Raw genomic sequence first — 129,724 nt, forward strand, 5'->3', positions numbered from 1 at the left:
TGACAAGGGGTAAGCAACATTTATGCCACACAAGTGGCTGGTGACCATCTCCAACAAGTGAGAATTTAACTATCTCCCCTTGACATTCCATTACCATTGATGAATCCCCCACTATCAAAATCCTGGGGGTTATTACTGACCAGAAACTGAACTGGATCAGCCATATCAATACTGTGGCTACAAGAGCAGGTCAAACACTAGGAATCCTACAGCGAGTAACTCACCTCCTGACTCCCCAAAGTCTGTCCACCATCTCCAAGGCACAAGTCAGGAGTGTAATGGAATACTCTCCACTTGCCTGGATGAGTGCAGCTCCAACAACACTCAAGAAGCTCGACGCCATCTAGGACGAAACAACCCGCTTGATTGACACCCCTTCCACAAGCATCCACTCCCTCCACCACCAATGCACATTTGCAACTGTGTGCATCATCTACAAGATGCACTGCAGACAGTTACCAAGTTTCATTAGACAGTGCCTTCCAAACCCACGACCACTACCAGCTAGAAGGACAAGGGCAGCAAACACATGGAAACCCCATCACCTGGAGGTTCCCCTCCAGGCTGCTCACCACCCTGACTTGGAAATAAATAGCCATTCCTTCATTGTCACTGGGTCAAACTCCTGGAACTCCTTCCCTGACGGCACTGTGGGTTTGGATATAGGATATAGGCATTGGATATAGGAGTCTGCATGTTCTCCCCGTGTCTGCATGGGTTTCCTCCGGGTGCTCCAGTTTCCTCCCACAAGTCCCAAAAGACGTGCGTGTTAGGTAATTTCGACATTCTGAATTCTCCCTCCGTGTACCCGAACAGGCGCCAGAGTGTGGCGACTAGGGGATTTTCACAGTAACTTCATTGCAGTATTAATGTGAGCCTACTTGTGACACTAATAAAGATTATTATTAATTTTAAGATTATGCCCAATTGTTCTGAACTCCCTCTTGTTAGGATACTGTTGTAAAATCTTTGCCTCTTCTGTATTTCTTTTTTAATTCCAGTGCTAGCTGCCTTTAATCCAGGGTGTCCTAACACTCTATTAACTTGATGAACTCATTTGATCATCTTAAACAGTTCAGTTAAATCATCGTTTCATTTTCTATTATATATTTCCATTTAATCATCTGCATATATTCCAGGAAATATAAATCGCGGCAGCTCGTTTCTAAGGGAATTGAAAAGTAAATGCCTGTGTAATGAACATATGTGAGAGTGAATTATATTTTATGGCAAATCCTCGGTTAAGTTGCAGTCTCAGCAACAAAATAGCCACAAGAAAGGATCGAGAAAAACAAAAACCAGAGGAGGTCACATCTTGCAAACGTTAGCTGGGTGTTGGATGCTGTGTGACTTACCGCTGCACAGAATTCAGCACAACAAATGTGAATGAAAAATACAAAACAAATATACATCAATTTAAAGCCTAGGAATACGGGGAAAGATGACAAGGCACTTCCCAGGAGTGTAAGTCCGACAGGGACTCACATGAGATATTCGGAGCAGTGGTCAGCAGGTTGGCCATGATGCGGAGATGCCAGTGTTGGACTGGGGTGGGCACAGTAAAGTCGTACAAAACCAGGTTAAAGTCCAACAGGTTTGGAATCACGAGTTTTCGGAGTGCTGCTCTTAACCACTGCGCTACCGTACCACCCATACATTTATAAATACATACTTTGGTTATGTAGCGCTAACAATTATACTCAAAGCCGAGAGACTAGTACAATAGAGGCTTTATTGTTGTACGATGTTGTCCCTCCATCTGCAACTGTAGACTAAGGGTCTGAGCAGCTCTCATACATTTATACATAAGCTCCCTGTGGGCGGAGCTAGCCGGCAGGGGCTTACCGGAGGAACCTGTATTACAGGTACAGGCATACATCCCCCTACTGCAATACACATAACTACAGTGGTTATATCACCACAGGTTACATACTTGAAAGAGCACCCTATATAGGCCCAATCCCCTGCCCTATCCCAGCAACCCCACCTAACCTTTAGACACTAAGGGGTGATTGATCATGTCCAATCCACCTAAATTGCGCATCTTTGGACAGCGGGAGGAAACCGGGGGAAACCCGGATGAAACCCATGCAGATACAGGGAGAATGTGCAAACTCCACGCAGACAGTAACCCAAGGCCGGAATTGAACCTGGGGGTCCTTGGCACTTTCAGGCAGTCGTGCTAACCACTGTGCCACCCGTGTGAATGTGAAGATATTAAAGTGGGTGCAGAAAATAATCACAAGAATGGCTCCAGGGTGAGATATCCCAGTTACCTGGAACGATTAGGGAAGCTGGCGCTGTTCGCCTTGGAAAGGAAAAGATTAAGAGGAGACTTGGCAGAGGTGCTGAAAACCATGAGGGATGTAGACAGAGAGATAAGAACTAAGATTAGGGTGGAAGGATTGGAGGGAGAACCAGTGGATGCTGATTTTACAGTGGAATAAGAAAAAGGTTTTATACACAGCGAGTGGAGTGCGTTGCCTGAAGGTGTTTGACTAACTTGCTTGAGTTGTTTTGATGAGAGAGAGTTGATGAGGGTAATGTGGTTGATGTGGTGCACATGGATTTCCAAAAAGCATTGAGATGATGGGGACAGGCAGGAGAATGGTCCGGGGTGAGCTGCTCTTTCAGTGATGGGCCGAATGGCCTCATTCCATGCTGTAGCAAGTCTATGATTTGTATGATGAGAACAGGGGATTAGTTTAGGATTGTTCTTGCTCAGGGCCAGATGTGCTGTAAACGTCTATGATTCTTTGGAATGACTTCACAAAACTATTAATCACTTTAGTGATTTTGACAAGTCAAAACTATCAAAGTGAGAGGAATGCAGTGATCAAGGAGGCAGTTGTAACAGCTGGCTGAACTCTTTGTCTATTTATCCATACTCCTGAAACATCCCTATTAAGGGCGGTGCAGGGAAGTTGTCAGTTTACACACAATGCTGAATTCTGGGACACAAGCTCATCACATGACTTGGTCGGAGCCTCACACTCAAACTTGACAAGGGACAAAGAAAATATGGCCTTAAGGCGGTGATGTAAGACGTCAAGGTCGAACAATTACTGGTACGAACTATCCGATTCCCTTGCAATTAAAATTATCAGCTCCACTCCATAAATTGTGGATTTGGCACTGTGTAACCATCTTTGATTTTGCAATTAGGTTCTTCTATTTGCTTTTGTATCTCTGTCATTCTATTAAATTTTAATATTTGTTAGTTGAATCTACTGTGTTACATTTGGCATACCAAACACGTTCAAGCATTGATATGTATTTTATATAGACTTGGTAAACTTACAAAACTACTCTGCAGTGGGCAGCACAGCAGCACAGTGGTTAGCACTGTTGCTTCACAGCGTCAGGGTCCCAGGTTCGATTCCCGGCTTGGGTCACTGTCTGTGCGGAGTCTGCACGTTCGCCCTGTGTCCACGTGGGCTTCCTCCGGGTGCTCCAGTTTCCTCCCACAAGTCCCAAAAGACGGGCTTGTTAGGTGAATTGGACATTCTGAATTCTCCCTCTGTGTACCCGAACAGGCACCGGAGTGTGGCGACTTGGGGCTTTTCACACTAACTTCATTGCAGTGTTAATGTAAACCTACTTGTGACAATAAAGATTATTACTATTATTATTAATTGATTTATGTGCAGCACGGTGGCGGAGTGTTTAGCACTGCTGCCTCACGGCGCCGAGATCCCAGGTTCAAGCCCGGCTCTGGGTCACTGTCCGTGTGGAGTTTGCACATTCTCCCCGTGTTTGCGTGGGTTTCACCGCCACAACCAAGAGATGTACATGGTAGGTGGATTGAACACGCTAAATTACCCCTTAATTGGAAAAAATTAATTCGGTACTCTAAAAGAAAAAGAAAAATTAATGGACTTACACCAAGCACTGACAGATATGACAACAACATACTGTAGCAAAAGGGCGGATGGGTTAGCTCAGTTGGCTGGATGGCTGTTTTGTGATGCAGAGCAAGGCCATCAGCATGGGTTCAATTCCTATACCAGCTGAGGTATTCATAAAGGCCCTACTTTCTCAACCTTGCCCCAGGTTAAATCAGCGCCAATCAGCTCTCCAGGGGAATGCAGCTTCTCAGATCTGTTTGGCATTTACATTCAGAGCAAAAACACATTGCTACGCGTCTGTTTTAATCAAGTCCTATGGATCGTGTGCTGTATTAGCTCAAGTACAAGCAGACATGAAAATTATTCTCATTTAATATATTTTATATTAGCACTTGGTAAACTTCTTTAGTTTTAAGGTAATAAGCAACTTTGTCACTCTCTCCTTTGTTTTAAAAGAAAAGTAATTAATTCCAAGTAACCACAGAAGAAGTGACAATGATCTTCAAATAACCTGTCCAAAGTCACTGATAAGAGTCTGATTTAATACCAATTTCATTCGGCTTTGAGACGATAAGCTCAAGATATCAATCATGGGGACGTGACAGCATGTTTCCACCATTCTGATCGTCTAGTGGTGACCATGAAACCATTGTCAATTGTTGTAAAAACCCATCTGGTTCACGAAGGAAATCTGCCATCCTTACCTGGCCTGGCCTTCATGTGACTCCAGACCCACAGCAATCTGGTTGACTCTTAATAATGCCCTCAGGGCCCAAGCCAGTGATGCCCACATCCCATGAACGAATTATAAAAAATGTCAAAACGTTCTTTTAGCTTAGTAAAAAGTGACAGAAACAAACTTTTTTTTAAAAATTAATTTAGAGTGCCCAATTTTTTCCAATTAAGGGGCAATTTAGCATGGCCAATCCACCTATCCTGCACATCTTTTGGGTTGTGGGGGTGAAACCCACACAAACACGGAGAGAATGTGCAGAACTCCACACAGTGACCCAGGGCTGGGATTCGAACCCGGGTTCTCAGCGCCGTAGGCAGCAATGCTAATCACTGTGCCACTGTGCTGCCCTAGAAACAAACTTTAATGGGTGGAATGGTCCAAAAAGTCATTAAAAGTAAAGGGCTAGCCAGGGGACAGTGGATGACCATCACCCTCGAGAAATCAATTAGAAACTGGTTGTGCACCCCTCAAGCCCCTTAAGCCAATTAACAATTAGCTTTTAGGCCAATTAGAATGCATCATTGATCACACTGTGAGCTGTGGCTTGGAATGAGGCAAAATCTTTCACTGGGCAATAGGGTGGCACGGTGGCACAGTGGTTAGCACTGCTGCCTCACGGTGCTGAGGACCCAGGTTCAATCCTGGCCCCCGGTCACTGTCCATGTGGAGATTTCACATCCCCCCCCCCCGTGTCTGCGTGACTCTCACCCCCACAACCCAAGGAGGTGCAGGCTAGGTGAATTAGCCACACTAAATTGTCCCTCAATTGGGAAAAAAAGAATTCGGTACTTTAAATTATTTTATTTTTTTAAACGCTTTCACTGGGCAAGGTGCACAGCAAATAGCTGCTGTCCAGAGCGAAGCAGGGGTTACGGAGAGAGAAGAGTGATCGAGTGTCAGCCAGAGCACAAGGCTGAATCAGAAAACAAGAGCCGTCATACGCTATTCAAGTCCCACCCTGTCTTTATTAGGTACAACTTATTAAAGAATTCCTGAGTTACTTCACCAAACTTTCTCCTGATGCCTAAAAGATTGACGTCTGAAATGAACATAATTAGAATTTAAATTCAAATAACACCTAGAACTTACAAATTGGTGACCCCAGACTTTTGAGACTTTAGCGGGAACATGTGATTTTGTGACAAAGGTTCTCGGTGAATCTGCCAGGCCAACAGTGCAATCAGGAAGGGTCGTAAGAACTCACAGGCGGCACGGTGGCACAGTGGTTAGCACTGCTGTCTCACAGCATCAGGGACCCGGGTTCAATTCCATCCTTGGGTGACTGTCTGTGTGGAGTCTGCATGTTCTCCCCGTGTCTGCGTGGGTTTCCCCCGGGTGCTCCGGTTTCCTCCCACAGTCCAAAGATGTGCAGGTTAGGTGGATTGGCCATGCTAAATTGCCCCTTTGTGTCCAAAGGTTAGGTGGGGTTACAGGGATAGGATGGGGGGTTTGGGCCGAGGTAGGGTGCTCTTTCGAAGGGTCGGTGCAGACTTGATGGCCGAATGGCCTCCTTCTGTATTGGAGGGATTCTATATCTGCTCTATGTCTATGTCTGGGTGCGATTCTCATTTTCAGCCTCTTGCAGGAATTTGTGCCACCGTCACCACTTACCTCTGAACAAATAGGGCCATAAAATCTGGGCCTATATCTTAATGCTGCATCTTTGAAGCTGAAGGGTGGCAGGGTGACACAGTGGTTAGCACTGCTGCCTCACAGTGCCAGGGTCCCAGGTTCAAATCTTTTAGGGTGACTGTGTGAAGTTTGCAATTTCTCCCCGTGTCTATGTGGGTTTCCACCTACACTCCAAAGATGGGCAGGTTAGGTGGGGTTCGGGGATGGGTGGGAGTTCTTTCAGAGGGTCAGTGCAGACTCCATGGGCTGAATGGCCTCCTTCTGTCGGGACTCAATTAATTCAGACTTGAATCTGAAGATTAGTTGCATTCGCCACAGATTGGGCCATATTTGGGTTTTAAATGTTAAAAGGTTGAAAAAGACCCACCAGAAATCAAACCCTCAGCAATCTTAAAGTTTTCTCTCACCGTTCCTGAATTGACCAGCTAGCGAACTCCACACTACCCCCTCTCCCCCATGGCTCATGAGATAAATTAATCGCGGGCTCTTCCATGTACGAGATGGATCGCCAGAGCTGATCTCAACCAGCGTGTCAAACAGGAACCTCCGTCTCCACAGGAAAACAAGGTGTTGGTGTCTAATCAGTACCTCCCTCACCCCCACCCCATAGGGGATTTCATGTGTTAGTCTGAACATCGCTCGACAACTCTGTCAGGCCCACGTATGAGGAATGGCCCACTCGCCTATGCTAGTATAGTTGTGGAATTCTCCGCCGGGACAAAGTCACTGGCTCAGATTTCCCCATTTTAGTGCTTTGAACATTGGCTCCCTTTGAATGTAAGGTGAGGATTAGGACCAGTTATGTTTCAGAGACGTATTCCAATCTTTCTTGCCTGCCTCAGTAGTAGAACTCTCACCCCTGGGTCAGAGGGTGCTAGTCCCACGTGAGTACAATATTCTTGGACATTCCAGTCCAGTACTGAGGAAGGGCTACACTGTCAGAGAAATTGGGCGGGATTTTTTGACCCCCCCCCCCCCCCCCCCCGCCATTGGCTGGGGGTAGGCAATTCCAGTCCTGTTTCTGTCAACAAGGTGGCTTGATCTCTCCGCTGCCGGCTGGAAGATCCTGTCGGCAGGAACAGCTGGAAAATCCCGCCCATTGCCTTTCAGGTGAAATATTGAGCCGTGATTCAGTCTGCCCTCTCGAGTAGATGTCAAAAGTACCATGGCCCCATTTTAAAGGAGAGAAAAGGAGATTTTCCCAGCGTCCTGACCAATTATTAGCCCTCAACCAACATCATTCAGATCAGATAATATATCTACTAGCTGTTTGTAGGAACTAAGTGGGAGGCACATTTCTGACATCATAACACAGGTTGCGTTCTTGTGGCACAGTTAGTGTCCCTGCCTCTGAGACAGAAATCTGGGTTCATGTCCCACTGCAGCGGACCAAGGCAAGGAAGTACATGACGTGAACAAACAGGCTGAGCATCAGCTCATAAACCCATCGAAGAGTGGGAGGGAATCCTGGTCAGCCTCACTTACAGACTCGACCATCAACTCTAGGTTACCACATGCATGTAAAAGTGCATGTTACCGTGGCAATGTGGGCTCCTTGGGGGGCCAGGTGGACATGTGCCAACAGATTGGGGTTTGATCCTCATTCCGGCTTGGGTCGATTCAGGACCTGCCTCCTCGCCCTCCCCATGGTGGAGATGGTGCCGGTGTGGGTCAGACCTGCCTCTGGGAGACCAGGGTTCGATTCCCGGCTTGGGTCACTGTCTGTGCGGAGTCTGCAAGTTCTCCCCCGTGTCTGCGTGGGTTTCCTCCGGGTGCTCCGGTTTCCTCCCACAGTCCAAAGATGTGCTGTTCGGTGAATTGGACAATCTGAATATTCTCAGTGTACCCAAACAGGCGCCGGAATCTGTCGACTAGGGGCTTTTCACAGTAACTTCATTGCAGTGCTAATGTAAGCCTACTTGTGACAATAATAAAGATTATTATTATAAAATTCACGACGAAGAAGATAATGGTGGAGGCAGAACCAAAGAGTAATTCATTTATCTTTTAAATTTTTCCCAATTAAGGGCCAATTTAGCGTAGCCAATCCACCTACCCTGCACATCTTTGGGTTGTGGGGGCGAAACCCACGCAAACACGGGGAGAATGTGCAAACTCCACATGGACAGTGACCCGGGGCCGGGAATCGAACCCGGGTCCTCGGCGCCGTGAGGCAGCAGTGCTAACCACTGTGCCACCGTGCTGCCCCCCCAAAAAAGGTATTTCATTGGTTGCAAAGCTTTTGGCAATTTCATGGGGTTTTCAAACATACTAAATAAATGTCAAAGCAGGGATATGCAACCTACAAACCTGAGTGAGAGAAGGAAAAAATAAAACATCATCCATTCAATTATCCAGCGATCTAAATTCACGTCAGAGGGAGGAATTCAGGGAACCCAGTGAACTGCAGTTTGTTGGATGGAAACATTCACTGCAAAATGTTCGAGGGTAAATTATTTCCAACTAAACGTCAACGGAAATGTTTCTTGCAAAACCCACAGCATTTAGCTCTGGTATGCAGCAGTAAGGGTAACACGCACAAAGAATACATTGTGAACTGTGAGCCACGGAACATTCAGGACGAGTCAACTTGTACGAAATACAAAAAAATGCCTTGAACACGTTTTCCAAATGCAACAGCCAACGCAGTGGGGAAGGTTGTACCAGACCTTGTGAGGATGTAGAGAGGTTGGTGGAATGGCCGGGCACATGACAATACGAACTCAATGCAGATAAGTGTGAATTGTGGAAAAGAATGACGGGAGACCTCTTGTGGGGCAATCTAGAATGAGAGGTGGTAGTTTTAGGATAAGGGGTAGCAGATTTAAAACCGAGATGAGAAGAGATTTCCTCTCTCATAGGGTCGTGATACTGTGGCATTCACTACCCCAGAGTCCACTGGATGCTGGGTCATTCAGTAAATTTAAGGAAGAGATAGACAGATTTTTAATTAGTAATGGGTTGAAGGGTTATGGAGAGCGGGCGTTAAAGTTCAGGCCGAGAGGAGATCAGCTATGATCGTATTGATGACGGAGCAGGCTCGAGGGGCTGAATTGCCTATGTTGTTAAGTTCTGGTGCTTGGCCAATAGGAATGATGCACAGAAGAGCGTCTACTTCTTGACTGGTTAAAGCATTTTATTATAAGGTAAAGATAACTGTAAGAAATATATTAGAAACTACTAATACCGAAATTCTAGAGCTGCTGCAAGTATCACTATCCACGAACATGACTAACTCCCAACTCCTCGAGGTACTGAGTCACACTGCCACCTGCTGGTCGGAGGTCATTTGCATCATTATATACATTTTTTTAATAAACTTACATACCCAATTCATTTATTCCAATTAAGGGGCAATTTGGCGTGGCCAATCCACCTACCCTGCACATCTTTGGGTTGTGGGGGCAAAACCCACGTAGACACGGGGAGAACGTGCAAACTCCACACAGACAGTGACTCAGAGCTGGGATCAAACCTGGGACTTCGGCACTGTGAGACAGCTGTGCTAACCATTGCGCCACCGTACTGCCCATCATTATATACATGATTGTTTATGCATATCATCACATACTTCTGCTTCTAGTTCTTATGAAAGAATACACACTGAGTAGACTAATTTTAAAAGAGACACCATTTTATCTAATTTTGGCCACCTTGCCTTAGAAAGCTTGTGATGACTTTAGAGATGGCACAGGAAAGATTTACTGGAATGGTTCCAGATCCAGCAGAGGGCAGCAGAGCAGAGCTACTGATCAGCTGTTCTGGGGAAATTTGCATACGTGCAGTGCGGTCAGCCTAAGTTGAAGGTGAACCGGCGAAGGAGACCCAAGGAGTTTGAGTGAAGGCAAGCATCCAGCAGAGGGCAGCAGAGCAGAGCTACTGATCAGCTGTTCTGGGGAAATTTGCATACGTGCAGTGCGGTCAGCCTAAGTTGAAGGTGAACTGGCGAAGGAGACCCAAGGAGTTTGAGTGAAGGCAAGCATCCAGCAGAGGTCAGCAGAGCAGAGCTACTGATCAGCTGTTCTGGGGAAATTTGCATACGTGCAGTGCGGTCAGCCTAAGTTGAAGGTGAACCGGCGAAGGAGACCCAAGGAGTTTGAGTGAAGGCAAGCATCCAGCAGAGGGCAGCAGAGCAGAGCTACTGATCAGCTGTTCTGGGGAAATTTGCATACGTGCAGTGCGGTCAGCCTAAGTTGAAGGTGGTTTGTGGAGGGGCTGTTGGCAAGTGACAGTTAAACCCGAAACACTTTGTGAGTGTTTCCCACCCTACCTCCTCCTCTAATCAACCCCCCCCCCCCCACCCCACCTCCTCCTCTAACCAACCCCCCCACCCCGCGGTCATTGGGAAGCAGGAGCAGGGGCCTGTCGTGAAGGTGAGTGAGTGCCTTTAAATTTGCTTACCTTTCAGCGGGAGCAGGGTTTGAGGGAATATCAGGTAAGCTCTTCCTTTATTTTTCTTTTTCTTGTTTTTTTTTTAAATCTAGAGATGATTTCAGGGAAGGCAGTACAATGCTCCTCCTGCAGAATGTTTGAGGTGAGGGACGCCGTCAGTGTCCCTGTTGATTTCATCTGTGGGAAGTGCACCCAACTCCAGCTCCTCAAAAACCGTGTTAGGGACCTGGAGCTTGAGCTGGATGAACTTCGGATCATTCGGGAGGCAGAGGGGGTCATAGATAGGAGCTTCAGGGAAGTAGTTACACCAAAGACTGGAGATAGATGGGTAACTGTAAGAGGGACTGGGAAGAAGCAGTCAGTGCAGGGACCCCCTGCGGTCGTTCCCCTGCGTAACAAGTATACCGTTTTGGATACTTGTGGGGGGGACGACTTACCAGGGGTAATCCATGGGGTATGGGCCTCTGGCACGGAGTCTGTCCCTGTTGCTCAGAAGGGAAGGGGGGAAAGGAGTAGAACATTAGTAATTGGGGACTCAATAGTCAGGGGCACAGATAGGAGATTTTGTGGGAGTGAGAGAGACTCACGTTTGGTATGTTGTCTCCCAGGTGCAAGGGTAAGTGATGTCTCAGATCGTGTTTTCCGGGTCCTTAAGGGGGAGGGGGAGCAGCCCCAAGTCGTAGTCCACATTGGCACTAACGACATAGGTAGGAAAGGGGACAAGGATGTCAGGCAGGCCTTTAGGGAGCTAGGATGGAAGCTCAGAGCGAGAACAAACAGAGTTGTTATCTCTGGGTTGTTGCCCGTGCCACGTGATAGTGAGATGAGGAATAGGGAGAGAGAGCAATTAAACACGTGGCTACAGGGATGGTGCAGGTGGGAGGGATTCAGATTTCTGGATAACTGGGGCTCTTTCTGGGGAAGGTGGGACCTCTATAGACAGGATGGTCTACATCTGAACCTGAGGGGCACCAATATCCTGGGGGGGAGATTTGTTAGTGCTCTTTGGGGGGGTTTAAACTAATTCAGCAGGGGCATGGGAACCTGGATTGTAGTTTTGGGGTACGGGAGATTGAGAGTATAGAGGTCAGGAGCACAGATTTGACTTCGCAGGAGGGTGCCAGTGTTCAGGTAGGTGGTTTGAAGTGTGTCTACCTCAATGCCAGGAGTATACGAAATAAGGTAGGGGAACTGGCAGCATGGGTTGGTACCTGGGACTTCGACGTTGTGGCCATTTCAGAGACATGGATAGAGCAGGGACAGGAATGGTTGTTGCAGGTTCCGGGGTTTAGGTGTTTTAGTAAGCTCAGAGAAGGGGGCAAAAGAGGGGGAGGTGTGGCGCTGCTAGTCAAGGACAGTATTACGGTGGCGGAAAGGATGCTAGATGGGGACTCTTCTTCTGAGGTAGTATGGGCTGAGGTTAGAAACAGGAAAGGAGAGGTCACCCTGTTGGGAGTCTTCTATAGGCCACCTAATAGTTCTAGGGATGTAGAGGAAAGGATGGCGAAGATGATTCTGGAAAAGAGCGAAAGTAACAGGGTAGTTGTTATGGGAGACTTTAACTTTCCAAATATTGACTGGAAAAGATATAGTTCGAGTACATTAGATGGGTCATTCTTTGTACAATGTGTGCAGGAGGGTTTCCTGACACAATATGTTGACAGGCCAACAAGAGGCGAGGCCACATTGGATTTGGTTTTGGGTAATGAACCAGGCCAGGTGTTAGATCTGGAGGTAGGTGAGCACTTTGGAAACAGTGACCACAATTCGGTGACCTTTACGTTAGTGATGGAAAGGGATAAGTATACCCCGCAGGGCAAGAGTTATAGCTGGGGGAAGGGCAATTATGATGCCATTAGACATGACTTAGGATGTGTTGGTTGGAGAAGTAGGCTGCAAGGGTTGGGCACACTGGATATGTGGAGCTTGTTCAAGGAACAGCTATTGCATGTTCTTGATAAGTACGTACCAGTCAGGCAGAGAGAAAGGGGTCGAGCGAGGGAACCGTGGTTTACCAAACAAGTGGAATCTCTTGTTAAGAGGAAGAAGGAGGCCTATGTGAAGATGAGGCATGAAGTTTCAGTTGGGGCGCTTGATAGTTACAAGGAAGCGAGGAAGGATCTAAAGAGAGAGCTGAGACGAGCAAGGAGGGGACATGAGAAGTCTTTGGCAGGTAGGATCAAGGAAAACCCAAAAGCTTTCTATAGGTATGTCAGGAATAAAAGAATGACTAGGGTAAGAGTAGGGCCAGTCAAGGACAGTGGTGGGAAGTTGTGTGTGGAGGCTGAGGAGATAAGCGAGATACTAAATTAATACTTTTCGTCAGTATTCACTCAAGAAAAAGATAATATTGTGGAGGAGAATGCTGAGACCCAGGCTATTAGAATAGATGGCATTGAGGTGCGTAGGGAAGAAGTGTTGGCAATTCTGGACAAGGTGAAAATAGATAAGTCCCCGGGCCGGATGGGATTTATCCTAGGATTCTCTGGGAAGCCAGGGAAGAGATTGCTGAGCCTTTGGCTTTGATTTTTAGGTCATCATTGGCTACAGGAATAGTGCCAGAGGACTGGAGGATAGCAAATGTGGATCAGAAATTGGCTAGTTGAAAGAAGACAGAGAGTGGTAGTTGATGGGAAATGTTCAGAATGGAGTTCAGTTACGAGTGGCGTACCACAAGGATCTGTTCTGGGGCCGTTGCTGTTTGTCATTTTTATAAATTACCTAGAGGAGGGCGCAGAAGGATGGGTGAGTAAATTTGCAAGCGACACTAAAGTCGGTGGAGTTGTAGACAGTGCGGAAGGATGTTGCAGGTTACAGAGGGACATAGATAAGCTGCAGAGCTGGGCTGAGAGGTGGCAAATGGAGTTTAATGTGGAGAAGTGTGAGGTGATTCACTTTGGAAAGAATAACAGGAATGCGGAATATTTGGCTAATGGTAAAATTCTTGGTAGTGTGGATGAGCAGAGGGATCTCGGTGTCCATGTACATAGATCCCTGAAAGTTGACACCCAGGTTGATAAGGTTGTGAAGAAGGCCTATGGTGTGTTGGCCTTTATTGGTAGAGGGATTGAGTTCCGGAGCCATGAGGTCATGTTGCAGTTGTACAAAACTCTAGTACGGCCGCATTTGGAGTATTGCGTACAGTTCTGGTTGCCTCATTATAGGAAGGACGTGGAAGCTTTGGAACGGGTGCAGAGGAGATTTACCAGGATGTTGCCTGGTATGGAGGGAAAATCTTATGAGGAAAGGCTGATGGACTTGAGGTTGTTTTCGTTAGAGAGAAGAAGGTTAAGAGGTGACTTAATAGAGGCATACAAAATGATCAGAGGGTTAGATAGGGTGGACAGCGAGAGTCTTCTCCCGCGGATGGAGGTGGCTAGCACGAGGGGACATAGCCTTAAATTGAGGGGTAATAGATATAGGACAGAGGTCAGAGGTGGGTTTTTTACGCAACGAGTGGTGAGGCCGTGGAATGCCCTACCTGCAACAGTAGTGAACTCGCCAACATTGAGGGCATTTAAAAATTTATTGGATAAGCATATGGATGATAATGGCATAGTGTAGGTTAGATGGCCTTTAGTTTTTTTCCATGTCGGTGCAACATCGAGGGCCGAAGGGCCTGTACTGCGCTGTATCATTCTATGTTCTATGTTCTATAGGCGATTAATTATGTGCCTAGAGCAGAGAAGCTGGAGTTATCTCCTTAGAACAGAGAAGGCGAAGAGGATATTGATGGAGGTGTGTCCAATTTACAGGGAATAAATAAAGAGAATCTGTTTCCATTGGCCAATAGAGAGAGATGATGTGGAGATGGCAGCATTGGACTGGGGTGAGCGTTAGGGTGATTGTCAATGGAAGCAGAGATGACATGAGGAACTCCTTTTTCATACAACGAGTGGTTAGGATTCGGGATGCACTGGGGTGGTGGGCACAGGAACCCGTTAAAGGGGAATTGAGAGAGAAATAATTGCAAGGAAAAGGTGAAAGAGTGGGGGGGGGGGGGGGGGTGAGACAAATTGGGTTTTTCTTTGGAAAAGCCAGCACAGATTTGATGAGCTGAATTTCACGGACCTTGGGTGCAGGAAGGCTGGCATCATGCCAAGGAGAAGACGTCAGCTCTCTGTCTTCCTCCACTGTGCCATTTTGCCAGCGGCTGGAAGTTCAGTGGTGCTGCTGCCCAGTAGATGGTCAATTAAACCACTTAAGTGGCAAATTAAGGGCCTTATCCCACCTTCTCGTCACTTTACCTGCATCGTTTGGGAACAGCATCAGATAAATGCTGGTGGCCTTTAAGCAGGTGCCAATGTGGGCAGAGGGTAGGAGGGGGAGAAACCCTGATGGCAATGGACACTCCCATGGCACATCATTGAGGTGCCCTCTCGCTAGAGCTGCATCCTCAACAGTGGCCACCGTTAGTGGTGGCGCTATTGCGGCTGCTGAGCGGCCAGCCCTCTGATTAGCCTGCCAGCTATTGTGGGTTTAATCTTTCATTGAAAGGCCACTGCCGTCAATTTGCCCATCCAAGATCCCACTTCTTTCAGTCCGGCTGAAGGTCAGAGTGAAAAATCAGCCAAATGAGCAGAACAGTTCTTCTGTACTAATATACGTTTTTATGGGGTAAAATTGACAAATTCTGAATTCGAATTGAGAATTTCATGAAACATGAACTAGAATTTAGCAAAGTTCAATCCTTTCATCCGTGGGCCACTTAGGCCAGGCAAACATACCCCATCGACCACCTCTTACCCCAGCCTGTCTCGCTTACCACCCCAGAGAAACTCATCAGAATTCATTGGAAATTATGGAAATTATAAATATGTTATAACCTGCCTGCTTACCATTGGATGGGGACTAATGACAATCCCACAATCCTGTGGGAGTATGAGCTTCCCCAATGAGGGGGGCGGAGAAATCATTAGCAGATTCCCTGCATAAATAGAGCTGGCCAGTTTGGAACCAGACCGAGAGTGAGTTTGGCAGCAAGAGAAGTTGTTGCTGCTGTGTGTATATGTTAATTTGTAAATAAATGTTTTTTCTTTGTATCCTGAAAACTCGTGCTGGATTCTTCCTGGCCCTCACAAAACTGGCGACGAGGATGGGATTCGTACCCACACGTGCAATGCACAATGGATTAGCAGGTGTGACCAAAATGAAAATGTTGGCCCAGAGTTATGTCTGGTGGCCAGGCCTCGACACCGACATTGAGAAGGTGGCCCAAAACTGCTCCATTTGCCAGGAGCATCAGAAGCTTCCACCGGCCGCGCCCCTACATCACTGAGAATGGCCAGGGCGGCCTTGGACGCGCTTGCATGCGGATTTCGCCGGCCCTTTTCAAGGATCCATGTTCCTGCTATTAATCGACGCCCAGTCTAAATGGCTAGAGGTGCATAAGATGGGAGGCACAATGTCCTGCGTAACAATCGAGAAGATGCGTTTGTCTTTCAGTACGCATGGCCTCCCCGAGGTGCTGGTCACGGACAATGGCACTCCGTTCACAAGTGAGGAGTTTGCAAGGTTCATGAAGATGAACGGCATGCGCCATATCCGCACTGCCCCTTACCACCCGGCTTCAAATGGGTTGGCGGAGCGCGCAGTGCAGACATTCAAACGAGGCCTAAAGAAGCAGTCTTCCGGGTCGATGGACACAAGACTGGCTCGGTGTTTGTTTGCATATAGGACCACCCCCCATGCGGTGACTGGGGTAGCTCCCGCAGAACTCCTAATGGGCCGGAGACTTCGCACCCGCCTTAGCATGGTTTTCCCGGACATTGGCTCAAAAGTATGCCGCACACAAGAACGGCAGGGACATGGTTTTTCTCGGCATCGGCCAATTCGGCCGTTTACGCCCGGTGACCCAGTGTTCGTTCGGAATTTTGCTGGTGGTGCCCAGTGGGTCCCTGACGTAATCTTTCGCCAAACGGGCCCTATCTTTCACCAGGCACAAGCCCAGGGTCGTCTCCAGCGCAAACATGTAGACCATGTTCGGTCCAGAAGACTATCCCTGCCAAAGATTGCCCGCCCCAGGAGCTCATTCCTACAGCCTGTGGGAGTATGAGCTTCCCCAATGAGGGGCCGGAGAAATCATTAGCAGATTCCCTGCATAAATAGAGCAGGCCAGTTTGGAACCAGACAGAGAGTGAGTTTGGCAGCAAGAGAAGTTGTTGCTGCTGTTGTATATATATATGTTAATTTGTAAATAAATGTTATTTCTTTGTATCCTGAAAACTCGTGCTGGATTCTTTGTGGCCCTCACAAAAAAATAATACACTTCCTTTTTGCTACTAAACTTAATAAATTAAGGTGCGTTTCTTTAATTAAAAATAGCAAGTAAATTATTCATTCATACCAGAGACAAAAGTAAAGACATTTTCTAGGAGATGTAGCGTTGCTGCCTCATAGCGGCAGGGAGCCGTGTTCAATTCCGGCCTGAGGTGACTGTGCGTAGTCGGCATGTTCTCCCCGTGTCTGCGTGGGTTTCCTCTGGATGATCCGGTTTCCTCCCATAGTCCAATGATGTTGGGCGGGATTCTTCAATAATGGGGCTATGTCTCCACGCTGGCGTAAAATGCGGCGCCAACCACTCCGTCGTCAATGGGGAATGCTCCCATTCCTAAGGGGCTCGGTTGGCGCCGGAGGGGTACCCCGCAGCTCCAGCCGGCCGGCGCGAGTTCGCACATGCGCAGAATGGCCGGCGTATTTCTACGCATGGCTACGGCCGACATATTTCTGCACATGCTCGGAGGTTCCCTTCTCCACGCCGGCTCCCGGGCAATATGGCGGAGCCCTACAGGGGCCCGGCGCGGAGTAAAATAGGCCCCCACAGAACCAGCCTGCCCGCCGATCGGTAGGTCCCGATCGCGGGCCAGGCCACCATGGGCCCCCGCCCGCCCCCGGGGTCAGAGCCCCCCCCCCCCCCCCCCCCCCTGCCCCCACACCAGGCAGCCCACTGCACACACAACTTCCAGGTTTCTGAGTAATCCACGCCGGCGGGACTCGGCCAAACTCGTCGGCCGCTCGTCCCATCGGGGCCCGGAGAATCGCCAGGGGGTGGCCGCTGTCAATGGCCCCGACCGGCACGGCGGAAAACCCGCGGGCGCCCGAGAATTGCCGCCGGAGAATGGGGAAGCCGGGGTCGGTGAATCCCGGCTGTCATATGCAGGTTCGGTGGATTGGCCATATTAAATTGCCCCTTAGGGCGGCACAGTAGCACAGTGGCTAACACAGTTGCTTCACAGCTCCAGGGTCCCAGGTGTGGTGAATGTAATTCACACTGTAATATATATTATAGCATGTTACTGTAAGCTCGACATACGAGCAGTTGCGTTGCCCTACCACTAGGGGGAGTTGCATTGGGAATGTACAGGAGTTTGTACTTGGGCTCCACCCTTGGCTCCACCCACGGCTCCTCCCCCTAGACTGAAGTATAAAGGATGAGGCCGAAGAGCCAGCCACCAGTTCATCTGGAGTTCATCGTGTTACAGGCTGGCTCTGTTGTAAGTTGATTAAAACCACTGTTCACTTCCTAAAGCACGTGTCTCGTGAATTGATGGTCACATCACCAGGTTTGATTCCCGGCTTGGGTCACAGTCTGTGCGGAGTCTGCACGTTCTCCCCGTGTCTGCGTGGGTTTCCTCCAGGTGCTCCGGCTTCCTGCTGCAGTCCAAAGATGTGCAGGTTAGGTGGATTGGTCATGATAAATTGCCCTTACTGTCCAAAAAGGTTGGTGGGGTTACTGGGTTACGTGGATAGCGTGCAGGTGTGGTTTTAAGTAGGGCTTAAGTAGGGTACTCTTTCCAAGGGGCGGTGCAGACTTGATGGGCCAAATGGCCTCTTTCTGCACTGTAAGTTCTATGATTCTATGATTCTTAGTGTCGAAAAAGTTAGGTGGGGTTACTGGGTTACGGGTATGGGGTTGGGGAATGGGCCTAAGTAGGGTGCTCGTTCCAAGGGTCAGTGCAGACTCGATGGGCCAAATGGCACTTTCACCACCGGCAAATCGGTGCAAACAGCTGGCTAGCCATCAATATATCTGTGGTAGTCGGTATTAGAGGTATTACGGTACCTCTGAAAATGCTGTAAGACCATTGGTGTGGGAGGTACCTGAGACTGCTGTTTTATTGGCTAAGCCTGCCTGCTGGGTCCGCCCAGTAAGGCGGAGTATAAGAGCCCGTGTCTCCCCAGCAGCTGCCTTCTGTACCTGCGCTGCTGGGGGAAATATCCAGTGCAATAAAGCCTTCAATTGTCTCCAATCTCGCTTCTGGAGTTATTGATTGTGCATCAATAACTACCGCTGATGGGAAGCTCTTTCCTCCTGAAAAATTCTGGAGCGTACAACAATTTCACAAAGAGATTAGGACAGAACATCCTGCTTAGGTGCTGGCTTACCTGGTAGGAATGGTCACCAGAGGAATCAGATCCATTTCTATCACCTTTGGCAGACCCTCCCTGTGCCATGCTTTGGACTGCACCCCACTCCCCTGCTCCCCACTTCAGAGGTACTGAGGCCAACTGGATGAGAGACCCTCCCCATTCCTCAACTGTGTCATCAACACATGTTTTGAATACACCGAGATGGAAGGGGGGTGTGGTGATTGTATATCTGTGTAGATGCAATACAACTGAGCAAGCACTAGAGGGAGCAAGGGAGAGATATAAATACAGAGGAACAGGAAGTCAGGGCACACTTCACAGAACGGGAATTGGTAGCTAGACATAAACAAGCAGCATCGATGTAACTTTAAGTTAAGCACTGAAGAGAGAACGAACTTACAATAAAGCATCAACTTCAACTTTAAGACTACGAGCTTTATTAAGACACAAGGAACAACACGGGGGGGGGGGGGGGGGGGGGGGGGGGGGGGGGCAGGGGGGCGGTGGTCAAACATTAAAGCTCCGTGACCTTAATCAACAAAAGTAATATTTCTCAATCTTTAATAACCGTTAAACGTCACATATCACTTAAGTATTTCAGTCATGTGTTTTAAGATTTCACTGATCCATCACCTAACCAGACATGTGTTTATTGTCAAAGTTGCTGGCAGCTGATTCCAGATGTTAGGCCAGAGGCTGAGGAATGAAAAGCCCTCGATTTACTGTAGAAATCTATTAATTATTTAAGCTTAAAATGTAATAATGCTATTAAAAGATTCAACAACTCACCAGGGGTTCAACCCACAGCAGAAGGGCCAAGGTTTAACCCCCCCCCCCCCCCCCCCCCCCCCCCCCGTATTGATTTAGCCGATCACAGTTTGGTCAAGGGGTTGATCCAATTGGCTTCATCGTTCCTGGGCGTGGGAGGGAGGGATATCGGTCAGGAATGCTCACTGCCCTGTGACTGCTGCTTTCTGCTGCAGAGGGTGAGTGTTTGTGTGTTTGCGTGTGCGTGTGATGCTTCTGCGTGTTCATGTGGTGTGCCAGAGGGAATGTTTCCACTTGCATGCTAATACAAAGATTGGTGGGGTGGTAAATAGTGAGGAGGATAGCCTTCGATTACAGGAGGATATGGACGGGCTGGTCAGGTGGGCTGATCAGAGACAAATGGGATTCAATCTGGATAAGTGTGAGGTGATACACTTGGGCAGGACAAACAAGGCAAGGGACTACATGATAAACTGCAGGAACTTGGGAAATACCGAGGATCAGAGTGAGCTTGATGTGCACGTACACCCGTCTCTTAAGGTAGCAGAGCAGATGGGTACAGTGGTTAAGAATACATACATGCCTTTATTAGCTGATGATGTGGAGATGCCAGCGTTAGACTCGGGTGAGCACAGTAAGAAGTCTTACAACACCAGACTAAAGTCCAACAGGTTAGTTTTGAATCACTAGCTTTCGGAGCACAACTCCTTAAGACCATAAGACTATAAGACATAGGAGCACAATTAGGCCACTCAGCCCATCGCGTCTACTCCACCATTCAATCATGGCTGATATTTTTCTCATTCCCATTCTTCTGCCTTCTCCCCATAACCCCTGATTGATCAAAAACCTATCTATCTCTGTTTTAAGGACATTCAGTGATTTGGCCTCCACAGCCTTCTATGGCAAAGAGTTCCACAGATTCACCACCCTCTGGCTGAAGAAATTCCCCCTCTTCTCTGTTTTAAAGGATCGTCCCTTTAGTCTGAGATGGTGTCCTCTGGTTCTAGTTTTTCCTACAAGTCGAAACATTCTCACCACGTCCACTCTATCCAGGCCTCACAGTATCCTGTAAGTTTTAATAAGATCCCCGCTCATCCTTCCAAACTCCAAGTACAGACCCAGAGTCCTCAACCGTTCCTCATACGGCAAGCTCTTCATTCCGGGGATCATTCTTGTGAACCTCCTCTGGACCCTTTCCAAGGCCAGCACATCCTTCCTTAGATACGGGGCCCAAAACTGCTCACAATTCTCCAAATGGTGTCTGACCAGAGCCTTATACAGTCTCAGAAGTACACCCCTGGTCTTGTATTCTAGCCCTCTCGACATGAATGCTTACATTGCATTTGCCTTCCTAACTGCCGTCTGAACCTGCACATTAACCTTAAGAGAATCGTGAACAAGGACTCCCAAGTCCCTTTGTGCTTCTGATTTCCTAAGCATCTTCCCATTTCGAAAATAGTCCATGCCTAAATTCCTCCTTCCAAAGTGCATAACCTCACACTTTTCCACATTGTATTTAATCTGCCACTTTGCTGCCCACTCTCCGAGCCTGTCAAAATCCTTCTGCAGCCCCCCTTGCTTCCTCAATACTACCTGTTCCTCTACAGATCTTTGCATCATCTGCAAATTTAGAAACCGTGCCTTCAGTTCCTTCCTCCAGATCATGAATGTGTACTGTGAAAAGTTGTGGTCCCAACACAGACCCCTGAGGCACACCACTAGTCACCGGCTGTCATCCTGAAAAAGACCCCTTTATCCCCACTCTCTGCCTTCTGCCAGTCAGCCAATCCTCTATCCATGCCAGGATCTTACCCTGAACACTATGGGCTCTTATTTCATTTAACAGTCGCCTATGTGGCACCTTGTCAAAGGCCTTCTGGAAATCTAAATAAATCATGTCCACTGGTTGTCCTTTGTCTAACTTCCTTGTTACTTCCTCAAAGAACTATAACAGATTTGGCAGACATGACCTCCCCTTGACAAAGCCGTGCTGATTCTGTCCGATTTTACCATGCACTTCCAAGTACTCAGCCATCTCATCCTTAATAACGGTCTCTAAAATCTTACCAATGACCGAAGTCAGGCTAACCGGCCTATAATTTCCCGTCTTCTGCCTCCCTCCCTTCTTAAACAGTGGTGTTACATTAGCCAGTGGCTGAATATAATACGGCAACACTTCGTGGATGCTGAGATTTGAGCTGCTAGATCTGTTCAAAGCCCAGATAAGTCGAGCACAGAAAGGCTGCTGCTGAGTGACAAGGGATGTAATCTGCTTGCCAATGGGGTGACCACCCTGTGTAGCCTTGAGCAGTAGAGAAGTGGGAAGCATTCAGAATGTGCAAGCCACATGTGCATAAACGAACATTCATTGCTTCCAGACCAGAGTCTGCGGGGTCTATAGAATCCCTCCAGTGCAGAAGGAGGCCATTTGGCCCATTGAGTCGGCACCGACCCTCTGAAAGAGCACCCTACTTAAACCCACTCCCTTGTCCTAGGTCCCTAACTTGACTGCGACGTATTCAGGATTTCTGATCTAGATGATTAATCTTACTAGTCTGTCTAAGCCTAAGCCACTGAAAGAGAGAAAGCTATCTCTCTGGAGTCTGGACAGAACCATGAGCGGCTCTCACTCTGGGGAGATTACCGTCAGGGTCCTAAGTAGTTAGACAACTCTCAATTACTTGCTAACAGGGATTTCCCAGATGAATTGCTGAAACTAAATCGATACTGTTTCAGTGTAACTTTTTGTCTCTATGACTTCCTAATGAGCTTCTAGGAATTTTAGGCTTACTCAGTATAACACACCCACAGTTACATTTTTAGTGGGGTTTTAGTATAATCATATAAAGTACAAGACAAATTTACTGAGCTTACAGAATGTAAGTCTTCGAACAGATTTTCATTACTAATAGAGAAATATAATAATCCCGGATATCCAAAGGCTATCTCTATTTCAAAAAACTTGTAGCAAATTAGGAAAGACATGCCTACAAGTCCAAATGACTCGTTCGATGAACAGGCGAAGAACAGAACCTTCAACGCCTGTCTTGCAAGGAGAGATGCATGAGTACTGCCTCTGTTATCTTGTCGCCGTTTCCGTGTTGCTTTGGCTAATGGTGTTTCTTATTTCAGAAGAATTAATGTTCAACAGCCCAAAATGGTGGAGTACAATTTATTCTCTTTGTATTACATTCGTTGTTTGGGGTGGTTAAACTATTTAAGTCTTATTCATAATTCTGGTTTGTTACGTTTCTATCCCAATGGGTATTAGGGATCTTGAATAACAATCTCATGACACAGGTTTGATTGATCCTGTTTAAATGCACAGCCACATACACCAGTTCCTACTTGTGACGAGGGGTTTGCTTCTTACTGAAACTTTCATTGTATCCAATTCTGTGGTCAGTGTGATATTCATCACACCACCTAACCTGCACATATTTGGATACTAAGAGGCAATTTTAACATGGGCAATCCACCTAACCTGCACAGCTTTGGTATTGAGAGTTGCAATGAGGAAATAAGAACCTTGCGAATGGATACAGACAGGTTAGGAGAGTGGGCCAAAATGTGGCAGATGGAGTTTAACGTGGATAAGTGTGAGGTCATGCATTTTGGTCGGATCTGGGCGTCCTCATGTACGAGTCACCGAAAACAGGCATGTAGGTGCAGCAGATAATAAAGAAAGCAAATGGAATGTTGCCATTTATAGCAAAAGTATTTGAGTATAAAGGTAACAAAGTGCTGTTGCAACTATTCAAGGCATTGATAAGACCGCACCAGGAGTTCTGTGCATAGTTTTTGGTTCCCTTTATTTGAGGAAAGATGTAGTGGTATTGGAGACAGTTCAGAGGAGGTTCACTAGATTGATTCCAGAGATGAGGGGTTTACCATATGAGGAGAGATTGAACAGTTTAGGCCAATAGTCTCTAGAGTTTAGAAGAATGAAGGGAGATCAAATTGAGGTCCACAAGATGATAAAAGGTATGGATAAAGTAGATGTGGAGCGGATGCTTTCTCTTGTGGGGCATTCTAAAACAAGAATTAGAAAATTAGAATTAGAAAAAGAGGCAGCCATGATAGGATGGCAGAGCAGACTCGAAAGGCCGAATGGCCTAATTCTGCACCTATATTTTATGAAGACATGTGGGAGGAAACCGGTGCACCCGGAGGAAACCCACGCCGACACGGGGAGAACGTGCAAACTCCACACAGACAGTCACCCAAGGCCAGAATCGAACCTGGGTCCCCGGCGCTGAGGAAGAAGAGGTGGCTCAGATCTGATGGGCTGAATGGCCTCTTTTGACACTGAAGCATATAATGCTGGAAGAGATTGCAACAAAAGTGTAGCCAAATTAAGAACAAGAGAGAGGTGACCAGGTGCGGGGGGCGGAGGAGAGGGGGAAGGTGTGTCTTTGTAATGAGACAAAAATGTATGGGACATTAAAAAAGGGATTAAAATGGAGGAGAGAGGTCTCTATGGTTTGAGTTTAACTGGTTTACTAGCTTGCAAAGTAGCAAATCACTTCCTTTCCATTCGCAGTAGATCCAGTGTGAGGTCGGATAGAGTCATGAATCCCTTCTCCTGAATCCCATTCAAGGTGATTTTGGGGTACCGCCTCCATTCTTCCCGCAGGGGTCTCTCTCCCCCACCTTCAGCATCTTGGTACATTGGCGAGACCATGCAGATGCTGCGACAACGGATGAATGGACATTGCGCGACAATCGCCAGGCAGGAATGTTCCCTTCCAGTCGGGGAACACTTCAGCAGTCAAGGGAATTCAGCCTCTGATCTCCGGGTAAGCGTTCTCCAAGGCGGCCTTCAGGAGGCGCGTCAAAGCAGAATTGCTGAGCAGAAACTTATAGCCAAGTTCCGCACACATGAGTGCGGCCTCAACCGGAACCTGGGATTCATGTTGCATTACATTCACCCCCCACCATCTGGCCTGGACTTGCGAAATCCCACCAACTGTCCTGGCTTGAGACAATTCACACCTCTTTAACCTGTGATTATCCTTCTCTACAGTTGCTGTGTCTGGACCTGTAAAGACTTAATTACCTGCAAAGACTCGCATTCAAAGTATCGTCTTGCTCTGACTCAGTCCCCTTCCTGCCAATTTGGTCAAATCTAGAGTTTTGAAGAATGAAGGGAGATCAAATTGAGGTACACAAAATAATAAAAGGTGTGGATAAAGTAGACGTTGAACAGATGCTTCCTCTTGTGGGGCATTCTAGAACAAGAGGTCATAGTCTCAGGATAAGAGGTAACAAATTGAAAACAGAGATGAGGAGAAACCACTTCTCCCAAAGAGTTGTGAATCTGTGGAATTCGCTATCCCAGAGTGCGGTGGATGCTGGGACAGTGAGTAAATTTGAGGAGGAGTTAGACAGATGTTTAATCAACAATGGGTTGAAAGGTTACGGAGAACGGGCAGGACGGTGGAGTTAAGGCCAGGATGAGATCAGCCAAGATCGAATGTCGGAGCAGACTCGATGGGCCACATGGACAAGCTCTGCTCCTTTATGTTGTAAACTTCAACATCCCCAGCACAGGAGCACTCAAGAACAAGGATTACACATTGAAGGGAGGGCAAATTTACAACAAATTTGCAAAAACGACATTGACTAAGTGGCCAATCTATGGACCACACTCCCACACTCCCACAGTGGTGGAACCGGCAGTATGGGTTCATCTAGAACTAAATGGATTTCATTGTTGGTTTCAGAGCTTTGACTCATCAATGAATGAAGCCTGTGCTTGTTTCGAGAAGCAGTTATAGTATAAGGTGGCACGGTGTTAGCTCTGCTGCCTCACAGCGCCAGGGACCCGGGCTTGATTCCAGCCTCAGGTACTGTGTAGAGTTTGCACTTTCTGCCCCGTGTCTGCGTGGGTTACCTCCGGGTGCTCCAGTTTCCTCCCACAGAGCAAAGATGTGGACATTAGGTGGGTTGCCCATGATCAATGCACGGGGTTGCGGATTAGGGCAGGGGAGTGAGTCTAGGCGGAGAGCTCTCTTCGGAGGTTCGGTGCAGACTCGATGGGCCAAATGGCCTCCTTCTGCACTGTAGGAATTCCAAGTAAAACTGCCACATCAATACTGCATTTAGACCCCGATCATTTGAATCAGCATTGGGTTGCTAAATTGCTGCTACCTTTATGACTTCTTCCAGCTAATGTCATTTCCTTAACATCTATCGATCGATGGGCCTCAGCAAGACAACGCAGTTCCTGTACTTAGCATTTAGTGCTGATGGGGCACTGTCTTAATGGTACAGATCTTGGACACTAAGTGCCCCTCAAAAAGGAAGCTGCAAAGGTTTGTACATTCCTAAACTATGGTTCAATTTTGAGTAGCCAGGTGGGATTTGCTTCTCTTAATCCCCCTTCCGCCCGCGTCAGCGGCTGAACGGGAAGCCTGGGTCTGAAGGGGAGATTTATCACACAGTCAACAAAGTTTTGTGCGACAACTCACTGGGGGAATTGGGCCAAATTTCAAACTGATAAAGAAGCATTTTGCAATTGTGAGGCAGAAAACATAAATGAAAGCCAGAGCGAGTCTTGAAAAGGCCCGAACAGGAAGATTCGAAATGCCGAGTGGGAGAATGGGAGAAAATGATCCAAAAATGGACAGGCATCGGCAATCAGAGGATTAGTGAAGGTGGGGGGGTCAAGGGGCGAAACGTTGTAAGGCACCACCTGGTGGAAAGTGAGGGAATGGCAGGGATATCAGTTTGTCCCAGTTTTCAGAGAGTTTGTTCACTGGAACAGTACACGCGCCAGATGTGAGGGTACGGAACATTTAATTGAATAACAGACTGATTTTTAAAAACATTTCCAATTAAGGGGCAATTTAGCGTGGCCAATCCACCACCTCTATGCATCTTTGGGTTGTGGGAGTGAGACCCACCCGCCCTGACACGGGAAAAGAAAGAATGAAGATGTCGCCTAAATGCCAAACCATTGAAGCCAGCAGAAGACCTTTGTAGAATCTCAGGCTAAAGGGACGATCCTTTGAAACAGAGATGAGGAGGGATTTCTTCAGCCAGACGGTGGTGAATCTGTGGAACTCTTTGCCGCAGAAGGCTGTGGAGGCCAAATCACTGAGTGTCTGTAAGATAGGTTCTTGATGATGGAACTGTTAGCGGAATTTGGGGGCTTCTCGGGCTATAAGCTGAACTTAGGAAAGAGCGAGGTATTTGTAGTGCACCCGGGAGATCAGGAGGAGGGAATTAGGAGGCTCCCCTTCAGGAGGGCAGTGAAGAGTTTCAGGTACCTGGGGGTGCAGGTGGCCAGGAGTTGGGGGGCTCTTCATAAGCTTAACTTCACCAGACTAGTGGAACAGATGGAGGAGGAATTTAAAAGGTGGGACATGGTGCCGCTATCGCTGGCGGGCAGAGTGCAATCCGTCAAAATGACGGTTCTCCCGAGGTTCTTGTTCCTCTTCCAGTGCTTGCCCATCTTTATCCCTAGGGCCTTTTTTAAAAGGGTGACCAGCAGCATCATGGGATTTGTTTGGGCGCATGGCACCCCGAGGGTGAAGAGGGTCTTCTTGGAGCGGAGTAGGGATGGGGGGGGGCTGGCGTTGCCCAACCTCTCGGGGTATTACTGGGCGGCCAACGTGTCAATGGTGCGTAAGTGGGTGATGGAGGGGGAGGGGGCAGCATGGAAACGGATGGAGAGAGCGTCCTGTGGGGATACAAGCCTGGGGGCCCTGGTAACGGCGCCGTGGCCGCTCCCTCCCACGAGGTATACCACGAGTCCGGTGGTGGCGGCTACCCTCAAGATTTGGGGGCAGTGGAGGCGACATAGGGGAGAAGTGGGGGGCTCGATGGAGGCTCCGTTAAGGGGGAACCATAGGTTCGTCCCGGGGAACATGGATGGGGGATTTCGGGGATGGTATAGAGCGGGCATTAGACAGCTGAAGGACCTGTTTATCGACGGAAGGTTTGCGAGCCTGGGGGAGTTGGAAGAGAAATTTGGGCTCCCGCCGGGAAACATGTTTAGATATCTGCAGGTAAAGGCATTTGCTAGACGGCAGGTGGAGGGATTCCCTGAGCTCCCCGCGAAGGGGGTGAGTGACAGGGTGCTCTCGGGGGTCTGGGTCGGGGAGGGGAAGATATCCGATATCTACAAGCTTATGCAGGAGAAGGAAGAGGCATCAGTAGAGGAGCTGAAAACGAAGTGGGAGGGGGAACTGGGGGAACAGATCGAAGACGGGACATGGGCTGATGCCCTGGAGAGGGTAAATTCTTCCTCCTCGTGTGCGCGGCTTAGCCTCATCCAATTCAAGGTGCTGCATAGGGCCCACATGACTGGGACGAGGATGAATAGGTTCTTTGGGGGTGAAGATAGGTGTGCCAGGTGCTCGGGGAGTCCAGCGAACCATGCCCATATGTTCTGGGCATGCCCGGCATTGGAGGAGTTCTGGAAGGGGGTGGCGAGGACGGTGTCAAGGGTGGTGGGATCCAGGGTCAAGCCAGGATGGGGACTCGCGATCTTTGGGGTTGGGGTAGAGCGGGAGTGCAGGAGGCGAAAGAGGCCGGTGTGCTGGCCTTTGCGTCCCTAGTAGCCCGGCGAAGGATTTTGCTACAGTGGAAGGACGCGAGGCCCCCAAGCGTGGAGACCTGGATCAATGACATGGCGGGCTTTATTAAGCTTGAGAAGGTTAAATTCGCCCTGAGAGGATCGGTGCAAGGGTTCTTTAAACGGTGGCAACCTTTCCTCGACTTTCTGGCTCAACGATAGGGTACTGGGACAGTAGCAGCAGCAACCCGGGGGGGGGGGGGGGGGGGGGGAGGCGTTGATTATGTTAGCTTATTTTATTTAAATTTGATTTATCTAATTTTAATTTATGGTTAAGTTCTCTTGTTTGGGGGGGGGAGGTGGGGGAATGTGATACATGTGATGTTACGGTATGGGGGGAATTGTGGGTGTTATGGGGCTGTTAGTTGCATATTACTGATTTTTGCTATACTTTTTGTTATATTTTCTGCAAAAAATTCCAATAAAAAATTTAAAAAAAAAAAAGATAGGTTCTTGATGAATCAGGGGGGTCAGGGGTTATGGGGGGGAAGGCAGGAGAATGGGGATGAGAAAAATATCAGCCATGATTGAACGATGGTGCAGATAGGCCGAGTGGCCTAATTCTGCTGCTATGATTTATGGTCTTATGGTCTTAAGGAGTTGTGCTCCGAAAGCTAGTGATTCAAAACTAACCTGTTTTTTGCTGGAGAATTCTTCCTGGTGTTTGGCCAATGTCAACCAGCATCACTAGACCAGATAAGGATACGGTGGTTAGCACAGCTGCCTCACAGCTCCAGGGTCCCAGGTTCGAATCCCGGCTTGGGTCACTGTCTGTGCGGAGTCTGCACGTTCTCCCCGTGTCTGCGTGGGTTTCCTCTGGGTGCTCCGGTTTCCTCCCACAGTCCAAAGATGTGTAGGTTAGGTGCCTTGATCACGCTAAATTGTGTTCCTTAGTGTCCAAAAGGTTGGGCTACGGGGATAGGGTGGAGGCATGGGCTGAAGTAGGGTGCTCTTTCCTAGGGCCGGTGCAGACCCAATGGGCCGAATGGTCTCCTTCTGTAAATGTTATGATTCTATACCTCTTCATTACCTCAGTGATATTTGTGGGAGCTCGGTGTGGTGTGCGCAGTTTGGCTGCACATTTTCAGCTGCGAATATGCTGAAACTGTTAAGCGTTTTAAGTCAGTCGGAAATTGTGACAGACTCCACATATATGCAAGTTCCTTCTTCCCAAACAGTTGTCCATCACTGTACATCTGGAAACAGAATTTTCTGCTGGTTTAAGAGTGCACATGTGGGAAAGATAAACCTTTGTGATTGATATTTCAGACAATATAATCCAAAGGTTTTGCAGCCCTGGTTCCAAGGTTCCAGGAACAGAGGGATATGTTGTTTTCTTGCACATTACCCAAAAGGAATTTTCCATTGATGAGCAACCTCTGGCACGGTGTCTGTGGGTGGGAATCACATGGTGCCAATCCCAGTGCCTCTTGGATACACCCTCATTGCACCTCACGGATTGCTCTCCAGTGCGGAGAATTACAAAAGCAAGCATTTCCTTGCTGATGCAATCTGTAACGAAACAGTTTAAACAGCTGATTGGAAACAAAGTCAGTTCCCCCTCACCTTCCTCGGAAGGTTTAATCCCCCCGCACACGGGGCCTATGGGGTGAGAAAGCTCCTCTTCCCCCTGCTCCTTGCAGAGTACCAGCTCTCCCCACTGGGGGCAGCGTATCTCGATTACCTGGAGTATATAAGCTCGGCCGGTAAGGGCCCGACTAGTGTGGAGCCCGGTAGGGGGTCTGCTGGTGAGTGTGAATAGACTGGCCGGGATTCTCCGCCGTCGAAACCGCGTTCGCCGATCGGCCGGAGAATCCCCGTTTGTCTCTAAATCAGGGGCGGCGCCGTTTTTGTGATGCTCGGCCCCCTCCAAAACGGCATCATCGAGGGGGACGCCGTACACCACCGCAGGCCCTGCCCGATGCTCCGCCCCCGATGGGCCGAGTTCCCAACGGCGTGGGACACTCATCCCGGCGTGGCAGCTGCGGACTGAGTCCAGCTCAGACACAGTCGGGGGCGGAGGGGGGGGGGGGCATTCCGCCAGCAGGGGGGGCTTTGGGGGAGGGGATGGAGGCACTGGAGGGGGGTGGTCTGGGGTTGGCGAACCTGGGCCAAGGGGGTACGCTTTGGCACCCGGGTCCTCACGCGGCCGACGCCACGTTCCACAGAGCGGCCACTGCACATGCGCGGCCACGGGGGCTGGGAGCTTTACGCTGCGGGCCTGGCAGCCCCCCCCCCCCCCCCCCCCCACCAGACGGAGGATCGGTGCAGCTTTTGCACCGTTTTGTCTGGCGTAAAATGCCACTGTTCCCACACCAGTGTCAGCGCATTGTCTGCAAATCGGAGAATCCAGCCCACTGTTTGTGAATAAAACTTTGTCCTTACTTTAACTCGGTTTGGACTCCCATCTTCTTATTAAACTGGCGATAAGGACAGGGTTCATGCCGTCCGTTTACAGTCACTGGATCCAAACCTTGCTCGCATAAATCTCATCAAATAGCAGAATAGACACGAAGGGATGAATAATCTACTTCTATTTCTGTGACCTTGTCTGTCGGATCTTCCTGCATCTCCAGTCCCCCGGAAAAGTGTGAGGTAATGAACTTGGGGAGGGGTAACAAACAAAGGGATGACATTATGAATAATCGGACCTTGGTCATGGGGGAACTGTTTAAAACGCTGGTTAAGTCACAACTGGAGTACTGTGTGCAATTCTGGTCACCACATTAGGAAGGGTGTGATTGCACTGGAGAGGGAGCAGAAGAGATTTATCAGGAAGCTTCCGGGGCTGGAGCGTCTGAGATATGAGGAAAGATTAGACAGGCTGGGGCTGTTTTCCTTGAAGCAGCGAATGTTGAGAGGGGACCTGATAGAGATGTCTAAGATTGTGACAGGCAAAAATAGAGTAGTTAGGAAGCCACTTTTCTCTATTCATGAGGGGTCAATAACCAGGGGCACAGGTTTACAGCGAGAGGTAGAAGTCTAAGAGGGGAGTTGAGGAGAAACTCTTTCTGCCAGGAGGTGGTGGGAGTCTGGAACTCGCTGCCTGAAAGGGTGGTTCAGTCAGAAACTCTCACAACATTTAAGAAGTGATGCACCATCAATTGGACACGAGACGAAGATAAGATCCAAATGATAGGCTTTAATGCACAAGATGTGTGCCCGGCAGCAGACGTACAGAAGAAAGGCCGACTGCCGGGAAGCACGGGTTCTTATATCCCGTCTTGTAGGCGGAGCTACCTACCTCTCAGCCAATCGGCTGAGAGGCACATGACTTACCCGGGCCAATGGGCAGCGAGACCTCTGCACCAATAGCCGCTCACTTCCAAGGTACCGTAATACCCCTAGTCATACTACCACAAGAAGTATTTAGATATTCAGTTGCACTCCCGTAGCCTCCAGGGCTATGGGTCAAGGGCTGGAAAATGGGATTGGTGTCGATAGAATTTTGTTGACCGGCTGGATTTTTGTGGACAGGATTGGCCGAATGGGCTGTTTCTGTGCTGTGAACGTCAATGAATGTATGAATACACTAACATGTTTGACAAGTCCCAACCCTCAGTTGTTCCAGGGCAACTCAGGATGGTCAATCAGGCACGCCAGTGCCTTCCGCAATTGGATATTGAATTAAAATGACAGCATCCATATAAAAGTGTATTACTGATGGGGCCAGGCCTTCGTTTCCAGTTGGTTACTTCCTGCACAACTAACGAAAGACAAAGAATGTTGGAGAGCCAGCTCTGGCTGGAGGTTTGTTTGGCTGATGTTGAGTAGAGGAACAGGAGGGGCGCTGACAAGCAGTTGTTGAAGGAGGTTAATGCAGCTCGGGTGGCTCGTCATTCACGACTGACACAGCAGGCACAAGAGGAGTCTAAGGTTTGCAAGGCCAAAAAACTGCATGAGTTTGGGAATATGCCGAGCAAATACTTGGCCTTTGTGATGAAAAAAAGTGCAATCTCTAGGGCCATCACCTCTTGTGCGTCACTCAGGGAATGTGTGGTTAATGAGGATATTAATGGGGCATTTAGGGATTTTTATACTGAATTATATTGGGGCCTCACGGTAGCATGGTGGTTAGCATCAATGCTTCACAGCTCCAGTGGTCCCAGGTTCGATTCCCGGCTGGGTCACTGTCTGTGTGGAGTCTGCACGTCCTCCCCGTTTGTGCGTGGGTTTCCTCCGGGTGCTCCGGTTTCCTCCCACAGTCCAAAGATGTGCGGGTTAGGTAGATTGGCCATGATAAATTGCCCGTAGTGTAAGGTTAATGGGGGGATTGTTGGGTTACCGGGTATACGGGTTACGTGGGTTTAAGTAGGGTGATCATTGCTCGGCACAACATCGAGGGCCGAAGGGCCTGTTCTGTGCTGTACTATGTTCTGTTCTATATAACTCGGGTTAGTCCAGTGATATTATTTCAAGGATGGAGCATGTCTTCTCTTCCCTTGAGTTCCCCGTGACTTCGGAACATCAACATTTTCCCCTTAACACTCTTATATCTAAAGACAAGGTGGCTGCAGCTATTAAGGAGCTTCAAGCGTGTAAAAGACCCAGACGCAGAGGGTTTTGAATGTGGGTTTTACAGGGAATTTAAGGATCTGTTGATCGAGTCATTGGTGGGTATGTACTGTCGTACCTTTGAGGCAGATCCGTTACCACCGACTCTCTGGGGGGGAAGCAACATCTCCCTGATTTTGAAGACAGCAAAGTTCCAGGGGAATGTATCTCTTCCAGGCCAATCTCGCGTCTGAAGGTTGGTCTGAAGTTCTTGCCTAAGTTATTGGCGAGATAGTTAGAGGGAATCATTCCAACCATTGTTAGGGAGGACCAGACTGGGTTTATAAAGGGCAGGTTTTCCAGTCATAATGTTAGAAGATTATGGAATGTGATCCAAACTTTCCTGAAGTGGACACCGGATGGACCGGCGATCTCCTTGGATGTGGTGAAAGCCTTTGATCGGGTGGAGTGAAATGATCCGGTGTGGACCTTACGGAGATTTGGGTTGGGCAAGGAATGTTTTAAATGGATTCAGGTGCTATAGAGATCTGAGAACTTTGGTCTGCAGATAGGGACCAGACAGGGCTGTTCCTTGACCCCCTTGCTATTTGTGTTGGCCATGCAGACACTGGCAGAGGCTATAAAGCTGGACCCAATGATATCAGGTCTGGGCTGTGGGGAGAAGCAGCGTAAGATTATGTTTTATGCGGGCGATGTGCTGCTGTCTACATCGTAGCCTGATTTCTCGGTTCTCACTACTATTGATGTGGTGGATAGACTTAGTGCCTTCTCCGGTTATAAGATTAATTTTACCAAATCGAAGACTATGCTGGTGGGAGAGCTGAGGGGCAGACTGTTAGGAAAGAGTTAATCTTCCCCAGTGCTTAAGTTAGAATTGGAGCTTTAATTGTTTAATAGACCACTGCACCTATATAGAACATAGAACATAGAACAGTACAGCACAGAACAGGCCCTTCGGCCCTCGATGTTGTGCCGAGCAATGATCACCCTACTCAAACCCATGTATCCACCCTATACCCGTAACCCAACAACCCCCCCTTAACCTTACTTTTTAGGACACTACGGGCAATTTAGCATGGCCAACCCACCTAACCCGCACATCTTTGAACTGTGGGAAGAAACCGGAGCACCCGGAGGAAACCCACGCACACACGGGGAGGACGTGCAGACTCCACACAGACAGTGACCCAGCCGGGAATCGAACCTGGGACCCTGGAGCTGTGAAGCATTTATGCTAACCACCATGCTACCGTGCTGCCCCATTATATAAAGGGGATGTAGGTGGCACTGTGGTGTCTTGATGGAGAAGTGATTGTTGGAAGCAATGAACTTGAAATCAAAGAAGTCAAGATTGCAGTGTTACCTTTGGAACCTAACACAGTCTCTCTCCCTTCCCCGAGACGCCTTGCCAATTTTCCTTTTAGCTAGACCCCATTGGGATTTAAGTACCTGAATGTTAAGATTACTCCTTCTGCTATGCAGTTGTATTGGGCCAATCTCCCAGTTGATTGCTGACATTAGGTGGGATTTGGGCCGTTGGTCTTCCCTGTTGGTCTGATGGCTGGACGGGATTGCTTTGGATGCATTGCCTAAATTGCTACACCCCTTGCAGGGGGTTGCCAATCTTGTTGTCACCTAGAGTTTTAAAAGAGATTAACGGAATTCAGTTCATTTATTTGGAATAAGAAGAAGCGGCACAGTGGTTAGCACTGCTGCCTAACAGCGCCAGGGACCCAGGTTCGATTCCGGCCTCGGGTGACTGTGTGGAGTTTGCACTTTCTCCCCGTGTCTGCGTGTGTTTCCTCCGGGTGCTCCGGTTTCCTCCCACAGTCCAAAGATGTGCAGGTTAGGAGGATTGGCCATGTTAAATTGCCCCGAGCTGATGTTACAGGGATAGGGTGGGGATTGGGCCTAGGTCGGCTGCTCTTTCAGAGGGTCAGTGCAGACTCGATGGGCTGAATGGCCTCCTTCTGCACTGTCGGGTTTCTATGACTCCTGATCTAAAGTTGTGCACAAGGGTGTTTAATGTGTAATACAATTCTCCCACTTTCCCGATGGCACTGCAACCCCCACCCCCACACACCCCCCACTCCCCCCTCACCCCCTACCTACCCCCCCCCCCCCCCACCCCAAACACCCTCCCCCGGTTCCCTCAGTGATCCTCAATGTGCTTGGCCTTCCTCGATGTACCACCATGTCGAGGTGGCTCCTCTGGGTGCGCATCTCAGTTGAAGGCAGCCAGCTGCTTACCTCGTCCCATGGCCTCCGATGCCCCTGGCGTGCGTCCTCTGGGGGTTCAGGGGCCGGAGGGCCCGGCACACTTGTTGGCGGCACATGCACAGCCCTGCCACCCTTTCCCTTGTGGTGATCCCGAGATACGGCCTCATCAGAGGGGTGGAGCACACGGGAAGCTGATGGCCACCATCCCCACTCCGTGGGACAATCCGGGTTGGCACCCAGCACCCTCTCCTCCCGATCGGTACCCATAAGGCCCTGGGGGTTACCTTGGGACGGAGGGGCAGCTGATTTGAGCCCCGACTGCCCCTACATCGTCAGGCTCCGCCAGGCCAGGCGGTTCCCCATGGTCTGCACCATCCTGTCGACACCCTCCGCGATGCTCCTCAGTGATTGGGCCATGCTCCACAGCACCTCGGCCATGCCCATCTGAGAGCGGCGCATGTCCCACAGAACCTCATCAAGGTCAGCCTGGTACTGGGGGACATCCCCCAGCGAGGCAGAATTATTCCCAGCATCTTCTGACTGATCAAATAGGAGCCGTACGTACCAGCTGAAATTTTTCAACTCATTGTTTAGTTTGGAAGGCTGCCAAATGCCTTATCAAAATATGACACAAGAGGGCAGCATGGTGGTGTAGTGGATAGCCTGGGACTATGGCGCTGAGGACCCGGGTTCGAGTCACTGTCTGTGTTGAGTTTGCACTTTCTCCCCATGTCTGCATGGGTTTCACCCCCACAACCCAATGATGTGCGGGGTAGGTGGATTGGCTATGCTAAATTGCCCCTTAATTGAAAAAAAATAATTGGGTACTCTAAATTAGGGGAAAAAATTTATGGCACGAGCTTTGTTGGAACAGGATAGGAAGCTGAAGATAGAGAGAGTTTTGTTACAGAAAATGGATGATGCCCCTGCAAAAACAGCTTCAGGCGCAGAAAGGGGAAGGAGATCACTGGTCGAAAGAAGATGCAATGGAGCAGGCAGCACATATGTTGGTGGCACAGTGGTTAGCACGGCTGGCACACAACGGCAGGGACCCGAGTTTGATTCAGACCTCGGGTGACTGTCTGTGCGGAGTTTTGCACGTTCTCCCCGTGTCGGCTTGGGTTTCCTCCGGGTGCTCCGGTTTCCTCCCGCAGTCCAAAGAAATGCAAGTTAGATGGGTCGGCCTTGCTAAATTGTCACTTAGTGTCCAAAAGTTAGGTGGAGTTACGGAGATATGGCGGGGAGTTCTCCCCCTCCCACGCAGGTGATAGGGAAATTCAAACAGCATTCATTAGGTAAGCAAAACTGAACTTTATTTCCGAATTTGAACTGACTGCTAGCAGTATGGCTGATACTTGGAGTCGGAAAGCAGTCAATTACAAACTGCTGAGTCCGTCCCAAGTCTGCGATATTTCAGGAAAAGAAGGCGATTCTTATACATTATAGGATCAAGATAACATGAATACAGCTTGGTCAGGAATTTGATTGAAAGTAAAACATAAGTAATAATCATTACAATGGCGTCACCTTGCTGACCTTTAGGGGACTGGAGTCACGTATCATTTTCTTGTCTTTGTTTTAAGAACTGGACAAACTTGTTTACATACAGGCAGAGACAGTTGTTTAGCTTGTTATTTATTGAGACTGCTTCTAGGTTGATGACGAACATTTTGTATTTTGTATCTGTTTCTTAGGTTAAATTCAATTGTACCAAGAAGACTTGACTAGTTTTCCCATCATGCCATTATTTGCTTCACACAATACCACACGCCTGTTCGACGCCATGGGACTGCCAAACTGCCAGAGGTGCTTTTTCTCAGATCAGATGTAAATCGGGCCCTATCTACCCTCTCAGATAAACATAAAATAATCCCTGGCATAATTCTGAGGAAGAGCAGGAGTGTTCCCTTCAGTGTCCTGGTCAATATTTATCTCTCACCTTGTCAAAGACCAGCTGTCCAGAGAAATCCATCAACATCCCCCGACTTCTCCTTGGCAATATGTCCGCCACAGTCCTCACCGACGGAAATGACAGAAACCTCTGAGGTCACGACTGGAGTCAAGCAGGGATTTTTATTGCCCCCACCCTTTTCTCCGTCTTCATCGCCACCATGTTCCACCTTGTCAAGAACAAGCTTCCCAGTGGAGTGAACATCGTCTACAGGATGGACAGAAAACTTTCCAACCTCAACCGGTTGAAATCCAAGAAAAAAGCAACACTGACATCACTTGTGGAACATCGGTATGGGATGACATCACCATCTCCCCTCTCTCTGAGAAGAATCTCCAAGCCATGCTTGACACTTTCGCGGAATCAGTCTCAGCCTCAAACTCAAGTCCTTTACCAACCCGCTCCAGGACAAGAACTGGTCTCTCCCTCCATCAAGATCAATGGAGAGATCCTCCCAAATGGGGAACATTTCCCCTAGCTGGGAAGCCATCTCTCATCTAAGGCATAGATGCAGAGATCTAACATCATATCCAATCCACAAGCACCGCCTTTGTATTCTTAAGGACAATTGTCTTTGACGACCCCGACATCTGGGATGACACCAAGATCTTTGCCTCCGAGGCGGACATCCTCCCACCTCTAATACACGGCTCAGAAACTTGGACTATGTACAGAGGTCACCTCAGGACCCTGCAGGGGTACCGCCAATGTTGTCTGAGACAGATTCTCCTCATCAGCTGGGAGAACACGTGTGTTATCATCAGTGACCTTGAAGGTGCCAAGAAAACCCACATCGAGACCATGATCATCTGAAACCATCTCCGCTGGGCCAACCATGTCAGAGTCCCGACTGCCGAAGCAAATCGTCTTTGCCCAGCTTACGTAAGGGTCCCAAAAAAGAGGGGGACAAAGGAAGCGCTTCAAAGACACCCTGAAGGCTTACCTCAAGAAATGCAACATCGGCGTCAACTCCTGGGAGATCTTTTACTTGGAGGAATCTCCTGACTGAAGGAACACAATTCTTCAAAGTCAATCAACAGCAAGGGGAAGCCCAGAAGTGGAGCCTGAGAAAGGAATACCAGCGATCTAGATTCCAAGGACCAATTCGACCTCCCAGAAACCCCTGCCAAGTGTGCGCGGTCAAAGGTGTGGCGCTACCATCGGGCTCATGGCCACGCAGGGGAATCCAAAGAACCCGTAAGTTTCTTAGGTGGATAATCATTCTCATTACCAAGTGATTGCCGAAGAAGAAAATTTATAGGACAGCAAGATGGAGCAGTGGTTCGCACTGCTACCTCACGGCGCCGAGGACCCGGGTTCGATCCTGGTCCTGGGTCATTGACCATGTGGAGTTTGCACATTCTCCCCCATGTCTGCGTGGGTCTCACAAGCCAAAGATGTGTGGATTAGCCAGGCTAAATTGCCTCTTAATTGGAAAAAAAAATTGGAATTTATTTTTAAAAAATATTTATCGCTGAACCAACATCTTGAAAAATGAAATGAAAGTGAAAATCGCTTATTGTCACAAGAAGGCTTCAAATGAAGTTACTGTGAAAAGCCCCTAGTCGCCACATTCCGGGGCCTGTTCGGGGAGGCTGACACGGGAATTGAACCCGCGCTGCTGGCCTGCCACAGTCTGCGTTAAAAGCCAGCAATTTAGCCCTGTGCTAAACCAGCACCTTCTTAAAAGAAAACAGATGATCTGATCGTTAAACATGCTGGGCGAGATTGTCCGCAAATGCTGAGAATCGTAAAGGCTGCCGTGGGACAGGCCGTGACCCACGGCAGTCTCCACGCCCACTTCCGGGGCCGATTCTCCCCCCCGAGCGGGGCTAGGAGCGCGGCTCCGTGCGTCATGGTGGCGCAGCCTTGACGACGGTCGTCAAGGCCGCACGTCAAGCGTCACGCCGGCTGACACGGCCGATGACGTCAGCCGCGCATGCGAAGTTGCCGTCTTTTCCCTCAGCCGCCATGCAAGACGTGGCAGCTTGATCTTGCGGGGCGGCGGAGGAAAAAGAGTGCTTCCATTACGGACGCACGGCCCGCGATCGGTGCCCACCGATCGCGGGCCTATGCACCCCTTGGCACGGCCGTGGTACTGCCGTGCCAATCGGGCCCCCAGATGCCCCAAACGGGCATCGGGCACCCGTTTCACGATGGCAGCGAGCAGGTGTGTTTGCTGCCGTGTTGAAACGGGCGTGAAGGCCCGGCCACTCGGCCCTTCGGCCTCGGAGAATCGCCGCTCGCCGTAAAATATGGCGAGCGGCAATTTGTGGCGTGGGGGGGGGGGAGAATAGCGGGAGGACGTGAAAAATGTCGGGAGGCCCTCCCGCTATTCTCCCACCCGGCGTGGGGGGCGGAGAATCGCAGCCGCTGTTTCTGGGAACTAGCTGCGTGTAAATTGGCAACATTGTTTCCTACGTTGCAGCAGCGGCTTTATTTCAAAAGTATTCCTTTGGCTGGGAAACACACTGGGACATCCTGTGATCATTTAAGGTGCAATATAAAAGCAAGGCTTTTTTTTCTAACCTGATGGACAGGGTTTGCCAATTTTAGCCATATTTATATTTCTAGCTGGGAGCACACGCTGAGTCGCTAATTCAGTGTTTAAGAAAAGAGCTATAATTGAGTCTGTAGTTGAAACAAGATGGTATATTATGGAATTGACTTGTCATTGGAGTAATCTCTTGACACGTGTAACACAGACAGACTTGGTATCAAAGGGGCTGCTGAAAATGAATTTCACAGCACTGAAGTTCGGCGTGGTTCATGTCATTTTAATTTTGGCCTCCGAGCTTTATAAGTCTGGCTCTCATTGCTAGCATCGAGAAATAAAACACAACAACATTTGTGTCACAGATGCCAAAGATGAGAATCAATTCACATTGTGGTAATGTATCTCGCTCCAGCCTATCTGTATACACCACATGTCCCTCATACATGGACTGTACACAAGGTAGTGCTCCTGGAACATAGAAAAGAGGAGAAAGATTGGGCCATTCGGCCCTTTGAGACTGTTCCGTCATTCATTATAATCAGGACTGATCGTCCAACACTGTGACCTGTTCCTGCTTTCTCCCCATGTCCTTCAATCCGTTTAGCCCCAAGAGTTATATCTAACTCCTCATGGAAAACATACGGGCCGAAATTCTCTGTTTGCGAGACTAAGGGTGGTATTCTCCGGTTGCCGACACCAAAATCGTGTACCGCGATCAGCCGGAGAATCCCCCTTTGCGCCAAAATCGGGGCACGCCGCTTTTGCCAAGTTCCACCACCTCAAAAACAGCGTACTCTTGGTACACCGCACACCGTATGGATGGCCTTCAGAATGTCACCTGAGGCCCTCCCCAGATAGACCAGGTTCCCGACGGCATGGGTCACTCATGCTATTTTCGTTCGTGAACCCGATGTGGCGGCTGCGGACTGAGTCCAGCGCAGCCATAGTCGGGGGGGGGGGGGGGGGCACTCCACGGGCAGGGGGGCTTTGGCATGGGCTGGGGGCACTGATGGGGGAGTGGTCCAGAGGTGGCAAGGGCCGGGTCCATGCGCGGCCGGCGCATGTTGCACGGCACGGTAGCTGCATTCGCGGCCACGGTCGGGGGCTTTACGCTGCGTGCCTGCTAGCCCCCTACCAGACGGAGGATCGGTGCAGATTTTGTGCCGTTTTTTTCTGGTGTAAAAAGCCACTGTTCCCATGCCAGCGTCAGCTCTTAGTCTTCAAATCGGAGAATCCAGCCCCACATGTTGCCTCTGGGTCTGAATTGCGTGCGGTTCATTTTCCTGTCGGCAGCGCTGTTCGAGAAGCGAATCAGGACATGCAAATGGGCCAGCACTCTGCCCACATGAATCCAGAGCAATTCCCATTCCCACTGCCATCTGATTCGCTGGGGGAGAAATTAGCATCGGAGAGCCCGACAAGCTGGGGCTGCTTGTCAATCCCCACACACTCTCATTCCACCAAGAAGATGGTTCCAAGACCTGCGCCATGATTCACAGGGTCAGAGATTGATCGAATGCTGGACGCAGCGGAGGAGAGGAGGGACACCTTCTTCCCCAGGGTGGGCAGGAGACTCAAGCCCTCCATTGTCAATGGGGGTTGGGAGGAGATGGGTAAGGCAGTGAGTGCTGCCAGGCTCCGGAGGAACTGGAACTCAGTGCCAAAAGAAGAAGAATGACCTCCTTAGGGTAGCTCAGGTGAGTCAACACCTCCATGCCCCTGGCATCGCTCCCACGCTCCACTCCCCGAGAAACCCACTAAAACCCTCACATCCCACCCTCCACCAAACCCAACGTCTGTATTGTCCTCTTTGGCCAGGCGCCCTGCACACACGTGCCACCAGCTACAGATTCCCCTCCCTGCATCTCACCATTGGCAGCCCATAATCGACAGGAACACCAGAAAACCGGCCACTTTCACACTGCTTCTTGCGGGATCTTGCTGTTAACAAATTGGCTATCGCATTTCCGACAACAGCGTCTACATCACAAAAGTAATCAATTTGTTATGAAGCACTTTGGGATATCCTGAAGTCTCTTCACAAGTCTTTCCTTCTTGGCTACATTTTCTGACTCCGCTGTGAATATCTATAATGCATGGCAGTGTGTATAACATGGAAACACCTGAGGGAAGGTTATAAAGGGGTGAATCTCTATGGCAGTCAGCATGGTTTACACTCAGTCTAAGCAGCGCCACTACCAACAGAATAAAAGAAAAAGGTCCAATTTTCCCGCATATGATTTCAATTGAAGAGTGATCACGGGTTGCCAAGTCATTCGAGGGGAATGTGATGATCAACTTTCACCACTGTTTGCTTTTAATTATGATCCAACTTGGCAAAAGAACCATTGCACAATTCAAGTGGTTACAGCCGTTGTTGGCTATCGGCACGCGTATCCATGTTTCCAATACACTTTAGCATCTATAATGACCCAAGGCCTCCTTTATTTTTTTTTAAGTTCATTTGGAGGAAGTGGGTGTTGCTTGGCTGGGCCAGCATTTATTGCTCATGGCTTATTGCCCTTGAACTGAGTGAGTTGCGAGGTTATTTGAGAGTTAACCACATTGTTGTCTGTCTGGAGCTACATGTCGTGGAGACCAGACAAGAACCACAGATTTCCTCCCTCGAAGGGTATGAGTGAACCAGTCAGGTTTTTCATAGAATCATAGAATTTACGGTGCAGAAGGGGGCCATTTGGCCCATTGAGTCTGCACCGGCCCTTGGAAAGAGCACCTTACCGAATCCCACACCACCACCCTATCCCCACCCACACAACCTTTTGTTGGACACCAAGGGCAATTCAGCTTCGTCAATCCACCTAACCTGCACATCTTTGGACTGTGGGAGGAAACCGGAGCACCCGGAGGAAACCCACGCACACACGGGGAGAAAGTGCAGACTCCGCACAGACAGTGACCCAGCCGGGAATCGAACCTGGGACCCTGGAGCTGTGAAGCAACTGTGCTACCCACTGTGCTACCATGTTGCCCACATAAATTTAGAGTACCCAATTATTTTTTTTCCCAATTAAGAGGCAATTTAGTGTGGCCAATCCACATAACAAGTACGTCTTTGGGCTGTGGGGGTGCAAACCCCACACGGACCCATTCCCTCAGAGGTAAGAGCTGCCTTCTTGAAAGTGAATCCACGGAAAGCGACAGGCCCGGACGGAGCCCTGGGCGACCATTCAGAGCCTGTGCAGGCCAGCTGGCGAGTGTATTCGCAGATATCTTCACCATCTCACTCCTCCTTCAAGAAGACCACCATAATACCAGTACTAAAGAAGAACAAGGTAGCCTGTCTCAACGACTACCGACCATTGGCCCTAACGTCTGTGATCATGAAATGCTTCGAGGGGCTGGTTGTGAGATGGATCACTGCCAGCCTCCCTGACGGTCTCAGTCCATTGCAGTTTGCCTATCACCACAACCGGTCCACAGGAGGCGCTATCTCACTGGCTCTACAATCAACACTCGAACACCTCAACAACAAGGACACCTATGTAAGGCTGCAGTTCATAGACTACAGCTCCGCCTTCAACACCATTATCCCAACAAGACTAATAACCAAACTCTGGTCTTGACCCCTCCCTGTGCAGCTGGATCCTCGACTTCCTCACCAACACTCCGCAATCTGTCAGGATAGGCAACAGCACCTCCTCCACAATAGTCCTTAACACCGGGGCCCCACAAGGATGTGTGCTCAGTCCTCTACTGTACTCCCTACACACACATGACTGTGTGGCAAGATTTAACTCCAACTCAATCTATAAGTTTGCAGATGATACGACTGTGGTGGGTCGTATCACAAACAACGATGAATCAGACTACAGGAGGGAGATAAATCACTTGGTCGCATAGTGCACCGTAAACAACCTCTCTCTAAATATTGGAAAGACCAAGGAACTGTTCATCGACTTCAGGAAGCGTAGCATGACACACACTCCCGTCTGCATCAATGGCTCCGAAGTGGAGATGGTCGATAGCTTTAGGTTCCTGGGGGTCACCATCACCAACAGTCTGTCCTGGTCCACTCACGTTGATGCAACAGTCAAGAAAGCCCAGCAACGTCTCTACTTCCTACGGAAGCTAAAGAAATTTGGCATGTCTGCATGGACTCTCACAGACTTCTACAGATGTGTCATAGAGAGCATCCTATCCGGCTGCATCACAGCCTGGTGGCAACTGCTCGGTCCAAGATCGCAAGAAACTGCAGAGTGTGGTGAACTCAGCCCAACGCATCACACAAGCTTACCATCCCCACATTGATTCTGTCTACACCTCCCGCTGCCTCAGGAAGGTAAACAGCATTATCAGAGACCCCTCCCACCCAGGCATTGCCTTCTTCCAGACCCTTCCATCAGGCAGAAGGTACAGAAGTCTGAAGACTCACACATCCAGACATAGGAAAATCTTCTTCCCCACAGCTCCAAGACTCCTCAACGACTCCCCTTCAGACTGATTTGTTCCCTGTAAGAACACTATTCACAACGCCCTGCTGCTCTTGCTCATGTATTTGCTTTGTTTGGCCCCTTGTTCCGCACTGTAACCAATCACTGTTTTGTCGATGTACCATTTGCCAATGTTCTCTGTTGATTAATCTTGTGTCTACTATGTACGTACTGTGTACGTTCCTCGACTGCAGGAAAATACTTTTCACTGTACTTTGGTACATGTGACAATAAATCAAATTAAATCAAATCAGACAATGACCCAGAGCCGGGATTCGAACCCGGGTCCTCGGCGCCGTAGTCCCAGTGCTAACCACTGCACTGCATGCACTCATTTGATGACAATTGACAATGGTTTCATGGTCATCATTAGACTTGAACAAGATTTTTTTGTTGAATTCAAATTTCACCATCTGTCAAGGTGGAATTCGAACACGGATCCCCAGAGTCACTGGATTACTAGTCCAGTGATAATACGACTGGTAAAGTTACCATAATCCTAGATGGCCATAAGATGCTTTCCCTCCCTTTGGAGGGGGGAGAGCTGACTGGTGGTGATCTAACCTGAGGTTCACCACACCTCAGGCGAGGGGCGAGGTTGGAGGCGTGACCTTTGTGAAGAACCTCAGCCAGTACGGGAATTAAACCTCTGCTGTTTGGCCGCGCTTTGCATCGCAAAGTAGCTGTCCAGCTAACTAGCTGAACCCTCCCCCTACACTAACACCACTGCGCCACAATCTACTGACACCCCTTGCCTCACTTCCACTTTCTCTAACTTTGTGTCTGCTACAATTTAAATTTATATAGCAGCTTGAACTGAGTGACATGTCCGACCACTTCACAGGAGTGTCATCAGACACCATTTGACACGGACTCACTTAAGGACGTGCTGGGATAGGTGACCAAGCTTCAGGAATAGGTTTTGAGGAATATCTTAAAAAGACAGATTGGGGCAGAGGATAGGGAGGGAATTCCACAGTTTCAAGTCCAGTTAGCTGAACAGTCCACTGACAATGATGGAGCGATGAATATCAGAGATGCCCAAGAGGTTAGTATTGGAGTTTGGAGGAGGCTACAGAGATAAGGAAACAAGGGTGAGTTTGACATACTTCCATCCAAGAAGGCAGATGGGTCTTCAGTTTAAAATCCCATCTGAAAACTGTACCTCCAACAGTACAGCATTCCCTCACTAATCCACTGGAGGGTCAATAAAGTGAAGCCGAGCAGCATCTCCAGCAGCAGCGCACCCCTCCCCGATGAACTCAATGCAATCTATGCGCTGTTCGAGCAGGTAACCAACAATCCGTTGTCGAGTGCCCCAGCAGCCCATAACTCACACATACCCACCATCACAGCTTGCAAAGTCCGATCGGCCTCCCTGAAATTGAACCCTCGGTAGGCGACGGGCCCGGACGGGATCCCTGGCCGTGCACTAAGAGCCTGTGTGGACCAGCTGGCAGAGGTGTTCGCAGACATCGTTAACATGTCCCTACTCCACTGTGAGGTCCCCACCTGCTTCAAGAAGACCACTATCATACTGGTGCCAAAGAAGAACCAGGCAACGTGCCTCAATGACTACCATTCTGTGGCCCTGACTTCAGTCGTAATGAAGTGCTTTGAGAGGTTGATCATGGAGCGCATCACCTCAATACTCCCAGAATGCCTTGATCCACTGTAATCCACGTGATCCACGGTAATTCGCATACCGTCGCAACCGGTCCACAGCAGACGCCATTTCCTACACTCATCCCTAGAGCATTTCGACAACAAGGACTCCTACATCAGACTCCTATTTATTGACTACAGCTCCGCCTTCAACACCATAACCCCAGCCAAGCTCATATCAAACCTCCAAAACCTAGGACTTGGCTCCCCACTCTGCAACTGGACCCTCGATTTTCTGACCTACAGACCACAATCAATAAGAATGAACAACAACACCTCCGCCACAATAGTCCTCAATACCGGGGCCCCGCAAGGCTACGTACTTAGCCCCCTATCTACTCCCTGTACACACACGACTGCGTGGGAAAATTTGGTTCCAACTCCATCTACAAGTTTGCTGACGATACCACCATAGTGGGCCGGATCTCGAATAACGATGAGTCAGAATACAGGAGGGAGATAGAGAACCTAATGGAGTGGTGCAGCAACAACAATCTCTCCCTCAATGTCAGCAAAACTAAAGAGCTGGTCATTGACTTCAGGAAGCAAAGTACTGTACACACCCGTCAGCATCAACGGGGCCGAGATGGAGATGGTTAGCAGTTTCAAATTCCTTGGGGTGCACATCTCCAAAAATCTGTCCTGGTCCACCCACGTCGACACTACCACCAAGAAAGCACAACAGCGCCTATACTTCCTCAGGAAACTAAGGAAATTTGGCATGTCCACATTAACCCTTACCAACTTTTACAGTTGCACCATAGAAAGCATCCTATCTGGCTGCATCACAGCCTGGTATGGCAACTGCTCGGCCCAGAACCACAAGAAACGTCAGAGAGACATGAACACCGCCCAGTCCATTACACGAACCTGCCTCCCATCCATTGACTCCATCGACATCTCCTGCTGCCTGGGAAAAGCGGGCAGCATAATCAAAGACCCCTCCCACCCGGCTTATTCACTCTTCCAACTTCTTCCATCAGGCAGGAGATACAGAAGTCAGAGAACACGCATGAACAGACTCTAAAAACAGCTTCTTCCCCGCTGTTACCAGACTCCTAAATGGCCCTCCTATGGACTGACCTCATTAACCCTACTACCCTGCATGCTTCATCCGATGCTGGTGCTTATGTAGTTACATTGTATACCTTGTGTTGCCCTATTATGTATTTCTTTTATTCCCTTTTCTTCCCATGTACTTAATGATCTGTTGAGCTCCTCGGAGAAAAATACTTTCCACTGTACCTCGGTACACGTGACAATAAACAAATCCAATCCAATCCAATCCTATAGACTTTAGTGCCATCCATGTGGTCCAGGTACAGCCATGGTGGGAGTTCTGAGACTTTGACCCAGCAATAGTAAAGGAACAGGGGTATATTTCCAAGTCATAATGTTGTGTTACTTGGTGAGGTTTTGGAGGTAGCGATGCCCCATACATCTGCTGTCTAACCCCAGCCTCTGACCTGCTTTTATAGCCTCAGTTAAGTTTTTGATCAATGGTAACACAAGGATGTTGAGAGAGAGGAATGGTAATATAAATTCATGTCAAAAGGAGATAATTAAATTCTTTCCTGCAGGAGAGGGTCATCACCTGACACTTGTGTGGCCCCATTGTTACTTGATACTTATCAGTCCAAGCCTTCCTCCGTGCAGGGTTGAGATTAAGGAGATATTTGATGGAGATCGATACAAATCTTGGTAGATGCCAGAAACTTTCAAAAAATGTTTAACTCCAGGTTATTAACTGAATTATGTCACAAGGTTTCATGGTTTAAACAAAAAGTTAAACAAGTAGGACTAACATTTTATAAACACATTATTTGAACCTGAAAATCTCAACAGACCACTTCTCAGTCTCTTGCTTCCACCAAAAAGTTCCCTGATACTTTACAGGCTCTTGGGGGGTACTTTCATCCCTCCAAGACTAAAAGAAGGTTTGCCACAGCTTTCAGGAATTCACGTCGAGTCTTCTGTGTTCCTGCTAGTCTCCAAATTACCAACCCCCTCAGGGACTTCAGCGGTTAAAGAAAGCAGCTCATCACCACCTTCTCAAGGGCAACTAGGGATGAGCAAGAAATGCTGGCCTAGCCAGAAATGCCCACATCCCGTAAATTAATTTTTTTTTAAACTCCCTGGATTAATGGCATCAGGATTCACCCGACATAACAGGAAATGGCTAAAGGCAGTGAATACTGCAAAGGCTCTGGGCCCTGATAATAATATTGAAGAGTTGTGCACAAGAACCTGCTGTGCCCCAAGCCAACCTGTTCTAGTACAGCTATGACACTGGCATCTACCCAGTAATGTTGGCATTTTGTAAAGAAAAATAATGATTATTTATTGAAACTCGAGTCTTATCACAAAAGCTGCCGACTTCAACTTCTACATAAAGATCTCGTTAAATTTTGTTAATCATGTCACGCGTCAAGTGATCGGGAAACCTCAAGCAGTGATAAAACAAGCACCCTTTATACCCATTCCAGCATTTGAGGAACCTTTCACAAGGGTCCTAATTGATTGAGTAGGACCGCTTCCTAAAAGAAAAAGTGGGAATCAATATCCTTTGACTATAATGGATGTATCTAAGAGGTTTCCAGAGGCCATTCCAGTACGTAATATTACAGCTAAAAAGATTGTGGAGGAGTTACTTAAATTCTTTACTAGATATGGACTACCCACAGAAACTCAATCGGATCAAGGATCAAATTTTACCTCAAGGTTATTCAAAGAAGTTATGGATAGCTTAGGAATAAAACAATTTAAATCAACTGCGTACCATCCAGAATCGCAGGGAGCGTTAGAAAGGTGGCATCAGACATTAAAGACAATATTGAGGGCTTATTGTCAAGATTATCCAGAGGATTGGGTTAATGGAATTCCATTCGTACTGATAACAATTAGGGATGCACCTAATGAGTCAACCAAATTCAGTCCTTTTGAACTAATCTTTGGCCATGAGCTAAGAGGACCACTCAAATTGATTATGGGAAAATTGGTGAGTGAGAAATCGGAAATTAAATATTGGATTACGTGTCAAATTTTAGGGAACGATTAAATGGAGCAAGTGAATTGGCTGGACAACATTTAAAAGTTGCACAAAATGTGATGAAACGGGTAGCGGACAAGAAATCCAAAGTTCGTAGTTTTGCCAGTGGAGATAAAGTTTTAGTGTTGTTACCAGTGGTAGGTGAGCCTTTAAAAGCAAGGTTTGTGGACCTTATCAGATTGACAGGAAATTAAGTGAGGAATTATGTAGTACAAACACCAGATAGAAGGAAGACTCACAACTGTGTCTTGTGAATATGCTTAAAAGGTACTTTGAAAGGGAAGGAGAGAAAAAGGAGGTTTTGATGATTCTAACTCGAAGTGACGAACCAAATCCAGATGACTGTGAATTTGACATACCTCAAATTAAATAGGAAAATGAGGATATTCTTAAAAATTGGGATACATTGTTGAGTTACCAACCAGAGGAAAAACGAACTGACCGGAAAGAATTATTGATATTTCAGAGGCAAGTTTGTGGAGATAAATTGGGAAGTACTAAAATGGCTATACATGATGTAGATGTGGGAAATGCAGTCCCAATTAAACAACATCCATATAGACTTAACCCTTTAAAATTGGCACAGGTTAACAAAATGATTGAGAGTATCCTTAAAAATGGCATAATTGAAGTGGGTTGCAGCCAATGGAGCTCACCCATAGTGATGGTACCTAAACCGGACAGTACCCAACAGTTGTGTGTGGACTATAGAAAGGTGAATGCAGTTCCAAGAACGGACTCTTATCCTTTCCCATGTTTCGAGGATTGCATTGAGAAAGTGGGGCAATCAGCTTTTATTTCCAAACTGGATTTACTTAAAGGTTACTGGCAGGTACCTTTATCCGAAAGGGCGAAGGAGATTTCAGCTTTTGTGACTCCAGGTGGTATACACCAATTCAAAGTTATGCCATTTGGCATGAAAAACGCCCCAGCCGCAATTCAACGGTTAATTAACAAAGTCGTTTCAGGATTGCCCAATAGTGCAGTATATATCAACAATCTGGTAATTTTCAGCCAGACATGGAAATAACATATGAAACATCTGATGGAGTTATTCGATTGACTTCAGGAGGCGGGTTTGGTGGTAAACCTAGCCAAAAGTGAATTTGGAAAAACCCAAGTCACTTTCCTTGCCCATACAATCGGACGGGGTCGAATGGTCCCTTGGGATGTGAAAACAAAAGTTATTGGGGAGTTTCCGATACACTCGACACAACGGGAAATAATGCGAATTCATGGTACGAGTGGATTTTATTGGAAATTTGTACCGAATTTCAGCAGTGTGGTCGCTCCACTGACGGACTTGTGCAAGAAGCGTAAGAAATTCTAGTGGACAGTGGAGTGTCAACAGGCATTTGACGGCCTGAAGGCTGTGTTAACCACTACTCCTGTGTTAGCCATCCCAAATTATACGAAACCAAAATGGTAGTTAATGCGAGTGATGTGGTACGACGAAGGCTAGAGCGGCCTGTGGTTATTTTTCAAAGAAATTGAATTCTCACCAGAAAAATTATTCAACGATTGAGGAGACGATGAGTGTGGTGCTGGCTTTGCAACATTGTCACATTTTTGTGACCAGCAATCCGTCTGACACCATTATATGTACTGATCATAATCCGTTGACATTTTTGGAGCGATTCTGGAATAACAATGCAAGGCTGCTCCGCTGGAGTTTATTGTTACAACCATTTCATTTTAAAATAGTACATGCGGCAGGAAAATGTGATAGCCGATGCTTTGACACGAATGTAATGAATGGAAGCAGTTTCAGTTGGAGGAAGAACGAAAAAAAATGGACTATGTTATACCTTTTTTATTGAAACAAAAAAGTATATTTATTGTGTGCATTTCTTAAAGGATAGTGAAAAGGTGAAAAATGAAACCATCTTGAAGTTGATGGTTTATTTTTTTTCCGGGGGGGGCGGTGTCATGTGAGAGTACCTTTAAGAAATGGGTGTTCATCAGTGATGTCAGAGTGTGGGTGTAGCTAGACTGTGTCAGATTTTTACTTTTGTTTTAGGCTGTTTGCTGCAGGGTGTGTTTTGGTTTCATTTTCAGTGTTGGAGCTGAAGCCAGATCAAATAGGTGTACTGCTGTTCTCTCTGCCATCAAGGCTATCTCTTGATCATTTGGTGAATTCAGAATTATAAATGTTCTCAGTGGTGAATGTAAACCTAATGTGCTTCTGGTAAAAGGTGTTTTAAGTCTTATGGATGTTAAAAGGAAAGCTTAACGGATTACTTTGTATTGTATTCTTTGGGGGTTGTATTTGAATTAATGGTTGCTAAGATGTTCACTGTATGTTTTAAAAAGGTTAGCTCAAGTTCATAGAATAAACATTGTTTTGCTTTAAAAAACTTTTCCATTTCTGCTGAACTAAACCTGTAGAGTGGGCCATGTGCTCCCCATACCACAATCTATTAAAAGTTGTGGGTCAGGTGAACTCCATGATACACATTGGGGTTCTCTAAACTCTGGCCCATAACACTTGGCCATCAGCATTTTGGCTGATTTTTCTTGGCTCCTGCCAACCAATTATAAAATTACAACCATGTGTTTAAATCGCTTCATGACCTAACTTTTCCTTTACTTTATGATCATATCCAGATGCACCAAGATCGGTGTGTTCCTCCATCTGCTCCTCGGAATACAAGTGAGCCAGTCAACATTCCAGTCTTTGATCCTCTCTCACAGCCAATTTAGTTACACGGATGCTCCAATTGAGTTTCCAATCAGCCCCAGGAATGTTGAAGATAGACACTCAACAATGGCAAGCCGTTGAATGTCAAAGGGACTTAGTTAAACTCTCCCTTGTTGGAAATAGTCAATTTTGATTACCTCTTCTTCTACTGCCCTGCCAAGTCTGTTCCCACTAATGTGTTGTCCGGGGCAGCACGGTGGCGCAGTGGGTTAGCCCGGCTTCCTCACACCGCCGAGGTCCCAGGTTCAAATCCTAGCTCTGGGTCACTGTCCGTCTGAAGTTTGCACATTCTCCCCGTGTTTGCGTGGGTTTCGCCCCCACAACCCAAAGATGTGGATTGGCCATGCTAAATTGGCCCTTAATTAGAAAAAAATGAATTGGGTGCTCTAAATTTAAAAAAACTAATGTGTTGTTCCTTCAAAAGATTAAATCTCCTTAAAGGTGCTCCAGAGTTTGCAACAAGCTTTACTAGGGCAAAACTACAGCAACGCTCCTATTCACTACAGGCCATACATTATTCCACGAGGACAGCTTTGAGCATATGGAGGAAAAAGCAACGGTGTGATCTTTCACTCCACTTCCTCCCAGGCACAAGTGGCCAATTGACACACACCATGTGATGTGCCAGAGACCAAGTCAGCATGAATCATTGCCACCAAAAATGGAGAAAACTAAAGCCGAATTCTATCCAAAAAATATACAGACCCAGGTGGCACTGTGGTTAGCATTGCTGCCTCATGGTGCTGAGGACCCGGATTCAATCCCGGCCCCGGGTCCCTGTCTGTGTGGCGTTTGCACATTCTCCCTGTGCCCTACAATGAACATCCACTGTGACAAATGCAGAAAAAATGATAAATGCTGGACAATGAGTTTAATCGCCAAAGTATGACAACTGTATTTCTGTTCCACTTAAAATATTTTTAACACAAGGTTTCTCAAAAAAGCTTTAATAGAAAATAATCTTTACAGAAGACATTTTCACCTGATGTAGTGTAAATCCCATTTCTAATTTTCAGTAGTTCACACACAGATGCATTGTTTTAGGCAAAGTAGTCATTATCGTCCATTGTGGCATGTTAAAATACAATTATGGCAGAATGTCTATTTTCCACTAAGCGCCACCCTTTGTGAATAATGTTTAATGTTATTTTTTTTAATTTCCCCTGGAAATGAAAGTGCAGAAGAAATTTGAAAGAAAAATAACAGTCCCATAGAACAGAGGCATCCATCCAAACAAACAGTGATCCAGAAGCTGCCTCCAGGTTCTGAGCAAGTCGTTTGTGCTCCAATTTTCTTACTCTACTTGGTCCGGTTTAAATGGAGAACCTGGAGGCTGGTTCCAGGTTATTGAGGAGGCAGTGGTGGCGAAAAGGAGTGGGTGTGCCGTCCCCCTCATGGGTCAACAAATTCAGCATCAAAACACCCCAAACCTGCTGGCATCAGCAGCTCAGGATACAAGTTAATAGGAATGTTGTTTTTAACGTTATTTATGATCTGGCGAGACTCAAGGCACACTAAGATTGAATGACCCCTGGGACCAGTTTCTGAGGTAAGTGTTTTGGTAAAGTAATTGTGTAGTTGTAGCAATATAAAATGGATTAAGCACATATATCCCATTGAAAAATACAGCAACATTAACAAATCCACCCAGACACACAACAGAAAGCTTAAATAAATAAATGTTGAAGATTATAGACATCCAATTCGCGATACAATCTCAATTAACTCTGGTTATATACTGCATTGAAAAATGCAATGTTCTAAACAGTAGGTGGAAAAATAATTATACAGCTAGACTCAACCGATTGTTGTATAATAATGATCCTTCCCAGTAGTTCTTGCGAGTTTCTCAGGCTCTCTGCATCACTGGGATGAGCATAAAGTTGTCAAGTGAATGGAAGTTGGGGACTGGGGAATGCTCCCAGATAAGGACTTGGTCCCAGGAATAGAGAAGTTGAGCCATTGCAGTAAACCCCATAACCAGCAGTCGCATAAATCAATAGGCAATGTGTATTTACAGATTAAATGAGCTCAAAACAGGAAGTACTGGTTCTATATTTAAAATAAAACGAATTCCGAGCAAACCTCTGATCAGGCGATGGTCCTGGTACCACATTTCATTCAAAGATCAAAATTAGTAATTTACTTATAAAACACACTGTGGCATGGTAATAGGCACGCTGTGGTACGTAAATACAAGTTTTCGTGAAAACCCACATAGTAGTTATAAAAACACTTTTTGGTTTGAAACTATGTATATTTTGACTCAAAATATATTCGGCCCAAGAACCCCTAATTAGATTACGCAATTGGAATGTGCAAATATTCTTCAGAAAACCTTTGGTCCATTATAATTTCTATAGCTGTGGTCAATGTTATTGCCACTCTAATTGATTGCAACAGGGAATTGTAACAGCCAATATGCTTTAGTGTACAATACCCTTAATTCATAAACTCAGATTACTACCACCAGCACCAAACCAGAATGCCATAAATTTCCAATGTTCCCTTTTCACGAGCCAATTTTAATGAACAGCATCTGTTGCTTCATTGTTTAAATGAAGTGGATATTGAATTAAAGTCATTCCTACTCCCGTTATTACACTTCACCCAGTGGCATTGGCAAATGGTCAATCAGGTTATACAAGTGCCTTGATTTGTTTTTCAGTTTCTATTTGGGGGGGGGGGGGGGGGGGGGGTTACATTCCGATCTCAACCCCACTCGCTCTCCTGTATACTTAAATTTCAGCAGACATTACAGAGAAAGAGGTGGCAAAATCGCTCAAGGCATCAATGCGCTTGGGAAAATGGATCTGTGCTAAGGTTGATAAAGGCAATTCCAGGTTTTTCTCTTTCCCAGCAAACTGTGTTTGTGAGTGGTGGGAGGGGAAGCAGGATGGTCTGGGGAGTGCTCGATTTCATTGGCTGGGTTTTCATTTGGCCTTATGTCTATGATTACTGCCCTCTTGTTCAGAGTTTATAAAACCAAAAGCACTCAATAAAACTAGGCTGTCATAGCACAAATGGACAGAAGTCACAGGACGAATTAATCATTTCAATTAAAAAACTGCATTAACTCCACTTTCAGGTGACAAAGTTAATTGTCCATTTGACATTAAAAAGGGAACAATGAACTGCTCCACTGATCCCTACAGTTACATTGGCACTAAAGTCTTCCTTTCTTTGCATCACCTATCGCGCCCCAAATGTCAAAGACAAACTCGTCCGGAAAAGCAAAGTCTCCAAGAGCTTCATCAAGTGCGACCGCAAATTCATCGGGATTTTTCTTGTCCTTTCCGACTTCAACCATGGTTGCAGCTGGAAAGAAAATCAGATTTTAACAACTTGCATTTAGCACGTTAAAGGGGCTACATAAAACATCCATGCTTCTCCACAGGATAGTGGTTCTGTCACCACCTGACGCAAACTCAGTCCTGCAGCTGTGCCCTTGAGGACTCAGCCAATGATGATGTCACAAAACCACTGCTCTGTGGCAGACATTGAAGAAACCCTCGCACCCAGAGTACATTTGATGTCTTTACTTCCCTCAGAGTTCCTTCCCGGTGACACATCATGTGAAGAAATATCGATGTGGTAGATGATGATGAACAGGGGTTTGCTCTGAGTATTTAAGCTGAAGCCAAGCAAGGTTCAGGACTCCCAGAGGCACTCCTACCTGACAGTACCCCCCACCTTGAAAGGTCTAACCTGCCAGTGGGACAAAACATATCCAGGGACGGTTATGGAGGAATTTGCATTGCTGGCATATGACTATATCAGGCTGTTCCAAAATAAAGCTCTTGGGAACACACCAATCAGTTGCACAGTTCTTAATACTCTCTATGGTGGTCGAGCGCATTATCCCTGTCCAAACAATCAGCCCATCTGGTCGACACTAATATTTTAGGCTCTACACTCGCTTCCTCTCAATCTACTTCATCTAACCCATTCAGTTTAATCTCCTATTCCTTTCTTCCTCGTGATCTAGCTTCCCCTTAAAATGTGTCTATGTTTTTCACCTCAACTACTCCTTTGTGGTAACTAATTCCACATTCTCCCCACTCTCTTGGGAAGGAACTCCTTGTTGAATTTAGTGAATTATTTATATTTCTGCTTCTTAGGATCAATGCAAAATGTTTCTATTTGTGGTGTATCCCAAAACTACCGTACTTCTTCACAGTTTTAAAGCCGATTCTTCTGGAGCGTTGCACCCCTGTGAATGGAAATCTTTCCCAGTACTGCTTAATTCAAGTCATCCAACATACAAATCGATAAAGATGCATAGAACATTTGGTTAATTTCTAAATATTTCTCCCAGCCAAGACGTTGTTTATTGTAGAACTACCCATTTGCCAAGGGCCACAACTTGCAGTTCATTTAATTCAATGATCAAAAGTTAGGCAATCTCAGTCACCGAGGCGAAATACGAATACAAAATTGGGCTACAATCCTTCACACAAATTTCAGGACAAATTATTTTGCAAAAGGAGCTAGAAAGCGAACCGACACTTCATGCTCTTTGTTATGACAGTTCAATATGCACCTTAAATAATCCAAGTAGAAAATCTGTACTGCTACATGTTTTCCACACCAAGTGGACAGAGTGCGCAAGAGATTTCACACTTGTGCCCTGAAATTTGAGTGGAACTTGACAAGTGTGAGATTGAAGAAATATTTTGCAGGCAACCAAGAGAAAAAAGCACTTTAGTTGGAATTCTATCAACCCAAATATCATACTTAGGAAAAATAACAATAAACTCACCTAGTTCTGTGTCCCTTATACCCATATAATTTTCCAATAGGTCATCAACTTTACCAATCGCCTTTTCTTCAAATTCAGTGGGCTGTTGATTAAATAGTAAGTTCAAGAAGAGAGGTCAGTTGACTGTGAACTGCAAGACGATCAACAAATTTACCACACAAAAACAAAGATTCTCACATTATAACGATACAACAGCTCCTCTAACAACCTCGGGATGTTCCAAAGCACTTTACAACAGATGAATTATTTTGAAGCGTGATCACTATGGTAATGCAGCACAGCAGCCAAGTTGAGCCCAAGCAACAATGAAATAAATGGCCTGCTAACGTGGAAGGGGGAACGGCCAGGGGTTAGTTGGAGGATAAATGTTGACTGGGCAGCAGAATTACATCGGCAATTGTAAAATCTTGCAGTACAAGAGGCCACTTAACCATTCACACAAAGCATTCCAGAGCATATCTCACGGTGAAACAAAATTTCCATCTTCCCTCTGCCTCTTTGGTCAATGAACGGACATCAGTGTTCTCTGATCAACCCTCTCGTCAGTGAAAACACACTCTCTCTTTTCACTGTCAAAGTCTTGATGATTGAGAGTACACCAACTCCTGCTGCCAACCAGAAGGGAGTCAGAAACGTTACGCATGAGCGCTCGGCCCACAGTGTGCCCACCAGCGCGCACTCACAACTGATCCTGGCACCTTTCCAGTCTGTGGTGGGGTAGAGTTGTCCCTGGATTTTTAGATAGTTTAATCAAGGACTGGTAGGAAAAGAGATCTACAAAGTGAACGGAAATGTCATGTCTCACACCCATTCCATTCTGGAACAATACAGACAACCAGTGGCTTTGAAAGGGAAAATACTGCATCCACAGTAGTTCATGCCCCCACAAAGAATGCCAGTTAACTTGCCACAATCCAAAATACATCAGACCATGAAAATAAACAAAATGTATGAGTAACATATGTGCAAAATGTATTGAGAGCACTCTATCCCGTAGCATGTTAATGCTTCATGCAAGGAGCTTACACACAGCCGGAGTATCTCAGTTGATAGATAATAGAATATAGAAAATAGGAACAGGAGGCGGCCATCTGCCCTTCGAGCCTGCTCCGCCATTCATTATCATGGCTGATCAACCTGATCCCACCTTGCCCCTGGACTCTATCACTGTTTTGACTCCTGCATGAGGTAATTTTTAAGTACTCTTTTTTTAAAAACTTTTATTGATTTTTCTTTACCCCAAAAAAGATTGCAATCAATCTCCAGTATCATTGGAAGTTGAAAATGTTATTTAATGATTATATATGCATCATTTACTGAATTATCAGAAGCATAGTTCAGAGAGAGAGACATTGATTAAGGATTAAACAGACATAGAAATTGGTATCTTGAATCTTATTTGCCTGTGTCAAGACAATTTGTTCATTTTAATACTCCAGCTAACACTGACACCGTGCATGTGCAGGAACTCCCCCTAGTGTTGCAACACAAATAACCACAGCCTTCTGAATACCTTGAGTAAATCTCCCTTACCCTATTCTGCTACAAGTCTCTCCACATTACTGAAGTCCATCACACGTCTTACCATTTCAATAAATCACCCGCACCCTCTCTCCATGTCCGTCACCTTTTTCAGATAGTGTATTGTTCAGAATTGTGACAAGATTCTGTGCTGATTTGTGAAACGTGTTGGGGAACATATGAGAGGTGGGTGGGGGCTGTCTTCATATGCAGTCCCTCGCAGTACAGGACGACATGCTTCCACACTAAAAATGAGTTCTCAGGCGACTGAGGAGTCCAATGCGGATTGCAGTGAGGAAGATCGGGAAGAGCTCCAGTGCGATGATAGTCTTGTTTGAACCCAGTTCGTACATGAATTGAGTCTGTGGTGGATCCATTGGTCAGGATGACAGCTTGATGCAGACAGAAGATGGTGACAAACCTCAGGGGCAGCCAAAATAGAGGATGATGCTCCATAATCCCTTGTGGTTGGAGTATCACATGGCTTTATGGGGTTAAAGGCTGCTATGGGCCGGGTTTGGTGCTGCTCCCTGGATTTCTCTTGTTAAAACGAGGACTTTTGCAATGACCTTCCTTGTGGCCGTCAGCAGGGACCGCCTCTCCATTCTTGATGAGCACCTCAGTTCTTTGCCAGCAATGGAGTTGGGCCACCTCTCAACTCTTGGCCAGCAGTGGAATAGGTCCTTAGATGCTTGGGCCATCAGTGGTCTCGATTGCATTAAAGAAACCTCGCAGTTCATTGCTATCAGCTAACTGCTGGATATTCAGCACTTTCACCACACGCCATTTGTTCTTCCGCGGTGGGTTTTTTGCTGGTCCTCAGCCTTCAGCCCACCCATGTAACCTCGACTATTCCGACACACTCCTGGCTGGCTGCACATTTTGCCCCCTCTAAAATCTTGAGCAGATGCAAAACGTCTCTACTTCCTCAGGAAGCGAATGATATTTGGCATGTTTGCATCGACTCTCACAAACTTCTACAGATGTACTATAGAGAGCATCCTGTCCGGCTGCATCACAGCCTGGTATGACAACCGCTTGGTCCAAGATCGCAAGAAACTGCCGAGTGTGGTGAACTCAGCCCAACGCACCACACAAGCTTGCCACCCCCACATTGATTCTGTCTACACCTCCCGCTGCCTCAGGAAGGCAGACAGCATTATCAGAGATCCCTCCACCCAGGCATTGTCTTCTTCCAGACCCTTCCATCAGGCAGAAGATACAGAAGTATGAAGACCCGCACATCCAGACATAGGAACAGCTTCTTCCCCACAACTACTAGACTCCTCAACGACTCGCCCTCGGACTGATCTGTTCCCTGCAAGAACACTATTCACGATGCCCTATGCTGCTCTTGCTCATGTATTTGCTTTGTTTGGCCCTTTGTTCCGCGCTATAACCAATCAGTTTGTCAATGTACCATTTGTTAATTTTTTTTTTGTCTACTATGTACGTTCCCTCGGCCGCAGAAAAATAACTTTTCACTGTACTTCAGTACATGTGACAATAAATTAAATCAAATCAAAAATCAAATCAAATCAACTCTTGCTATCAAGAGTAGCGGGGCTATTTGGCGCATCAGCTTCAGAAGCAGGACTCAGCTAGGGAGATCGGGGGAGTTAAGGATAGGGGAGGGAGTGTGGTGCGGAGTGGGGTTGGCATCAATGGGGTCTGCAGGGACTTTTATGAGGAACTGTATCGGTCCGAGCCCCCGGTGGAGGAGGGAGGGATGGGCCACTTTCTGGACCAACTGAAGTTCCCGAAGGTGGAGGAGGGACTGGTGGTGGGATTAGGGGCCCCGATTGTGCTGGAGGAGCTGGTCAAAGGGATAGGGAGCATGCAGGCAGGGAAGGCGCCGGGGCCGGAAGGTTTCCCGGTCGAGTTTTACAAAAAATATGTGGACCTGTTGGGCCCGTTGCTGGTTAGGACCTTCAATGAGGCAGGGGGCGGGGGGGTTTGCCCCCGACGATATCCCAGGCACTGATCTCCTTGATCTTGAAGTGGGACAAAGATCCCCTGCAGTGTGGGTCTTACAGGCTGATCTCGATGTTAAATATAGATGCCAAGGTGCTGGCGAAGGTCTTAGCCATGAGAATTGAGGATTGAGTGCCGCAGGTCATGCATGAGGACCAAACGGGGTTCGTGAAGGGGAGGCAGTTGAACGCAAATGTGCGGAGACTCCTGAACATTATTATGATGCCGGCGGGGAGGGGGAGGCTGAGATAGTGGCAGCGATGGACGCTGAGAATGCCTTCGATAGGGTAGAGTGGGGGTACTTGTGGGAGGTGCTGAAGAGGTTCGGGTTTGGGGAGGGGTACGTCAGGTGGGTTAGGCTGTTGTACGAGACCCCGATGGCGAGTGTAGCCACAAACAAGAGGTCTGAGTACTTTCGGCTGCATCGAGGGACGAGGCAGGGGTGTCCCTTGTCCCCCCTGCTCCTCGCATTGGCGATTGAACCCCTGGCTATGGCACTGAGGGAGTCGCGGAAATGGAGGGGGGTGGTGCGGGGTGGGGAGGAGCATAAGGTGTCGCTCTATTCGGACGACTTGCTGCTATATGTGGTGGACCCGGTGAGGGGGAATGCCGGAGGTAATGAGGATCCTTAGGGAGTTTGGGGATTTTTCTGGGTACAAGCTCAACATGGGGAAGTGCGAGTTGTTTGTGGTTCACCCCCAAGAGAGGGGGATTGGCGAGCTCCCACTAAAAATGGCGGAGAGGAGCTTCAGATACTTGGGGGTCTAGGTGGCCAGGAGCTGGGGGGCCCTGCATAGACTTAATTTCACGAGGTTGGTGGAGCAGATGGAGGAGGAGTTTAAGAGGTGGGATGCGTTGCCGCTGTCCCTGGCGGGTAGGGTGCAGTCAGTCAAGATGACGGTGCTCCCAAGGTTTTTGTTCCTGTTCCAGTGCCTCCCCATCCTTATCCCGAAGGCCTTCTTTGGGCGGGTCAACAGCAGCATTACGGGGTTTGTGTGGGCGCGAGGGACTCGGAGTAAGAAGGGTGTTCCTGGAGTGGAGTTGGCGCTGCCCAACCTCTGTGGGTACTACAGGGCCGCTAATGTGGCAATGTGCGTGATGGAGGGGGAGGGGGCGGCATGGAAGAGGCTGGAGATGGCGTCTTGTGGGGGTACGAGCCGCTCCCTCCAACAAGGTATACCACGAGCCCAGTGGTGGCGGCTACCTTCAAAATCTGGGGTCAATGGATGCGGCACAGGGGGGAAGTGAGGGCCTCAGTGTGGACCCCGATACGGGGGAACCACCGGTTTGTCCCGGGGAGAATGGATGAAGGGTTTGCGGGGTGGCACAGGGCAGGGATAAGAAGGCTGGGGGACCTGTTTGTGGATGGGAAGTTCGCGAGCCTGGGCAAGCTGGAGGAGAAGTACGGGCTCCCCCCGGGAAACACCTTTAGGTATCTACAGGTTAGGGCGTTTGCCAGGCGGCAAGTGGTGGAATTCCCGCTGCTGCCGCCACGCACGGTACACGACACGGTGCTCTCGGGGGTATGGGTAGGAGAGGGGAAGATTTCGACAACATACCAGGTGATGCAGGAGGAGGAGGCGGCCTCGGTGGAGGAGCTGAGAGGTAAGTGGGAGGAGGAGATCAAGGAGGGGACGTGGGCAGAGGCCCTCAGGAGGGTGAACTCTTCCTCTTCGTGCGCGAGGCTCAGCCTCATACAGTTTAAGGTGCTGCATAGGGCACACATGACCGGGACCAGGATGAGTCGGTTTTTTGGGGGCGAAGACAGGTGTGTTAGGTGCTCAGGGAGCCCAGCAAACCATACCCATATGTTCTGGGCATGCCCAGTGCTGGAGGAATTTTGGAAGGGCGTAGCGAGGACGGTGTAGAGGGTGGTAGGATACAGGGTCAAACCGGGCTGGGGGTTCGCAACATTTATGGTTGAAGAGGAGCCGGGAGTGCAGGAGGCAAAAGAGGCCGGTATTCTGGCCTTTGCGTCCCTCGTAGCCTGGGGGAGGATTCTTTTTCAGTGGAAGGATGCGAGGCCCCCAAGCGTTGAGGCCTGGATCAATGACATGGCGGGGTTTATTAAACTGGAAAATGTGAAATTTGCTTTGAGGGGGTCGGTGCAAGGGTTATTTAGGTGGTGGCAACCGTTTCTAGACTTCCTGGCAGAACGCTAGACAATGGTCAGTAGCAGCAGCAACCCTGGGGGGGGGTGTTAATAAAACTTGTTTTAAAAAAAGAGTAGCGGGGCTATTAACTTGCACCAAATTCTTTTCACCCATCACCACTGTGCTAGCTAACCCACATCGACTCCTGGCTCAGCTATGGCTTGATTACTTCTGAGGGCGTGTTTGAACTGCAGACTTTGCAGACGAAACTGTTTGAGTTAAAAGATTAGAGTGAGTCACAGTTAATAGCAAAAGTAAGTGCCATTAATCAGCCTCGAGGGATTATCAGCAAACCTCAAGTGCACAGGCAAGGAAAGAATGGACAGGAAGTTAGCAACAAGGGTATTGGGAAAGGAGTTTAAAAGGATTAAAGAGAGATGCTTTCTTCTCTTCCTCTCCAGCGAGGGACCCAAAAACAGTCAATCAATGCGTTGATTAACTGAATTGAGAAATGGTGCATCTTGGCCAGACCAGGAAAAGGCATGCCAGGAGTACCTAAAACGTAGATAATTTCTGAACAAATATATTCTTTTGTTTGGTGTATGTTAATTATTTGAGATAATACACAAAAGTATAATTGCTCTGTATTTTCTGTGATCAAGGAGCTGGTAAGCCACCTTGTGGATGCTTAGCTTCCCTGCAAGAGCTGGAATAAAGTTCTTCAACTGAAACTCAGTGGGGTCTGGTCAGTTGGGGACTGAGGAATACTGCAGTTGAATAGTCATGAAGCACCCGGGTACTTGGGAAGCCGACAGCTCCTCATCGCTTTCTCCACAGCAATGTCTTGGCCAATCAGTCAACTTCCCAACCAATCAGCACCCTTATCTCCTGAGAGGGCTGTACACCTGTAACTCAAACCATGGAATTGCTACGGTGCAGGAGATCATTCAGTCCATCGAGTCTGCACCAACCCTCTTAAAGTACACCCTATCATGGCCCACTCTTCCACCCTATCCTCTTAACCCCACCCAGCCTGCACATCGTTGGGCTGTGGGAGGAAACCGGAGCACCGGGAGGAAACCCACACAGACACGGGGGAACGTGCACACTCTACACAGTCACCTGAGGTCAGAATTGAATCCGCATGCCTGGTGCTGTGAGGCAGCAGTACCTCAATATTACGAGGAGGGCAGCACGGTGGCACAGTGGTTAGCATTGCTGCCTACGGCGCCGAGGACCTGGGTTCGAATCCCGGCCTTGGGTCACTGTCCGTGTGGAGTTTGCACATTCTCCGCGTGTCTGCGTGAGTTTCACCCCCACAACCCAAAGATGTGCAGGATAGGTAGATTGGCCATTCTAAATTGCCCCTTAATTAGAAAAAATAATTGGATACTCTAAATTTATTATTTAAAAAAAATATATATATTACGAGGCAACAGTATTACGATTGAGGGTCTCACAATGGCGCAGTAGTTAGCACTGCTGCCTACGGCGCTGAGGACCCGGGTGCAATCCCAACCCCGGGGTCACTGTCTTTGTGGAGTTTGCACATTCTCCCTGCGTGAGTCTCACCCCACAACCCAAAAATGTGGAGGTTAGGAGGACTGGCCACGCTAAATTGCCCCTCAATTGGAAAAAAAAACAGTATTACGAGTGGTCTGAGAGTGTGTAAAGCACTCTCCAGTCCAGAGAAAGCAACATTTTTATTTGAATGAAATGGATGTGAAACTCAATTAGTGAAATAAAAGCAAAACACTGCAAATTCTAACAACTTGAAATAGAACGAGAACAAACAGAGTTAACGTTTCGATTCCATAGGACCTTCAGGAGTCACACGGACTCAAAACATTAACTCTGCATCTCTCTCAAAACATGCTGCTGGACCTGCTGAGTCTTTCCAGCATTTTTTGTTTTTATTCTAAATGTTTAAACCCTGCTCAGGAACTCACTCAGCTCTGCAGCACTTACCAATTCTTCAACAGTTGCAGGTCCCTTTGAACGTAATCGTAGTGTACCTCTCCCTGTGCTAATCTTGGAGTCGCCACCAGGTCTTCCTCCTCGTGATCTTGGTTCAATGCCTTCTGACAAGGAAGGAAAGAAATCTAAATCCACTTATATCTCCAAATGTTACAAAATGGGGCAAATAACACAAGTCACATTTTCCAAGTAAATTACAGCTAAACCAGGTCACAACTCTTCATTCATCAACCCACCTTATCCTGTACAATGTCAAATTATCATAACATCCTCAAAATGTTTTGTGCAGCATAGAAAGGAAGAGGGAGAACAGCAGCAGAAAAAAAATCACATTTAGCTAGAACCTTTCACATCCTTCAGGTCCAAAATGCTTCAACTCTTAGTTACTACTTTTGCCGTCACTGAAATGTAGGGCAAAATAGCAACTGATTTCCACAGAACATCGCCCAACAAATAGCTGATGTGATAAGTGGCTGGAAAGAATGGAAAAGGCAAACCTGCATTATTGCTCCACCTTAGATAATCTCAGAAAACAATCTGGCCTAATCATGCAATCAGGAATGAGATGGTTGAGCGGTGATCTAATCCAGTACTTTGTGAAAGATTCTGGTCAGACTGATGCAGAGACGTTGTTTATAATTTTAGGAGAGGGGAGATGAAAACTAGAGCCACAAATTTAAGATAATCATGAATAAATCCCACAAGAATCTGAGGAAAAAAATCTTGATCCAGAAAATGATGAGAATGTGGAATTTGCCACCATAAGGCGTAGGTAGTGGAGGCTAATAGCATGGAAACATTCAAGGGAAAGCTCGGTAATGGTGCGAGGAAGAAAAGAAAAGCAATTGTGCTAAGGTGAGATGAAAAGGGATAGAAGTGGGCGCACATGGAGCAGAATGCAGCATGGATCAGGCAGACAAAACAGTCTATACACTTGGTAAAATGCAATATAGTTTGTGCCTGGCCTTTCGGTGAATATAGTGGAAATAAATCACTTCCTTCCACATTGTAATTTATATTTGATAGAACTCAATAGTGTCCGAACAAGGTGGGCATGATGGAATTCAGGGCAGAGAGACCGAGCCATCATCACAGAGGGAGGCCATTTGAAGACACAGAGTGACGGCACAGTGCCTTCAGGTAAGTAGCATCAGCTGATTGTTCATTCTCTGATGGTCAGGAGGGTTCTGAGGGACAAGATAAAAACAGGAGATAGATGAACCATGTTCTGGGTGATCCATAGACCTGGGTAGAATACGGTGTTAGGCAGAGAGAGAAGGTACAAGTAGAGTGGTGCGATTTACGCTCAAATTCCAAGGTATAAACAGAAAATGCTGGAAACTCTTGGCCCTCAGACAGTATTGATAGGGAAACTGAATTAGCGTTTCTGGTCTGTGATCTTTCACCAAAACTGGAAGATATTCAAAACTTAGTGAATTCAACTGCACAAAATGCCACGGTGTATTTTGAACCTCTGGATTGTTATTCCCGTTTCATAGCAACCTTAAATGTACTAAAAACTCTCAAGATCTGTCACAGGTCCATGTTCAGACAATTTGACATTTCTACCCTCCAGCATCGTTTGAATTTCTGGTCTAATGACTCTTCTTTTGATTCCCTTAGTAACAGAATACTTACCTGTTTAATCAAATATTAGAAAATGGCATTGGAGCTGGCAGAACATTCTGCATAGCACCACCAAGTGGCCAGGTTTGAGTGCCATCATATATCAGTGCTGCCTGTTCTGAAACACAAGGGCCAGAATTGTGATAATGACTGGATGTTTTTCCTTAAAATGATCTGATTGAGGGATAAAATATTGTCCAGAACGTCGGGAGAAATTGCCTTCTTTTTTGTGCACCCGAGGGGGTAGACGGGCCTTGGTCTTCAATGCAAAAGACAGGACCTTTCACAAGGCTGCACTGAAGGTGTCAGCCTGGATTTTATTCTCAAGTTTGCAGATAGGGGTTTGACTCAGACAAGGAAGAGCTACCTATAGAACTAGACAGCAACTACCTCGAACTCAGATTTGTGCAGTTTATAGCTATTGCATGAATAAGGAGAGGAACGGAGCGCACCATCATCATTCTCAGCCGGTGTTGTAGCAGACAAACAAACCAATCCCAGGCTGGTGTGCAGTTACTGTAAATCATTCCTGCCTGACCACTGCCGCTGTTTTGTTTATGAGCTGCAGACTTGTACTCAGGTGGTGCTTTCTACCGCAGAACATCTTGACCACAGTTTCAGATTAACGGAACGCCCTACTCAGTAACAACCAACTTCAGAATGGTGCATCTCTCCCCTCCTTGTCTGAACTCTCGGAAACCTGCATTAATATAGACTTTATTGTCTCTTCATTACAGCTCACAATGCTTTACAGACAAAAAAGCATTTTTGACGTGCAGGCACTGATGAAGAACAAGGCAGCAGGCAATTTGTACCTAGTACAGCCCCACATACTGAAAATTAGATCAAGGTCCAGTTATCAATTTTTACTGGCACTGGCCGAAAGAGAATACAAAACTTGTTGCCGCCTATAGGTTGTGCTATCATTTCAATGGTTATTAGAACAGACTGCACTGCGAGAATAACCAACTCTAGTCACTTAGTGGCGCTGTGCGCAACTCGCTGAAGGTGGATGATCTGCTAGCAAAACAAGAGGAATGACATTATACAAGTGTTACACAAAATATTCTAGTGTACTGGGATCATATTAGGCCTAACCGGTAAAACCGGGATAAGTTTTACTGGATCACAGGCACAAAATCTATGCATATTATGGCTGGAAATACTCAGGCCTGTAACACATGTTAATGTTTCACATTAGTGACCCAGAAGCAGGGAAAGGAGGAGAGGGGAGAACAAAAGGAAAGTTGTTCTTCCGGTTCCTGGCTGCTCCACCCCACCCCATTCCTTGCGTAGATACTTGCTTAAAACCCATTAAACATCTTTAACGTTTTCCAGTTTTTAATAAAGTCAGTGACTGACATATTAACTGTTTCTTTCCGCAGATATGCTGAGTGTTTTCAGTATTTTGTGTAGTTCACAACTCCAAGACAGCATGAAATCGAGATAGCGACCGCACGCGAGCAGCAAATTCATGCAACACCCAGGACATAGCCTCCTGCTTCTTGTTTAATCACAGTCGCAAGAGGTTGAATCTTCTGTCATCACAATCCTGCCGACTCTAATTCTTCTAAAACCTTTTGAGTTAACCCTCCCTCTGCCTTCAACTGGTCTCCCTCAGTGATGACGGCCTCACACTCTCTCTCTAAAATCCATCACTTCCTTCTTGCTCCGAGACTGTCCTACAAATCATTCTTCCAAATGTAAAATTACAATTTTGAAGTTATTTTTTCCCCGATGTTGGCAGTTATGGATCAGTCATGAGCGGCACGGTAGCACAGTGGTTAGCACAGTTGCTTCACAACTCCAGAGTCGCAGGTTCGATTCCCGGCCTCGGGTCACTGTCTGTGCTGAGTCTGCACGTTCTCCCCGTGTCTGCGTCGGTTTCCTCCGGTGCTCCAGTTTCCTCCCACAGTCCAAAGACATGCAGATTAGGTGGATTGCCCATGGTAAATTGTCCTTGGGTTAGGTGGGGTTGCTGGGTTACAAGGATAGGGTGGAGGTGTGGGCTTAAGTAGGGTGCTCTTTCCAAGAGCCGGTGCAGACTTGATGGGCTGAATGGCCTCCTTCGTTACTGTAAATTCTGCGCCAATTTATTCACAGTGGATCATTGCAGCGTGACAGGATGCAAGTCATTCTGCACACGCAGTCCAACCGACATGCCTGATTCAACAAAACGACGCGCAATTCACAGGTATATCTAAAAACAAATTCTCAACACCTACACTTCTTGCCAAGCAACACTGAATTTATACACATTTATTGGAAGATACAAAAATCTCTGCCAAATCACTAATTAAACCCACATTAAAGGGTAATTCGTAGCTTTCAAGCAAGTCAATTTGACAGTTTTTTCAAAATTCAGACTTGTTTCCATCTATTCTCTTTTAACTTCAAAGTAGAAGTCCTTCAATTTTCAGACAGATCATGTCCATGTTAAATCGGAAAAAGAAATGTAAATATTTAAAAGTTGCAGCGACTGAGCACGTGTAGTTGGTGCAAGATGGTAATGTTCAACTGAATTCTCTGCCAGATCACCAGATGTTCAAAATTTTCTGCAAATACATTTAATAATGTACTTGTAGCAATTTCAGCTACAGCTCTTCAGCGAACAACTCAACCTGACAATCAACTTGCACATTCCACAATACCCTTTTTGGTGCGAAGGGCTAAGCTTTCTATTATTGTAGCTGGGATCCTCTTCAAACATTTTAAAATTATGCTACATTTGACAGTCCAATGAACACAAAACATTACAAATAAGCAATTTTTGAGAAATATAAATACATAGAAACATTGATAGAAAATAGGAGCAGGGGGAGGCCATTCAGCCCTTCGAGCCTGCTCCGCCAGTCATTATGATCATGGCTGATCATCAACTTCAATACCTTGATCCCACCTTCCGCCTATATCCCCTAATCCCTTTAGCCCCAAGAGCTGTATCTAATTCCTTCCTGAAATTACACAACCTTTTCGCCTCAACTACTTTCTGTGGTAGTGAATTCCACAGATTCACCACTTTCTGGGTAAAGAAATTTGTCCTGACGTCAGTCCTGAAAGGTTTACCCCTCAAACTTTGACCCCTAGTTCTGGACTCCCCCACCATCGGGAACATTCTTTCTGAATCTACCCTGTCTAATCCTGTTAGAATTTTTTACGTTTCTACGAGATCCCCTCTCACTCTCCCAAACTCTAATGAATATAATTAAAACCAGTTTAGTCTCTCATCTGACAGACCTGCAATCCCAGGAATCGGCCTTTGCTGCACTCCTTCCATAGCAAGAACATCCTTCCTCAGAAAAGGACACCAAACTGAACACAATACTCCAGGTGTGACCTTACCAATGCCCGATACAACTGCAGTAAAATATCCCTATTCCTATACTCAAATGCTCTCGCCATGAAGGCCAACATACCATTTGCCTTCTTTACTGCCTGCTTTGCCTGAATGCTTACTTTTAGCGACTGATCCACGAGGACACCAAGGCCTCGCTGAATATCCACCTCTCTCAATTTACACACATTCAAATAATAATCTGCCTTTATCATTTATCCACATTATACTGCATCTGCCAAACATGGGCCCACTCACTCAGCCTGTCTGAATCCCACTGAAGCATCGCTGCATCCTCCTCACAGCCCACCCACCCACCCAACTCTGTATAATCTGCAAATTTGGAGATAATACATTTAGCTCCCTTGTCCTAATCATTAAAAATAAAATGTGAACAGCTAGAGACCTAGCGCAGATCCCTGCAGCACCCCACTAGTCACTGCCTGCCAATGGGAAAAAGACCCATTTATTCCAACGTTTTGCTTCCGTCTGCTAGCCTGCTTTCTATCCATCTCAAAACATTATCCTCTGCTATGCGAAACCTTTTTGAAAGCCTCTGAAAGTCTAAATAAACTACATCCACTGGTTCTACCTAGTCAACTCAACTAGTCACATCTTCAAAGAATTCCAGCAGATATGTCAAGCATAAGGTGGCAAAGGGCACAGTGGTTAGCACTGCTGCCTCACGGCGCTGACTCGGGTTCGATCCCAGCCCTGGGTAACTGCCCGTGTGGAATTTGCACGTTTTCCCATGTCTGAATATGTCCCACCCCCACAACCCAAAGATGTGCCTGGTCGGTGAATTGGCCATGCAAAATTGCTCCTTAATTGGAAATTTTTTTCTTTAATTTAGAGCACCCAATTCATTTTTTCCAATTGAGGGGCAATTTAGCGTGGCCAATTCACCTACCCTGCACATCTTTGGGTTGTGGGGGCAAAACCCACGCAGACACAGGGAGAATGTGCAAACGCCACACGGACAGTGACCCAGAGCCAGAATCGAACCTGGAACCTCGGCACCGTGAGGCAGCAGGGCTAACCCACTACGCCATTGGACTGCCCTGTAATTGGGAAAAAATAACTGGGTACACCAAATTTATTTATTTTTAAAAAGCTTTGTCAAGCATGATTTCCCTTGCGTAAATCCATTCAGACTTGGTCTGATTATACTACCGCTTTCCAAACATTGTGCCATGAAATCCTTGATAATGTCCTCTAGCAACTTCCCTACTACAGACATTAGGCTCACAGGTCTATAAGTTGCCTGTTTTCTCACTACCTCCCTTTTTGAATAGCAGGGTCATATTAGCTACTCTCCAATCTGTAGGAACCATCGCAGAGTCCGAAGAATGCTGGAAAATGACCACAGTAGCACAGTGGTTAGCACTGTTGCTTCACAGCACCAGGGTCCCAAGTTCGATTCCCGCTTGGGTCATTGTCTATGCGGAGTCTGCATGTTCTCCCAGTGTGTGCGTGGGTTTCCTCTGGTTTCCTCCCACAAGTCCCAAAAGACGTGCTTGTTAGATGAATTGGATATTCTGAATTCTCCCTGTGTACCCGAACAGGCGCCGGAATGTGGCAACTAGGGGATTTTCACAGTAACTTCATTGCAGTGTTAATGTAAGCCTACTTGTGACAATAATAAAGATTATCTTATTTCTAGCACCACTTCCTTAAATACCCTGGGATGAAGATTATCAGACCCTGGAGATCTATCGCCTTCAATCCCATTAATTGCCCCAAAACCGTTTCTTTACTAATTCTAATTTCCTTCAGCTCCTCACTAAAACTGTGCCTCTCAGAACTTCTGGTACATTATTTATGTCTTCCTTTGTGAAGACAGAAGCAAAATACGAATTTAGCTCCTCTACCATTTCTTTGTTCCCAGTTAGAAATTCCCCGTTTCGGAATGTAAAGGGCCTATATTAGTTATCATCTTTTTCTCTTTACATACCGAGAAATATTCACAATCAGTGTTTAGGTTTGCCACTAGCTTACTTTCATATTGCATTTTCCCCTTCTTAAATCAAGCCCTTGGTCTGCCTTGGCTGAATTTTAAACTGTTCCCAATCCTCAGGTCGATTGCTTTTTCTTGCGAATGTGTACGCATCTACTTTGAATCTAATACTATCTTGAATTACCATTGTAAGCCATGGCTTAGCCACAGTTCCCTTTCTACTCTTGCGCCAAATAGGAAAAAAACAACTTTTGGAGCTCATTCCTTGAATGCCTGTCATTACCTGGCCATCGTCTTTTCTTTCAGCAATGTTTCGCAGTCCATCATAGCCAGTTCATGCCTCATACCATCATAGTTACCTTCACTGAGGTTCAAGACCCCAGTCTCAGAATCAACTACCTCACTATCCATCTTGATAAAGAATTCAACCATATTATGGTCACTTATGCCCAAGGGTTCTCTTGCAATTAGATTGTCAACTGATTCTTACTCATTGCACAACACCCAGTCCAAGATGGCCTGTTCCCATGTTGGTTCCTCGGTATTGATCCATTAAACCATCCCGTATACAATCCAGAAATTCCTCCTCTATTTTACTGTGACTAATTTGATTCACCCAATCTATGCGCAGATTAGTCACCCATAATCACAGATGTCCCTTTATCACATGCATCTCTGATTTCCTGTCTAATGCTATTCCCAATATTACCACTGCAGTTTGGTTGTCTGTATACCACCCCTAAGAATCTTTTTTGTCCCTTGGTGTTTATTTTAAAATAAATTTAGTGTATCCAATTCATTTTTTCCAATTAAAGGGCAATTTAGCATAGCCAATCCACCTATCCTGCACGTCTTTGGGTTGTTGGGGCGAAACCCACGCAAAGACGGGGAGAAGGTGCAAACTCCACACGGACGGTGACCCAGAGCCGGGATCGAACCTGGGACCTCTGCACCGTGTTGCAGCAGTGCTAACCACTGCGCCGCCGTGCTGCCCCCCCCCCTTGGTGTTTCTTAACTCGACCCATACAGATTCTACATCATCTGTGCTAATATCTTTCCTCAGGATAGTATCAATATCTTCTTTAATCAACGATGTAACTCCGTCGCCTTTTCCTTTATCTGTCCTTCTTAAAAATGAAACAGCCTTCAATGTTTAGTTCCCCCTCCTTGGTCACCTTGGATTCATGTCTCCGTAATCCCAACTATATCATATATATTTACATCTATCTGCACAACTCATTCAGCCATTTTATTTCAAATGCTCTACGCGTTCAGGTACAAAACCTTAAGGTTAGTCCTTTGTTTCTTAAACTTTAGAGTACTCAATTATTTTTTCCATTTAAGGGGCAATTTAGTGTGGCCAATCCACCAAACCTGCATATCTTTGGGTTGTGGGGGTGAACCCATGCAGACACAGGGCGAATGTGCAAACTCCACACAGTGACCCAGAGCCGGGATCGAACCTGGGACCTCAGCGCCGTGAGGCAGCAGGGCTAACCCACTGCGCCACCGTGCTGCCCCTCTGCACCTTTCATGCCCTCAGGCCATCCCAGTTAAGTTGAGGCACAGCAAGGTCACACCAGGAATTATGAAATGACCAGATAGTCTTGTTTTTTTGATTGATTCTAGTTGAGGGATAAATATAGGTCAGGCCACTGGGAAGAACATACGAAATATAATAGGCCATTTGGTCCCCCAGGCCTGTTACACCATTTCATAAGATCATGGCTGATCTATGTTTCAAGATCTATATTCCCATCCATCCAAATTAAAAAAATAAAAATCGCTTATTGTTACAAGTAGGCTTCAAATGAAGTTACTGTGAAAAGCCACTAGTCGCCACATTCCGGCGCCTGTTCAGGGAGGCTGGTACGGGAATTGAACCGTGCTGCTGGCCTGCCTTGGTCTGCTTTCAAAGCCAGCGATTTAGCCTTGTGCCAAACCAACTTTCAAAGCCAGCGATTTAGCCCTGTGCTAAACCAGCCCCAATAACCTGGCACAGTGGTTACCACTGCTGCCTCAGCGCCAGGAACCCGGGTGCGATTTTGGCCTGGGGTGACTGTATGAGTTTGCACTTTCTCCACTGTCTGTCTTCCGGGTGCTCCGGTTTCCTCCCACAGTTCAAAGATGTGCAGGTTAGGTGGACTGGCCATGCTAAATTGCCCTTAGTGTCCAAAAAGGTTAGATGGGGTTACTTGGTTCATGGGGGTACGGTAGAGCTGTGGGATTGAGTAGGGTGCTCTTTCCAAGGGTCAGTGCAGACTCGATGGGCCGAATGGCCACCTTCTGCATTGTAAATTCTGTGATTCGATGATTGGTGCAGACTCGATGGGCCAAATGGCCTCCGTCTGTACTGTAGAGATTCTAACCGTTGATTCCCGTGCCGAACATGAATCTTACTTTGTACTGAGTCTCCATGGGTCTCACTCCACAGCCCATACCTTTTTTTTTAAATTTTAGAGTACCCAATTATTTTTTCCAATTAAGGGGCAATTTAGCGTGGCCAATTCACCTAACCTGCACATCTTTGGGTTGTGGGGGCGAAACCCACGCAGACACGGGGAGAATGTGCAAACTCCACACAGACAGTGACCCAGGACCGGGATCCGAACCCGGGTCCTCAGCGCCGTAGGCCGCAATGCTAACCACTGTGCCACCGTGCTCCACAGCCCATACCTTAAAAAAGTTCATTTTGGAGGAAGTCTGAGCAAGAGGTGATGGCCCCACCACCACCGCCTTCGGAGGCTCAGTTCCAATGTCATACAACCCTCAGAAAAAAATTCTCCTAATCTCTGTCCTAAAAGGTGCCTCCTAGCCCTGGATTCACCCACAAGACACAACATCCTTTTATCTAGTCTAGATCATTTAGGATCTTGTATACTTCAATCAAGTCACCCCTCACTCTTCTGTACCCCAGTGGAAACAAGCCCAGCCTGCCCAACCTTTCCTCATAAGCTCTTTCCAGTAAACCTACTCTGAACCACCTCAATGCATTTACATGCTTCCTTAACTAAAGAGACCAAATCTGCGCACAATATTCAAATGAGTGGTCTCACCAATTCCCTGCATAACTAAAGCATAACATCCTTGCTTTCATTAGCCTTAATTACTTGTGCCTGCATACGAAAACTCCTTGATTCCTCTGCACCCAAGAATTCTGCAGCCATCCTCCATTCAAGCAATATTCTGCTTTTGTTATCCTTTCGACCGAAGTGAACACTTCGCATTTTTCCCCACACCATTCTCCATCTGCCAGATTTTTGCTCATTCTCCCATCCTACTTATATCCATCCGCAACCTCTAGTCCTCTTCACAACACACTTCCCTACCAATCTTTGTGTCATCTGCAAGTTTAGCTTCTGTACTTTCACTACCCTCATCCAAGTCATCGATATAAATTGTAAAAGGTTGAGGTCCCAACACAGACCCTTCTCTGCTCTTCAAAATATTGCCATAAAATCTTTTATATTCACCTCAGATAAGCCGGACCTCAGTTTAGCATCACATCCAGAAGACAGCATCTCTGACTGTACAACACTCCCTCAGAACTGCACCAAAATGTCATATTCTCAGTGGAAATACCTTGTCCAAGGAACTGAGAGCAAGGTACACAAGAATGCTGGCCTAATAGGTCAAGCTAGGTTCAGAAGTAAGCACCAAAATCCCAGACAATAACAGTGGTTTTAATGTTACAACATTTATATTCATTTATAAACTTTGCAATAAGCATTTTTTTTTTTTAAAAGAGTATCCAATTCTTTTTTTCCCAATTAAAGGGGCAATTTAGCGTGGCCAATTCACCTATCCTGCACATCTTTTTGGGTTGTGGGGGTGAGACCCACGCAGATTTAATACAGAGTAAGCTAAGCAGCTGCCCTAAAACTCCAAAACCTAAAAGTACCGTCACACTGGAACCACTCGGGTGGGCCACCTTTTTGAAGTGCTGCCCAGCATTTTGCTGCAAACTTGTGGCTGGCTTGGTCCTTTTCCAACCTTTTTGTTGTTGAACTGGAGTCACCCAGGGCCTCACCGAGGAAGGACAACACATTCCCTTCCCCAAAGTTAGCAAACTGGTTTTTTTCCCAAAAGATAATTCATCAGAATCACGGTCACTTTGGAATGTCAGGCAGATGGGGTAAACCTAGCAGGGTGGCCACTAGTGCCTGCATGAAAACATTTGCAACTTCAGCCATGATGCCTCACATGGCTGAAAAACTGGAGCATTTACATGTGTCACAGGCATAGATGGATGCAAACGGGAGCAGGAGGAGAACAATGCTCTCTTGCACCGCATTGTCAAAAGCTTACCAAATGCTTTTGTAGTTTCTACCAATTTCATTGTGAATGTTTGGCCTTTTGGCAACTCTTTCAGCATCTTGGCCACTTCATAATGCCGACAACCCACCACGTCCTGACCATTGATCGATTCAATGTGATCGCCAATGAGGATTACTTTAACTCGGTCAATGATGCTGTTATCTTTAATGCGCTGGAAAAGGAGAGAAAGAGAGAGTTAGTGTACGCTCAAACAGTTAGGGAAAAGAAGCAAGGACTTGCTTCCAAAGATCTACACCAAAAACACAGCTTTGGGGATACTGACCGACCCAATACATTTTGGTTATTACTTCATGGTAAATACAACACTGAAATAATCTGTGCTCCTCCAACAAAAGCCGCTTGTGTAACTCCAATCTCCATCACTCCATCACGTTGTTGTCGTCAATAAGGATGCACTGTTTTAAGTTGGAATAATTCTCTGTAAAATCTTCTCGCTAGAAGTCAACATGGTGGTTGATCATTAATGATGTGAATATTCTGTCTGATGCCTCAGTTGACAGAAGTACTGCCCAGTGTACCGTATTTTCTTTCTAAACATTTGAGGTCAAGGCTGGGCCGCATTTAATACCTTCTCTCCTGTCTCAACCATGCTTCACCGCTGCAGCTCGTCCAAACAGATTCCCTCCCTCACTCGCTGCTCCGCCCAACATAGATTCTGTTTCAGGAGGAGCAGCAAGAGTGGAAGGGAAGTAATCTGTAATTGGAAGAGCTGGAAAAGCAAGGATGGGAGACAAAGAATCTGTGATTGGAGGAGCAACACCTCACAGATTCTGCCTCTCCCAGCTCGCTGCACCTCCAATCAAACTCTGTATTGGTTCTCCACTCTCGCAGACGCCTGCAATTATTCAGCTCAGGATAATGGAGGAGCCAGAGTAAAATAATATTGAATGGGGACTGCCTTTCTTGAAGTTTTCACTTGGCCTCGCTAATCAGGGGCGACGTTATAGAATTATAGTGCAGGAGGCCATTCTGCCCATCGGGTCTGCACCGGACCTTGGAAAGAGCACCCTACTTAAAGCTCACGCTTCCACTCGATCCCCGTAACCCCACCTCACCTTTTGGACACAAAGGGGTAATTTAATATGCCCAATCCACATAATCTGTACATTTTTGGACTGTGGGAGGAAACCAGAGCATCCGGAGAAAACCCACACAGACACGGGGGGAAATGCAAACTCCACACAGTCACCCGAGGCTGGAATTGGACCTGGGTACCTGGAGCTGTGATGCAGCAGTGTTAACCACTGTGCCACCATGCCTGCCCTTGACATTGCAAGGGTGGATTTGCCCATTGACCCTGGAGAGGTGTAGGAGGCTATTCCAGCATTTGGGGCATGGGCAACTTCAGGCACGGCCACCAATAATGGAGCAATTGAAATTGGGTATGAACAAGAGGCCAGAATTAGAGGAGCACAGATATCTCCAAGAGTTGTGGTGCTGGAAGAGAACAGAGAGATAAGTGAGGGATTTGAAAACAACACAGCACTTTGCACATGCTACACAGAAGCAGCATGCAAAAGACAGAGCAAAGCAATCCTACAGCCAGTGAATCAAATGAAAGAACTGTAGTCCAGTTGTGAATGGTAGTGGATAATTAAAACAACAAAGTGGAGGCGGTAGCTCCAAAAACATCCTCAATAATGAGGGAGTGCAGTGCATCAGTGAAGCATTTGCAACCATCTTCAACAAGAAGTGTTGAATGGATGATCCCCCTCAGCCTGCTCCTGAGGTCCCATCATAGATGGTAGGCTTCAATCAATTCAGTTCAATCCACAGGATATCAGAAAATGTCTGAAGACATTGGATACAGCATCATTCTCCTCAAGGCAGCACGGTGGAGCAGTGCTGTCTCACAGTACGAGGACCCAGGTTCGATACCAGCTCTGGGTCACTGTCCGTATGGAGTTTGAACATTCTCCCCGTGTATGCGTGGGTCTCACCCCCACAACCAAACCAAAGATGTGCAGGCTAGGTGGATTGGCCACACTAAAATGCTACACTCTTATTCAAAAAAGGGTGTAAAGATGAACCCAACAACTACAGGCAGGTTTAACGTCAGTGGTGGGGAAACCTCCAGAAACAATCAATCCGAACAAAATTAATAGTCACTTGCGCAAATGTGCATTATTAAGAAAAGCCAGCATGGATTCATCAAGCAAGCCGGAGGACACGAAGAAATTTAAAATTCAGCAGAGGAGGTCAAAAGGTTTAATACGGAAGGGGAAAATAGAATACGAGAGTAAGCTCGCAGAAAACAAAGACTGACTGCAAAAGCTTCTATAGATATGTGACGAGAAAAAGACTGGTGAAGATAAATGTACTTCCCTTACAGTTAGAATCAGGTGAATTCATAATGGGCAAAGAGATGGCAGACCAGTTGAACAATTACTTTGGATCGGTCTTCACTGGAAATACTAGGGACCTTCTGGAAATACTAGGGACAGAGGGACTAGCACGAAGGAGGAATGGAAGGAAATCCTCATTAGTCAGGAAATTGTATTGGGAAATTGATGGGATTAAAACCCGCTAAGTCCCCAGGGCCTGATGCTCTGCATCCCAGAGTATTTAAAGAAGTGGCCCTAGAAATAGTGGATGCATTGGTGATCATTTTCCAGCATTCTACAAACTCTGGACGAGTTCCAATGAATTGGAGAATAGCTAATATAACCCCATTTTTTTTTAAAAGGGAGAAAAAAAGGGGAATTATAGACCGGTTAGCCTGACATCAGTGGTGGGGAAAATGCTGGAGTCAATTATTAAGGATGAAATAACTAAGCATTTGGAAGTGGAGGACAGGATCGGTCCAAGTCAGCATGGATTCACAAGGGAAGTCATAGAGTGGAGAAGGGTGAACACCAGTGGATGTTGTGTATCTGGACTTGCAAAAGTTTTTGACAAAGTCCCACACGAGAGATTAGTGAGCAAAGTTAAAGCTCATGGTATTGGGGGTAATGTATTGACGTGGATAAAGAACTGGTTGACAGATAGGAAGCAGAGAGTGGGATTAAACGGGTCCTTTTCAGAGCGACAGGCAGTGACTAGTGGGGTACTGCAGGGTTCAGTGCTGGGACCAGCTGTTCACAATATACATTAATGATTTGGACGAAGGAATTGCATGCAATATCTCCAAATTTGCAGATGACGCTAAGCTGGGTGGCAGTGTGTGCTGTGAGGAGGATGCAAAGAGGCTGCAGGGTGACTTGGACAGGCTGGCAGAGTGGGCAAATACAATATAATATGGGCAAATGTGAGGTTATCCACTTTTGTGCCAAAACAGGAAGGCTAATTATCTGAATGGTGGCAGTTTAAGAAAAGAGGAAGTGCAACAAGACCTGGGTGTCATGGTGGGACAGTCACTGAAGGCTGGCATGCAGGTACAGCAGGGTGGTGAGGAAAGCTAATGGCATGCCGGCCTTCATGGTGAGAGGATTTGAGTATAGGAGTAGGGATGTCTTGCAGCAGTTATACACGGCCTTGGTGAGGCCACACCTTGACTATTGTGCACAGTTTTGGTCTCCTAGTTTGAGGAAGGACATTCTTGCTATTGAGGGTGGCCCGTGAAGGTTCATCAGACTAATTCCTGGATGGCAGGATTGACACATGACGAAAGATTGGATCGACTGGGCTTGTACTCAGTGGAGTTTAGAATAATGAGAAGGGATCGCATAGAAACATATACAATCCTGATGGGACTGGACAGGCCAGATGCAGAATGAATGTGCCCGATGTTGGGGACGTTCAAAACTAAGAGTCAGAGCCTGAGAATAAGGGATAAGCTATTCGGGAATGAGATGAGGAAGAACTTCTTCTCTCAAGACTTCTTGCAAACTTGTGAAATTCTCTACCACAGAAAGCTGTTGGGGCCAGTTGGTTGGATATATCCAAGGGGGAACTGGGTGTGGCCCTTGAAGCTAAAGAGATAAAGGGGATTTGAATGGTGGTGCAGGCTCGAATGGCTCGAATGGCCTACTCCTGCACCTATTTTCTTTTTTTTTTTAATGTTTTTTATTGAGTTTTCATATTTTATATCCAACAAATTACAAAGTATTAGAAGAAAAAAAACACGCAAAAATTAACATGTATATTTACAGGTAAGCATCTTCATAATAACAGCTGTGGCCGCCCCATTTAGCTGGCATAAATATTTTACATTCCCCAATATGGCCAAGGCACATGTTTATAGGCATTTATTTACAGTTTGGTTTTGGGCCTTAGCTTGCCATCAAACCCCCATAACGAACCAATGAGCCCCCCCCCCCCCCCCCCCCGGGCTACCTTCCCCCGATTCCCGTCCATTTTCCCCTGATTCTTGGCCACCCTATTTTCTATGAAAATTGCATTTAACTAACTTGGGAGATTTTTTTTTTTAATTTCCAGCACCCAATTATTTTTTTTCCAATTAAGGGGCACTTTAGTGTGGCCAATCCACCTAACCCTCACATCTTTGGGTTGTGGTGGTCAGACCCATGCAGACACGGGGAGAATGTACAAACTCCACATGGACAGTGACCATGGGCTGGGAACGAACCCGGCTCCTCAGCACCTTGTGGCAGCAGTGCTAACCACTGTGCCACCATGCTAATCAGGATCCTAACCCACCCTGATTACTTATTTTCATATGGAAAGGCGATTTTTTTTTTGCACATTGTCATTTGGCATGCTTTTTAAGGAACATAGCTGCAGCACTAATGGAGAGATAGCTGTACAATAATCTGTAACTAGTCTCTTATTGCCACTAGATGGCAATGCAGTACATCTTTACACCGATATCACTGGCATCGGTGGACCCCAACAGACACAATAATGAAATATTTAATAAACCTGCATTCAGGCGGAGGAGTGTAAAACAAGAATGCCTTCTTCCTCTTTATCTCTGTTTAACCACGCCAACAGCGCCCAAGCAAGCAATGTAGCTTCATGTCCAACCCTTCCCATGTCAATAAAGATAATGGAAAAATGGGGGAGGATGGCGCAAGTGGGCATACAGATGGAATGCTGCCTTCCAAATGATTTGGCTGTTAACTGAAGAGACATGAAGTAGTGTGACAGTTTCAGGGTGGTTAGGAGACTGTATTGATACATAAACAACATGTGCATGGGATGCCCTGGAAGAGGACGTGTCAAAAGGAATATCTATTAGTGCGTTAGGAAAGTAATATGCACAAGAGCATTAGATGGCCTTTGGCAGTTCTGTAACTGACTTCACCTTAAGGATTTTATTGATGGATATCACGCGATGTATAAAACTGAAGTCATTGACGGGGTCAGAAAAGGAACATTAGGTAATATAGAAGCAGAACAGGGTTGTGAAGGAACAACCTGGAAAATCGTTGTCAAAAAGAGAGACCTCTAAATTCACAGACCTGCCCTGCAGTGATTTCACTGGTAACATGTTGATTCTTAAGTGCTATTTGTGAAGTACATATTTGTCAATTAGTTATCATATGCTTAATAAATCTGTGAATATCTACCTGGATGACGATGGACTTTCTAAGTTACTCTGTAACTAACTACATGCATCCTCCAAAACCCTAATCCATTCTACGACTCAACCAAGTAGCAAAATTGTTCCAACCAAAACACACAAAAAAGGTCATTACTCAGGGCAAACACAGAGCAATAATGATTTCCTTCCCGTTGCCAACATTGTGCAGTGTTTATTCTGTCAACAATAGCCTCCTGGCTGGCATTTTTTTCAAAACTTTGTCGACTGCTTTTGGAAACGCACATACCCACACCCCAACCCTTCTGACACTTCCCTTCCGTCGGAAACCAACATTTCATTCCCAGTCATAGTTTGTAGTTGGGTGCTGTTTTTTTTTTTTAATTTAGAGCATCTCCATAGCACGTTGAAAAAGTATTTTAGATCTAACCCAAATACCAGTCTTTTAATTTTAGGTTTTATCGTGGAATATTATAACACTGGTGTCGCCATTCAGCCCACCGTGCCTGCGGCAGCTCTGTGAATGAGCTACCAGTTGGTCTCCCTTGCTCTTTCCCTGTAGCCACGGTTAACTTATCTTTTTCAAGTATTTATCTAATTCCCTTCTTAAAGTCATTATTGAATCTGCTCCCACTACACTTTCAGGCAGTGCATTCCCGATTATGATAATCCACTACGTTTAAAGAAACATTCTCGTCACCACTCTGGTTTCTTTGCTTTAGTTGGTCTCCTCTTTTAACACACAATCCCAATCTTCTGTTGGCTTAAATTTCTGAAATGCAGTTGTTAGAAAAGTCAATGTGTAATCCAAGTTCCACTTCAGACAGCCAAATCCAGATAACATTTTAGTCTAGGGCATCATGCAATAAAAACGGCTCGACAGTCAACCAAGAATGACACTGCCATGCAGATTTGCTTGGCATTGGGTTACCGTCATCAAGCTAAATAAAGTTTGCTGACATTTACACAAGTACACAGCACACAAACACCTTTCCCAAGATCGTAACATTTATATAGCACTGTCACCTCAGGCTGGATATGGAGGCAAATAGGCAAAAAGTAAACCTTTCGATAAGTGAAGCGGGCTTTTACTCATGTTCTTTACTCTTTCACTTCCAGCATGACAGAATCTGGAGCTCAAACTTTTTTTAAAAACATTTTTTCTTTTAAAAAAGACCAATCTTTTTTTTCCCAAATCAATTTATGGGATGTGGACATCACTGACTCGGCCAGTATTTATTGCCCATCCCGAATGGCTCTTAAAATGGTGGTATGGTGCCTCCTTCAACTGTAGCAGTCCATGTAGCGTAGGCACTGTGTTGTGAGGGTAGGAATTCCAGGATTTTGACTCAGCGACAGTGAAGGAACAACAGGCGATATATTTCCAAGTCAGGACGGTGAATAACTTGGAGGGTTGTGGTGTCCCCATGTGCCTGCTGACCATGTCCTTCTAGATGATAGCGGTCATGGGGCTGGAATGTGTTGTCAAACGAGCCTTTGTGAGCCACTGCAGTGCATCTTGTAGACGGTACACACGGCTGCCACTGTTCATTGGTGGTGGAGAGGGTGAATGCTTGTGGATGGGGTGCCAATGAAATTAGCTGCTTTGTCCTGGATGGTGTCGAGCTTCTTGAGTGTTGTTGGAGCTACACTCATCCAGACAAGTGTAGAGTAATCCATCACACTCCTGGCTTGTGCCTTGTAGATGGCAGTCAGGCTTTGGGGAACTGGGGGTGTAATTTACTCACCACTGGATTCCGAGCCTCTGACCTGCTCTTGCAGCCTCGGTATTTAAATAGGTGGCCCAGTTCAGTTTCTGGTCAATGGTAGCTCGCAGGATGTTGATAGTAGAGGATTTAAGCTGGTAATGCCATTGAAGGTCATGGGGCAATGGTTAGATTCTCTCTCGTTGGTGATGATTATTGCCCGACACTTATGCACCACAAATGCTACTTGCACTTGTCAGCCCAAGCCTGGAAATTATCCAGGTATTGCTGAATTTGGACATGGACTGCTTCAGAATCTAAGTTACCGCAAAGGTGCAGTCATCAGCAAACATCCCCACTCCTGACCTTATGATGGCACCGAGGTCCCAGATACGATCCCGGCTCTGGGTCACTGTCAGCGTGGAGTTTTCACATTCCCCCAGTGTTTGCATGGGTTTCGCCCCCATAACCCAAAGATGTGCAGGGTAGGTGGATTAGCCAAGCTATATTGCCCCTTAATTGAAAGTAAAAATAATAGGGTACTCTAAAAAAAAATTTAAATGATGGAAGGGAGGTCATTGATGAAGCAGCTCAAGATGGTTGGGCTGAGGACACTGCCCTGAGGAACTCCTGTAGTGAGGTTCTGGGCTGAGATGATTTATCATCAAACCATTCATATTTAAATATGATTCTCTGAATATGGGTATCACCAGCAAGGCTAGAATCGATTGCCCATCCCTCATCAGTCTTGAGGTGGTGTAATGGAGCGTCTTCTTGAACCACTTCATTCTGTAGGAGGGTACTGCAGTCAGAATCCCTCAGTGCAGAAGTAGGAGATTTAGCCCATCAAGTCTGTACCAACCCTCTGAAAGAGCACTCTACCGAGACCCACTCCCTCACCCCATCGCCGTAATCCCACTCATTGGTCATGGCCAATCCACCTGATCTGCACATCTTTGGACTGTGGGAGGAAACCGGACCACCCAGGATGAAACCCATGCAGACACGGAGTGAACGTGCAAACTCCACATAGACAGTCACCCAAGACCTGAATCGAATCCCTGTCCCTAGCGCTCAAGGCAGCAGTACTAACCACTGTGCCAAGTTCCCGGATTTTACCCAGCAGCCATGAAGTAACAGCAATATACATCAAAGCCAGGATGGTGCACAATGTGCAGATGGTGGCGTTCCCACCTTCCCTTCAAAGGTCACACCGTTATTCACCAATAATACAAGATTAAAGTTATAGACCAATTACCCTGTGACAACAGCAGAAAAAGTTCCATTTGCTTTAATGGACGAAGAAAAAGCCCACCCCCACAGAGAAAAAAAACTGCAATAATTTTGCAATATTTCTGTTGCAAACCCGACTGCCACTTACTCCGGCATAGAACTGAAACCTACTTTAATGAAAGCAAATCCTGCTCCGTTGTCAGTTATCGTCAATCCCAGAGCATCTTCTGCCTTAAATACGTCCACTTCTTTCTTCAGGCCCTTTGTGTGTGCAAAAATAAAATCTTCCAGGCCAATCTGCCCCCCGAGGAGCTTATCCATGTCAATTCTGTGAGTATTCAATGTGCAGAACAGAATCTGTGGAGGAGGAAAAACATTCATTGTGAATATAGAAAGACAGGGATCCTATCTTACAGGATGACACTGGTCACTCGCAAGCTGAATATTTCCAGCACTGGGGTCATATAATAAATCCCAACCCATTCAGGCTTTTCAACTCGTGGACAGTTCTTAATTTCTTTACTCCACCACTGCCAACGGTGCTTTTAGCTATCCAGCTGGCAAGATATGGAATTACATTTTTTTTTAAATCCCATCCTTAAAGTTACAAGCCAATGCGCAGAGTGGACCGGGCAAACCCTTAATTCATCTCATTGTTTGCTCCAAAAAACAATTCAAATTCAAACCAATTCATGGTCTCCACAAGGGAGATATACAAGATCCAAGCTGACCAGAAAAGGCATTGCACTTCACCTTGGGCTTGACCTTGACCAAAAGGCCGATAAGAGATTGGAGTTCCCTCTCTAAATTCCATTTTTAAGCCGCCTCTTATAGCCAATTTTATAACCAAGGTTTTGGTCAGGTGTTGTAGTACCTCCTTCTATGGCTTGGTGTCAGTTTTGTCTGATGACACATGTGGGAGTGGTTTTACTTTGTTAAAAATGTTATTGTACAGGAGGCCATTTTGCCCATCCTGACCATATAAACTCTCAGCAAAATCAACTCATTTAACCTCACTACCCTGCCTTTAACCTGTCGCCCTGAAATTGTTTTTGCCTTTTTACGATAATCATCCAATTCTTTTTTTGAATGCCTCGATTGAGGCTGCCTCCACCACACCCTCAGGCAGTGAATTCCAGGTTGGAACGACTCACTGGGTAGGAAAAAAAAACTAGTTACCGTAGTTTTTCTGGCCAATCATCTTAAATTGGTCTCTTCTGGTTCTTGATCTTTGGTATAGGTCACTGAACTGTTAAACCACTAACCTAAAGCAATCCTCTGGGGTTCTCGGTTTGAATCTCACCACGATTAAGATTTTTAAAAATCATCCTGTGGAAGATGTGTGTGAGCTGAACGATTTGGGGGAAGATAGTGCCGTAATGGACACCGGACTAGTAACCAGAGACTATGGGTGATGCTCTGGGGTCAGGGTGCAAACCCCACCACAGATGCCAACATTTGAATCCAATAAAAGTCTGCCAATGGGAACAGTTTTTCCATCTTATCTTGTCCAGCCCTCATGTTGTGAACACCTCTATCAAACCTCTTCAGCACGGCGGCATAGTGGTTAGCACAGCTGCCTCACAGCACCAAGGACCCGGCTTCGATCCCAGCCCACTATCCATGTGGAGTTTGCACATTCTTCCCATGTCTGCCTGGTTCTCACCCCCACAACCCAAAAAGATGTGCAGGACAGGTGGAATGGCCACGCTAAATTGCTCCTTAATTGGGAAAGTATGAGGTTACTAACTCCAGTCCAGGATTGTACTCCTTCAGGATTTCCATGTCTTGACTGCTGTGCACCATCACCACTACAAAGCAATGCAAGCTCCAGTAACTAATTCATTGCAGTTACATTTGCCTGATGGTTTGGTAATTCTATCTAATTAAATTAACAATGAGCTGATTTTGATCCCAGATTTGGACACTTTCATATTTTGTTTTCTATATTTTTTTCCTGGGATGTGGGTGTTGCTGGCTCGGCCAGTATTTGTCACCCAGCCCTAAATGTCCTTGAACTGTGTGGCTTGATAGGCCATTTAAGAGTTAACCATGTTGCTGTCGGTTTGGAGTCTAACATGGGCCTGAACCACAAGGGACAGTTTAAACGATAAATCTGGCCTGTGCAGTACTTAAAATCCTGGAAGCTTGCACTGAATATAATTAACCGAGACACAAGCACTGATCACTGCTGGCAATTGTGATACAGTACTTAGAAATATAACGCCGCACCAATCCCATGGTCCATAATGCGAAAGGGAGGCTGTGGCATAGTGGTATTGTCACTGGACTAGCAATCCAGAGACCTCAGGTAATGCTCTGGGGACCTGGATTCAAATCCCACCAGGGCAAATGGTGAAGTTTGAATTCAATGAAAACCTGGAATTAAAAAAGGCCCAATTATGACCATGAAGCCATTGTCGATTGCAGGAGAAGGAAGTCTGTTGTCCTTACCTGGTCTGGCCTATGTGCAACTCCAGCAATGTGGTTGACTCGGAGACGCCCTCAGGGATGGGCAATAAATGCAACATCCTGTCTTTCATGCAATTCTTTTTTAAAGCTATTTCCTTGCTTTCATTAATTTTGACAAGTTCCAGTATTTCCTTTAACGTCAGGTACATTATCCTTTTCCTTCATGAAGGAAAGTAGCAATTCAACAAATCTGATATTTCCTTATTTTCAGTTACCAGTATCCTTTTTTATATAAAAAGAGCCTACAGTACACTACTTCCTCCAAAGGCAGTGAAAAAAATCTAGCATCTAATGCTAGATGTCAAGGCCACCGGATGGTAGTTGTTGAGGCACATTGCCTGGTTCAGTTTCGGCACCAGTATGATAGTGGTCTTCTCGAAACTGGTGGGAACCTTGGAACGTAGCAGGGAGAGGTTGAATATGTCTGCCAACACACCCGCCAGTTAGTCCGGGCAGGATCTGAGTGCATGATCAGGGACTCCGCCAGGACATGTTGCTTTCTGTGGGTTCAATTTCAAGGCGGCCGATCTGATTTCTGAGACTGTGACTTTAGGTATGGGTGTGTCCGAGGCTGCTGGGGCAGTTGACAACTGTTTGTTGGCTTCCTGCTCGAAACAAGCTTAGAATGCATTGTGTTCATCTGGGAAGGGTGCACTGTTGCCGGAGATTCTACTCCGCTTTGCATGTAGCCCGTTGTATTGTTTAAGCCTTGCCATAACTGACGAGAGTACGTGTCGTTCGTCTGTGACTCTAGTCTGGTATTGTGTCTCTTGGTGTCCCTGATGGCTTTGCAGAGGTCGGACCTAGATTTTTTGTATCGGTTAGTGTCACCCTTCTTGAACGCCTCAGACCTGGACTTCAGTAGTGTAGCCATCTAAGATGGCCACCTGCAAAGGACCATGGGAATTATGGCCAACCCAGGACTCAGACAGATACACGTGTATCTAAAACACAGGTAACCAGACCTGATCAAAACCACTGCTCATTTGCATTTTAATGGGCTATTTTCCCAGGACAATAGAACTCCAATCATTTTCATTTTTCATTTTCATCAATCAAGCAAACGGTACAGCCACAGACTGATCGGTCTGCAAAGGACCCGCCCAGCCATCAAGGCACCCACCCCTTTATGGGCTGAAATCGAAGACAGTGATCAGAGCCCTGTCGAACTATTGGATCCAAGGTTAAGGACCGCCCCGAAGATGGCAAAATTCCACAGGGATAAAGAGGACACAGCCATGTGTTCTGTCTCTTTTGGGTCTAGCCTGTGCCAGCCCAATTGCCGCAGGAACAGCTAGCTAAGTTCAAGACCAACGATCGCTACCTGACAGATGAGCCCAGCAGAGACAGAGCCACTTTCTTTGAACCCGCCAAATGAAATCCAGATAAAGGCCTTATCCATTTGCACAGTGCCGGTCGCCCTGAAGTTAAGTATAGGTTATTGTAGTTGATAGGTGTAGTTTAACTCGTAGTAGATATTGTGTTTGCATGTTGAGATAACTCGTGTATGTAAACAAACCATCTTTTGAACTAACTAACTGGCTTTTTGAACTAACTAACTGTGTGGTCATTTGATTAACATATGGGAAGGCTTGTGGTTCACTGAGATAAATAGAAAGACCGACAGTATCGGCGATGGTGTTGGGGCCGAAACAGAGCAATAGTCGGGAGTGAATCTCCTGGTTAAACCATTGTTTCCGGTTGAGGAGTGCACATACCATCTTCTTTGACATGTATTCGTCGGCAAATTAACTTATGAAGTCTGTGACGGTGGCGGCTTATTCGTATAGATTGCCTCTCTTCATTCTTCCTTTCAAAATGAGTTCTTGATTCCAACAGTCCACTGATTCCAACAGTAGTTTAGGAGCTCTTCCATTGCCTTGGACCAGCATTGCTTGAACTTCTCAACCGGATTTCCCCGCTTAAGTTTCTGCTTATGTGCTGGGAGAATGAGCAGTGCCTTGTGGTCTGATTTTCCAGTGCGGTCAGTGTATGAATCAGTAGGTGCCCTTGATGCTGGTGTCGCAGTGGTCAAGGATGTTGGGGCCCCTGGTGGGGCAGATGTGTTGGTGGAATTTTGGTCGTACACTCGAGGTTGGCCTGGTTGAAGTCCCCGGCCACTGTGAACAAGGCCTCCGGGTAGAAAGGAAATTGTCAAGATTATCACCCGAGGCACAGTGGGCAAGAAGCTCAACAAGAGAATAGGGTGGTGCAGTTGATTTGTTACTCGTAATATGGTAGCGCCAAATACTGAGGGATGCTGTCCACTTACTTACAATTCTGTCAAATCTGGATCAGGACAGTAGGAAAGGTGAGGTACACTGAAGGGTTGAGGGAGGATTAGGGATAGCAGAGTATCTAAGTGGGGAAAAGTGAAGTAATGACGATTTTTTTAAAACTAGCAGAGAGAAGAAAAGTGCAAATTGTGTAATGGGCCCAGTCTGCAACGACAACAAAAAGTGCACATAAATGGATGCAGAAAACTTCTAAAGCCTAATTTTTCCAGAATCCTTTAATCTACAAATGCTGAACACGCAAACAAGCCCATTTCACTTCCGGTGTCTTCATATGGTGCACCTTTGCTGGTGGTTGAAGAGGTTAATCCTCGGGAGGCAGGTTCTGCCACAAGTGCCGCACATGGAGATACCCACGGTCATTGTGGATTATTCTTTTTGGCATTAACACCTGTTGCCAAGCCACCCATCATTGTGATGGAGTCACCATTTTCCTCTTGTCATCAGCCAGTGACTCCCAAGTACAATATTGACACTTGTAAATACCTGGGAATAGGAACTGTGTGTGTCCCGTTATGCAGGGTCATTAAGAGATATGACAACACGATAGGCATCTATAGAAAGGGAATCCTGAATTAAAGAGGCACCGATGTAGGTATCCCCATAGGAACAAAAGGTGTGCAGAATTTATTTCACAGCCGAATGATGGTCAAGTTGGGGGGTCACCATAAAATTTAGTAAAGGCACAAAAATGCACTTATAATTATGTGAAATATGCTATATTAATGCAAACAGTAGTAATATACCAAATAGAGAAACTTCTAGATGGTCAGAACATGTACCTCAGTGCGAAATCTATTCCATCAATGACCAATTTAGACTTCTCTTGCTGAAGGGGAGGGATTTTATCGCTGGAGAGGGGAATTACTTCCATTTCAAGAAGCCATTGTCAGCCTAAAGCACTCAGGTAACACACAGTCAAGTATAGGGTTTCTGCTTTGTCCCAAAAAGCATACAGCAGCCATTCATCGCAGAAACTGTTACCCCAGTATAGCATCGCTCCATTTCACACATGCATTTTGTCAAGTAATGACAAAACATAGAACATAGAACAGTACAGCATAGAACAGGCCCTTCGGCCCTCGATGTTGTGCCGAGCAATGATCACCCTACTCAAACCCACGTATCCACCCTATACCCGTAACCCAACAACCCCCCCATTAACCTTACTTTTTAGGACACTACGGGCAATTTAGCATGGCCAATCCACCTAACCCGCACATCTTTGGACTGTGGGAGGAAACCAGAGCACCCGGAGGAAACCCACGCACACACGGGGAGGACGTGCAGACTCCGCACAGACAGTGACCCAGCCGGGAATCGAACCTGGGACCCTGGAGCTGTGAAGCATTTATGCTAACCACCATGCTACCGTGCTGCCCCCACCATGCTACCGTGCTGCCCCCACGCAGCATCTGCGCAGATGGGCACATCTGCCCACACGCAGATGTGTGTTGCAAGCTTTTTCCTCTCAACTAGTGCAAGACTGCCTAAACTCCATTTGCCTGTTGCAATTAAAAACTGGGGTCTCCAATCAATTAAATGGATTAAAGCAGATTGTTTTTTAATCCAGACCAGACTCAAAAAATAAAAAGAATGCCTTTGCCACATCTGATCTGCGTGCAGTCAACTCCTGGGTCAGGGCAGCAAGATGGACACAACAAATCACATTTTTATCTGTTCATGGTATGTGAGCATTGCTGACTAGGCCAGCATTTATTTCCCATCCCTAATTTGCCTCAAGGTAGTGGTGGCCTACCTTCTGGGGTTTCTGCAGTCCATGTGGTGTAAGTACAGCCACAGAGCTGTTATGGAGTTCCAGGATTTTGACCTAACGGGAAGGAAGTGAAGCAATGGTGATCTTGTTCCAAGTCAGGATGGGGTGTGGCTTTGAGGAAAAGTTGCAGGTGGTGGTGTTGCAGACGTCTGCTGCCCTCACCCCTCTCGATTGTAGAGGTTGTGAGGTTTGCCAAGTGCCATCAAAGGAGCATTGGTGAGTTGCTGCAGTGCATCTTGCAGATGGCACAAACTGTTGAGTCGATGGTGGAGGAGTGGAGCGCTTAAGCTAGTGAATGGGGTATCAATCAGACAGACTGCTTTTTCCTGGATGGTGTCAAGACTCTGGTGTTGAAAGTTCAGAGTATTCTGTCACACTCCCAACTTGCACCTTGTGGACAGACTTTGGGGAGTCAGGCGATTAGTTATTCTCCACAGAATTTCCACTCGAATTGCGCTTGTAGTCTGTGAATTTATATGGCTGGACCAGTTGTTTCTCGTCAATGGTACCTGCCCCCACCCACCCCAAGGATGTCAATATAGTGGGGAATTCAGCCATGTTAATGGCATTGAATGTCAAGAGGAGATGGCTAGATACTTTCTTGTTGGAGATGGTCATTACCTGGCACTTGTGTTGCGTGAATGCTGTCAGTTATTAGCCCAAGCCTGAATATTGTCCAAGTCTTGCTGCGCATGGGCACAAATTGATGCAGTATCTGAGTAAAAGAATGGTGCTGAACATTCAAACATCCTCACTTCTGGCCTTATGATGCAGCAAAGTTCTGCCCAGATCAAGGAGGGTGCATACTCATCCCTTGGTCAGTTCGAAAAAAAGACTAGAGGAAGTAAGGAACCGAGGGCCATTGTCCAGAACTCTACAAGATACTGGGCATCAGAATCCCTACAGGAGGCAGCCACTCAGCCCATCGAGACTGAACTGACCTTCCGAAAGAGCACTCTACCCAAGCCAACTTCCCTGACCTGTGACAATAACCCCTTAACCCAACCTACACATCCCTGGACAGCCAGGGGCAATGTAGCATGGCCAATCCACCTAACCTGCACATCTTTGGACTGTGGGGGGGAAACTGGAGCATCCAGAGGAAACCCACACAGTCACGGGGAGAAAGTGCAAACTCCACATAGAAACAGACTCCACATCACCGCTGAAGTAAATCCAGAGGAAAACATCACACTGTTCTTGGGGGAGGAGAGTATGAGAACATGGGAGTTCAGGATGAACTGTTGGGAGAGTAATTCAAGGCAAATGTCAGAAAGATATCTTGCAAGAGTGATTAACACTTGAAATGATCTTGGTGGGGGAGTGGAGACAAACACCAGATTCATTGATGGTGAGCAATGTCATTTTTAAGATGCTGGATAGAAAAATGAAGAGAAGCTGAATGATCTAACGAAAAAGAATTCCAAGGGAACAAAATGAAGATGTTTACCATCGTGCATCAAGTTGAGTAAATGCTCAATTCTACATCTCACAACCAGTATTAATCCATAGAAATCACTGCATCCTCTTTTAAGTACCCCATTCCTGTCATATTCATTACCTAGAACTTCACTGTTTTTCCTTGTTTATCAAGACCTGTTGCTAATTTAAAAATAAAACTGAAGTTTACACTGATGATCTTGCCATTCCTAAAGTAATGAAGTTCAACACCACAAATATTTGCTGGAATGAAATGAAATGAAAATCGCTTATTGTCACGAGTAAGCTTCAATGAAGTTACTGTGAAAATCCTCTAGTCGCCACATTCCGGTGCCTGTCCAGGGAGGCTGGTACAGGAATCAAATTCTTTCACAGTAACTTCATTGCAATGTTAATGTAAACCTACTTGTGACAATAATAAGGATTATTATTATTAATATTCTATCAGGCTGGTCAGTCAGTTTAATAAACTTGCTGATAATTATGTTGCACTCTTATTCCTTTGATTTTTTAAAGAGTATTGCTGTGCAGCAGGTGCAGCATCCAAACTTTAAAACTCAACTACACATTAATTTTCATTATCCTCTTGAGCAACCTTCCAATAGTGTAGCTGATAATCAATCTCCACTGTACAATTCAATAAATGTTTGCTTGTCCATTGCACAGCATGAAGATGGTGCCCAACTTGTTGGCACACTACAAAACAACCAAATCTGTACAGTCATTCTGACAAATAAACTAAATGAAATGGCTGAAAAGCACAAGGATTGATGATGTTGATTGAAGGCACCTTGGTTCAGATGCTAATCCCTGCACCTCAGGCAAAGGTTAAAGTACTGTTATAGACTTCGGCATATAATCTAGGCTGTTACTTCAAGACAGTGAGTGAGCATTGAGAGCAAGGAAGCGATCTTCCAGACAGGATATTAAACAGAGTTGGGTGCACGATATCCTGGAGCACAATTCAAAAAGTGTGCCGTTCCCATGGCCAACCTTCCAGTCTCAAACATCACCAAAGGTAACAAATTAAGTGGGCAGCAGGGTGGTGCAGTGGTGAGCACTGCAGTCTCACGGCACTGAGGACCCGGGTTCGTTTCCTGACCCGGGTCACTGTCCATGGGGAGTTTGCGTGGGTCTCAGCCCCACAACCCAAAAAGATGTGCAGGGTAGGTGGGCTGGCCATGCTAAATTGCCTCTTAATTAGAAAAAAAGAATTGGGTACTTTAAATTGTAAAAAAAAACAAATTAAGTCTTTTGCATGCTTATGGAGCCTTGCTGTTGGCAAATTGGTTGCCTTTTTGTTTGCATAACAGTGCAACGCTGAAACACTTTTGGGACTTTTGAAATGCAAAGTTATCTTCCTTCTAGCACATGTACCAGAAAAGGCACAATGTAAACTGGCAGCTAGAAATTAACTTCTGCATCTACACAAGAAAGATGTACAAAACATGGGGGTACTTTTCCCAATCACCCTCTACAGAAACCAGAGGACAGAATTGCATTGCCAATGGATAAGTGTGCTCTGAGATTGCAGGCTGCAGCTCCAGTCCCATTTAACTAGGCCAGAAGAATAGTCCCTCTACCCAAAGACAACCTAGGCACAGGCCATCTCAAATAGTAATCTTCGATCTGAACACTATGAAAATGGGATTCCAAAAAGAAAATCACAACATTTATTCATACTGATGGCAATCTCAACAGCGATGGGTCAGCATGCCCAGTCATACAATGGATAATTCACTCTCAAGGTTGGCTACCAATCGTAACTGGTCATCTTCCAGGTAGTGGAAAAACAGGACATGCCATGTCTGCAGTGAAAAGCAGGTTGAGGTTAGCTATTGCTTCAGGCCCAAATTATATCCCTTCCTGTTGTTGCAATTCCATCAGTTTTGAACCTTTTGACAACAGGAGGACACCAGCCCCCAAACACAAAGACCCTGACAACTGCTGACAACGGCAAAGAAAACCTTCACAAAATATGGTGGGATTTTTCCTTCAGCCTCATAGAGAAATTAGGGCACAGAGGCCAACACTGACAGCTGGAAACAACTTTTCCACCTCTTGTGTTAAGGGAGAGGATGAGATGGGTCTTCCTAACAACCAATCTTCACTCTACTTCTATCTCCGAAATATTATCCTGCCTCAGCTCTGTAACCTTTAGGTTCAACTAGCCCAAAACTATGCTGTTTGGCCCCTCTCCTTGCACTTTGTGGAAACTCGTCCAAATCATCCAAAACTGTTGCAGTTATCCAAACTCGCACCAAGTCCAATTCACCCATCATCCACCTGCTCATCGACTTGCACTGGCTCCAGGTTTGCAATGCCTCAACTTTAAATTCTCAGCCGTATTTTCAAATACATGGCCTTTGTCTCCCTACCTCCTCAAACTCTGCAACCTGACATCTCCAAGTCTGGACTCTTAACAACTCTCCCATTTTCTTTTTAAAATGTAGAGTACCCAATTATTTTTTCCAATTTATAGGGCAATTTAGCGTGGTCAATCTGCCTGTCCTGCACATCTTTGGGTTGTGAGGGTGAAACCCACGCAGACATGGGTAAAACGTGCAAACTCCACACTGACAGTGACCCAGGGCCGGGATCTGAACCCAGGTAACTCTCCCGGTTTCAACTTGATTGACAGTCGCCCTTTCAATCTGCCATGGACCCAGACGTTTCCCTGAAACCTCCCCGCCTCTCTACCTCTTTTCTGGTACTCCTTAAAACCTACCTCTGGCCAAGGTGACCCGTGTTAAAATGTCAAAAACACACTGTTGGATATTTCACTACATTTAAGTGTTATATGAACACACGTTGGCAAACCTAACTGCCTGGCCAGAACACTTGTCTCTGGATATGCCAGGCAGGTTTGTGTACCCTTTGGACTCCCTGGAGACCAAGATTTTGAAACGGCAAATCTCTCAGAACTTGAATCTTGTTTAAAAAGTGGTATGAACTGTTGCACATGTGAAATCCCAAATCAGGCTATATTTAGTAAACAGCTAGCTAAAAATACCCAAAATGTTGGCATTGTTAATAACTGCAGCAGATTGAAAGTGGAAACCATGGGCAGCTTCATGCAGCTGTTACTAGGTGTTAGAATAAATTAAGCAAAAGGCTGGCAGCACTCCAAGGTTCTCAGATCCTCGTGTAATGGTTAACAGCACTTAATTGCACTTTAGCCAGGTGCAAAAGGGTAACAGTGCCGTTGCAATTGACTTCAACGGTAAATAGTCAGCCTGTTTATTGCAATAGATTGGATTTGTTTATAGTCACGTGTACAAAGGTACAGTAAAAAGTATTGCTCTGCATACAGCTCAGATACATCATTCCATACAGGAAAAGAAAATACATAGGGAAAACATAAAATACACAATGTAAATACATAGACATAGGCATCAGGTGAATCGTACAGGAGTGTAGTACTAGACAGTAGAGAAGATGTGAAGAGATCAATTCAGTCCATAAGAGGGTCTTTCAGAAGTCTGATAACAGCGGGAAAGAAGCTGTTTTTGGATGTTAGTGCGTGTTCTCAGACTTTTGTATTTCCTACCGAATGGAAGAAGTTGGAAGAGTGAATAACCCGGATGGGAGGGGTCTTTGATTATGCAGCTGGCTTTCCCAAGACAGCGGGATGTAGACTGAGTCAATGGATGGGAGGCAGATTCGTATGATGGACTGGGCGGTGTTCACGATTCTCTGTAGTTTCTTATGATCTTGGGACAAGCAGTTGCCATGCCAGGCTGTGATGCAGCCAGATAGGATGCTTCTATGGTGCATCTGTAAAAGTTGGTAAGAGTCAATGTGGACATGCCGAATTGCCGTGCAGCCAAAAACATGTACATGTTAAAACAGACTGCTTCAAGGGCAGCACGGTGGCCTAGTGGTTAGCATTGCTGCCTCACGGCGCTGAGGTCCCAGGTTCGATCCCGGCTCTGGGTCACTGTCCGTGTGGAGTTTGCACATTCTCCCCGTGTCTGCGTGGGTTTCACCACCACAACCCAAAGATGTGCAGGTTAGGCGGATTGGCCACGCAAAATTGTCCCTTAATTGGAAAAATAATTGGGTACTCTTAAATTTAAAAAAAAAAACAGACTGCTTCTGATGTGAGGCACGTTTCCCCCCTACGCAAAGTTATGGATGCAGTTGAGGGGTCACAGCACCCTGGGCTGGCGCTTGGTCAATTCCAGCCCAACTTGATCCAGAGTCGCAACACAAGTAAAATTAGATTTTACTTAAAATATCAGGAGGTCCTTGGCTAAGCCCGATAGACTGTGATAATCTTAACAAAAGTAACCTTTTATTAGGCACAGTATTATAATTAAACTAACACACACGACAACAAACAACTTAGGCGAAAGGGTGGTCGAAGGTAAAGAAAATAATAAAATAAAAGGGTCAAAGGATCTTTAATGTACTAAGATGACCTCTAGTTAATATCTTTCTGAAGTTGAAGCTTTTGTTTCGGTACTTCTTCCGTCGAGACCAGAGACGGTTTTCTCCGGCAAGGTTGTCTACTTTTTCTGTCGATTCAGGATCATTTCAAGTTTACAGCAAAGATGTGCCAGGCACTCACTGGTTTTAGAATAGAACAGTTCTTTCAGCAAAAGGAGGGATGGAGAGCATGTTCCTCCTCATTCCAAGGTCTAAACACTTTTGCCAAAAGGGAACAAAGGAAATAAACAGGAAGGACACTTAGCAGGAACATGGGTCAGTGCCACTTGCCTGATATAAGCAACAAATGTGGACATTAAGTGGTGGGAATTGTATTACCCCCATGTAAAAGCAGTACATTTCAGCAGAATGTATCTTCTAACCTAAATGATTAAAACAAAACAAAGTAGGTCTTTAAACTGAATCCTTTGTTTAGGGTCATAGATAATTGAAAATATTTACAATGTTTGAAAAAAACCCTCCAGTTGGGCTTCTGAAGCTGCTCACAGCAGAGGTCTGCAGTAACATATCGCTGTGCATCAGTTCATTTTCCACTCACTAATTCTTGCCCATGGATAAGTTGGTTAGCTCAGTCAGCTGGTTTGTGATGCAGAGGGACGCCAACATCACAGGTTTAATTCCCATACCGGCTGAGGCTACCACGGAGACCTGTCTTCGCAACCTGGTCCCTCAACTGAGCTGTGGTGACCCTGTGGTGACCCTCAGGTTAAATGACCACCAGTCAACTCTCTCTCAAAGGAAGAGAGCAGCCGATAGCACTCTGGGGCTGTGACAACTTTCATTTCAGGGGCGGTAATAGTATACTGGTATTGTCACTGGACTAGTCGTCCAGAGGCCCAGGGTAATGCTCTGGGGACCCAAGTTTGAATCTTAACACAGCAGCTTTGAATTTTGAATTCGATAACCATGAAACCATTGTTGATTGTTGTAAAAACCCATCTGGCTCACGAATGCCCTTTAGGGCAGGAAATATGCCATCCTTACATGGTCTGGTCTCTATGTGACTCCATGCCCACAGCAATGTAACTGATTAGGTGCCCTCTGAAATGGCCAGGCTAGCCACTCAGATCAAGGACAATTAGGGTTGGGCAACAAATGCTGGCCCAGCCAGTGACAACACATCCCAAGAACAATTTTTTAAAAATTCAACTCATGCCCCAAATTTGGTTTGTCAAATCCATTATGCAGTATGTTAGTTGGCATCTCTTCTCATCCTGTTCAACTCCAAAGCTGACTTAATGCCCTAACGCACACAATTATTAATTGAAGCATCTATACTCAAATTTAAAATGCACAGCAAATGGCAGCGAGATATGGAAGGGGAGAGATATGGAAAAGATTTTAGACAGAGGGATACAATACATTATACTTCAACTACAAAAATCAGAGATTTGGCTTACAACCCACCCCCAACTAGAGTATGAAGCACATATTGAATTACTCAACCACATTAGGGCAACATGATTCCCAGTTGGAAATTCTTGATAGATGAGCAATATCTAATCTTTCTCAAGCAGGGAATAGTCAAAGAACTGTGTAAAGGGCTTTGTTACACATTTTGCTTCCTGACTATTATGATTATAATACCATTTTAAGGCATTTTTCCACAGTCTTCAGAGAAACAATCCCAAAGATAACGAACGACAGTCACACCCAAACACTTTATAACCTTAGGGCAGATATCAAATTATCGCCCAGTAGGAAGCTGCTTACTTGTTTTACTGTTGATGCAATCTCCTGACAAGCACATCTCCCAAAATTGGCACAGTGAAGTTCTGCAAAATTGGCTTGCCGTATGATCTTTTCAGCCCCCTTGCCTGAAAACCATTTATGTAGATTATGGCTGAAGTACATCTCAACTCTATCTACTCCTTCTTAGCTCCGGGACCATTCCCATCCTTGACTAACAAAAATGTCAGTTCAGAAATTTTCAATTGCCCCCATAGACTCGATAAGCTTTTTTTTCGGGGGGGGGGGGGGGGCAGCTGGTTCAGAATGTGTGGAGGGGTATTTCTTGATATAGCACACCTGACTAGTTTAGCGCTAATCTTAAGATTATTCATCCTTGTTCAGACTCCCTTCCATCTTTCCCTCTATCTATCCTCTTCAATTATTTAATCATCGTAATGTGGAGATGCCGGCGTTGGACTGAGGTGAGCACAGTAAGTCTTAAAACACCAGGTTAAAGTCCAACAGGTTTGTTTCAAACACCAGCTTTCGGAGCACTGCTCCTTCCTCAGGTGAATCAACTGAGGAAGGAGCAGTGCTCCAAAAGCTAGTGTTTGAAACAAACCTGTTGGACTTTAACCTGGTGTTGTAAGACTTAATCATTGTAAGCACCTCAATTAAATCATCCCTTGAATATTTTATTATCAAAGGAATATAAGCACAGCCTACAAACCAGCGCCCACAATTTAACCCATTTAGTATTGTTCTGGTGAAGCTTTGCTGCATCTACTTCAAAGCAAATATATCCTCCCTTTGGTCCAGGGCCAGAACGGAACAGAATACTCTAGATACTGTCAAGCCAGAGCTCAACACCACTGAAGCATCACTTGCCCTCCTTTATATACCTGGAGATGAAGAGGAACACTCCACTAGCTTTTGAGATAAACAAAGAAAATGCAGAACATGAAGGAAATCAAATGAAAATAAAAATTGCTGGAAACAGTCAAAAGGTCTGGCAGCAGAGATCAGGTTGACTTTTCAGCTCTTCAACCTTTAGAAAACTTGCCACGTTCAGTATCACCATTGCTTTAAAAAACACCTCTGGGCGGAATGGTGGCGCAGTGGTTAGCACTGCTGCCTACGGCACTGAGGACCCAGCTTTGAGCCCCGCCCCGGGTCACTGTCTGTGTAGAGTTTGCACATTTCCCCATGTCTGCGTGGGTTTCACCCCCACAACCCAAAAATGCGCAGGTTAAATGGATTGGCCACACTAAGTCGCCCCCTAATTGGAAAAAATATAACTGGGTACGAAATTTTTTAAAAGCATCTCTGTGAACCAGCTGAGCTCAATATGCATTTGCAGAACTAGTGCAGGGTCCCAGGTTCGATTCTCGGCTTGGGTCACTGTCTGTGCAGAGTTTGCACTTTCTCCCAGTGTCTGCGTGGGTTTCCTCCGGGTGCTCCGACTTCCTCCCACAGTCCAAAGGTGTGCAGGTTTGGTGGATTGGCCATGCTTAATTGCCCCGAGTGTCCAAAAAAAAACGTTGGGTGGGGTTGCTGGGTTACGGTGATAGGGTGGAGATGTGGGCTTGGGTAGGGAGCTCTTTCCAAGGGCCGGTGCAGACTCGATGGGTCAAATGGACTCCTTCTGCACTGCAAATTCTAAGATTCTATGATTCACTATGTAGTAATCCACGGGAGGCAGGAGTTCAGTCACCACACCAATATTTATTTACAATAACGATATTACAGGAGCAGCTACAAACAGTGCTGCTGGCAGTCCAGTCAACTTAAGACTCTCACAAAGCCTACACAGGTGATTATATGGGCCCACTCAATGAGCTATCATTGAGGGAGCTCATACTCCAATTGGCCAACCAATAAAGCCAAAGTGGGGAGTTTGCACATTCTCCCAGTGTCTGTATGGGTCTCATCCTCACAAGCCAAAGATGTGCAGGCTAGGTGGATTGGCCACACTAAATTGCCCCTTAATTGGAAAATATGAATTGGGTACTCTAAATTTTATAAAAAATTTTAAAAAGACCCACCTTCTCTACCTTGTCCCCCACCTGAGGTGTGGTGATCCTCAGATTAAATCACCACCAGTCAGCTCTCGCCCTCAAAAGAGGGCAAGAGCTTGTGCTCATCTGTGACTGTGGTGACCGTACTTTATTGTATTGGGATGGGTTATTAAGGAACAAATCAAAAGAAAGAATTTGAGAGAAAGAATTCATCCAGGGAGAGGTAATGCATCTTTATTCAATTTCCCCTCCACTTCTCATTTGCGCACTGAATCCTTATTGGAGAACAGATACCACATACCACCTGCCCTCCAGAACCTCATCCACAGAGGCAATTGTTCATGGACACACCTGGAAAATATCTAAAAAGTTGGATAAGCATAGACCAACTGATCCAAATGTGCTCATGATTCTCCAGCAGAATTTAAGCCACTGTGTTTCCGACTTCTTGGCTCCCACTAGATTCTCGACTCACCTTTGAAATAGAGTCACATAGTCTTCTATGGCCCTGACGGGGCCATACATTTTATCATCTTCATCCCAAAGACAGCACCTTCAACCGTACGGCAGCCCCTCAGTGCTGCACTGAAGTGTCTCAAGCCTCAATTATGTGCTCAGTGCCAGAATACGATAACATCTTGATCTTTCCAATATCCAGCACTGAGCTACACTGCAGATAACATATACCAACAGAGCTGCACTGTGCCACTTTGCTTACCAACCAATCTAATCTACAAGGATAAACAGAAACTAAAGGCATGATTCATCAATTAGTCACCATTCAGTTCTATGAAGATTGAGCTTAGAATACTTGAAACACCATGAGGCTACAGAAGCATTTACGATGCACTGCACAGTACTGTACTTCACCAACAAAATGAAGTTAACACTTTGCATCGTTATTTCATCAGGAATATTAAAACAAAACTAGAAAATTCGATTCTATACTTCTACTCTTTAAAATAGTGTGTTTGAAGCTTTTTCTGTACTCAGCAATGGCCATGTGCAGACACTGGGAAATGGGAGAATGCCTGTGTGTTTCCTCCAATCACGAAATGCTGCATATAAAAATGTGGGAGTGAATACAGGTCTTGGGTGTGGCATGGGGCTAGAGTTTGATTCCCACAGACACCCACTGGTACTCACCACCTGCAGTCACACGAACAGTCAATGGACCGTTGAGCTCTCTGGGCCTCGAGTAATCAAATGATCGAGTTTAATTTCGAGAAATAGCAGGTTATTAGTAGCTAAACTGCTCAGCTCCAATCACCAAGACCCCAATTTCAGGTCACAGTTATTTCTAAGTCCTTTACCTCATCATCTGGCACTTGCAACATGAAAGCACCCCAGATGGTCAGTGACTAGCATGGCTGGACTGTACACAAACCTCAGCTCCCATCAACAAGTTGACTCCACGGCCCAACAAATCCAAGATTCCACACACTTTAACAAACCATATTGTCTGTGTGGAGTTGCCACATTCTCCCCGTGGTTGCTTGGATCTCACCGCCAAAACCAAAAAAAATGTACAGGGTATGCGGATTGGCCACTCTAAATTGCCCTTAATTGGAAAAAAAAGTTTTGAAATTTAAATTGATTGCTGACTGGCAGAAGGCAGAGAGTGGGGATAAAGGGGTCTTTTTCAGGATGGCAGACGGTGACTAGTGGTGTGCCTCAGCGGTCTGTGCTGAGACCACAACCTTGCTTTGACAAAGTCATCGGACTCGAAACGTTAGCTCATTTCTCTCCCTACAGATGCTGCCAGACTTGCTGAGATTTTCCAGCATTTTCCCTTTCGTTGCACATCTTTGGACTGTGGTGAAACCGGAGCACCTGGAGGAAACCCACGCAGACATGGGGTAATCTAGAACTAGGGAACAGTTTAAAAATAAGGAATCGCCTATTTAAGACAACGACGAGGAGGAATTGTTCCCCTTCACAAAGGGTCATTAGATTCGAATTATTTTCCCCAGAAAGTAGTGGAGGCTGGATCCTTGAATATGTTCATGGCTGAATTAGAAAGATTATTGATTTTCAGGGAGCCATGGGTTACAGGAGACTGTAGCAGTGTCATTGTTTAATGATGTTGGTCTGGTTCATAAATAACAAATTCTCAACTGGAGTTGACAATATACATGTGTTCTAAATCTGGTGGAGATAAATGTAAAAAAGCGTTAAGGCTATAATAACTGGGAATACAAGTAGGCCATTGACCCACTGAGTCTGCTCTGCTATTCCATGAGACCATGACTAATGGGATATGATAATCTTCAACTCCATTTTCTCGCCGTGACCCCATAACTCTCGATTCCCATACTTATTAAAAATCTGTCTATCTCAGCCTTGAGCTTAAAGACCCAACCTCTATAGCCATCTGCGCTAAAGATTTCCATAGATTCTCTAGCTTCTTCAGAAGAAAGTCCTCTTCATCTCTGCTTAACTCTGGGATTATGCCCTGTGGGTCCTACACTCTCCCACAAGATGAAACCACCTCTCACCATGTATCCTGTCAAGCCCCATGAGAATACTGTAACTCTCAATAAGGTTGCCTCTCATTCTTCTAAACTTCAATGAGTTCAGGTCCAGCCTACTCAGCCTCATCTCATAAGATCCCTCCATACCTGGGATCAACTTTGTGAACCTTTTCTGGACTGCCTCCAATGCCACTGTCTCTGTGGAGTTTGCACATTCTCCCCATGCCTGAGTGGGTCTCACCTCCACAAATCCAAAGATGTGCAGCACAGGTAGATTAGCCACTTTAAATTGCCCCTTAATTGGAATTTCTTTTTTGAAATAAATAAACTGAGTTAGGGGAAAACAGTGGATTTGCCTTTCACCATGTGTGCATGCCAACTTGATGCCGACAAGAAGTACTCAAGAAACCAGATTTTTTTTAAATTCCATTTTCTAAGGCAAATAGCTTGCGCCTTGATAAGCATAAAGTGCATATATTACCTAAAATAGAATGTGATGCATTACCTCTTGTCCAAGATGTGGAATGTTACAAATGCAAGGTAACTCAACCAAAGCTCTCCTTCCTGCAAACTGCTGATTATCTGAGAAATTAAACAGCTACACACATTTCAGCCATTAGCGTCAACTGTAACCAAGGCAATCATCCTCAAGGGACCCAGAACATTCCAGTATTCCCAAATATGTGAAGAGAACTCATCAATATGGCATATTGACTGACCTCACATGGAACTTATATAGATATCAGCATAAATCAGAATTGAAGAGATCATCCCCGTGTCTATTGTCTACTCTGGAATTCGGGCCAAACTTCTTTCCCAGGGTGGTGAGAATGTGGAACTTGCTGCCAGAAGTAGTTGAGGCAAACAGCATAGATGCATTTAAGGGGAAGCTAAACAAAGACAAGGGAGAAAGAAATGGGAATACCATGCTAATAATGTGAGATGGAGGCTCATGTGGAGCAGAAACACTGGCAGGGATCAGTTGGGCTGGACGCCTGCAGCACCAAAGCAGCCCAATGCATGCAAACAATTCACTGGGCTGACCTCATTTTGACAGTCTGCAAAAGAGGTGGCCCTGGGGCTTCACAGCAACCGAGACAGGATTCCTATGCTTCCCTCATCAGAAGCAGCAGGCTTAACGAGCACATTCACAAACTCACACTTCTGAGTACACAGAACTGCCAATAAGAGTCAACAAATATGCCCATTTAAAGTATTCAGCAAGGCTGGAAAAAATTAAGAATGTTCAAATATTTGCCCCTTTTGAAGTCTGTTTAACAGCCACTCAGTTGAGTTTCCCCGCCAACACTTTCCCAGCCTCGATGGGTTTGTGCACTTTTCTCTCATTAGCCATAGGAATCAGAGTGAAGGCAATTTTTTTTAGCTTGCAATCAAATTGACCAAGCTTAAACTGCAACAATAAAAAAAGTTGGCTGTTCCCTTTGATAACAAATTTTTACTCTATTAACCCAAAAAACGTTTTTAAAATTGCGAACTTCCTTCTTCATTAAACATCTCAGATTCGGATTTTACACCATGTCTAACAAAGGTCCCTTTATTAAAATTGAATGATGGCAAAACCGTTCCCAAAATTCCCCCTCTAACACACCCTCTCTCGGACACCTTAATGTTCTCTCAGATGCACAAAAAGCAATTCAATCAATGAAACCATTGCACCTCCCATCTGTAATCCAATGGTAAACATTTTCCAGGATTTCTTCCTTTCTGTTAACCTTCACTCTGCTGTTGGTGTTCATACTAGGATCAGTGTGAAAGATTCAACTGTCTGAGTACATTACAAAGTGATACTTAACTTCATCTTACTGCCTCCTTGCATTTGTATTGCTAAGGCCAGAGCCCTTCTCCAAGTGGGAGATACTCCAGTTGGTAGGATGGCTCAGTGTTCACGGACATCATTCTGCGAGCTACTAAATGAAAATAGAACAATGTTTTTTGCTGCTATTTTAACCCCCTTTAATCTACACCACGACACAATTCAAAGTCAAAACCCTGGGTGTGTATGAGAACCAATTGGTTTACTAATATCCTTTGTGAAAGGATTTTTCATATTTAGCCAGTTTGTCTACGACGTGACTGCACCTTCACATCAGTTAGTGCTTAATTGCTCTCTAAACTAGCCTAGAAACTAGGGTGGGAAATTAATTCCAAACTTATCAGTGGAGCTCATATCCTGAAAATGATTTGTTTTTACATGATAAATGATGGCAAAATAAATAATCTGCACAAACTGACATGCTTAATAATGGAGCTCATCATTCTGACCAGAAAAACAAACGGGTAATAACTACTGGTTGGAGATGGAAGTCAATATCCTTATAGGATTACCGCCATCAGGAATCCATCAAAGCTTCACTGATTTAATTACACAGCCTATTGTTACCAATTTCACACACACTGGATACAAATAGTAACTTTTCATATGGTATCAAACTCCTGCAGTGGTTTGCTATTTTATTTATGCGGGCTGAAACTAAGCATTCACAACTGGAAATTTATCCACACGAGTCATTGACATTCCTTCTATTAAGCCACTTTAAAAACATGGAATAGTTTTTTTTAAAATAAGCTAAAACATCAGACCAACAGTAAAAAAGGATTCTGGGAACAATCCTGTTCCAAACACAATAACAAATAGGCCGTAGGATGTTATGATCTTATAACTGAGGGAATTTGGGCAGCACGGTGTCGAGGTCCCAGGTTCGGTCCCAGCTCTGGGTCACTGTCGGTGTGGAGTTTGCACATTCTCCCCATGTTTGCGTGGGTTTCGCCCCCACAACCCCAAAAGATGGGCAGGCTAGGTGAATTGGCCACGCTAAATTGCCCCTTAATTGGAAAAAAAAATGAACTGGGTACTCTTAAAAAAAAATTTAAGAAGTAAATAATTGTGGGTATTTGATGATTAAGTGAAGTCAAGTAGTTTGAGATAATCTCCATTCAGGTCACCGTTCCTATACTATCCCTCCTGCACTGGAGTAATTTGGTCGAGCCATGCAATTCCTTCAATAAAAGGGAGCTCTGAACAACAAGTGCATTGTTGATTCATACAAGTGTGTGCTGCCTTTAAATGTTCTAGAGTAGCTGTGCTGCTTCAAAGGAACATTGCTACCAAAGCTGTACTCTGAACCTGATTTGTGGAAGTTCTTTCCCTTGTACATATGTAAGAAGCTGTTGCAAAACCACAGGATAAATGAGTTTGGAGTACCTGCTTCCAAGTCTCTGAACTCAGAGTGGGTTGTATGAGATGGGAAGGGGCGTAACAGTTGGAAGGGTGGGTGCACCAATTTATGCCATGGGCTGATTTATCATTGGTGACAACAAAACACTGCACCTAATTATTCGCTATCAGGTTAACATAAACAGATGAGTACCAGAAGGAACAGGTAACACAAATTACAATTTAGGCAAGTGTGGTAACACGAGGTTCAAAACGCTGCTGCCCCTGTCCTATTCCAAATTAAATCTTACACCAATAATTTCCTTCCTCCCAGGCTTCTTTAATTGAATTCAAATTGACTGGCCTCTTCAAAGTCCTCCACAAGTTCCATCTCCACTGTGAGCCACTGGGGAAATCTCATCATTGATTAAGTCCCACCCACCCACACACTCCCACCCACCCACACAATTCCCCCCCCCCCCCCCGGCCCAGTTGGGTTGAAAATCCTATGTAGTTGGTGACAAGGCACCAGTGCCGAAATGTACTGAGTCATTCAAATGCAAACAAAAGAGGATGCTTGCCAAAAATTACATTTTGGGACACAGAATGAGTAATTTGAGACACAACATGGTGGCTGCAGTGTGCTTGGGTGGGAGGCAAGAACAGGTGATTTTGGATCAGATTCTCAAAGTTCTGTACCACTGGGGTTTACCTCATATCATGCACACATTTGTTGTAAATTAATGAAAATGATTGCTACTTAGTCAACCAACCCATCATCATTATCATGTGACTACCAGGCTGAACATGGGCTTTCATCTTCTTTCTCATGTACTTATCCCCCACACTCAAAAGCAAAGTGTTTTCTGACACACCAAAAACTGAAGAGAATACAGTAAGACGTCTTACAATGCTAGGTTAAAGACCAACAGGTTTGTTTGGAATCACTAGCTTTCTGAGCGTAGCTCCTTCAGCAGGTAAGCAGAGTTCCGAAAGCTCGTGATTCCAAACAAATCTGTTGGACTTTAACCTGGTGCTTGCTGTAAGACTTTTTACTGTGCCCACAACCAACCAAACACTGGCATCTCCACATCATGAAGATAATACCATTTACCCGAATAGTGCATCATAGAGGGGTAGCAGAGAAGATTGCAGCCATTTAATAAAAAACAAGATTTGCTTTGAAAACCCAGGGGAATGTTCTCGGGCTACTAAACTGGCAGGACTCACTGCAAATTCCGGCTGAAGCACATCGCATAATTGGTCAGTTGGTAATCTAATACCATGGACAACAATTGAGGTGCTTGAATATTTAGTGTTTTTCGAGACATGCAGAGAGGCAGCCCCACGTACAAGGGAAAGAACTTCTACAAATCAGGTTCAGGGTATAGCTTTAACAGCCAGGGTGAGCAATATTCACTCGAAGCCGTACAGCACTACAAAATTTAAAGAGTGCCTAGTTGGATAACCAGTTTCAAGTTTCCACTGAAACTGCAACAGAGCAAGAGGCAAAGGAAATGCATTACAACATAAAAATTGGAGCAAGTGTCCAGATATTAAATCTCACCTTATATCATACTTCAATCAGGGCGCTGAGGACCTAGGTTCCATCCCAGCTAGAGATAACTGTCTGTGTGGAGTTTGCACATTCTCCCCATGTCTCAGTGGATCTCACCCCCACAGCCCAAAGATGTACAGGGTAGGTGGATTGGCCACGCTAAAAATTGCCCCATAGTTGGAATTTTTTTTTTAAAACCATACTTCAAAAAGTATTTAATTGGCTGTAAAGTGCATTGGGACATCCTCAGATTATGAAACGTGTAATATAAATTATGTATGACTAATAGGCAGTGCCTTATTCATATTGCAATCAAAGAATTTTAATCTGAGCCCTGCCACAATCTCACCGCTGGATTGAATTTTAAAATAAAACACATGGATTTAATGCAGGAAGTCATGGCATGTCAATTCAAATTTAAATACATGTCTGTACAAGCTTTCAACAGATTATATAAAGCCACAGAATGCAGCCACTCAGCTCTACCCACCATTTAGTACATTCCCACTGCCTAAAATTAGAGGAATATTTAGCCTGCCTGTGCAAACATTGGCAAAGAATGAAACCACCAACAGTTTGAGGTCTTTTCCTTCCTTCATACTAACAAAACTGGGAACGCAACAGAGGGTAGACAATCCATCATGTTTGATGTTGCTGTTGAGTGGGGCTGAAAAATGCAAGGAACGGGCAGCGCGGTGGTGTAGTAGTTAGCATTACTGCCTCACAGCACCGAGATCCCAGCTCTGGGTCACTGTCCGTGTGGAGTTTGCACATTCTCCGCGTGTTTGCATGGGTTTCGCCCCCACAACCCAAAGATGTGCAGGGTAGGTGGATTGGCCATGCTAAATTGCCCCTTAATTTGGAAAAAATGAATTGGGTACTCTAAATTTATAAATCAAAACGCAAGGGACCATATGTTGGCACAGTCCAGCATTTTACATCGGTGCCATGATGCAACTGTGCTAATCACTGCACCACCGTGCTGTCCTCGACTGCATCATGGTTGATCTGGATCGTAACTCCGTTTATCCAGTTGGTTGCATATCGCTCAACAGGTGCAGGAGCAGTTCCTTCAGCCTTCTCTGACTTTCAACTAGATCATGGTTGATTGCCATCCTCGAGGCCATATTCCCACACTCTCCTCGTATCCCGTGTCATTCGTATCTGGAAATCGATCAATGCCTGCCTCGAACATGCTCAATGATTCAGCCTCCACAGCCCTCTGGGTACAGAATTGCAAAAATCGACAACCTCGACTGAAAGACCGCACCCCTCCCCCCACCAGCCAGAGGAACATCATTTCTGCATCAACCCTGTTTCATCCCTTAAGAAGTTCATATGATTCAATTAAATGGCCTTGCACTGTTCTAAAGTCAAGAGAATACAGGCCCAATCTTCTCAATCGTTCCTCAGAGAACAGTCGATATTGTTAATAGTCTTGGCTAGCAAACATTAGTGAATCTTAATTTTGGAGGCGGGGGAGGGATTCCACATTACTACTACCCTTTTCATGCAAAACGTATCCCAACCTCTCCCCTAAATGGCCTGACTCGAATTTTAAGATTGTGTCACATTGATCTAGACCTAGTCATCAACAGAAGAAAATTTATCTCCATCTATCCCACTGATTCCTTTCAAAATCCTAAAAAACTCAATCAAGTCATTCTCTAACATTATATTTTCCATGGAATACAAGTCTCGATCACTGCAATCTCCCATGTCATATTTACCTGCGCCTTTTGGGATTTGAATATTTACTAAGCTTGTCAGTTTTTCTTTGTCCCTTTAGGGAGATCACATGGCTGCAGGGAAGTGTTTGCATTGGACAGGGCAATTGCAGGAAGTCTTTATTCATGATGCTCATCAAACATGGAACAGGCTAGATCAGGGGTGGGCAAACTTTTCCGTGCAAGGGCCACATTCAGAAATTCACAATTTTAAAGGGCCGCATAGTATATTAAGTAAAATAATTAATATTTTAAATAGCCAAAATAAAAGGTCTTTAAAGAAAAAAAAGCACATTTATTTGAAAAACAAAGTAACTCAGTAACAGAACAATGTCAATGAGAATGATGCATCTGACTGCAGTCATTTACCAGTTTGTTGAAATCAGGTGTCAAGTTGCTTGTGCTGATCCTTAACACTGACAGAAGCACAGCCTGGCCGAGTCAACGATAAAAACGCGCGTAGTGGGGTGGGTGAGCTGCCTTATTGGTCGGTTTAGTTGGGTGTGCGACCAATAGGAGTCCAGGTTACAAACAATAATAAGGCCTATTGTTTGTAACCTGGACTCCTATTGGTCGCACACCCAACTAAACCGACCAATGAGACAGCCCCACTCATCCACCCCACTACGCGCGTTTTTATGCAGCCCGCCAATGAGGTGCCCGGAATCATAACCGGCATTTTTGAAAAGCCGCCGGGGAAAAGCCGCTGAAGTAAATGCGCTTATTGAATAAGCGCATTTACTTCAGCTGCTTTTCAAAAATGCCGGTTATGATTCCGGGCACCTCATTGGCGGGCCGCATAAAAACCTTTGTCGGGCCGCGTGCGGCCCGTAGTTTGCCCACCTCTGGGCTAGATGGACCGAGTATGTCCTCATCTAGCTGCTCTTTTCCTGCCGCTCAATTTTGTGCCTTTGTATACATGTGTGGCACAAGTAGGATATATTTGTCTGTACTCATTTCCAAGTCATTCATACATACATGATAAATACTAAGGGTCCCAAGCAGCATGGTGGCAATGATTAGCGCTGCTGCCTCACAGCACCAGGGACTCTGCATGTGTCTACTTTGCACTTTATCCCAGAGTCAGTGTGGGTTTCCTCCGGGCGCACCGGTTTCCTCCCACATTCCAAAGATGTACAGGTTAGGTGGATTGGCCATGATCAGTGCATGTGGGGTTACAGGATAGAGCTGGGGAGTTGGCCGAGGTAGAGTGCTCTTTCGGAGGATCTGTGCATACTCGATGGGCCGAATAGCCTCCTTCTGCACTGTAGGGATTGTATTCTATCGATACCCACAGTGGTCCACTAATTAATAAAAACATTAGAGAAGGGGCAAAGTGAAGAAATGCCACGATAAAATAAAATCTAAACAAGAAATATGATTGCACTTTCCTTATTAATTGTACATGATTGTGGGCAGCACGGCGGCACAGTGGTTAGCATTGCTGCCTCACAGCGCCGAGGTCCCAGGTTCGATCCCGACTCTGGGTCACCGCCCATGTGGAATTTGTACATTCTCCTCGTGTCTGCGTGGCTTTCGCCCCCACAACCCAAAGATGTGCAGGGTAGGTGAATAGGCCACGATAAATTGCCCCTTAATTGGAAAAAATTAATTGGGTACTCTAAATTTTTTTTTTTAATTTTACCCGATTGAATATTAAACTAAGTTGGTTGTGCAGAAAAGTGTGAGGTAGTAGTTTGATAGAAAGCATGAGGTAAGACCCTAAGCAGCATGATTTGAATACATAGCAACCAAGCAGTGATTATGCAAATTTGTACAGGTGTCAGGACAGGTTAATAAAAGGATATCGCCTCATGGGCTTCATAAATAAAGATATTGAGTACCAAAGCCAGGAAGTTAAGCTAAACTTGTACAAAAGGTTGGTTCACCCAGCTGAGTATTGTCACCAATTCTAGGTACCACAGTTTACAACTGGCATGAAGGCTTCCGAAAGGGCAAGAGATGTACTAGAATGGCTCCAATGACGATGGATTAAAGCTACATTGAGAAACTAGGGTGGTAGTCTTTAGGACAGAGAAGACCAAGAGGAGGTTTGTTAGCGATGCTTAAAATGGTGAAGAGTTTAAATAAAGGAAATAAAAAGAAACGTTTTGCAATGGATGAAGAATGTTATAGACTAAACTACCCCAACACACTTGTCATCAGAGACACCGAAATCAATCAGCATGTTGTCCAATATTTCAATTCACAGTTTACACTGATAGAATCCAACATTACTGACCTCTAATCCATCCATTGAGGTTACAATTACCTGCCTGTCAAGATATTTCACAAATATCCTCAGTCCAGACTTGGTATGAGCACCAATTCCACGCAAGTGCAACAGTAGCTGAAATCATTCCACGTTATAAGCCATGCTGATTCATACATCAGGAAGTGGCAAACACAAGTGAACTACTCATGACAAAGTGGAATCAATGGCATCCAGACACTATTAACCATCTTCAGGATTTCCATTGAAACTTGTACTGGTCGAACCAGTTTCTGAATACCTGGCTCATGAACAGATCCATTCTCTCACCATGACCAAAGAACTGTCAGCAGAAAAAGATCATCACGGGTGGCACATGGCTCAGCGGTTAGCACTAGAACTGCGGCGCTGAGGACCCGTGTTCGAATCCCGGCACTGTCCGTGTGGAGTTTGCACATCCTCCTCATGTCTGCATGGGTTTCACCCCCACAACCCAAAGATGTGCAGGTTAGGTGGATTAGCCACACTAAATTGCCCCTTAATTGGGAAAAAAAAAATTGGGTACTCTAAATTTTTTTTAAAAGAGAAAGATATGCCTACGGCGCTGAGGACCCGGGTTCGAATCCCGGCCCTGGGTCACTGTCTGTGAGGAGTTTGCACATTCTCCCCGTGTCTGCGTGGGTTTCACCCCCACAACCCAAAGATGTGCAGGTTAGGTGGATTGGCCACGTTAAATTGCCCCTTAATTGGAAAAAATGAATTGGATATTCTAAATTTAAAAAAAAAAGAAAAAGATCATCTAATCTTTCATCAGAGCTCAGTGACCACCTGTTTTCTGAATAATTCTAGAGTGCGTCCCTACTACACAGTTACTTGTTTCAAGAGCTCAACTCACATACAGAAAAAAGGTTTCAAAGTACGAGAGAGAGCAGGTTAACAGGAGTCAGGTGGTGGGGATAGCCGTGTGAATGAATATGGGTGGGGTTTCAAAGCAGACAGGAGTGATGGCAGTGTAAATGTGTGTGATTGGGAGAGGGGAGAGAAAGAAGAGATATCGGAGGCCAGAATGGTCAAAAAAGTAAGCGTGGTACTGTAGGGGCCGGTTTGGCACAGCTGGCTTGTAATGCAGTACAGGGCCAGCACTGCAAGTTCAATTCCCGCACCCGCCTCCCTGAACAGGCGCCAAAATGTGGTGACTAGGGGCTTTTCACACTAACCTAATTGAAGCCTCCTTGTGACAATAAGCAATTATTATTAGTTACGAGCGACTTTCACATGTCAGATGAGTACACAGCAGTAGACAGTTCATCATAGAATTTGGGAGGAGTTCATGGAGGTAAAATGGGGCAAGGCCACAGGTGGATTTCATGGTTAAGACAAAAGTCCTCCAGTCTTATTGAGAGTTATTGGGGTTCAAGTGGAATGCGGCCAATGGGGTAATTGAACCTGGTTACCCGCCTTTCTTCCATGGTACCTGGATGGGATGCCTTGCCAAAAGGGCATGCAGTGTTCATCAAAAGGCTCATGGCTGTGACCACTGGGCATCAGAGAAATTGCACCGTATGAGGGATACTGGTTTGACTTTACTACAGTTACTTGGGTTTTTTACCCATAGTTCGAAGTTCATTACTTGTACCCCTTTAAAAAGTGTAAAATTGATTTCTGATTGATGGCATCTGGGTCACCCTAATTTGCACATAAATAGAATCAAACTCAGAAAAGAAACAGTTGACGAGAATTTGGCTTTTTGTACAGGTGAAGAGGTGGGTGACAGTGCTCCAGATCAGCTGTGATGGATTTTCAGAGGACGGCTAAGACAATTTTGGTAAGGAACTATAAGATTGTCAGTTTTGAGACAGAGTTATGCTTTCAACGAATAAGTCCTTTCAAGAGTATTTGATTTTAATCTGTAACTTATCCAAAATAAGCAAGTCTCCACAAAGATGCTGCAATACATGTTATGGCAGGTAATGCAAGGGAGTGGCAAGTAGAAAAGGGGAAATTTGAAAAAGTGCTGAGGCTAAAATGTCTGAAATAGGTTGCACAAAGTTGCAGTGAAATTACTCAAGATTCCAGCAAAATTGAACAATGAGCACATAAAATTTATAAGACATTCTCATTACTTAGCGGCACAATGCAAGGTTTAGTCCATCCAGATATGGGTTATATCTGGAGAGCCATTTAGCACAAGTACAGGTAATGACAGGTCCACCAATTGTTGAGTCAGTTAAACAAAATTGCACAAGTAAATAAACCAGTATCTTGCACAACTTAGACAGGAGCCAGGCTGTGTAAACAAACTGGGATAGAAAATGACTGAGGTGTGTAACTGCAATATACAAACATATGTTGGCCATTCAGCCCCTTTGTCCTGTTTTACCATTCAATTAAATCATGGTTGATCTGAACATCAACTCCTTTCAAATGTTATTTTATTATTTCATGGAATGCGATGGCGGCATGTGGCACAGTGGATAGCACTGAGACTGCGGTGCTGAGGACCTGGTTTTGAATCCCGGCCCTGGGTCACTGTGCAAACATTCTCCCAATGCCTGCGTGGGTTTCACCCCCACAACCCAAAGATGTGCAGGTTAGGTGGATTGGCCATACTAAATTGCCCATTAGTTGAAAATATATATAATTGGGTACTCTAAATTTATTTTTAAAAACGAATTCATGGAATGTAAGCATTGCTGACAAAGCCAGTATTTATTGTTCATCTCTCTACACCCACCTCCCCACCAATCAGTCCAAAATGTTCCCCAGGCCTTGCTGCAAATGGACACAAGCCGCTTCAGTATCTGAGGAGTCACAAATTGTACTGAATGCTGCGCAATCAGCGAACATTCCTATTTATAATGGAGGGAAAGACAATGATGAAGATGGTTCAGTCGAGCACATGACCCTGAAGAACTCCTGCAGCGATACCCTGGACCGAGATCACTGGCCTCCAACAACCACCTTCCTTTGATCTACATATGACTCCTGACTCCAACCAAAGGGAGAGTTTCCCCTCTTATTCCTATTGACTTCAGTTGGGTTCCTCGGTATAAAAACAGAAAATGCTGGAAAAACTCAGCAGGTTGAGCAACAGCTGTGGAGGGAGAACGGACTTAACATTTCTAATCCATACAACTCCTTCAGATCTGGAGCTGTTTATATTTTGGATTTCTAGTATCTGCAATACTTGGCCTTTATTTTAGGGTTCCTTGGTACCATATTTGGTTAAATGCTGTCTTGACCTGTATGCCTTGATATCAAGCAATTTGTCTTGAAAATTGATACATTTGTTTGGGCCACTGTTAGGTCTCTTCGTTCGCACAGAGTCAAGTCCAATTGTTAGATTTCAATGGTTTTATTTTATTATTTTACCAAAGGTGGCACAGTTACACTTCTTCAGCTGTTCCCAAGGCAAGAGAAAGAGAGCTGTTCGCGTGCTTACTTTATATATCCAGGATGTCACTGATCTTCAGCTCAGTGGTGCATTTAAATTGCACTGCCAGCTCTGATTGGTCTTCACTGCGGCTGTCCCTGTTTGGTGATCGGGAGCACATCACCGGCGGCATGACGTCAGAGTCACGTGGGCCACGGGGCCGAAATCGGGAGTGGCGGTAGCCATTTTGATCAGGCTGGGGGGGGGGGGGGGGGTTTACGACGAGATTGTCCCAATATCCCGATCGAGGATTGGGAGCAGACACCGGTGAAGGTCAGGCTCCATCCCCGCGATCAGCATTTTACTTCATAGCCCTTTGATATTTTTAGATATTCCATTTCCACGGACGGTAAATCCTTCAACCCTTGAATTGCCATTAACCCCAGCTCTGCTGGAAGTACCTTTTGCGGGCAAAATGGCTCAGAAACGCCCCAGCAAAGGTGGCTGTCGCTAACTGCTCATGCTCCATCAACCATCCAAATTTTTTTTAAATGACCCAAAAGCTCTGCTCACATTCCAATCAAGAGGCTAATGAATGAGTAACCCGATGATGCATTGTTTTTGTGCTGTTCAAAATAGCAAAGTACTGAATCTGTGTTTTAATTAGTAACCTTAACCAGGTCTTTAATCTTGTGACACTGCTGTCAAATATCCATCAATAACCTAATTGTTGGACAGCAATTGTACACCAATTTCAACTGGGTGACACGCAAAACAGGATTTCAAACTCAGCCCTTGACCAATATTGGTGCTGCGAATTCACAGGGAGGAACATCTCACAATCTTTACAGTGCAGGAGGCCATTCAGCCCATCAGGTCTACAGTGCTCTCTGAAAGAGCATTTACCTGGCCCCACTCCCTTGCCCATTCTTTTCACATAGCAGTCCAAATCTGACCCAACCTGCCTCCACCATCCTCTCAAAGTTCATTCCAAACTCCAACTACCCTTTGGGTGAACAGGATTTTCCTCACATCACTGTTACTCGTTTTGCCCATTATTTTGAATCTGTGCCCTCTATTGAGGCTGTCTTGTCGGAAGAGAGTTTCTCACTATTGACCCCGTCCACACCTCTCAGGATCTTGCATACCTCTTTCACGTTTCTTCTCCACCTTCTTTGCTCCAAGGAAAACAGGCCCAACCTCTCCTCATAAGCTGAAGTGATTCATCTCTGTACTCCCTCCAATGCTGTCACATCCTTCCTCAAGTATGGCACCCAGAACTGGATGCAGTACTCCTGATGAGGCCTGACTGGTATCTCGTACAAGTGCAACATGGCCTCCTTACTCTTATATTCAATGCCCCTATGAATAAAGCCTGAGGTCCTATATGCTTTAACAACGGCTCTCTCAACATGTCCTGCCACTTTCAATGACGTGTATACATAAACACCGAGGTCCCTCTATTCCTGCACCTCCTTTGGAGTTTCTCCCTTCATTTTATACTGTCTCTCCATATTCTTTTTGCCAAAATGAATCACCTCACACTTCTCCAAAATGAGATTTGTCTGCCACGTTTCTGCCCAATCCACCAATATGTCAATATCTTTCTGAAGTTCAAGGCTACCTGCATCACAGTTGACAATGTCTCCAGTCTTGTATTATCCACAAATTTTGAAATCATGCCCTGCAGACCAGTGTAGGTCATTGATATATAATCAGGAAGTGCACCTAAGTGCCTACTTTTCCTTTTATTCCACGAGCTAAAATTTTGTTCACAAGTCTGTTGTGTGGCACTGTATCAAATGCCTTTTGAAAATCCTTGACAGAAACTGGGCATGGACAGGCTGGGCCGAAAGGCCTGTTTCCATGCTGTAAATATCTTGACTGCATATACACATCAACAGTTTTGCCCTCAACAACTTTGTTACATCTTCAAAAAATTCCAGCCACTTAGTTGAACATGATTTTCCCTGAATACACTCATGCTGCTTTCCCTTAATTATCCTGCACCTGTCTAAGTGATATTGCTTCTGCCCTGACCTACAGTTTCCAGCAGTTTGCTGAACACTGAAGTCAAACTGTCTGGTCTGTATTTGTGAGCAATATCCTTGCACCCCTTTTGGAACAAGAGTGTAACATTCACAATTCTCCAGTTCTCTGGCACAACCCCTGAAACTAAGGAAGATTATCACCAGGGCCTGCGCAATTTCCACTCTCACCTCCCTCAATATCCTTCGATGCATCTCATATGGTACTGACACCATATCAATTTTAAGCAGAAGATGGCCAGTCTAACCCCACCTTCTCAATTACAAAATTCCTCGAGTGTTCCAGTTAGCTCCTCTCTCACATCTGCTTGGGGAGCATCCTCTTCCTTTGTAAAGATACAAAGCACTCATTTAATACCTGTGGTATTTCTCCGGCCTCCACATGCAAGTCTCCTTTCTTATCATTGATCTGCCCTCCTCTTCTTTTAACATCCTTTCATTATTTACATGTTTATATTAGACCCTTTTCTGGTAGCTGATCGTCTCTTTTCATGCTCCCTCCTTGCATTCCTTAATTTTTTCTGGTCTTCTATATTCAGCCGGATTCTCCATTATATTTTCTGCCTGACATCTTCCTTTTCATCTGCACCTTGATCTCTCATCAACCAGGGTGCTCTAGATCTATTTGTCTGACCTTTTCCCTTCAAGGGAATATACCTCGTCACTGCCTGCAATACTAACGCTTTGAAGGCATTTTTCATCTCGTCTGCCAACCCAGCCATAGGTTGAAATACCATGAGGAAGTAAAAGAAAAACACCATCTAATATTGCTTCATATGATTTTTTGTGAATCACATATTTGCATAAGATATACAGCATAAAAACAGGCCGTTTGGCTCCTCCCATCTGTCCAAAGATACCATTGTACCCATTTATTCATTTCTCCCTCAAAAGGTTTACGTAGTTTGCCTTAAATGCATTTATACTGTTCGCTTCAACCAGGATAAGTAAAGTGACTCAGCAGAATAACATTCCAAAACCTACTGATCTAAATATTTATGCTAGGCAACCTATAAATACTACATTGTTCACTATCTGCATTTCTTCTCCTTTCCAGAGCATACCCAATTGCATTTTACAATTAATCTTGATTGTTGAAATGTTAAGCACACAAGGAAACAAAGGAGCTGAATATTTAATATCTTAACTCTAAAAAAATTTAACAAGCACTGAAAAACAAGATCACCAAGCTATTAAAACTGTTAATTATTTGCAGTTCAATGAAAGGTTTTCAAGCAATGCTTCAACAGGATCAATGCAACATTCATGTCTCAGTAGTCAGAGCTGACCATTACCCCAAGTTTAACACACTAAGCCTTTTCCTTAGAAACAGGATGTAGAGGATTTCCCTCATCGTCCATGTGACAGCTTGGTTTTGGTTTACACAACCTTCTATCTGTGGGATCACAATTACATAAATCACCATCATCAAATCCCAGGATTCTTCAGTGAGATTCATTATTCTGAATCTAACACTGCTAGTTCGCAACATATCGAACGTGTTCGCCGGTGATCACAACGTTGACATTATAAATGTTTTGTCACTCGATTCAACAGTGAGTGCACAAAACCAGTTACAATCGAATTGCAGACAAACTTTGATGAAAACAAAAATAGTATAAATAAAATTACAATTATTAACTGAATGTGCCAGATTGGGTTACAGATGCAGAGGATGTGAGATACGCCCATGGGCAACTTTTCAAATGTACCATGTGGCACAGAAATTGCAGGATGTACGTATATCAGTATTCCCAAAGGATACGTGACTAATACGATTTCCATGTCTGAAATAAAGCCCGACTCTGAAAGAACAAATTCTTATTTACATAGCATCTTCTAAAGTTTAATAACCTATGAAGTATTTTTGAAGTGCAGTTACTGTCGCAATATAGAAAATACAGCAGCTAGTTCACATACATGTGCATCAATGAGATAAATTACAGGATTAACTTTAGTGATAATTATTAGCCAGGACAATACAGGGTGCTTGAAGGGCCTTGGCGCGTGGCAGCAGGCGAGGCCTTGGCTCACAGCAAAGGCATAGATTTTGGGTTAAATGTTTACCTCGGGGTTAATTTCATCATCACCGAACTGGAGGTAGCAATAATTGAAAGTGCCATGTTTCAGATGACAACCTGAAATTAAGACCACCTGCAAAATGGGCATATACAATCCCATGTGGAGATAGGCATTGATGATCTGGCCACCATTCCTCCCTCAACCAGCACCAAAAAAGCCAGTAATTGATTTGTCTGCATAAACATGTACTACAAGAACGTTGCCAGGGCTAGAAAAGTGTGGCTAAGATGAGTGATTGGATAGGTTGGGGTTATTTTCCTTGGAACAAAGATTGAGGAGGTTGAAAGTACAAAATTATGAGCGGAAGAAATGAAATGAAAATGAAATGAAAATCGCTTATTGTCACGAGTAGGCTTCAATGTGAAAAGCCCCTAGTCGCCACATTCCGGCGCCTGTCCGGGGAGGCTGGTACGGGAATCGAACCGTGCTGCTGGCCTGCCTTGGTCTGCTTTCAAAGCCATCTCTTTAGCCCTGTGCTAAACCAACCCAGAAATCAGGTATGCAGGGTAAAATTGTTTCCCCGGTGTAGAATTCCAGAACCAGAGGACATAGAATCATAGAATTTAAAATGCAGAGGTGATCTTAAGGCTCATTGAGTCGACACCAGCTCTTGGAAAGAGCACCCTACTCAAACCCACACCTCCACCCTGTTCCCATCTAACCTTTTAGATACTAAGGGGCAGTTTAGCATGGCCAATCCACCTAATCTGCACATCGTGGTAGCACAGTGGTTAACACTGTAGCTTCACAGTGCCAGGGTCCCAGGTTTGATTCCCAGCATAAATCAGATGTACTGTTAGGTAATTTGGATGTTCTGAACAGGCAGGGGCCGGAATGTGGCGACGAGGGGATTTTCACAGTAACTTCATTGCAGTGTTAATGTAAGCCTACTTGTGACACCAATAAAGATTATTAATTAATGAATCTTTGGACTGTGGGAGGAAACTAGTGCACCCACAGACTCCCCGGGGGGGGGGGGGGTTGAGATGGGGTTGGGAGGGGGGGTTGAGATGGGGTTGGGAGGGAGGGAGGGTTGAGATGGGGTTGGGAGGGAGGGAGGGTTGAGATGGGGTTGGGAGGGAGGGAGGGTTGAGATGGGGGAGGGAGGGAGGGTTGAGATGGGGGAGGGAGGGAGGGTTGAGATGGGGGAGGGAGGGAGGGTTGAGATGGGGGAGGGAGGGAGGGTTGAGATGGGGGAGGGAGGGAGGGTTGAGATGGGGAGGGAGGGTTGAGATGGGGAGGGAGGGTTGAGATGGGGAGGGAGGGAGGGTTGAGATGGGGAGGGAGGGAGGGTTGAGATGGGGTTGGGAGGGAGGGAGGGTTGAGATGGGGTTGGGAGGGAGGGAGGGTTGAGATGGGGTTGGGAGGGAGGGAGGGTTGAGATGGGGTTGGGAGGGAGGGGGGGTCGAGATGGGGTTGGGAGGGAGGGGGGGTCGAGATGGGGTTGGGAGGGAGGGGGGGGCGAGATGGGGTTGGGAGGGAGGGGGGTCGAGATGGGGTTGGGAGGGAGGGGGGGTCGAGATGGGGTTGGGAGAGAGGGTGGGGGGTCGAGATGGGGTTGTGAGGGAGGGGGGGTCGGAGAGGGTGGGGGGCTTCAGGGAAGGTGTGGGGGTGGGGTCGGGGAGGGTGCAGGGGTCAGGGAAGGTGCCGGGGGGGGGGGTCAGGGAAGGTGCCGGGGGGGGGGTCAGGGAAGGTGCCGGGGGGGGGGGGGGGGGGTGGGGGGTCAGGGAGGAGGGGGTCGGAGTAGATGCGGGGTGGGATCGGGGAGGGTGGAAGGGGAGTTGGGGCGGGATCGGGGAGGGTGTCGGGAAGGGGGATCGGGGAGGGTGCCGGGAAGGGGGGTCGGGGAGGGTGCCGGGAAGGGGGGTCGGGGAGGGTGCCGGCTGGGTCGGAGAGGGTGCCGGGGGGGGGGGGGGGGGGGGGGGGTCGGAGAGGGTGCCGGGGGGGGGGGGGGTCGGAGAGGGTGCCGGGGGGGGGGGGGGTCGGGGAGGGTGCCGGGAAGGGGAGAGGGAGGGGGAAGAGGGTGCCGGGGGGGTCGGGGAGGGTGCCAGGGGAGGTTGGTGGGGTGGGGTCGGGGAGGAGGGGGGATCGGGGAGGGTGCCAGGGGGGATCGGGGAGGGTGCCAGGGGGGATCGGGGAGGGTGCCAGGGGGGATCGGGGAGGGTGCCAGGGGGGAATCGGGGAGGGTGCCAGGGGGGATCGGGGAGGGTGCCAGGGGGATCGGGGAGGGTGCCAGGGGGGATCGGGGAGGGTGCCAAGGGGGAATCGGGGAGGGTGCCGGGAGCGTGCCTGGGGGATCGGGGAGGGTGCCGGAAGGGTCGGGGAGGGTGCCGGGAGGGTTGTCGGGGAGGGTTGCCGGGGAGGGTGCCATGGGGGGGGGGGGGGGGGGGATGGGGGGTCGGGGAGGGAGGAGGGGGGTCGGGGAGGGTTCCGGGAGGGTCGGGGAGGGTGCCGGGGGGGTCGGAGAGGGTTGCCGGGGAGGGAGGAGGGGGGTCGGGGAGGGAGGAGGGGGGTCGGGGAGGGTGCCAGGAGGGTCGGGGAAGGTGCCGGGAGGGTCGGGGAGGGTGCCGGGAGGGTGAGTGAGGATGCCGAGGGGGGGAGGGGGGTCGGGGAGGGTGCCGGGGGGGGGGGTGGGGGCGAGTGCCGGGGGGGGGGGGGTCGGGGCGGGTGCCGGGGGGGGGGGGGGGGGGTCGGGGAGGGTGCCGGGGGGGGGGGGGGGGGGGGGGGTCGGGGGGGGGGGGGGGGTCGGGGAGGGAGGAGGGGGGTCGGGGAGGGAGGAGGGGGATCGGGGAGGGAGGAGGGGGATCGGGGAGGGAGGAGGGGGGTCGGGGAGGGGGGTCGGGGAGGGAGGAGGGGGGTCGGGGAGGTGGAGTTGGACTAGGTGGGCGGAATGGGTGTTCACCCTCTGTCTCGGTATCTCTGACAGGATGCGAGTCCCCACAGCAGCAACACTGAGCACCCGCCCCACCCGGGGCCGGCCCCCGCGGACTGGGGGGGTCGGGCTCCCTCGCCGACGTTCCCCATCCCCATCGGGGCGGCTGGCAGGACTCCCTTACCTCGGAGGCAGGGATACCGAACACCTCGCCGATCTTGGCGTAGAGCTCGCGGACATTGGAGAAGCCCTCGATGCGACCGGTGGGGCTGCCCTGCGCCAGCTGCGTGTGGAAGACCAGCTTGGGCCGGGCGTGAGGCGGCGGCGCCGGCAGCCCGGGCCCCCCTGCACTGGGGGAAAGCGCTCCGGGGCTGCCTCCCCTCCAAGCCGGGCCGCCTTCGTTATCCACCAGGGTGGAGCTGTCCCGCGCCTTGTTCTTCCTCCTGTTCTTCAGACCCAGCGGCATCTTTCCGTCCGGCGGCTCCCTCACAAACTCCCGTTACCAACCGCCCAGCGCCACAGGTGAAGCCCCGAGCAGCGGCGCGCAGGCGCGCTTTCCCAGTCGACCGGTCTACCACCAGCCGCGCAGGCGCGCTCTCCCAATGGGCGGGTCCGCTGCGCAGGCGCGTTAGCCCGAAGTAGGCGGGTCTATCCGCGGCCGCGCAAGCGCGCTGTCCCATACTAGGGGCCCACCACAATTCCCTCTTGCTGCGCAAGCGCACTTTCCCAAAGTAGGCGGTTCCCCACACGCCCCTCCTGCCGCGCAGGCGCTCCTCTCACGTCCCAAGATGCCGGTCCACCGGTCGCGCAGACTCAGTCTCCACCTTCCCGGCCGGGACCTGCTAAGTGCGCACGCGCGGCCACCGCCGGCCGGGGAGCGATCGCCACCCCGCTCCGCCCAAAGGATGCCCACGCATGCGCAGTCCTATAAACACAGGTACGGTTCTCGGCGTCTTGCCAGGTGAGAGAACGCGCGTGCGCAGACACACACACACACACACCTGGGGCAGGGACAGGCGCAGTGCAACTTCAGGGTCATTGCAAAGGAATGTACATTGATACTGTTACCTGGGCAAGGGCGTTTCTATTTCCTCTCTATTTCCACAGCAAAATATTGAAAGATGGTTAGGGAAACAAGTCAGAATTGTTATCTTATTCAATTAGTTAGCATTTTCCACAAGAGCTTCAGAGAAAGAAGCAGAAGAAGGTCACTTGGCCCCTTAAACTGCTTCTCCATTCAATAAAATGGTGAGATTATGTCCCCTAGTCCTGTACTCTCAAGCAAGCGGAAACAGGCTCTCAGCATCTACTCTAGCAAGCCTCAGGAACCAACCTTGTGAAACTTGTTGCACCCATTATAAGACAAATATATCCTTCCTTTGGTACGGAGACCAAAACTGTTGTGCACCAACTAAGTAAACCAAAAGGGAAGCACGGTGGGCCGTGGGTTAGCCCTGTTGCCTCATGGCGCCAAGGTCCCAGGTTCGATCCCGCCTCTGGGTCACTGTCCATGTGGAGTTTGCACATTCTCCCTGTGTTTGCGTGGGTTTCACCCCCACAACCCAAAGATGTGCACGGTAGGTGGATTGGCCATGCTAAATTGCCCCTTAATTAGAAAAAATGAATTTGGTACTCTAAATTTATTTTTAATAACTAAGTAAACCAATCAGCCTGTGACAGATTTTTAAACGAGCCCTGCAAATTGTTATTTTCCCACCTTTATTTCCAATTTTGTTTTGAAAGTTTGGAAGGAATCTCCTTCATTCACCCTTTTAGACACTGTATTGTGGATCCCAACAACTTTACTAAAGATATACAATCACCAGGGGTCACAGGACAGCAGTAAGGATCAGAAACATTGACCAGTTCTCCTCTCTCTAGCCCGAGGAACAGTAAGAAGTCTTACAACACCAGGTTAAAGTCCAAGAGGTTTATTTGGAATCACTAGCTTTAGGAGTGCAGCTCCTTCATTTGGTGAGCCACGTGATGAAGGCGCTGCACTCCGAAATCTAGTGATTCCAAATAAACCTGTTGGAATTTAACCTGGTGTTGTAAGACTTCTTGCTGTGCCCACCCCAGTCCAATGCCAGCATCTCCACATCATAACCTGAGGAAGTTATGTCTAATTACAGCTCTCCTGCTACCAGTTCAATGAAGACCAGTAAACTCACATGGTTGACCCTAGCCCATTCACAATCTGTTTGATATGAAAGGAGAAAGTGCAGGTCTGGCAGCATCTGTGGAGAGAGAAACAGAGTTAATATTTCAACTCCAATATGACCCTTTGGAATCTTTTTGATGAACCTACTCATGGGATAATCTCTCTAAAATGTCAAGGAAGTCCTCTTGTGTGTCAGCTGTGGCCCAGTGAGGAATACTTTAGCCAGCATCTGAAGGTAATGGATTCATATCCCACTCCAAAGACATAATCAAGATTGGCATTTCAGTGCTGCACTGTCAGAGGTGCTGTCCTTCAGATGAGAAATTAAACTGAGGTCCTTTTATTTTTTTCAATTCATTCACAGGTTATGAGCTTCACTGTCTAGGCCTATCGCTAATTCTCCTTGAGAAGGTGGTAGTGAGCTGCCTTCTTGAACTGGTAGCGGTACACCCACAGCATTGTTAGGAAGAGAGTTCCAGGTGTTTGACCCAGTGACAGTGAGGAAACAACGATATGGTTCCAGGTCAAGATGGTGTGTGGCTTGGAGGGGAACATACAAGTTCACTTGCACTTCTGCCCTTGTCCTCTCAGGTAGTAGAGGAGTGGAAGGTGCTGTAAAAGGAGCCTTAGTGAGTTGCTCCAGTGCCTCTTGTGGCTGGTACACACTGCTGTCATGGGCTTCAATGGTCACGGAAGTGGATGTTGAAGATGGTGGATGGGGTGCCAACCAAGTGGGCAGCTTTGTCCTGGATGGTATCAAGCATGTTGAGTGTTGTTGGAGCTGCACTCATCCAAGAAAGTGGGGAGTATTCCAGCACGCTCATGACTTGCGCCTTGTGGATGGTGGACAAGCTTTGGAAAGTCAGGCAGTGAGTTACTCTCCGCAGAACTCCCAGACCCTGACCTACCTATTTAACCACAGTATGTATGTGGCTGTCCAGTTCAATTTCTGGTCCATGATAACCACCAAAATGTTGATAGTGGGGATTCAGCGATGTTCATGGCTTTGAATGTCAAGGGGAGATGGTTAGTGTAATATCCCGTCCAGGGGTGAGAATGATTATCTTCCCCGTGGTTCTCACGGAGTATAAATATCCCCACTGAGGTGGGTGGGGGGAGGGGGGGGACTCCATTTAGCAATGTATAAAAGGTCAGGTAGTAAGGCACCAACTAGATAGCAAACCAGTCAGGATCTAACGGGATTTGTATATACCGTAATTGTAAATAAAACAAAGTTCTTTATTTTACTCGTTGTGGACTTCCCGTGTCCTTAAAAAACTGGCGACGAGGAGTAAACTGGTTTGCTGTCAACGCTGTGACCTACTCGGCTGAGCCACTTCCCCGATTTTCTGGACCCAAATTGGAGCCATTATTTCGCCATACCTTTGTTTGGGTGATTAGATGAATTTGACTCCGGTCTTGAAGCCTGGAACCAGTATGCAGAAAGGATGCGTTACTTCTTCCGGGCCAACAACATCACAGAGAACAAGAGGCAGATAGTCATACTGGTGACATTTGGAGTGATCAGGAGTCTTACCTGGCGGCACCAGATACACACTCATTTGACCAACCCATGGCACTTGTGTCGCATGGACTCGGTCAGTGATCATTCAAAGGTACCCTTTTAATACGGCGGAGAGGTCCCCTGGTGAGTCCGTCACCAAATTCATATCATGGCTATGGAACATATCTGCGTTTTGTGAATATGGAACTGGTTTATCGGATATGCTGCAAGGAGATGGGTTGAAGTGTGTATACTTTAATGCAAGAAGCATCAGGAATAAGGTGGGTGAACTTAAGGCATGGATCGGTACTTGGGACTACGATGTGGTGGCCATCACGGAAACTTGGATAGAAGAGGGGCAGAAATGGTTGTTGGTGGTCCCTGGTTATAGATGTTTCAACAAGATTAGGGAGGATGGTAAAAGAGGTGGGGGGGGGGGGGTGGCATTGTTAATTAGAGATAGTATAACAGCTGTAGAAAGGCAGTTCGAGGGGGATCTGCCTACTGAGGTAATATGGGTTGAAGCCAGAAATAGGAAAGGAGCAGTCACCTTGTTGGGAGTTTTCTATAGGTCCCCCAATAGCAGCAGAGCTGTGGAGGAACAGATTGGGAAACAGATTTTGGAAAGGTGCAGAAGTCACAGGGTAGTAGTCATGGGTGACTTCAACTTCCCAAACATTGAGTGGAAACTCTTTAGATCAAATAGTATGGATGGGGTAGTGTTTGTGCAGTGTGTCCAGGAAGCTTTTCTAACACAGTATGTTAATTGTCCGACCAGAGGGGAGGCCAACCTGGATTTAGTACTTGGTAATGAACCAGGGCAGGTGATAGATTTGTTAGTGGGGAAGCATTTTGGAGGCAGTGACCACAATTCTGTGACTTTCACTTTAGTTATGGAGAGGGATAGGTGCGTGCAACAGGGCAAGGTTTATAATTGGGGGAAGGGTAAATACAATGCTGTCAGACAAGAATTGAAGTGCAGAAGTTGGGAACAAAGGCTGTCAGGGAAGGACACAAGTGAAATGTGGAACTTGTTCAAGGAACAGGTACTGCGTGTCTTTGATATGTATGTCCCTGTTAGGCAGGGAAGAGATGGTCGAGTGAGGGAACCATGGTTGACAAGAGAGGTTGAATGTCTTGTTAAGAGGAAGAAGGAGACTTATGTAAGGCTGAAGAAACAAGGTTCAGACAGGGCGCTGGAGGGATATAAGATAGCCAGGAGGGAACTGAAGAGAGGGATTAGGAGAGCTAAGAGAGGGCATGAAAAATCTTTGGCAGGTAGGATCAAGGAAAACCCCAAGGCCTTTTACACATATGTGAGAAATATGAGAATGACTAGAGCGAGGGTAGGACCGATCAAGGACAGTAGCGGGAGATTGTGTATTGAGTCTGAAGAGATAGGAGAGGTCTTGAACAAGTATTTTTCTTCAGTATTTACGAATGAGAGGGGCCATATTGTTGGAGAGGACAGTGTCAAACAGACTGATAAGCTCGAGGAGATACTTGTCAGGAAGGAAGATGTGTTGCGCGTTTTGAAAAACTTGAGGATAGACAAGTCCCCCGGGCCTGACGGGATATATCCAAGGATTCTATGGAAAGCAAGAAATGAAATTGCAGAGCCGTTGGCAATGATCTTTTCATCCTCGCTGTCAACAGGGGTGGTACCAGAGGATTGGAGAGTGGCGATTGTCGTGCCCCTGTTCAAAAAAGGGAATCGGGATAACCCTGGGAATTACAGGCCAGTTAGTCTTACTTCGGTGGTAGGCAAAGTAATGGAAAGGGTACTGAGGGATAGGATTTCTGAGCATCTGGAAAGGCACTGCTTGATTAGGGATAGTCAGCACGGATTTGTGAGGGGTAGGTCTTGCCTTACACGTCTTATTGACTTCTTTGAGGAGGTGACCAAGCATGTGGATGAAGGTAAAGCAGTGGATGTAGTGTACATGGATTTTAGTAAGGCATTTGATAAGGTTCCCCATTGTAGGCTTGTGCAGAAAGTAAGGAGGCATGGGATAGTGGGAAATTTGGCCAGTTGGATAACAAACTGGCTAACCGATAGAAGACAGAGAGTGGTGGTGGATGGCAAATATTCAGCCTGGAGCCCAGTTATCAGTGGCTTACCGCAGGGATCAGTTCTGGGTCCTCTGCTGTTTGTGATTTTCATTAACGACTTGGATGAGGGAGTTGAAGGGTGGGTCAGTAAATTTGCAGATGAGACGAAGATTGGTGGAGTTGTGGATAGTGAGGAGGGCTGTTGTCGGCTTCAAAGGGACATAGATAGGATGCAGAGCTGGGCTGAGAAGTGGCAGATGGAGTTTAACCCTGACAAGTGTGAGGTTGTCCATTTTGGAAGGACAAATATGAATGCGGAATACAGGGTTAATGGTAGGGTTCTTGGCAATGTAGAGGAGCAGAGAGATCTTGGGGTCTATGTTCATAGATCTTTGAAAGTTGCCACTGAAGTGGATAGAGCTGTGAAGAAGGCCTATGGTGTGCTAGCGTTCATTAGCAGAGGGATTGAATTTAAGAGCCAGTGAGGTAATGATGCAGCTGTACAAAACCTTGGTCAGGCCACATTTGGAGTACTGTGTGCAGTTCTGGTCACCTCATTTTAGGAAGGATGTGGAAGCTTTGGAAAAGGTGCAAAGAGAGATTTACCAGGATGCTGCCTGGAATGGAGACTAGGTCATACGAGGAAAGGTTGAGGGTGCTAGGCCTTTCTCATTAGAGCGGAGAAGGATGAGGGGCGACTTGATAGAGGTTTATAAGATGATCAGGGGAATAGATAGAGTAGACAGTCAGAGACTTTTTCCCCGGGTAGAACACACCATTACAAGGGGACATAAATTTAAGATAAATGGTGGAAGATATAGAGGGGATGTCAGAGGTAGGTTCTTTACCCAGAGAGTAGTGGGGGCATGGAATGCACTGCCTGTGGAAGTAGTTGAGTCGGAAACGTTAGGGACCTTCAAGCGGCTATTGGATAGGTACATGGATTAGGGTAAAATAATGGAGTGTAGGTTAACTTCTTCTTAAGGGCAGCACGGTAGCATTGTGGATAGCACAATTGCTTCACAGCTCCAGGGTCCCAAGTTCGATTTCGACTTGGGTCACTGTCTGTGTGGAGTCTGCACATCCTCCCACGTGTGTGCGTGGGTTTCCTCCAGGTACTCCGGTTTCCTCCCACAGTCCAAAGAGGTGGAGGTTGGGTGGATTGGCCATGAAAAATTGCCCTTAGTGTCCAAAATTCTATGATTAACCTTGGACAAAAGTTTGGTGCAACATCGTGGGCCGAAGGGCCTGCTCTGTGCTGTATTTCTCTATCTATCTATCGTTTGGTCTGCGGTATAAATAATATGGAAACATAGAAAAAACGTTTGAGCGAAACCTCCCTGAATTTGTAACAGGTGCTACAGATATCTTTGTCCCAAGAGAGCGTGGAACGCGGTGACCAAGAAATGAAGGGATGAAGGTGAAAGTTTTGGGGCGTTGCTCCTTGCGTGGTATTCCCACAATCCGGACCGACTGCCACAGCGACTCCAGCCTCTGGGTGAAGGGCCAGCCCTCGAGACGTCGGGCATCCCTGAACCTGGCTGAAGGAGATTCAGGCCCGTGTGCGACGTGTGGGCGCTTGTCTAGGCATAACCACAGTCAGCAGGAGAGCCAGTGCTCCAGGAGCTCTGGTCGAGGTAGGTGTCAGCCCCAGAGCCGGACCAAGCAGCTGAATGACCCAGACGAGCCAGAGAATGAGGTCAGGCTGTAGTTAAACAATTTGGCAGCACCCGTGTGACCCCTATTCGTGTTCCGATACAGGTGAATGACATGGGGTGGCAGTGACATGCTGGTATTGTCACTGGACTTGTAATCCAGAGACCCAGAGTAATGATCTGGGGACCCGGGTTTGAATCCCACCATGGTAGATCGTCAAATTTGATTTCAATAAAAATCTGGAATTGAAAATCTAATAATGATCATGAAAAACCATCTTATGTAAAAACCCATCTGGTTCACCAATGTCCTTTAGGGAAGGAAATCTGTCGTCCTTACCTGGTCTGGCCTACATGTGACTCCAGACCCAGAGCAATATGGGTGACTCTTAAATGCCCTCAGGGGTAGGCAATAAATGCTGACCGAGCCAGGGACGCCCACATCCCATGAACAACTAAAAAGAAAAAAATGCTCCAGATGGAATTGGATATGCAGAGCACCTTTGACCTTATTATACTTTGGCTGACAAAGCAGCTCTTTGGCTACTTATACTGGGGAACGACTGAATATTGTGGTGATGACCCTTACTCCGGTGTGCACCAATCGGTTCACCTTCCCCTCATTGTCATACAAGGAAGCAGCCTTAGCCTGTTGGGCCGCGATTGACTGCACCAGCTGCACATGGATTGGAAACATATCCTCCAAGTGGGGTCTGGCGGTCTGGGTGTCCGCACTGAGCAAGTTCCCCGAGGTTTTCCAGCCTGGCTTGGGTACAATTAAAGGGGTCATGGCCAAGATCCAGTTGGCCCCTGATATTTTCCGTGCCCGCCTAGTTCCCCACACTTTAGTGGAGAAAGTCGAGATCGAACTTCGCCACTTGCCGACTTTGGGCATCATTAAACCTGTGCACTTGGAAACTTGTGGAGCCTCCGCCTCATGTTAGTTGTTTAATTGTCCACAACCATTCACGACCGGATGTGACAGTACTGCAGAGCCCAGATCTGATCTGTTGGTTGTGAGATCACTTAGCTGTGCCAGCCACATGCTGCTTTCACTGTTTGGCATGCAAATAGTCCTGTGTTGCTGCTTCACTAGGTTGACACCTCATTTTTAGGTATGCCTGGTGTTGCTCCTGGCATGTCCTCGTGTACTTCTCGTTGAATGACTTGATGGTGATGGTAGAGTGGGGAATATGCTGGGCTGTGATTGAGTGCAATTGTGCTGCTGCTGAGGACTCTCAGTGCCTGATGAATGCCCAGTGTTGAGTTCCTAGATCTGTTCAAAATCTATTCCATTTAGTATGGTGTTAGAGCCACACATCCTCAATGTGAAGACAGGACTTCATCTCCAAAAGGACTGT

The 129,724-nt window shown here is 46.5% G+C and overlaps 1 protein-coding gene across 2 annotated transcripts; it reads right to left on the reverse strand.

The window, feature by feature from the left end:
• Positions 1-52,238: 52,238 nt before the first annotated feature.
• Positions 52,239-121,574, reverse strand: gipc2 (GIPC PDZ domain containing family, member 2). Of its 2 annotated transcripts, none has more exons than XM_038793734.1 (6): positions 121,176-121,574; positions 83,518-83,703; positions 74,935-75,115; positions 63,701-63,810; positions 56,145-56,226; positions 52,239-54,700 (listed from the first exon to the last, which is right to left on the reverse strand). In XM_038793734.1, the coding sequence occupies exons 1-6, from the start codon at positions 121,455-121,457 to the stop codon at positions 54,549-54,551; spliced, it is 993 nt and encodes a 330-aa protein (XP_038649662.1). In that variant the 5' UTR covers positions 121,458-121,574; the 3' UTR covers positions 52,239-54,548. The 2 variants fall into 2 exon arrangements, with proteins under 2 accessions (XP_038649662.1, XP_038649661.1); XM_038793733.1 differs by having other exon boundaries at positions 63,701-63,813; positions 121,176-121,573.
• Positions 121,575-129,724: the final 8,150 nt, after the last annotated feature.

This window comes from Scyliorhinus canicula, chromosome 4 (assembly GCF_902713615.1).
Source record: "Scyliorhinus canicula chromosome 4, sScyCan1.1, whole genome shotgun sequence".
Classification (NCBI taxonomy): domain Eukaryota; kingdom Metazoa; phylum Chordata; class Chondrichthyes; order Carcharhiniformes; family Scyliorhinidae; genus Scyliorhinus; species Scyliorhinus canicula.

What these genes read in the sequence shown, in the direction of transcription:
- gipc2 (XM_038793733.1), bottom strand. Translation starts at nt 121,457, where the DNA reads ATGCCGCTGGGTCTGAAGAACAGGAGGAAGAACAAGGCGCGGGACAGC. An exon ending in CAGGATTTGCTTTCATTAAA is followed by an intron (nt 75,116 to 83,517) that starts GTAGGTTTCAGT and finishes CTCCTTTTCCAG; the next exon opens with CGCATTAAAGATAACAGCAT. An exon ending in AGAAACTACAAAAGCATTTG is followed by an intron (nt 63,814 to 74,934) that starts GTAAGCTTTTGA and finishes CTTCCTTGTCAG; the next exon opens with AAGGCATTGAACCAAGATCA.